Source organism: Nuphar pumila, chromosome 11 (assembly GCF_984573655.1).
Source record: "Nuphar pumila chromosome 11, dmNupPumi1.hap1.1, whole genome shotgun sequence".
Lineage (NCBI taxonomy): Eukaryota > Viridiplantae > Streptophyta > Magnoliopsida > Nymphaeales > Nymphaeaceae > Nuphar > Nuphar pumila.
The window spans coordinates 96,408,849-96,553,027 of NC_143259.1; the positions used below are offsets into that span (position 1 = coordinate 96,408,849).

Below are 144,179 nucleotides of genomic sequence, written 5' to 3' on the forward strand. Positions count from 1 at the left end.
TAATGAGGCCAGGTTGAGTCAGTTTTGCATGAGTACCTTGAGTTCAGGTCCTTCCGAGCACGAAACCACAACCCAATAAAAAGTTACTCATCCTGTGTCAGTCCAAATCTAGGGTAACCATAAACTGAGTGCAGTAAAGCATATAATGATTCGAGCAGCAATAGCGCATGTTCAAAATTACTTCAGCCAAAGCAATCCCGTGCCTTGATGAATTCCCACCAAAATGATTCTAGTGCAACTTTTCCACATAGGAATGATGCATAGGCGTGATGAATTCACTGCCAAACATAAGTGAGTAAAAATTTGAAACAAAAAAATGCACAACTATTAAATATGCTCTTTCTTTTCGCTCCTTGAACTGCTTTCACGTGTGCATCCATCCATAAGCAGATATGCACAAGCAAACACCTTGGAGAATCAATACCACATATGGTAAGCTTACATTACCCAACTATTGATCCCATATATATATATATATATATATATATATATATATATATATATATATATATATATATTTTAAGTCAAAATTGATACAGGATAACGCTAGTTCACATTATGCTGTTTATCCTTTTGTACAAAATTGGGAACAAGTTTAAAGCTCACACACAGAAAGTTGAAATGAAACTTTGGGGAGAAAAAAACTTTGAATAGCATCACCGGTGACAGCGAACAAATATCAGGACTTGCTTTTCAAACATAAAACCAAGATCAATGTACCATTCACCCATACTTTATCTAGAATAGCCAATCACCTCCAGTCTATCTACTTATATTCTTCAAGGTTTTGCTAATTTGAAGTTTGAACCCTTTTCAGGAGTTTTTCTTTCATTCTAGCTCAGCAGGGATGGGCAAGTGGGAGCTGGCTGGACTTTACATTGGGTACTAGACTAGAATTGAAGAAAAATTTTGGTGACAGGTCTTAAGAACGTGACTTTGTCCTCCCTTGTTAGGCAAGAGAAGTTTAGGCAAACAACCATCAGCTCTTTAATGAATAGGAGTATACAGATACGTGGCTCAATTAAGCCTGCTGTATCCACAGCACCATATTCCTAGATCTACTGCTGAGTATGGCTTAATTTTATTTTAATTGGTTTCTTTATTTCATCCATTCTATGGCCCTTCAAAAAATGAGGCAAATTACCAACATCGTTTGAACGGTTGAACCATAAACTCAGGAGCTGACAAATACGTTATGTAAATGATTTCACCAATTGTAACAAGAGTACATAAGCAGAAAGAGAAACATTTTCGTAAATATACACCTGTTTTACAAGGATCAACCCAAAACCAAATAAATTTAATTAAATAGAAGATAACAAATTTAACAAGCAAGAAAAAAACACTTCCTACTGTACAAGAGAAGCTTTCAATAATGAAATTTATGCAATTGGTATAATGTCATTACCAACTATTGAACAGCAAGCCTTTGGAGATGATCCAGGAAGACTTGGAAACTGACATCATCTGTGAAAATGATATCTCCGCCTGGTGGGGGCACTGTGTCAGAGTTATAGGTGGCAGAAGGATTCAATTTTGCCAGTAGAAAACGGGCCTAACCAAGCCAATAAGAGGGTGAAAATTAGTCGCTGAAGTAAAACCAATACAACAATTCTCTATAAGCAACACAAAATGAATTAACATCTCCAACCTTCTGCAACAGATGATTTATAAGATCATGCTAAATAGAAAATGGCTGACGCCATATTCGAATGCAACCACGTTGACTGGAATTTATTCCAATCTAATAGGAAATGGCCCCATGCTGAGGTTAGACTTGCAGAGATGTGCCAAAAAGATGCTCAGAAATGTAAGTGGGAGAGACACCCTAAGTGGAAACTTTCAAGAGATGTACATGCTAGAGAAAGTATAAAGGATTGATGAAAATGCCCCTTTAAACCCATTTGTTTATCTAAATCTCCAAAACTTCCACATGGAGCATATATCAAATATGCCACGACTGTCCAAAATATCACAAGATTATACTAAAATAATGATGTAAACACCAAAGCTGAAGATTTTTCATTACAACTATTGCAAAAATTTTCCTTGCAGTATGTTTGTCAGGTGTTATTTAAGCATCCCAACAGTATTGTATAAATGCATGCAACTTTGGGTTCAGCCACAATCTGTTCCCCATTTAACAAAGGGCTCAGGCCATCTGATTGACGTTGATAGGACATGGTATAACTGATCCAAGCAACCAGTGTTGAAGACAAGTAGAGTACTCGGCTTCAATCAAGTACCAAATCAGTCTCACCAATCCAGAGTGAGACCCACTGTAAATAAGACATGGACAACACCCCAAGTAAATGCACCAAATACTTGTATACTTGACACAACAAGCAGCTTAGGGCCCATCCATGTTTCAACTTTCAAGAGATCCATGATTTTAGGCTCAGCTGAAACCTCTGTTATCATAGATTAGTAATCTTTTCTCCAAAACAAGACAAGAAGAAAAAAAGGGAGAGTTACCTGGGAGCCATGCTGATCACATATAACCAAACGAGGAACCGGAAAACGCTCCCTTATTATGACATCTGCCTCATCACGGGGCGCTTGAAGCAATTGAGCAAACACCTGCAGGCATGGCAGTTAGTTTAATTTCTGCAAAATATAAAACATGGCTATCTCATTTTTCTTATTTACGCATATAAGATTGTGGTTTTGTATTTTGTGGTTCATCTTTTACTTTTTCAAATATAACTGGCTCTGGTAAGGCTATGGTTGGATTTACAGGACTGGCTGGGATTGGTCCTGCGATTTCACCCATTGATCAAATCCAGCATTAAAAAAGAAAGCAAGGAGAACCCCATAATTCCTACCAAAATTGGAAGAGAAAAAAATATACATCAGAATGGCCAACTGTTTCTTTTTACACCAAGATACAGTAGAAACTGTTCAGGACAATTACTTCCAAGACCTATCAAAGAGCTTTCCGAAGAATTCCACCACAAACTAAGGGCAAAGTTGCACAATTCATTCTATGATCACATGATCTGAGACGTTGGATTGCTGAAGGAAGAGTGTGCCCATGATTAAACACCCCATAGAAAAAGCTTGTAACTAAACCTGTTTACTTGATAAACAATATCCCTGATTCTGAAATGAAAATAATAAATGCACCACTTGAAATTTGAATCCACTTTAGGGATATAGCAGTAACTCAAAGTATGGCAGGAACATGAAGGATGCACAATATGGTACGAGAGCACAGAAAGATTTTATACGCTATATGCCAAAAAATTATGAACGAGGCTCAATTTTCATAACTTTTGATGTATTTGGTAGCTGAATTCTTCCACCTCTTTTTTCCCCTTGTTAACTTTGCAAAAGAATCAAATTTTGGTGAAAAGAAAAAAGAAAAACAATATTGAATGTGCTAGAATGTACAGAAGATATAAACTTGGTTGAACGTGATATGAAATAACTTTGTTGAATACTACAGAAAATCCAACCACAACATAAAGGAAAAAAGAAGGCAATCATAGCATGATGTTCCAGCAGGCCTAAAACTAAAGCAAAAAGATACCAACAAAAGCCAAATGTATTAAGTTGGCTGAAACAATTTTGTGCTTGTTATGGCAGAGGACAAACAAGGGATCTATTGCATGAATTACCAGCTACATTGGGAGAAGCGATAATATGCCCATTTTACATGTTTTGAGGATATTTTAATTGAAGAAAGTATCTGGTAGTATATAACATAGACAATGGTTTTAAAAGGAATAGGTCCCAAGGTGAAGCAGAGGCATTTTACCTCAAAGCATAGACAGCACTTCAACATTTCAATAATTAAAGCAACAGATCAACTCTTTTCCAAGTGTTCAGAAAAAAGCTGCAGACTTGGAGAATGAAGACCACCTGACTTGCCATGGGGCATTGCCGAAAGTTTTCAAACAAAAAATTCATTTTAGTTAAAGTCAGTCCAATCTGGAAAAGATTTTAAGGGTGCACTTTGGATAACTTGACACACTTCCATCAAACGTAAGGATTCTGTTTCTGAACTCGGAAGCATATGGCTGAGTTTAAAACAATGATATTTTTATCTTTTTGAATTTTCTGGAAAAGAAAATCAAAGATATTGCCAGTCCATAACACCATAATAGTAAGCTGAATGAGTTTTACTCAAGGTTGCCAGACTAGGAAGCAGAAACGGGAAACAATACAGGAAGTGAAAGTGAGAAGCAATGCATTTTAAAATGTATAGGAAGCGAGAAGCAAGGAATGAAAAAAGTCAATATAAGAATTGAATGGGAATCAAAATGGAACACAAATAAAAACTAAAATAAAAGTGACTACTCTTAAATTTCATGATTTTCTAGTGTAAGAATTAAATTTTTAACAAAAATCTAAAAATGTTGACTGTCAATTTAGAGAAAGCACATGGAAGTGAGTGAGAAGCCTGAGAGGATACACATAAAAAAATGTGAAAAGTAAAGTGAGAGAACATATAAGAATGGATGAAGCATGTGGAAAGCATGGGAGAATCAAAATTCTCAAGTTTCGGAAGCACGAGCAAGGAGTATCGCGCTTTCTAAGTGAGTTTCCGAGAAGCGGGCTCTCCACCTATCTAAGAAGCTTCTGGTAACACTTTGGCTGCATAGTCCAAAGTCTAACTAATCCAAACACACCTACAGACTCAGAAAAAGCTAGACTTTGAATCAGACAAGATAGTTATCTTGGCTGGATCAGCTTAATGAAGCCACCGCAGCTCATTATAGATTCAAAACTCGACCAGAGTCTGTCAAATCAGATAACTAATTCATTGCACCGTTCTTTAAAGAATATATATTACCTCATGTTCTGGTTGATTCTGGTATCCTGCATTTCTCCACTGTGCAATAGTTACTCCATGGAAAATAACAACTGTAAAATATGAATCAAGTAGAAGGATCCTATCTGCAGCAATGGCAGCAACATCCAGAAGAGCTGGTTCAGGGGCTGAATGAAAAGAATAAGATAGCAATGAAGGTTGAATCATCACAACTGAGTTGGCAATGTTCTCTCTGTTCAGGATCATCCGAAAGTATGCAGTTTCATCTGGACTATTGTTGAAAACCTGCAAAGCCACAGAGTTCCACTTGTGATGCCAAGACACTTGCACATGAGATCTGCAGATGCAGGATCATCTTTCTTCGCCCCAAGGGAGGTTGGCGTAGTGGGGTGGGGCCTTTGCTGCTAGACGGGCAGTTAAGGTTCGATTCTCATGTGTGTCGCCCCTCTGCGCAAGCCAATGTGTAGCATAGGCCCCGGGGCAGGGGTCCTAACCCCGGAGTTTTACGCTGCCGGCACGACGACTGTAGGTATGGCAGGCTGAGCCAGTGCGACCAGGTCTTCGTGCCGGGTATGGTTTCTTCGGGTTATAAATTTAAAAAAAAAAAGATCATCTTTCTTCATGAATAATGGAAATTCCATGAAATATGATAACATAACAAAACATTTATTCATAAAACATCAAGCTTGACAACTTTCACAATTCATTTATTGACCCTACATGCATCTAGATGTACATAGAGCTTTTTAGAAGAATGTCACAGATTGAATGTCCTGATTGCAGTGACATAATCCCATAAAGCAATTGATTTAAAATCTAAATTTCATGATTTGATGCATGTCAGGTCCAAATACATCATGGCATGCACATCCAATGGGTCTAGTTTGCTATTCAGCTACACAATTGATATCATTTGCTACAGTGTACTAACCATAGGTGCATGACGCAAAATCCAGATGTTTCTTAAAACAAAAAAACCAACAAGAAAGGACCATAGAAGAAAACAAGAAAATTAGTAAAACAATGCACAATAAGCCAAAGAGCCAAATTATTTTTAAGATGAACATCACATTAGAACTTCATACAACAACAAAAACTTAAAGCAAGCAGACAATGAAACAAAAAGTACCTGGACAAACTGAGAGCGACGTAAGTGAAAAATGAACTGAGGAAATATTGAAAAACGTGGAGATAAACTAAAAGAAGTAGGGGTATCTTTCTGGTAGTCTCCAAATTTGGAACATAAACGTATAAGTGATCTATCAAGCCATCTGACAGGATCAAACTCAGCCTGCACATCACAACCATGAAAGAGGATAAACAAAAATTCAAGGGAGGAAAACTATTGAAAGATTTTTTTTAAACAATGGTAATTGCAATAGTCAAGTGATGCTTGGAATGAAATTACACCATAGTATATTTTCAATGACCAATAACTAGGTTAGAGCATCAGAACTGCAACAGCAAGACCGAATGCCAGATTTTTTATAGATTAAAATTAAAATTTCAACGTATGAAGAAGTTGATAGCTGCAACATCTTATGCTTTGAGTTTTATCACCATATTGAGTTAGAGGTACAGTTAAGCACTCCAATAAAAACCTCAGTTAAGGTGAAGGAACTCCAATTTTCACATAATGAAATTATGAACATAAATTAATATGCACTTATGATGCAATATAGACATTTGGGTATAAGTATAGTCCAGATACACCAAACTAAGAGGTGCTTAAGAGATATGAAGAAAATAGAGAATACTATTGATACAACTAGGCAGATTAACAATGCAATGCATGGATAACAAAGATTACCATTTAAATATTACCTCAGTTTCCATCTTTACTGATACCATCCGTGCCAGGACTACAGCGGCAGTTTCTTGATCAAAACCAGCTATTAAATCCTGTGCATGCGCACAGATGCTAAAGGTCAGCTACCGAACAGTGATGTTCCAATAGAGACTAGCAGAAACGAATTAACAGTTCTCTCATTAGAAAAAGGAAAAAAGATTAAATATAGATACTGACAGGTTGCATCATGTCCACATTAAGCAAAAACAGTTTTTCAATTAAAATGTTTAGTGACAGCAGTCCAAGATAAAGTCTATCTAATGTTCTCTGACAGCCAACAAAAGGAATCTTTAATCAAGGTCCTTCTGTAGGACAAACATCACATGCTGCTAACTTGCAAATTCGTGTCAGTGAAAGGAAAACCTTCAAGTTTTCTTTTCCATAATGAAAATCTTCAAGTTGGGAGTAAACAGAAATAAACAAGAAAAGTTTTTGTAAAGCCGTTGCTTTAATTATAAAGCTCAAACATACTTAACAGTGTTAAAATATAACTTGCGTATGGATCTGGATCCAGATCCATACGCATGGTATGTTAAATGAACACATGCTGAATATTACTCATTAATGGCATCCTTGTAATATCTCTGATATTACAAGGATCATTGTATACCTGTTTGATTTATAAAAGGATTAGGGCTTGGAGGTCGAGTAACACAGAGCCGCCCCAGCCATTGATTCTCTCTCTCTCTCTCTCTCTCTCTCTCTCTCTCTCTCTCTCTCTCTCTCTCTCTCTCTCTCTCTCTCCCTGTTTACTGTGGAAACTGTACCAGATATCAAATCTGACATGGTATCAAAGCCTTAGCCATCCTGTGCGTGAAGAAATTCTGAAACAGCAGATCGTGAACAGCAACGTGTGAACAGCGTGTTCGATCCTTTCGATCCTCCTCCATGGTTTCAGCGTGAACAGCATGTTCATCGAGAACAGCGTGAACAGCAGATCGTGAACAGCAGAGAGCGTGAACAGCAGCACTGCATGAACAGCAGACCGTGAACAACACTCTTTGATGTCCCATCTTCTGAAACCCCTCATCAGCGTGAACAGCAGTCTTTGAAACCCTTGATCTTTTGAAAGTTGGTATCTTTCTTTCTCCTTTCAGCGTGAACAACGTGCTCATCCATCCTTTATTTCCTGTTACTCATATTTTTTTATTTATTCTCGCTCATTTTTGTTATTCTTGTTCATTCTATCGTCTGTGTTGGTTCCATTTTTTTCTTTTTTCTAAACATCACCGACTGCTGTTTCTCCTTTTTTTTTATTTCAAACCAGTTTTTGATTCCACAAGTTTCCCTTCCTTTCTTTACAGTTTTACTGATTAATTACAGTTTTACTGATTAATTAAGTGATCTCAAATCTGTTTATTTCTTTTCATTCATCTTGTTTGCTTATTCATTATTCCGCTGATATGAATTACTCTTCGTCTTCGTCATCCGGTCCCTCTGCCAATTTCTTGAGTCAGCTCGTTACAGAAAAACTTACTCATTCTAATTTTTTGACCTGAAAGAGGCAAATCCTTCCTTTTATACGGAGTCAGGATCTCGATGAACATTTGGATGGTTTAGTTCCTATACCACCACGGCTTATTTTGCAGGAAACCAAGGATGAGAAGGGTGACACAATTACCATTTCCATTAAGAATCCAGAGTATACAGCTTGGAGGAAGCGGGATCAGTCTTTGGTTGCTTATATTACGTCAACACTCTCTCAAGAAGTGTTGGTTACTCTTTCAGATGATTGCACTGTGGCGGATCTGTGGAGTAAGTTGTCTCAGACATACTCTCAGATATCAGAAGCCCGCATTATGTACTTAAAAAATGAATTTCAAAGTTTAAAGAAAGGCTCCATGACAGTCATGGAATACATAGGCCGCTTGAAGAGTATTACTGATCAATTGGCTGTTGTTGGAAGTTCTATTGCAGATAAATATAAAGTTCAACAACTTCTAAATGGATTGGGTCCTGATTTTGACATGTTCACCACAGCTTTATCATACCTTCCTCACTTGCCCACTTTTGACGACCTCCAAGCGAAACTTCTCCAGCATGAGATGATTATGAAGCAAAGGGCAGAAGGAAATGAATCAGCTCGTCCTCATTCAGTTTTGGCCATGGACACTTCTGTTGGTTTTGGACGAGGGAATGGCAGGCATCAAGGAGGCAGAGGCCACAAACGTTTTGGGCAGGGAGGACGTGGTATCTTGCCTACACCTAATATTTCAGGGGTTTTTAATACAGGAAATCAGAGGAGAGTGCACACTTGTTTCTTATGTAACAAAAGAGGACATGTGAAAGCTGATTGTTGGTTTAATCTACAGAACAGAGGAAAAATAAACAAAATTGAGAATAAATCAGCTACCACTGTGGACACAAAAGTGCCATCCACAGATATGCAACAACTTTTGTTATCAACATTGTCTCAGATGACGATCAAGCAAAATGAACAAGGCGAATGGTATGTTGATTCAGGTGCCGCCACACATGTTACGGGTAATGTGGGTAAGTTATCTCACTTATTGCCTTATTTTGAAAAAGGTAGTATAGTTACGGGAGATGGAACTTATCACTCCATTAGTCATACTGGCAGTGCACATATTCCTATGTCAAAGTCCTCACTTCACTTGTCCAATGTCCTTCTTGCTCCTAATATTAAAAAGAACATTGTTTTTGTAGCTAAACTTGTTGACGATATGAATTCTTCCGTCGAATTTACTCTCTCTTTTGTTTATGTTAAGGATCTACGAACGAAGGAGACGTTCGCTAAGGGGGAGCGACAAGGAAACATGTACGTCTTCAAGGAGATCCATTCAGTGTCTTCGTCTTCAGTTCCAGTTCTCCAGTTGAAGTCGTCCAAGCATCCTTCAGTGTCTTCACCTTCAGAGTCTTTGTTTTTCCCTTCATTGGAAGTTTTTAATTCATCTCATTGTAATAAGTCAGATATTTGGCATAGTCGTTTGGGACATTGTAGTCGGGGTTTCGTTGAAAATCTTGTATCTGATGGTCTCCTTCCAGAGTCTAGTTTATGTTCAATTTTTTATAATAATAATAAATGTTCTTCATGCAAACTCTGCAAAAGTCATGTTCTTCCTTTTCATATTATAAATAAAAGAGCTTCAAAGCCATTTGAGATTATTTGTTCTGATGTTTGGGGACCCGCACCTATTCCTTCTCTTTCTGGCAGTCGTTACTATGTCATCTTTATTGATTCTTATTCCCGTTATACTTGGATATATTTCTTAAAACACAAGCATGAAGTTTTTCAAATATTTCAGGAATTCCATTCGATGGTCAAAACCAAGTTTGCTTGTGATATTGTGCATTTACAATGTGATGGTGGAGGAGAGTATTCATTGAACGAGTTTATTGCCTTTCTTCGGGATAAAGGAATAAGTCGACAGGTTTCTTGCCCTCATACTCCTCAACAAAATGGGGTTACGGAGAGGAAACACAGGCATATTGTAGAGAGCGCGATGAGCATGTTACATGATAGCAATGTGCCCGTTAGTCTCTGGATAGAAGTTTTTCACACATCTGTTCATATCATAAATCGTCTTCCTATGGCACTTTTGGATCGGAAATCTCCCTATTATACTTTATTCGGGCAACATCCCTCTTATGATGAGCGGCGTGTTTTTGGTTGTGTATGTTATGTACATGTTGATTCATCTCTGCGAAATAAGTTTCAGGACAAGGCTGTCCAGTGCAGATTTGTTGGGTATGCAGATGAATACAAAGGTTATCGATGTTATGATCCTACAACAAAACGTATTAGGACCTCCATAAATGTTTTTGACGAACGAAACTTTCAGGTCAATGACTCTGCAGCGTTGCCATCTCGAGAATTAGAAGTATATGATCCATGGATGAGCGCAGATCTTTTTGCTAATACAGGAGAAACATGTCAAACAAATTGTCCTTCCTTCGGCTTGAGTAGGGAGTTGAATGACTCACAGATGCATGTTGAATTATCTTCAGTTGAGTCTCCAGTTGAGCCAACCCCAGTAGAACGCTTCTCTGGGAAGATATACACTAGACGGGACAAAAGTACAGAGCCGAGGAATGTGGAAAGCATCGCCAATGATCCGGCTCAAAGGCCGTCACGCATTAAGCATCCTATTCAACGATGGGTGAGTTATGAGACCTTCTCCCTTGATTTCCAGTTGTTTATGTCTTAGCTCACAAAACAGAATGAACCCACTTGTTTTAATCAAGCTCTTCAATCTCGCCATTGGACTGAAGCTATGAATGAAGAAATGGAAGCTCTTCATGAATGCCAGACTTGGGAAATAGTCCCTCGGCCAGAAAGAAAGAAGGTAGTTGGCTCAAAATGGGTTTATAAAACAAAGTATAAGCCTGAAGGAAGCATTGACAGATATAAGGCACGACTTGTTGCTCGAGAATTCACACAACAACATGGTGAAGACTACGATGAAACTTTTAGTCCGGTAGTCAAAATGGGTACTATTTGTGTCATCATATCCCTAGCAGTCGATCGAGGTTGGAGCCTTAGCCAGATGGATGTTAAAAATGCATTTTTGCATGGAACTTTAAAGAAAGAAGTGTATATGGAGCAACCTCCTGGTTATGCCGAGAAGGATCCTACTGCCTGGGTGTGCAAACTAAGAAAATCTCTGTATGGGTTGAAACAGGCGTCATGTTCCTGGTTTGAAAGTTTCTCTATGCAAATTCAGAGTTATGGTTTTAGAAGATGCTCTCTGGATCACTCACTCTTTATTTACCAAAAGGCAGACATTGTTATACTTCTTATATATGTTGATGACATTGTGATCACTGGGAGTTCAGATAATCATGTGCAAGACGTGAAACAGTTTTTAATGAAAACTTTCAAGATGAAAGATTTAGGGGAGTTGAGGTACTTTCTTGGTGTGGAAGTTGACAGACAACAAGACACATTGACACTCATGCAACAAAAATACACTCTTGACCTTATGGAAAGAGCCGGGATGACGAATTGCAAACCAGTCAGTACTCCTAGAGTATTACATCAAAGGCTGAGCTCTGAAGATGATCATCTTTGTGTCAACCCTACAACGTATAGAAGTCTCGTGGGGATGTTACAGTACTTGACCTTTACCAGACCTGATATAGTTTATGTTGTCAATCAGGTATCCCAGTTTATGCATGCTCCAACGGAGGGTCATATGGAAGATGTGAAGTGCATTCTACGCTATTTAAAAGGAACTATAGGAGACAGATTTGTTTATCGCAAGAACGATAATCTACATAGAGGACATGAACTCATCACTTATACAGACGCAGATTGGACAGGGGATCAAGATGAGAGACGATCTGTCTCTGGATATTGTGTATATATTGGACACAATTTAGTGTCCTGGAGCAGCAAAAAACAAAAGGCAGTGGCACGATCGAGTACAGAGGCTGAATACAGATCGATGACTGCAGGCACGGCGGAAGCCACATGGATTAGACACTTATTGAGTGATCTTGGGGAGACAATTATTCGATCTTTTCTTCTATGTGACAATCAAAGCGCAATAAACATTGCATGTAATCCTATCCAGCATAGCAGAACGAAGCACATTGAGATTGATCAACATTTCATACGACAGAAAGTCGAGATGAAGGAGATAGAACTACGTCATGTTCGAACAGAAGATCAAGTGGCAGACCTGTTTACCAAGGGGTTAACAGGACGTCAATTTTGGCTATTGAAGAGCAAGTTGTACATGCTCCAAAATCACGTACAACTTGAGGGAAGGTGTTAAAATATAACTTGCGTATGGATCTGGATCCAGATCCATACGCATGGTATGTTAAATGAACACATGCTGAATATTACTCATTAATGGCATCCTTGTAATATCTCTGATATTACAAGGATCATTGTATACCTGTTTGATTTATAAAAGGATTAGGGCTTGGAGGTCGAGTAACACAGAGCCGCCCCAGCCATTGATTATCTCTCTCTCTCTCTCTCTCTCTCTCTCTCTCTCTCTCTCTCTCCCTGTTTACTGTGGAAACTGTACCAGATATCAAATCTGACAAACAGTTCCACCACTATAGTTTCAGCATGAAATCTGTCAGTTGATGTACATCTTCAGTTCTTGACATTGATGTCACCTTCTAGGCATTTGTGCTCATCTACTTGAGTACGACGGCAGTAATAAAATTTATTATCCATGGTGGCAGCAATGTAACTTAATGGACAAGTGGAAGCAATGTAATTTACCCACAATTGTCCATGCCACCTTTAAACAGCAAGAGACTAACGTTTAATCTATAAAAGGTGGTGGCATTGTTGTACTATTGAATACATTTGGGATGCCATTTGTGAAAGGCAGGTGGTTATTTTTTATTGCTATGGGTGTATTGTTTTTAACACTAATGAAGGTTACAGTGTTACACTATAAATGGATAACTAATGAGGAACCCCCACACATATTGAGAAAGATTTTGGGCTGTGTCTCTCTAACATGTTCCTATTCCCATACATCTTTCTTCTTGTTTATCTTCTTTTTCTCACTATTCAACATCTACTTCTAAAGAAAGTTTAGACGACCAGAGCTGCGGTATTAAGGTATTGCTTGATTTTATTCTTCTTTTCCCCTTTCTTCTTCTATTCTTCATCTTCTCTCTTTTTTCTTTCTCCTATCTTCTTTCTCCTTTTCTCTCTTTCTTCTCCCCAGTTCTTCTTCCTCTGTTTCTTTCTTCTCCCTCCTCTTTTCAACTTTCTTTTCTTTTTTACTTTGTTTTTCCTGCTGAATCGATGGACCTACTCGAATCTAACTTATATTCAGTGTTTCCTAACTGTTGTATGGCTTATACCAACCTTTTTCGGCATCACTTTATGTGCTGAACTTTCAGAACAGCTCGGATCTGAATGTAGTTCAGCAATATCATTCATAAAATTATTTATTCCTTGCTCTAAGCTCTAGGGTTATGGTTAAGGTGGTGAGAACCAGAAGACTCACTACAATTAGGCAAAGAAACGCTACTGAGTGTGATGAGCAAGGGATGAAGGGATGCATCCTCAGGGTTGGTGACATCAGGGCAGAAGGGACTATGAGGGCTGATAGAGGGTGAGAAGGGAGAGTGAAATTAGGATTTCCATTAGCCGCATAGAAGGGAGGGATTTAGGGAGGCACTGGTATTGCCGAAAAAGCCGCTGGTGGTCCACCATTAGAGAGAGAGAGAGAGGCGCAAATTTACAAAGAGATAAAAGTAATTTTGAATCAGATTTGCCTGAATTTGGCAAGATTTGGATCTCATTTTAAATCAGACCAAATTTGTTAATAATAAAAAGAATAAATAAGTAAACAAATAAATAAGCATGTTTCAACCCTGAATCTTATTGCACGAAAGAGATTTCTATTAGATCTAACAATCTAATGTGATTTATACACACATCATTCTGCCCCAGCAGATTTCCTGTTCTTTTTCACAGGCTTTGATTTTAATGTCAAGATATTTTTTGACGTTAAAATCATTTCAATGTTAAAAACACATTTTAACAATTAAAACATCCTAACATTTATTTCATATTTAATTGCAGGAGCTGTATTTTTTGGGGCATTCATCTATCTTCTTTGTAGTATTAAAAAAATAAATGGAGTCACGGTCTCCAGAAAGTACATCTACTACTGCTCCCAATTCTATAGTTAATTCCAAGCTTATTTGAAAATACAACTTTATTTCCTTCCCTTCGTTCTCAGCTACTTATTTCCTTCTTTTCCTTCTCAGTTAAATTTTCTGAAGGTTGCTATTAAACTAAAGGATGGTAACTGCTTTAATGGGGCAAAATTATGTGTCTATAAGAACTTTTCCTTATTTTGACATAACTTATTTACCAGCTATTCAACATGAAGCAATAAAAGCAGATGGTTCAAAGGAGACAGTCAAGGTCCAAAATTTGCTTAATTGCTTTACGATGAATGGTCAGTTCAAGATCAAGGATGTATCAACCTGGATCAATTCTACTCCTTTTGAGGATATTCTTGATCACATGATTAACGGACTTCATTGCAATAATCATGTGCCCAATTTTCTCATGCAAATGTGATACATTTGAGACGCTCTATTGGACTCAGGAAAGGAAAATAAATTGGTAATTTGGTATCTAACTATTTGGGATATCTCAACACATTTATGACGAGCTTGTTATGATTGGTTAATCAGTGAATGAATATGATAAAATTTATTATGTCAATCATTGGCCAGGTGATGAATATAAGAACTTCGCAGTAAGTCTATTATTAAGGATTAAGTATCCAACTTTTGCAAAATTAACACACCCACACCATGAAGTGTTATTTCCAAACAGGAAATCAAATGCCAACTTACATGAGGTATGGAATGCCAACGATAACTTCAGCAATTTTAGAGAAGAGGTTGAGGAAGAGGAAATCTTCACAAAAGTGGCAGAAACAATTTTAAGCAAAAGTATTCTTTGTCTAATGTGAGGAATTCTAATGGTAGTTGTGCTTTAATAAGGTTGAACAACACAATTTTGGTATTGGAATAACAATGACTTAAATTGGAAATGAGAATTATGGAATGTAATGTGTTGACTATGTGGAACCTATGTCTCACATGGATACGGGTACAGGTACAGAGGATACAACATGAAAATTTCAAACAAAGCAGGTATGGAGACACACACACACACACACACACACACACACACACACACACACACACACACACACACATATGTATATATATATATAGGAAAAGTGGTAGCTGCCTACCACGAGTGAACGGTGTTTTCGGGTTGTTTTTCGCAGTGTTGTAAGTATCGTAACTTTGGGAGAAAATGATACGATACACACTTGTATCACGATGCGAGTGTGTATCATATCTGTATCGGGTGTATCATACGATACATGTTGTATCGTATGATACACCTTTGTCGCACTTTAAAAAGGCCGAAAGTGTTATTTTTTCATTTTGGGTTCTAAAGACCTTTTGAGGGCCGACTCTCTCATTTGTGTAGAGGCCACTAGAGGAAAACCCATGCACCCTAGAAGTCGTGAGAGCAATTTGGGGGCCGATCTGTGCGCAAGGGAGGGTGCTTTTGCGATTTTCTCAAGAGTGCATTTTCACCTTTTTTCAATCAAGGAAGACTGATTTTCACCCATTTGTACTGCTAGGACTTAAGTTTGTTATGTGTGTATAAACTTGTTGTCGAATATTTGTATGCCTATATTTTTATTTGGTAGTTAATTGGTTATATTTTATTTTAGATATTTTGATGTCGTCTTCACATTCATGTCATAGAAATGATCCTTCATGGCAATGCTGCAGAAGCATGGATGATGAAACACGACCAGGGTCATCATTGAGATGTGTAGTGGTGCTATTATTAGAGGTGGGCTGCATAGATTTAAGCAACATATTGAACGTCTTCGTCAAAATCTACGTCCAATTTGATTCTCCATTTATTCCTGCAATTTTTTGTGTTGATGTTAAGGTTGAACTATAAGCAATTGAAAGAAGAAGAATGCTGCAAAAATGCAAAGAAGAAATTTTAACCATTGTGAAGATGATAATGACCCACCATGACAAGCTCGATTAACCTCACTTGACAAAAAAGACCGTGAATATGAAGAAGCGGTGGGGCAGAAGTTGGATGCAACAATGAGAATTTTTTGTCCTAATTCTTAACCTATATGTCCTAAATAGTTTAGTTTTAAGATCTTTATAGTTAAGAGATGAAGATTGGCATATAAGACGTTGGTTAAATGTCATGTTTTTAGTTATCATGAACTCTCAGTAGTTTAGTTATGACTTATAACATTTTACTATGACTTGAATGTGAATTTAATATTGTTAAGGCTTTAATTGTGATTAAATTATGTAGTTGCCTTTTATCTACATTGCCAATTATTAGTTGCATGGTTTGTTTATTCAATTGTTCATTTCTTTTTCTTATTTGTCTATTGCTTATTTTATGTCTATTTTTGTTAATTTGTTTGCATACATGATTTTATTTTTTGTAAATTGTTCATTCACATTGTGAGTTGTATTTTATTTGTAACTATTATTTATTCAATTGTTCATTTATTCTTAATTTTTTTGGACAGATTATTTAATATAATTGCCTTATAGTGTTCGACGACATATTTTGTTTTTTTATTGCTTATTGTTGATTGAATTTGTGTTATATACATGTTTGCTATTAATTTTAGCAGTTTGATAGCTTTGTTTACATATTTTGTGTATTTTAAAAAAAACAATTGGGGTACCGACTAGTCCGCCTAGCGTCTTTGACAACTAAGGTATTTTGTGCAATTTATCATTGTTTCGTGTGTTAAAATTTTTGCTATTTTTTCTTATTTTTTTTAATTTTGAAAAAAAATATATAATTTTTTACAATACGATACACATCTAATTTTCGCCCAACCGATATGATACTTACAACCTTGGTTTTTCGCAAATCTGACCGTACAGATGTGTTCAGAATGGTCAATTTGTTAGGAAATGACACTTGGATCATGTTTTTTCGATAAAAATATGATTAAGCCTCAAATATTTATGTAAATCTTAGACCATTGATTTTCCAATATTATAAAAATCTATCTACGTATCATAATCGGACAATCCAAGAGTCGATTCCTATAAAATCAAGCATGTAAAACACATTTGTATGGTCATATTTAAGAAAAACATGAACGCAATAAGGGCTAAAATGTAATTTTAAAAAAAATCAGAAAAGAATGGGGGTGGGGGCAGCCTTTTCGTAACTCTCTCTCTTTCTCTCTCTCCATAACCCCAACCCAACAGTCCCCACCGTCTCTCACTCTCTGCAAGAGCAAGAAGAACGAGGAGGAGGTGGGCCTCTCTCTCTCTCTCTCTCCATTCTTTCTCTTTTCCTCCAGCTCTTCGTCTCTTCCATTTTATCCTCTTCTTTTCCTTCTTCCTCTTCTCCTCCTCCACTTCTTCCTCTTTTTCTTTTCCTTCTTCTTTTCCTTTTCCTTACTCTTCTGACTTCAGACTTCTTTGACCAAGTGTCAAACTACGTCAAAAGAAAAAAAAAACTTAGTATCGGGTTCGGCCTTAGATGGACTCGATCTGAACAGACCCAAAACGTACTTGTGCCGGACCCAGTACCCGCACCCGTGTCTGGGTGTGTCGACATGGGTACACTGGGTCATATGGCGTGTGTCCTTGTACCATAGTGTGGAACACAAGGTCAATTGATACAAATGTGATTCAGCACAACATTTTAGAGAAAATCAGCATGATGTCCAGAACATGGTTGCCAGTTGAGGAAGCGGGAGCGGGAAGCGGGAGCGGGAAGCGAGGCACTTTCAAAATTTTAGGAAGCGGGGAAGCATGGGACCACTTAGGAGCGATTCGGGAAGTGTCTCGGAAGCGACCTAGGAAGCTCTCGGAAGCGACTTAGGAAGCGTCTCGGAAGCGTCTCGGAAGCGAGGGGGAAGCGAAAAAAATAAAAATAAAAAAAAAATACAAAAAAATTGAAAAAAACAGGAGAAGCGAGGGAGAAGCGTGATGGGAAGCGTGCTTCCCATTAAAGGGAAGCGTGTCCCCCATTAAAGGGAAACGCGTCCCCCATTAAAGGGTAACGCGCTTCCCAAAAAAGGGGGACGCTTCCCCCCACTCTTCGGAAGCGCGACGTTCCGCGCTTCCGAAGCGCGCTTCCCCTTTTAGCTAGGCGCTTCCGGTAACCCTGGTCCAGAATAAGAATAATCCAACTGATAAAAACCGAGATAAAAAAGTTGCAACTCTTTCTTCTGAGAATCTGGCTACAACAACCCCTCATGATCCTGCTTGAGCTATTGATAGTGGAGCAACCAAGCACGTTTCAAGGAATCTGGGTAATCTTTTGTGTTTCATTCCTTTTCAAGGTAAGGGAGTTGTGATTATTAATGGATGGATTCACTCGTCCTGTAACTAATGTTGGTTCAGGGGTTCTTTAAATAGTTAATGGGTACATAGCTCTGAGTAATGTCTTTCTTGTCTCTAACTTATGTAGAAAGTAGAAACCTTATTTTTCCCTCCCAGTTATCTAAAGAAAATAACATTGACTTCATTTTCACTCACAACTGTATTTTCTTAAAGGTTTGACTCAAGGGGACCACATTCACTAGCCAGACACATTCTGGTGATCCCTATTTCTTATATGTTTTGCCAGCGAGAAGTCAAACAGTATAAGTTTTGTTCATACAACTTAATAAAACCGTCTATGTTTTAAATCATCTTTTAGGTCACTGCAATTTTACATCCCTAAAAATCTTTGTCCAGACAATCTAGGTAATCAGTATGATGTATCAAGTCAAGTGTCATAATTTATGTTATGGTTGTCAGATTGGAATGGGTCCTTGTTTACCTTTTACATCTTTATACATAAAGATTCCTTACCCATTTGAACTTATTTATTTAAATTTATGGAATTTGGCACCTATTAGTTCTTTGTTCAGATTAAAATATTAACTCATATTCGTGGATGACTATGTGGTTTAACTGGATTTCTTCCTAAACAATAACTTTGAAGTTTTCCAAACATTTAAAAATTCAAAATTTTTCAAGCAGAAGCACGATGAATGTTCCATTCAATTATTTCGTAGCCATAGAGGGGGAGAATATTTTTTCTTTTATAATTAAAGGGGAGAATATTCCCTCAATATTCACAAAAAAAATGGAATAGAAAGACAAGTTTCTTGCCACTACTCTCCAGAGCAAAATGAAGTGATATAAAGGAAGAATAGACGTGTATAATAATGGAATACCAAAAGCATCATAGACAGAAGATTTCCATAAAGTTGTATTCATCATTAACAGGCTTCCAACAAATGTGTTAAGAAGGCATTGTACCAAATTACGATTTCATGAAGAGCTTTGAGTGTTGGTGTTACATTGATATTGAAGCAAGCCAAAGAACAAAGATTGATCCTAAATCTACTCCTTGCATATTTTTTGGATACTAAGACATGCATAAAGGATACAGACTCATACAGTATTTGTCTCCAGACAGCCTCCAGATGTAAAGCATAATAATGATGCTTCTATAAGGGAAAATGTTATCTAAATCATGTGGAATATGTATTTAAGTTTACCCGAGAAAAAGAGAGAGAGAGTGCAATTTATCCTGAAAATATCTCCTTATCATGTGACCAAAATAAAATGAGTCTGCCCAGTCTGCAAGAGCCTCTTTAGATCATTACTGCTGTTATTCTATAATTTCGAGGTTCTTATTAATTTTGTCACCCAAGTAGGCACCTACTTTATCAGTAGCACATAGATTCCTAGATAAATAGTTTCCAACACAACTTACATAAGCAGACTCAAGAAACAACATTTATCCATATCTTAGAATTGTACTTTACAGGATGTTTTATGGAAATAGTTTGTTTTCATCTGACAAGCATAAAATGATTTATTATATATGCTGACTAGTTGTAAGGGCTTATTTAGATAATTACTGTTTCTCATCACAATAGCAATGACAATTTGCTGACAACAATAACAAAGATAGTAAGAGAAAAAAGTTAAACAGAAAGTGCAGTATAGCTTAATATTGTCAAACAGAGATACTCATAGAATGATATACCTGCAAAATGCCTGGTCCAGCTACCCATCTTCTAGAAATCGTCGTTGCACGCAGTCTCATTTGACCACTACTGTGCTGATAACTGCAAAAAGGAACATGAGGCTTCAAGAAAAGCTTCATATACTTCCTATTAAAGAGTATCACATAAAGATATGAATTGAACCAATCAGCAAGGAAAGGGCTAGATTCCATACTAAGTTAAAAATTGGAAGTAAAATTGATTACTGGTGGGTTGACTAATTGCATCAGGGCTGTCCTTTCTTGCAATCTCAAATATCAAGCACAAAGAGGTTCCCTTGTCAAGACCACACATCTTCCAAGCACTTGTATTCCCCTGGCCAATAACTGTTTCGGAACACACAGGCCCTTTCTGGAAGTAATCATCATTTGCCAACTTTTAGCATCTGGCGTGAATGCCCAACAGATAGTATGAAAATCCACATTGTGAAAGAACAAAATCTTATAGTACCTTCTCAAGAGATGCACAAGGTCCAATAATGCCTTGCACTTTAACATCCTTCGAGCAGTTAACCTCAAATATTCCACTGCAAATTACAGTTCCAAGGTTAATTGTACAGCAGCAGGAAAAAGCATTTCTGCCTACAGCAGGCACATAAGGTGTTATTTTCAGGTTTGATGGATGATAATCTAGATGTAGTAGCAATAAAACAGCAGAAACTTCATCAATAGTAAAGCATGAATACATGGTCTAACAATTAGCTTCAGAGATTCAGATATGCCACACTTTTGTAAGCCAAGTAAGATAATTTAAGTGTGGAAGAGAAAATAAAGATCAGCTTTCTCCGCTGAAGTGGAAAAAAATAATAAAGGGTGACACGATAAATGGACCAAATGCAAAGCAGACCCATGCCACTTTTTTTTTTCTTTCACAGGCCCATGCCATATTAACCACAACCTACCTTAGACAGACTGCTGGCAAGGGTATAATAAAAGAAAATTTCCTACACAAAGAACTATTGGATGGATTGCAGAAGGTGAAAAGTAAATTAAACAAATTAATTCAGATGTTTCATGCCAAAGGAACTCTATCCAATCAAAAACTCTACTAAAGAATGAAAAGGTGTTTTTGTTTAGGATGAAGTTCCCCGCCGAAGCGGGTAATCTCCGAGTGGGGTCACAGACACCCAAGCCCTTACGGAGCCCACCAATGAAAGGCACCTGCACGCCCAGTGGGAGACGAACCTAAGACAAAGGGGTCAGCATCTTCTCCCCAAGCCCGCTACCATTCCGGCGACCTAGGCGGGTGTGAAAGAAAGAAAAAGAACATTAACAATAGTACACTGGTCAGTGAAAAACCAAGCACATGAAGCAGACGCGAAATACAAAGAAAAATCTAACCAGAACCACAACACATTAATTTTCAGTTGCTATTTAAAGGCCTTACCTAAAGGACAAACCAAGGTCATAGTCACTGGACTGGAGGAAAACATGCTTGAGGGAATCCTTGAAAACAGAATGTCCAAAACTTTCAGCCAACACAACAAGCCCTCCAGTCTTTTCAACAGCTACCTTAAGCTCTGCTACCCCCACCTGAGAAGCACAAAAGACCAAGAACACTTAAAAGAAGTACACAAATTTGTTGTCCCCACTGGGTAGCTTGTCAGGCAAATGAAATAAAAGGGCAAAATAAGCACATCAGGGAAAAAAACCTCCTCCATTGGTGGTTGGTAATCGAGATGGCAAGTTGAGTCAAACAATCAGTTGTGAACCTATCCTTTTCGTGTGTATGTGTGTGTGTATATATATATATATATATATATATATATGTATATATATATATATATATATATATTGGTCGTACCTGTAAATAATATGAGTGACTTGCTCACTAGGTTTTTGGGTCATAATTAATAATGTTGGAGGGATGGCTGAGTGCTTCAAAGTGTACACAATTGAAATGCTATGTAGGCCTCTCTCTCTCTCTCATATAAAACATTGAGGCTGTGTGCATGTGCATGTGCATGAGAGAGGGAGAGAGCAATTTGCTAATGTCAACATAACATCATATTGAATTGAAGAATTCTTTTATATTTATTTTTTTCATGACAGTACAGAGATGCAACCGACATGGTTTGTTTAGTAATAGAAAACAGATTTTGGATCATTGGATTGTGATGTGTACGCAGGTTTTTCAATGGCTTCAAAAATCAAAGGTCCACAATGTATCAAATTCTCATAACTTGAAAATCCTTATTTTACATTGAAAAAACATGATCCAAGGTACAATCCTCTAATAAGGAGACATGTTGAACACATCTATGGTTTCAGATTGGGTTGATACTTGATACAGCTTGAACCACTGAGTTCCAGCTAGATAGGCCGATCATGTGGCATGACCAAATACTATCCCATATACATACATGCATTCATACATACATACATACACACACACATATACATATATAAATACACACACGTATATATAATTATATATATAGGATACAAAGTTGCTAGTCTTTTGTACTGGAAATCTAGTGGGAAACACCATTTTTTCCACTCTTTTGGTAGATATAGCCTTGTAGATGTGATTTAATTGTTTTTTAGTGGAAAGCAGTTTCTGGATCATGCTTTTGCAATATGTAAGTTTATTTTCTAAGGGCTTCAAAAATCAATGACCCACAATTTACCAAAACTTCATGACTCAAGAAATAACATTTTTACATCAGAAAAAGATGACCCATAGTGTGATTTGTAGCAAACAAACCATGATTAACACATCTATGAAGTCAGATTGAGTGGATACAACTTGTATCTATGATTTTCCAACTAGATTATACATGCAGTACACAGTAGGTGTGGACGAGGAATGAACAGCTTTAGTTTTTAATGTTTTATCGCATGTTTTGCAAGTCCAAGCATCTAACAGGAAGCCCAGGCCATTGTGCAGCCTATGAGTCACAATCAAGTACTTCCAACATCTACAAGTAACTTTCATGTGAGATAAAACCAAATACTAAAAAACAAAAAATAATCAAACCTGGTCAAGTGCACATGCAAATAAATCCAACACATGGCCCTGGTTCACCAGTTGCTTTGAAAGTCCTTCATAGAATTTTACAGCCTTGTGATAAAGGGGAGCAGAATCTTTATCAAGGTCCTTATGTGAACGAATTGGTTCTGATAAATTCTTTGAAACAATCTGGAAACATGAACAACAGGTGTTTAACAACAGAAGGCAATTGCAGAGAATATGCATTGAATGATCAATGAGGATGCTCACAGTACCTTAAAAATAAATAAAATGTATTGACTAAACAGATGTTTGATGTAGTTTTAAGACTGTTAAAATGACAAACACACCGATCAGCCACTCTACCAACTAATGCTTTAAATATGAAGCCAGTTTAGAACTTACCCATACCAAATTAAATGACCAAGTCAGTACCAAGAATGCCAAAATACTATTTAAGTCATAGTGGCTGCCTACATCTTAATTGGACTTGATCCAGAGAATTGCAGCACAAAAGTTGACAAACAATATATATCTAATAAAAATTTCTGGTTCTCTCTCTCTGCCTCCTTCATAGCTTAATTCCTTCATAAACACTATTTGAAGTTCGAATTGAAGAACCAAAAAACAGTGCCACCCTTCCAAAAGCCTCCAGTCTCCATCTCCTTTTGTTCCGTTGCATTTTGGATCTTGAAACATCAGATTACCAACTAGGATCTTGCCAAATAGTTAGCATATCAAGAAGTCAAAATGACTGCATGACTGCATATGGCCAACAAAGTGCCAGCTGCCAAAGCACTAAGCATCTCAGAGAACCATAGTGATTGCTTTCTCCTTAACCAGAATCAGATGAAAAGAATAGCAATCTAATGATTTCCAACCAAGACCTCTCAGCTACAATGCAGGAGCTCAGACAGCATTCTCCATAAGTTTAGGAAGAAAGTTTGGCCGATGCATGCTTTTTTAATTGGTTTGCATTAGTATCCGTATCTCATCTCATTCTACTAAGGGCCAGTTTGGATGTTTTAATGCCATAATATACCTAATATTGACTATAATTAAATAAAACTTATTGAAGTTTTCCCTTTTTGGTTATATTATCATATATAGGGTGCACTTGGAACACACTTAAAAATGTAAATGTATATATATATATATATATATATTGTCATATGTAATGTAACTAAGAATAGTCTCGTTAGGTTTCTTTATTTTTTTGTTGTATTTGAACTAGTCAACATAGGGAACATAAATAAAATCATTATTTTTTATCTCTTGTCTTTATTTCCCTTTAGTGGGTATTTGTGAGTGAACCCATTCGTGGTTCTTTGAGTGTTCGTTTTGGTATTTTAGTGGAACTCTCTTGAGTGTCCACTCTTGGTGATTGAGTGAACATCTTTGAAGAAACTCATTTCCTTACATGGTACGGAGCTTGGTGATTAAGCTAAAATTGTTTAGTACATTAGGAAGTGTGTCACTCCAAATTTGAAAGTGTTGAAGCTCTCTTACAATTCTTATTCAAGTTCTAGTAAGATCGTGATTGTTTTTAAAGTAATAGATTGGTGGTGCTTGCGTGAAAAAGGAGTGTTCGTGATTTTGATTAGTGGTGTTTGCTTGGTGGTAGTGTTCGTGATTTTCACAATTGCTCTTGTTCTCTCCTCTATACTTTTTCTCCTTCTCTCCAGTCTTTTTTTTTATCTTTACTCTTGTAAAATGGATGACAATAAAAATGTCACCATAAAACCCATCAAGCTCAATGATTAAAACTATGTAATATGGGATTCAATTATGAAGCATCTCATATAGGAAAAAGGGTTGTAGGGATTAGTAGATGAGATTAATCTGGAACCCAAACTAATCATTACCAAAGTAGAAAGTGAGAAAGAGGTACCTCCTACGGAGGTTGAGAAAAATAAAGAAATGACCACTTATGAGAAGAAGTAGAAGAAATGGAGAATAGGACATGCCAAGATTATGTCTTGGCTCATTAATAGCATCAACATTAAGAAGTATTCAAGTCTTGATAAATTCAAACATACAAACAATGCATAAGATTATCTTAAGAGAATGTATTATCTTAAAGATATTGCACATGTGTGCAACTTAGAAGATAAGATACGGAATATGGTTCAAAGAGACAAAAGCATTAAAGAATACTATAATGATTTATCCGAACTATGGGAGGCGTTGGCTCTTCTTGAACCAAAGTGGCATTGTCCGGAAGGCATAGAACTCCGCCAAAATCAAATAGACGCAGAGCATTTTTACCAATTTATTAATGGGCTGAGATCGAAGTTTGAATCCACCAAATCCGCTCTTCTTCATCGAGAAAAAGTTCCTTCGATAGAAGATACTATAACAGAATTAAGTATGGAGGAGAATAGGCTTAAAAATGAATCGCTAAGAGTGATGATGACTCAATTCTAGATGTATCTAAATTGGGAAACTATGTTCGTACCTACAAACCACCACAGTATGGAAGGCTAAATGATAAAAAGCAAGTCAATGAGTATGAAAAAAAGAAAGTTATTAGATACTATTGTCATGAACCGGGACATGTGAAAACATATTGTCTTAAATTGAAGAAACCTTATAGAAGAAGGTTGCTTTTGTTGGACCTCCACAAGAGTCACGTGATGTAAAAATCACACAAAATTCATCTATTGGAAACATATCATTGACACAATTAGTAGAAGCTTTTCAACCTCGATAAATCTCTTTTGGCTTCTTGACTCAGGTGCTTATTTTCATATGACACCAAATGGTGATATGTTATCTGAATGTCATAACTTAAGTGGGTCAAATGTTTTCACTGTTGATGGAACATCTCTTAAAATAAAAGGAATAGAAAATTTTGAAAACATTTCTCAAAATTAAAAAAGATTTTCTATTCCAAAAATTAGATATATTCCTAGATTGAACTTAAATCTTTTATCTGTTTCTTAATTATCTAACCATGGATGTAATGTTTCCTTCTCCTCTCGTGATTGTCGAGTGCAGGATCGCCAATCAGGGAAGCTGATTAAGGAAGGTCATAGAGAAGAAGGCTTATACTACATGGATTTTTTGGAAATGAATACATTTTGTTGCAATGTTCAAAAATTAGATTTGGATCTATGGCATAAGAGACTCGACCATCGTAGTATATCCAAAATTCAATTTTTTCCAATGATGATTTTTTTTTTGTAATTTTGAAAATTTTATATGTGAAAATTGTATTCTTGGCAAAATAAAGAGATTACCATTTCAAGAAAGAGCCTTTGTTTCTTTTTTACCACTTAAGTTAATATATTCGAATGTGTGGGGCCCAACACCTGTTATATCAAAGGGTGGTTTTATGTAATTTTTGTGGATGATTTTATGAGATACACTTGGATTTATTTCCTTAAACACAAGTATGAAGTTTTCTCACATTATCAAATATTTCATAATTTCGTCAAAAACCAATTCAAGAATGATATTTCTATTTTTCACGCTAATTCAAAGGGATAGTTTTTATCAAAAGAATTTAAAGATTACCTAGACCTGTATGGTATCACACATAAAAAATATTGTCTTTATACCCCTCAACAAAATGGTTTAGCTGAAAGAAAGCATAGGCATATTATAGAAACAACAAGAACTTTACTTATTACAAACAAAGTACTTAAAGTTTTTTTGGTTGAAACCACATTGACTTTAGTATATCTTATTAACAGAATGTCATATTCTTCTTTGAAAAACATATCTCCTATTGAAAAACTTTTCAAACAAGTCCCAAATTACTCTAGATTGAGACTTTTTGGATGCAAGTGTTTTGTTGTTCCCGACAAAAATGACAAACTCTCTTCTCGTGTCATTCATTGTATCTTTTTAGGATATGCAGATAACAAAAAAATGCTATAGATATTTTGACTTTAAAACTAAAAGGCTATATGTTTCAAGGAATATATTCTTTTTAGAAAAAGATTTTTTTTTTATATTGAGAAAACTAAAGAAATAAATGAGTATTCTGTTTTGCTAGATTTAATGCCAAAGATTGGTGATTGTGATATTGATGAAGATCAGGAAGTTAAAAGTGATGTGATGAGTGAAGAACAATCTCATAAGAATCAAGATTGTATCCAATATTCCATGTGTGGTAATTCTGAACATCCATGTGCTCTTGAAAAGTATACCAATGATGAAAACCAGGTAGAAATACAAACTAGAAGGTCATCTAGAGTATAAAAAAAAACCTGAAAAATTTGTGTCCGCCGAGTCCTTTTCACCTAAGTATCAAGCCTACATTGCATTAATACATTCCTATATAGAACCGTCGAACTATGCTAAAGCAAAGGAACATCATGAGTGGGTAGAAGCTATGAGAGTGAAATTAGATATCTTATAAAAGGTGAATACTTGGACTGTCGAAGACATTTTCACATAAAAGAAACCTATAGGTTATCGATGGGTATATAAGGTTAAAACCAAGAGTGATGAAACTCTTGAAAGGTACAAAGTCAAATTAGTTGTCAAGGGATATTCTCAAGAGTATGAAATAGATTATTAAAAAACCTTTGCTTCAATTGCTAGAATGACCACAGTTAGTACCTTAGTAGCCCTTGCCTCTGTGAAGAGATGGCCTATATATCAAATAGATGTTAAAAATGTTTTTGTTAATGGAAACTAGATTAAAAAAGTTTATATAAAAATATTGTCTGACATAGTTATCCCTAAATGAAAAGCTTTTCGTTTGGACAAGGCCCTGTATGGTCTTAAACAAAACCCAAAGGCTAGGTATGACAGGTTTAGTCAAGTTATGCTTGATGTTGGATTTCAATCTTATCTTATTGACACAGTTTTGTTTGTAAAGATTTCTTATGCAAGTATTATTATACTTCTCTACGTGAACGATATGATCATCACTGGAAGTGATAAACAGGGAGTTGAACACATTAAAAAGCTTTTGAAAACACATTTTGAAATGACTGCTTTTTTTTTCTTGGTATAGAAGTTGTTTATTCTTCTGAAGGTTATCTGCTGACTCAATCTAAGTTTGCTTTAGATATTGTTGTCGGGTCTGGTATCTCAGATGATAAGAAGGTTGACACTTCCGAAGTTGTCAATGTCAAAATGAAGATTGATGACAGGGAACCACTTGAAAATTCAACACCACACAGACAACTTATCGAGGCATTGTCATATCTCTCAATTACGAGACCTGACATTGCGCAGGCAGTTCACACAGCAAGCCAGTTTCAGCATGCTCCTACCACTCTTCATATGTGAACAGTTTTGCATATTATTAGATATATCAAAACTTCTATTTTTTGAGAATTTTTCTTGCTTGCTTCTTCATCCTTAGATTTAATTGTTTATATTAATACTGGTTGAGAAAGTGATCCAAATAATCGACACTCAACCATTGGTTTTTTTGTACTTTTAGGTGAATCGTTGATTTCTTGGATGTGCAAGAAACAACAAAAAAAAATTCTCTCTTAAACTGAAGCAGAATACCGAGTCATAGCTACAACCACTATAGAGGTGGTTTGGCTAAGGAGATTGTTGGCTGACATGGGTGTTCAGAGTAAAGAAGCATCACGACTATGCTGTGACAACAAAAGTTTCATGTACATTGCCAACAACAGGACCTTCCACAAACGAACCAAACACATTGAGATGGATTGTTACTATGTACGAGAGGAATTCCTACACAGCACTATTGATATTTCCTATGTTACTTGATTTGTTCACCAAACCTCCCACCTCCCGCTGCTCCTAAATTTCACTTACTCTTGAACAAACTTTTGGTTATCCAACCGTAAGTTTGATGGAGAGTGTTAAAAATGTAAATGTACATATATATATATATATATATATATATATATATATATAAGTTGTACATGTATATATATTATTTATAATGATGTAATAGGTAATACCCTCTAGGGATATTTTCGTCATTTAACATCATTATAATAGGTTGTGCCTATTAGGGGTACTTTAGTTCTTTTAGTTTAATTTGTTCTTTTTGTCCTTTTTTGTTTTTATAGGGACTATTTGGTCAAAGACCAAATACAGTTGTTGGGTTCTTTTTGGACTAGTCAACATAGAGTTAACTAGTCAATAGAGTTGTTGGAACAATCCATTAGCTCTATTTGAGATTACCTCTTATGTATAAATAGGGGTGAACCCCCCTCTTGCAATGCTCTTCTAAAGCATTCTAACTAATTTGTGAGTATATTATGAATAAAATGTTATTTATTTTATTTTTGCTTTTGTGCTTTAATGCATGGTATTGCTCTTAGTGGCTATTTGTATTGCTTATATTGGCACCTTGTATTATCCCATGGTGGACTTGTGCATGTGCACGTTGTGATTATGTTATTGTAAGCCCTTTATGGTTCTTACTTTTGTTTTTTCCGCATATTTTGTGACATGGTATCAGAGCGAGGGATTCTTGATCTTGGTATCTAGTTCGAGTTCGTGCTTCGAAAGAAAATGTTAGATTGATATATATATATATATATATATATATATATATATATATATATATATATATATATATATATATATATATATATATATATATATATATATATATATATATATATATATGTCTTGAACTTGAGGCTCTCATGTTTTGGTGTGTATCTCTTGTTTAATTAAAAAAAAGTATTTATAATTTTTTTCTTTTCTTTTCAAATTTTGTTTAAAATATTCTGGTTATTTCTTGGGTATGTAAAAGTGTTTTATGAATCAATTGGAATTAGAGTTTTGTGAAATGTCTTTTAATGAAATATTATTTTAATGGCTCTTGTGTTTGTTTGTTTTGACATTAACCCATTAGTCTACTCTTAAGCTCCTTATGGTAAGTTTTCCATGTTATTATTATTTTTAATAAAAAATATATAATTTTATGATCTCATGTACATATATATATATATATATATTTATTTATTTATCTTGGGTTTCTTAGACACCATTATGATTATAGGTGACTTTATGCATGTGTCAAAGCATGTTCTTTGAATTCTATTTGGTACTTTCATTAAGATGTGTTCATTAAGAATTTTTAAATTCTTGTATGTTTTATATCTTGAGAAATCATGATTTTGAACATGGTTGTCAGTCGAGGAAGCGGGAAGCGAGGCACTTTCAAAATTTTAGGAAGCGGGAAGCGTGGGATGACTTAAAAGCGAATCAGGAATCGTCTCAGAAGCGATATAGGAACCGAACTGGAAGTGACCTAGGAAGCGAGGAGGAAGCAAGGGAGAAGCGAAAAAAGAGAAAAAAAATAAAAATAAAAATAAAAATAAAAATAAAAAAAAGGGGAAGCGTAGGGGAAGCGAGGGGGAAGGGCGCTTCCCATAAATGGGAAGTGTGTTTCCTATAAATGGAAAGTATGCGCTTCCCCAAAAAAATTGGCGCTTCCCAGCGCATTTCGGAAGCGCGACGTTTCGTGCTTCCGAAATGCACTTCGGGAAAGCATGTTTCCCCACTAGGCTAGGCGCTGAAATGAAATGGGGATCTTCGAAACACGAGCTTTGATTAACAAGAGCAAGTGTCAAGAATGACACTAAAGCATAACCCTTAAAAAGGGTATAACTGGAAACAAAATAAAAATAAAAATGTATTCTTTATTGATATGAAAAACCAATTGCTTAAGAAGCATTGGAGTGAAATACAAGAGGGGCTGCACCCCTTTATATACACAGCTGAAAGAGGACTCAATAGAGCTGTTGGGCACAGTCCAACAGCTCTATTTAGAGCTGTTGGAATGTGTCAGTCCAACAGCTCTATTGCTAGTCAAGTCTGGACAGGACTTGACTAGCAACAGTCATTCTAGTTCAAACTGAACTAGATGACATAAAGACAAAAAATAAAAATAAAGGAAAAAAAATACAGAAAAGAAAGAAATTAAAAATGTATTTATATATATATATATAATAATATAATATTATTATATATACATATATGTACAGTTTTACATTTTAACACTCCCCCTCAAACTTACGGTACAATGAGCGAAAGTTTGTCTAAGAGAAAGTGAAATCGGGGAGCAGCGAGAGGCTTTGTAAAGAGGTCTGCTAACTGATATTCTGAAGTGACATATGGCAGATCAATTATCCCGTGTAGATATTCCTCTCTGACGTAGTGACAATCCATTTCGATGTGTTTGGTGCGTTCGTGGAATGTTCTGTTACTGGCAATGTAGATCGCACTTTTGTTGTCACAACACATTTGTGAAGCCTTTGTTGCTTCAACTCCCATGTCAGCAAGCAGTCGTCGGAGCCAAACTACTTCCATGGTCGTGGTTGCCATGGCTCTGTATTCAGCTTCGGTGGATGAGAGAGATACCTTCTGCTGCTTTTTACACCTCCACGAGATTAATGATTCCCCTAAAAAGACACAAAAGCCAGTGGTTGAGTGTCTGTTATTGGGATCACCTCCCCAATCAGCATCAGTATATGCAATTAAATCAAGAGAAGAGGAGGAAGATAAGAAAAGTCCTCGTGAAAGAGAGGACTTGATGTATCTGATAATACGCATGACTGCTCCCATATGAACAGAAGTAGGAGCATGTTGAAATTGACTTGCTGTATGAACAGCATGTGCTATATCTGGTCTGGTAATGGATAGATAGGAAAGTGCCCCGACAAGCTGTCTGTAAGGAGTAGGGTCTGCAAGAAGTTCTCCATCATCAATCTTCATTTTAACATTAACAACTTCTGGAGTGTCAACTTTCTTATCATCAGTAATACCAGACCTGAAAACAATATCAAAAGCAAATTTAGTCTGAGATAATAAATATCCTCTAGGAGAATAAGCAACTTCAATGCCTAAAAAATATCTCAACAAGCCCAAATCAGTCATTTCAAAATGAGATTTAAGAAGTGTTTTGATTGTTTCAACTCCCTGTTTATCGCTTCCGGTGATGATCATATCATCCACATAGAGAAGAAGCACAATGATCCCTGCATCAGAATTCTTAATAAACAAAGCAGTGTCAGTTAAACAGAATTGAAAACCAATATCAATCATAACACGACTAAACCTATCATACCAAGCTTTTGGTGCTTGTTTAAGTCCATAAAGAGCTTTTTCTAAGCGAAGGACTTTACCCTTAGGAATACTTAGACCAGGAGGGGGTTCCATATATACTTCTTCAACTAGCTTTCCATTTAAAAAAGCATTTTTGACATCCATTTGAAAAATATACCATTTTTTGATAGAAGCTAAGGCAATTAAGGTTCGGACAGTAGTCATACGAGCCACCGGAGCAAAGGTTTCTTCATAATCAATCCCATATTCTTGAGCATAACCTTTGGCTACTAAACGGGCTTTATATCTTTCAAGAGTACCATCACTCTTGGTTTTAATTTTATAAACCCATCGACATCCTATAGTTTTCTTCCCTGGAGGAAGATCTTGAATATTCCATGTACAAGCCTTTTCAAGTGCATCTAATTCAACTTTCATGGCTTCTATCCATTTGATATCATTTTTTGCTTGAAAATATGTGGATGGTTCTTCATATGAGTGAATTAATGCAATAACTGCCCTATATGTGGGTGAGAAAGACTCGTATGATACAAACTTTTCTGGAGGCCTCGAGATTCGGGATGATTGTCTAGTTGGAATGTTAGAATATTTCTCAAGTGCACATGGAGTATTAGACTCTTGTCGCCTGGAATATTGAATACTAGTATCTCTATGAACTTCTTCATTTTCAACATTAAGATCAATAATTCTTGGATCATCATCAAAGTTACAATCAAGGTCATATTCATCAGATGTTGATGTTAGATCTAGCAAAAAGGAGTACTCAGTGACGTCTTTTAATTTTCTAAAATCAAAGAAGCTCTCCTTTTCAAGAAAGGAAACATTTCTAGACACATATAGTTTATTATTTTTGAAGTCAAAACATCTATAACCTTTCTGGTTTTCAGCATATCCTAAAAAAGCACAGGGAATCGCACGAGGGGAAAGTTTATCATTTTTGTCAGTAAATATGAAACATTTGCACCCAAATATTCTTAATCTAGAGTAGTCTGGAGAAATGTTCATAAGTTTTTCAATGGGAGTGATATTTTGTAACGAAGAAGATGGCATCCTATTAATGAGATAGGTGGCAGTTAAGGCAGCTTCTGCCCAAAAGTCTTTAGGGACTTGATTTGCTATTAATAAAGTTCTAGTGGTTTCTATAATATGGCGATGTTTTCGTTCTGCCAGTCCATTTTGTTGAGGTGTATAAGGACAAGATCTTTGATGTGTGATGCCATGCAATTTAAGATAATTTTGAAAATCTGTGGATAAAAACTCTCCCCCTGAATCTGTGTGAAAAATAGTAATATCATTTTGAAATTTGTTTTTAACCATATTATGAAAAGTTTGAAAGTATGAAAATACTTCAGACTTATGTTTGAGAAAGTACATCCACGTATGTCGGGAGAAATCATCGACAAAAATAACATAGTAAACAAATTCTCCTTTAGAAATTACTGGTGCAGGACCCCAAACATCCGAGTGTATTAATTCAAGTGGTCTTGAAGAGAAAAAGGTTCTGTTCTGAAATGGCAATCTTTTCATTTTGCCGAGAATACAATCTTTACAATCAAATGATTCAGAGTTACAAAATTTCCCTAGATTTGGAAAATGTTGGATTTTGGCTATATGTGGGTGACCAAGTCTCTTATGCCACAGTTCCAACTCTATTTTTTGAATATTATAACAAAAAGCTTTCTTCGGCATTTCCAAAAAATCCATGTAATAGAGTCCTCCTTCTCTATGGCCTTCCCCAATCAGCTTGCCTGACTGACGATCCTGTACCCAACAACCATGAGAAGAAAAAGAAATATTACACCCATAATCAGAAATTTGAGATACAGATAAAAGATTTAAATTTAATTTGGGAACATGTCTAATTTCTGGAATAAAAAATTTTTTTGTTTTATAATTTTTTTTCAAAATCTCCTATTCCTTCTATTTCAAGAGAAGTCCCATCAGCAGTAAAGACCTTTGACACACTTGTTTTATTTTTAACACATTTGGATAGACTTTGATTATTTGGGGTCATATGAAAAGATGCACCAGAGTCAAGAAGCCAAGAAATTTTACCTAAATCAGAAAAAGATGAGGCTGCTGCGCCGGTTGAAGCTTCAGATGAGGAAGAGGCACCTTTGATGAGAGGCTGAAGGATCTCCATTAGTTGGGCCAGGGAAACTGGTGCATCCTGATCTTTAGGCTCCGATCCAGCAATTGCAGCTCTTTTTTCTCTCAGCTCCTTAAGTTTGGGACATTGTGGCCTGTAGTGTCCCGGTTCATGACAGTGATGACAAATAACTTTCTTCTTATCATAGTCACCATTTTGTCGGTTAAAGTGAGGAGGCCTATATGATCGAACATGATTCCCTGGTCTAGACACGGCTAAAACGGAATCATCTTCAATTTTTAAAGAACCTTTCCGGAGACGATTTTCTTCCATTGTTAACTCTTCAATAGTTTCAACAATAGAAGGAATTTTTCCCCGGTGAAGTAGGGCCGATTTAGTGGTTTCAAATTCCGGCCTTAATCCAGTGATAAACTGGTAAAAATGTTCAATATCGAGTTGTTTCTGACGAAGCTCGATGTCTTCGGCACAATGCCACTTTGGTTCTAAAAGGGAAAGTTCTTCCCAAAGTTCGGACAACCCATTGTAATATTCACGAATAGTTTTGTCTCCTTGTGTCATCATTCGAACTTTTTCTTGGAGGTTGCACACGTGTGCAATATCTTTAAGGGAATACATATTCTTAAGGTATTCCCATGCCTTATCGGCATGATCAAATTTGGCAAGACTTGAGCATTTTTTAATGTCAACGCTATTGATAAGCCATGACATTATCTTCGCATGAGATATTCTCCATTCTTTCCATTTCTTCTCGTATGAGGCAATAGCCTTGATTTTCTCTTCTTCCGATAGAGGGACGTCTTTATCTCCCTCCTTTTTAGTAAGAGATAGCTTAGGTTCCGAATCGGAACCATCCACAATCCCCCATAAGCCTTTTCCCCATATATGGTGCTTCATGATTGAAGCCCATGTTACATAGTTCGTATCGCTTAGTTTCATAGGCATGATGGTGACTTTATCATTGTCATCCATCGATTACAAGGAGAGAAAGAATAGGGATAGAAGAGAAACAAGAAGGAAAATGAGAAAGAAAGAAAAAAAAAACAATACAACAAGATGTGAAATCTTCTCCAATGAAGTGATAAAACACTTCTCTTCAAGTGGCGAACACTTTTGCAAACGGGCACGGAAACCGAGGCAGCTTTTCCTCAAGATTTAGTACTTCCGCGGCTCTGATACCATGAAATGAAATGGGGATCTTCGAAACACGAGCTTTGATTAACAAGAGCAAGTGTCAAGAATGACACTAAAGCATAACCCTTAAAAAGGGTATAACTGGAAACAAAATAAAAATAAAAATGTATTCTTTATTGATATGAAAAACCAATTGCTTAAGAAGCATTGGAGTGAAATACAAGAGGGGCTGCACCCCTTTATATACACAGTTGAAAGAGGACTCAATAGAGCTGTTGGGCACAGTCCAACAACTCTATTTAGAGCTGTTGGAATGTGTTAGTCCAACAGCTCTATTAAGAGCTGTTGGACTGTGTCAGTCCAACAGCTCTATTGCTAGTCAAGTCTGGACAGGACTTGACTAGCAACAGTCATTCTAGTTCAAACTGAACTAGATGACATAAAGACAAAAAATAAAAATAAAGGAAAAAAAATACAGAAAAGAAAGAAATTAAAAATGTATTTATATATATATATATATAATAATATAATATTATTATATATACATATATGTACAGTTTTACATTTTAACAGGCGCTTCCGGTAACTCTGATTTTAAATTCATTAGTCATGCTAATGGATGTTTTATATGCTCTCATAAGATTGCTCTATCGGCATGTCATCTTCATATTTATGTGTTATAGATATATGTCTATGAATGTTTTATGTGCCATTAATGATTATGTGCCATTTCAAAATTGTTTTTGGTATTTTTGAGTTGAAAAATTAGACATTTTGGGTACTTGTGTATACTCTTGGTTTTCTATATGGTTTTTAAAAATCTCTCTATATGTTTTTTATCATCTTTAATGTTGTACGTCATTATTGTTTCATAGTAGACTTGCTTATATTGACATGCATATAATTGCATATGATTGCATCATTTGATATCTTGTTGTGAATATGATTGCCCTATACTCATTCTAAAGTTTTCATCTACCTTTATTAGATTTGATTTTAAACTTTGTTTTTTCAAATTGGTTCTTGTATATGAACTCACTTATTTGAAAATTGATTTCCGTGAATATGTATTGCCTCCTTATGGCATTTGTTTTGTCACATATTTTTATATTATGCCTCATTTATTTTTTGCCTTATTGTTGTTAAACCAGAGTTATTTGTTGGGGTGAGTTGTATGCACCTCAATTTTTTGTCAGTTTAGATTGGCAGCTTATAGTTTGGCTCTAACTGACAGTTGTTTGATCTTTGGTTACGTGGGTGTGTTATATCACTCATTTGTTTATTTGGTCATTGTTATTACGGAGGCTTATAATTATGTTTATTTGTGATGGCTATCTATTTTGAAAGATTGTTAAAATTGATAATCATATTCTTCTTGACGACATTAGCATGTTTTCGTTACAAGCTCAATTACCTCGTGTGTTGCTCCTATTGTACTTCTTATCTAAGTGTCATTACATGTAGACAAGAGATGTTTGTTTACACCTTTGTGTGTGTTTTTATCTCATTGTTGGCATTGTGATGATACTCTTGATCTTGTCGCTAATACACTTGATTTTTTAGTGTTATTTTACATAGACAAGAGATGTTTATTCACACCTTCGTGTGTGATTTTAGCCCATCGTTGGCATTGCGATTATGCTCTTGTTCTAGTCGTTGATACACTTGTTTTGAGTGTCATTATATGTAGACAAGAGATGTTTATACACATCTTCGTGTGAATCTTTGGCCCTTTAGTGGCATTATGTCTATGCAATTCTTCTAGTCGCCAATACACTTGATTTTTTAGGTTTAGAGGTCTAGTGAGGTGATTGCTTGTGGTGGTTGAACTATTGTTGAGATTTACACAATATCATTTCTTGATATTTGTGAGATTTTTAAATCTCTTCATATCTTTCGCAAATTTGTGCTGATTTGCATATATCATTCCCTTTGTTATATGGGATTTTTTAAAATCTTTCCATAAAAATTTTAAGCTTTTACTACTTGTTTTGTCCTTGTATAGAAAATTGCTTATCGATAAAATTTCATGCATTTTATTGATAACATATATATATATATATATATGTTTTAAAATTGTTATTTGGTCCTCTATACTTAAACTCATTATAGGATGTGTGAGTGAATTTTAATGGATTGTGATTTATGGGATTGCTATCATTTATTATTATGTGCATTAAATATATTACATATATATATATATATGTTTCTAATTGATTATCTTGTCCACATTATTGCATGCATAAATTTAATTAACTCCTCTTTTCTTGAGTTTTTTTTTAAGTGATATACTTTATATGCATGTTGTTTTTAGTATAAATTGATGATTTGTTCTATTTGAAGTGTTTTGCTAAAAAATTCGGATATTATTAATGCATGCTTGTTTATCTTTTCTTGATAATTTAAATATTCTTGTTTATCTCTTCCTGATAATTTAAATGTTCTTTAAGTGATTAAATTCTCGTGTGATCAATATTCATGTTTTCTTGAAAAATATGTCAATTATGGGCTTATGCTTGTCTAAAATTGTTTTTATAAATTTTATATCTAAGATATGCTCCTCTTATTTTGATTGAATTGTTACTAATGCTTCTAAAAATCTTAAAATTATTTGTTCTACCTGAGTGTTATTCTTGTTCAAAATATACATACTAGTTTTTCTTTTAAACTATATAACTACTTGGTTAGGATATCTTCTTTTTTTGCAGTAGGAATCTGTGTTTGTGTTTTGTTCTCTTTGCAAGTTCTTAAAAATGTGATGAATTGAGAAAGGAATATCTTTGATACATCATATCATGAAGACGTATGGGGATGATTACCAATGAAGATATTTAAAGACTTATATTTACAAAATTCTCTGATGTATCATAAAGATGGATACTCTCAATGAAGACACTTGAAGACTTAGATCCTCCTCATTGATTCTTTTTTGTATTTCCAAACTTTCGGTATATCACACCGTAAGTTTGAGGGAGAGTGTTAAGTTGTACATGTATATATATTTTATTTATAATAATGTAATAGGTAATACCCTTTAGGGGTATTTTCGTTATTTCACAGCATTATAATAGGTCATGCCTATTAGGGGTGCTTTAGAATATATATATACATATATATATATATATATATATATATATATATTGACGTATGTAATGTAACTAGGAATAGTCTCTTTAGGTTTATTTTTTTTGTTGTATTTGAACTAGTTGTAGAAGATGGACCGAACCCTAGAGAGAGAGAGAGAGAGAGACGGCTGAACATGAAAACAGAAAACTTAATCACATCATTAGGGCTTCTCTCTATATTAAATAGAGAGAGGCAAAACAGAGAAATTACATCTAAGTCCTTATGACAATAATATTTCAGAAAACCTCTAATAAAGAACAACTTAACCTAAAAACCACCTATTCTCAACACTCCCCCTCAAGCTGGAGCATAGATATCTATCATGCTCAGCTTGTCACAGCATCTGGAGAAATTTGGCCTAGCAAGAGGCTTTGCAAACATATCTACAACTTGGTCTTCAGACTTTAGGTATTTTGTAGTGATATGACCAGCTTGAATCATATCTCTTACATAGTGGCAATCAACCTCAATGTGCTTTGTTCTCTCATGAAAAACAGGATTGTTTGTTATATATATAGCCGCTTTGTTATCACACATCATGGTCATTGGAGAGGAAACCTTCACCTGGAGATCATTAAGAACAGTGCGAACCCATATCAATTCAGCAGCTGTTTGGGCCATAGCCCGATATTCTGATTCTGCACTCGACCTGGAAACCACATTTTGTTTCTTACTTCTCCATGAAATCAAGTTGTCTCCCAGAAACACACAGAATCCTGTGGTAGACTTTCTATCTACTACAGATCCAGCATAGTCAGCATCAGAATAGGCTACTATCTCCAGAGTTCCACCTTTCTTGAACAGTAACCCCTTTCCAGGAGAGGATTTTAGATATCTGAGAATCATTATGGCTGCATTCCAGTGTACCTCAGTTGGTTTGTCCATGAACTGACTAACTTTGCTTACTGCTAAAGCAATATCTGGTCTGGTCACAGTTACATATAGTAACTTCCCTACTAGGGAGCGATAGCGTTTGCTATCAACAGGTTTTGACCCTTCTTCAACCAACTGAACTTTATGGTCCATGGGAATATTTGCTGGTTTAGCTTCCAACATGCCTGTTTCCTTTAATAAGTCAAGAACATACTTCCGTTGAGACAAAACCATCCCTTCACGGCTTCTAGCAACTTCTATACCCAGAAAATACCTGAGTGAACCAAGGTCTTTTGTAACAAAGTGTTTGTGAAGATGAGCCTTTGTGGCTTCAATAGCTTTCACATCATCTCCTGTAAGAATGATGTCATCCACATATACTACCATAACAACTATGCCAGAGCTAGTTTTCTTTATAAAAAGTGTATGATCTGCTGCTGATCTGTTAAAACCAAAGCTTGACATCACTTCAAACAACTTTTGAAACCATGCACGAGGACTTTGTTTCAAGCCATAAATCGCCTTTCTCAATTTGCACACCTTATGACACTCCCCCTCAACCTCAAAACCTGGAGGTTGTTGCATGTAAACGGTCTCAGAGAGATCCCCATAAAGAAATGCATTTTTCACATCTAATTGACACAAGTTTCAGCCATGCTGAACAGCTGCTGAGAGAACAAGACGGATGGTACCCATCCGTGCAACAGGAGAAAAAGTTTCAAAGAAGTCAATTCCATATGTCTGGGTATACCCTTTCGCGACTAATCTGGCATTGTACCTTTCAATAGAACCATCAGATTTGTACTTTATTGTATATACCCATTTACAACCAACAATGTCAGCATCTGCTGGGGAATCAACTAGATCCTAGGTATGCTGAGATACCAAAGTTGTCATTTCTTCTTGCATAGCCATCTTCCAGCGATTATCAAGTGCTGCCTGCTGATAGTTCAGAGGAATGGTTTCAGCAGACAAGGCTGAAATAAAAGACTTCATCTGATGTCCAATTCTGGCATGGGAGACAAAATGAGATATGGGATATAAGGTGCATTGTCTTGTCCCTTTTCGTAGAGCAATAGGCCTGTTATCATCATCCTGAAGATCACTATTGTCAGTAAAACTTACCTCAGGAGAAGAAGAAGATGAAGGCTCTTGCGGAAGTGGAGCTCTACGCACATATACCAATGGAGGATTATTAAATCTGGAAGAGGATGAAGTTTGGTTCGGTAAGGAGGGCACAGATTCCAAAGGAAAAGGAGGTATAGGTAATGGAAAAGACTCAGCTGGATCAACCTGCAGCGGAGAACCGGAACTAGAGTAATATGGAGAGGATTCCAGGAAAGATACGTCCGCACTGACATACTCTCGACGAGAAATAGGATCATAACATCGATAGCCCTTTTGATTTTTTGGATAACCAATAAATATCATTTTGTAGCTTGAGCGGCTAATTTATCAGGGTCAGGGCCAAGTTTGTGGACAAAACAAACACATCCAAATATTTTTGGTGAGAAAGAAAAAAGTGGGGCATTAGATTTTAGGATATGTAATGGAATTTGATCACCCACAGAAGACGAAGGCATGCGGTTGATCAGATAGCAAGCAGTGGTAATCGCATCACCCCAGTATAACGCAGGAACATTGGATTGAATCATAATGGTCCTGGCAACATCAAGGAGGTGCCGATGTTTTCGCTCAGCCACCCCATTTTGTTGAGATGAATAGGCACAGGAAGTTTGGGGTTGGATGCCATGATCTTGGTAAAATTGTAACAGACCTTTTGATTTAAACTCGAGAGCATTATCAGTGCGAACAATCTTGACAATAGATTCAAACTGAGTTTTTATTTCAAGAATTAGGGATTTGATAAGACTTGGAACTTCAGATCGTTCTTTTATTAAAAATACCCATGATAACTTAGAGAAATCATCAACAATAACAAGATAATACCGACACTGAGTCCTAATAGGAATCTTACTAGGACCCCATACATCTGCATGAAGAAGTTCAAAAACTTTATTACTAGACTGACTCTGACTCAAAGGGAACGAACTTCGATGATGCTTGCCCAACTGACATGCTTCACACTGAAATGATGTGGTGGAAGGAATCTGAGGAAAGACCGACCAAAGCTTTGACAATGAAGGATGACCAAGACGACGATGCCACTGAACATGACTGAATGAATGTTCCACTGCAGCATGAACAGAACCCATTGGATGATGTAGGTAGTAAATTCCATTTTCTTCATAGCCTCCACCAATCTTCTTCCCCGTCAGCAAATCCTGAAAATGACAACCCATTGGATCAAATATTACTCTACAATTTTGTTCTTTTATAAGGCAACTAACAGAAAGTAAACTTTGAGAAAAGTTTGGAGCATGAAGAGCATTTTTCAACTGTAATGAGGAGGATATAGAAATATTTCCCTGACCAACAACCGGAGAGGAGCTCCCATCGGCTAATGAGACTCCAAGTTGAGCCTTAATGACCTTTAGATCTGAAAAAACACGTGAATTTCCACACAAATGTCTGGATGCACCAGAGTCAATAACCCACTTACTATCATTCGGATGGAGATGATTCCCGGTTGAATAGGCAATACCAGCTACAGGAGAAGTGGAACTCAAAGGTCGAAGAGCAATCAACTCATCATATTCCGCACGACTGAGGGTGATACTACTTTCATTTGCAGTGATATTCTCTTGTGCATTTGTTGCCTCAATAGTAGTAACATGAGCTTTAGGGTTATATGACTTTGATGCAGAAGAAATTGGCCGACCATGCTTATCCCAACAACGATCTTCTAAATGTCCAGATTTTCCACAAAATGTACATTGAAGCTTTCCTCTGCCTCCCATACCACGTCCACGTCCTCGTCCTCTGATATTCTGAATATTTCCACGGCCATAACTAGATGGGACAACAAGAGCAGATGTCTGAGTCACAGACTGAGATTGTGGCAGAGATATCGCAAGTCTACTCAGACGATTGTAAGCGTCAGCAAGAGTGGGAACATCTGAACCACTCAACATTTAAACTTTTGCAACAGAAAAATCTGAAGAGAGACCTGTAAGAAAACGAGCAACCATGGTTTGTTCTTGATGATCCTTTTGCTTCGAGCAACACAGAGGCCGGTGAGCATTAAGTCTTTCAAACGCAGCTTTGACAGAGGCATAGTACTGGGCCAAGGTCTGATCTCCCTGTTGCAAGTTATATATTTCTTGTTCGACTTGTAGGATACGACTCACATTCGTTTCTTGTGAGTATGTATCACGAAGATTGTCCCACATTAGTTTGGCTGTATTATAGTAGATCAATCCATCTGCAATATGGGGTTCGACACTGTTCATGATCCATGACATAACTATGTCATTATCTTCATCCCAAGTAACATATTTTCCCAATTTCTCAATGGGTTCGCCTTCCAACAAAATATGTTTTCGACGATGTCCAGATACCGACATCATAAAAGTTCTGGACCACCTGGCATAGTTGGTTTCATTCAACCTAACAGAAGAGCCATACAAGAAGGGGTTGGCAAACGCCTTATACTCCCCAATATGTTCCATTTTGGAATCACCTTTCGACGTTTCAGCCATACCAAAAAAAAACTCACTTGAACAGCAAGTGTTCAAGAAGAAAATTTTTTTTTTCTTCAACTCAGCAGGAAACCACACCTGCTGTTCCACAAAATAAAGTTCAATCCAGCAGGAAATCACACCTGCTATTTTCCATGACAGAAGAGTAACTTCGGCTTCCGTGCTTCCTTAAAAACAACACTCGACACAACAGGGAGTCACTGAAAAACACATTCTGAAATAAACCAACCCACACAAAAAAAAACTAAATTTCAGTTGTTGTAGATACCATAGAAATCCCGAACATTGCTGCACCCAAACACATCACCACACATGATAGAATGCAATCGCAAAACACAATGTTCACTAAACCTGCTGTTCTCCAACATATAAGGCATGACATCCAGTAAATATCACACACAATCAGCTTCTGCAAGAACTCAACACTTACGGCTACACAGAAAAAAAAATTTGTTGCTCCCAAACAGCAGGAACACACCTCGACAAGAATTCAGCACTCACGACAACAGAAAAAAAAAATTCTGTTACTTCCAACCATCAGGAATACCCTTCGACAACTCATGAACCAAAAACAAAACTCGTCATAGCAGCAACAAAACTCGGCACCACCAGGTCGCAACTGGAAATCCAGATGAGGAGACCTGATTTAGATTTTCTCCTAAGATCTGAACCGCAATCAAACTCCCAACAGCGTAGGTAGTCACGAGGAGAGAAAACAAAAATAAGGACGAGGAGATACGACACCCACAGCAGGCATCCACGACCAGCAGATGATACGACACCCACAGCAGGCATCCACGACCAGCAGCATGCCCAGAAAAAAAAAATTTAATTGCTGACCTGATTAGAAACATTACTCAGCGTGATCGAAGTTTGATCACGATCATGAAAGCCTCCACGATCGACTGTGTTCTGGTAAAACACGATCACGCTCCCACGTCACAGTCGATATCTCAATCACGCTCCCACGTCACAGTCGATCACGTTCCCACGATCGGCTGAGCTCTGATACCATGTAGAAGATGAACCGAACCCTAGAGAGAGAGAGAGAGAGAGAGAGACGGCTGAACATGAAAACAGAAAACTTAATCACATCATTAGGGCTTCTCTCTATATTAAATAGAGAGAGGCAAAACAGAGAAATTACATCTAAGTCCTTATGACAATAATATTTCAGAAAACCTCTAATAAAGAACAACTTAACCTAAAAACCACCTATTCTCAACACTAGTCAACATAGGGAACTGTAGGGATCCCGACGACTCTATGGCCTCCTTCACTTATGTATAATATAGGGCAAAGCCCCACTACAATGTAATGCCTCTTGCATATGTTGAGATAAATAAAATCATTATTTTTTATGTCTTGTTTTTATTTCCCTTTAGTGGGTGGAACCCATTTGTGGTTCTTTGAGTGTTCAGTTTGGTATTTTGGTGGAACTGGTGATTGAGTGAACATCTTTGAGGGAACTCATTTCCTTACACACACACACAGGTGCTTTCCTGTTTTCAATCGATTTCAGAAAATTGAATGGTTGTCAATGTTCTTAGGAGATTTTCTAAAGAAAGAGAAGGTAGTGGGTAGTCCAGTTTTCAGGGAAACGCTGAGAGTTTTTTTTTAGATTTTAGGTCACCAAACCTAACATTCCACAAACTCGTTATTTTGGCCTATTATATCAAGACTGGCAACAAAGGTGGCAACAATGTTATTAGAAAATAAACGATATGGAGCAATATTGTATCAATGAACAAACTCATGAAAAAAACATTCAGGCATAACAATATCACCAGTATTGTTCTTGGCAATTTCTTGGCAAGGGTTTTATCAGGAATTTTTTTCAAAAAGTTGTTTCTCTCAGAAAACAACAACAACGCCTTCATCCCAAAACAATTGGGGTCGGCGAAAAATCTCAGGAAAATATTAAAAGTTTTAAAATTTTAAAAAACATAAAGAATAATAAAAAAGATAAGAAATAATAGGTTTTATAACATTTTTCTTGCAAAAATAAAAGAAACAAAAAAGATACTTAAAATATATAAAAAAAGATGTTTTTTGAAAATCTTGAGAAAACGTTGTGATATTTTATGTTTTAGCACTATTTTGAAAATATCGGCTGACCGAAATACCAATAATATCACTATATTTTCAAATATTGGCGATATTAGTCACTATGGTGGTAACCAAATCAACCCCAAGCATGTTGATTTATCATTATACATCTATTTTAGTTACTGCAAAATGAACTTTTGAGTATGTTTAAATTGCATCATTAAATGTTATGTATGAATGCATATTCTTGCCTTTCTCATGTTAAATTTGAGTATTAGGAAGAAATCCTTAGTGATCATGGAGAATGAAGGGTTGTTGCCCTCCACCAATTCCTATAGGTTGCACTAGCCATGTTCAGCACTGGTTGAGCGAACTCATTAACTCCAATGGATAAATCAGTTATTGGCTGTTCTCAAGATGGAGAAATTGCAGATGCCATTCCCTAAAGCAGAGAGTGCATTGACATTCTGATATATATGGTCCATATCAATCCCAATTATCAAAGAGAGGCTTATTCTGTATTATTCATTAACTACCTTTTTGTCAATCTGGATACAGTTTGCTAGCTTAAAAGAAGTCAAAGGTTCTGGATATATGTCCGTATTACCACTAACTTGTTGACAGGCAACTGAAAAGAAAGACTAGTAGTGATCGGTAAAGCTCCAATAAAAATGTGTTGGCAATGTACATCTCTTGGGTCCAAATACAAATGGATGTAAAAGAAGAATAAGACTCTTGTGTCTAAAACACAAGCAAAAATTCATGTGAATTACCAAAAAAAACTACTTTTACAGGCTGAAATGAATTCATCAAACTAAACAGAATGTTGATCAGAGAGTATAGATGAATTAAGCTAGGTTGGTCACCAAAGGCTAGAAACAACATGAAGGCACTGAAAATGGTCGTTGTTCTTCTTGTTGTTGAAATTTCTCTTCTTGCCATTCTTGACGTTTGCTCATTTATGATGAACAGATTTTGTTGCAAGGACCATAATCAATGGCAGATGAATTCTTGAGCAGACCAGACTTCAATCATTTTATTTTCAAGCACAGAAATATCCATGTAGACCTGGTATTTTATATCTCTTGGAAGTCTTCCTCCTTTCACCTTGATTGCAGATAGCTTGGGACAACTATCGATATATCATATGCCAAAGTGCCTTTCTAAGTTGAGATCAAGGACAAACACTTCCCAGACTGTGGTATTAGAAGGGAATGAATCCATCTTCATCAATATTACCATCCACTGAAAGATGTCTTGTTAGAGCATTAAATCCAATAATATGCTTCCGCATTAAGCCACCATCATTCACCTTGTACAAACAAAATAATATTTTCTTCCACATAGTTATTGCTCCCTCCAATTTATAGTCTATAGCAAAAAGCACATTCCCAGTAATTTCATAGATGTGTGGGTACAAGCTGACCAACCATTCCTTATAATAGCGCTTACCATCTTTTTAATGGCTTCTTGTTTATCAAATCCATATATTGCATCCCAAACATAAAAATGGTTCATGATCTAGAACATACTCTATATGCTTTCCATGAAGAAAAAATATGTGCTTTCAAACAACCTCTTGCTTATCGCATCCATATATTGCACCCAAATATGACAATGGTTCACAATCTAAAACATGTTCAATATGCTTATGGAAAAAAAATATCAAACATAGTATTCATATAACTAGCTTTACTAATTTACCAGATGCTACGAACAATGAACACAATACTCTATTTGTTACCGTGGCCAGCTAGACAAGCTAGGTAACATCAATCCAACATTATAAGTATCTTGTAGTTTAAATTTGTGTCTCAAGACTCAATCAAATTATCAAAGTTACAAGAAGCTTCTTAGATAGGTAGGAAGCATTTCCTAGAAACTCGCTTTGGAAGCCCGATACTCTTCGCTTTCAAAACTTGATGGGAATCTCGATTCTCCCACGCTTCTTTCATGTTTTCCTATATGCTTCTTTCGCACTTATTTTCATGTTTTCCATGTGCTTTTTCTCACACTTCTCACTCCTCATGTGTTTTCTCTAAATTGGTAACCATTGTTTATAGATTTTGACAAAAATTTAATTCTTACACCAAACGGCAAACAATTATGAAATTTAGGAATAACCATTTTAATTTTATTTTGGAAATTTTTCAAAATAGCAACTAAAAATTCGATGATAATAAAAAACACATCTAATGTTTTCATTTTGTCAAAAAATGCACCTAAAGTTTCAGCCATTAACTAAAAATACAGTTTCTGTTCAATTAACTGGGGGTTTGTGTTAACCCAACTTGTGTTATAACCAGAATTTTACAATTTTACCCTTGATCTATTGATAAACTCTCTCTCTCTCATCATGACAGCAGGAACTAAATTGGCAATGCCCAAACTTCTAGCCGATGAAGAAAATGATGAGATGGGATCGAGATTGAGGGAATCTAAAGAGGAATTAAAGGGGTTTGCAGGAGACTCATCGAGAAGAAATGAAAGGAAGGTTGTGCGCTCCTTTCCTTTCCTCTCTCTATAAGATCACTCACTCTGTAGCATTACTTCCTGAACATATTTGGCTGTTATTTTGAACCAAAAAAAGGTTTGGCAAGGAGTGTTTTATAAAGCCTAAAACAACTTTCTGCAGAATGCGCGGGTCAGCCATCCTTGTGTTCTTATTACTTTCGGGCCACTCATGGCTAAAAATCAACCAGAAAATAGAAGACAAAATGGGGTTTTGTATGCCTTCTTTGTATGACTTTCCAGTCTTAGGTCACTAGAAAAAGATACAACAAGCACCTTAAACTTCCAAACAAGTTTTACCTTTACCCATAATCAGATTGTTGCTAGAATGGAAGAGGACAGAGATTTTTTAGCTTGGGCAAAGGACATGCTGATGATGGTGGTGAATACAACTATGATGGTAAAATAGCAATTATGGCACACATTTAACAGCAAAACAAACGAAAGTTAACTTTGGACTATTTTAATTGACCATGAAAATGTTTAGATGCCTTATTAACAATTTCTAAAACTTAGGTGTGTTTCTAATTATTGACAAAAGTTTAGGTGTGTTTTTGAAAATTTCCCTTTTATTTTTTATTAGCTTCTTGTTTGATTCCTATTTTGCTTTCCATTCCCTTCCTTTCAGATTCCTCTTTAGCTTTCAAATCAATTCCTTGCTTCTTGCTTGTTATAAATTTTAAAATGCCTCGCTTCTCGCTTCCCGTATTATTTCTTGCTTCTGCTTCCTAGTCTAGCAACCTTGGTCTCAACTAGAAAGATTTTTTTTGCTTTTGGTTCATACAAATACCTGAAAGGAACTTGCATATTCATCATATTTTTCTTTGTTTTTAATTCTTTTGGAAATTTTCCCTTTATGCTTCCCAAAAACACCTAGGCAATAGAGCACTCCTAGCCATCTCCTAGCACTTTCAAGTTTTAACTGCATAGAAAGAAACTAGATGTCAAAACCATCTCTCTAAGGATGTGTTTGGAACTCTCTGTGAAAGTTATCATTGAGCCCGATACATTTTTGGTACACTTTCCTTGATATTCCCATTCCCAAAAACTCCACTTGTCAAATATAGGAAATCGAATGCCTTGTAGGAATTTGTATTATAACAGAGGGATAATAATTTGGATTCCTAGTTCCAACCTATTGTAGTTAATTCATCCAAACCAATGAAGAGCTTTTTTTCTTTTCTTTTTTAAGAAAAAATCATGATAATCAAGATTTGAAATTTGGGTCATTTTGTACTATATTGTCATCATTGAGTCAATGAAAAATGTCACAAATAAGTGGCTCTGGAGTTACCAGCTGGTAAAATGGCTTTGCAGCAAGAGGTATGAGGACATCAATCCCATATTTTACGTAAAATATGGGCGAGAAATGGAATCTTAAAGACTATGCATGAATGTGAAGACACTGGATCTCAGCAGAAAAACTAGAAGTAATGACTGGTGATGACCATAAGTCTCCTTGATGTTATTTCTCTGTGTGGCATCTATTTGGAAATGGCTAGATGAAACTCATGAGATGCAACTTGTGAACAATGAAGGCATCAGAGCGACCAACTCCAAACAAGCCTAAAAGCAATTCTCCAAAATAAACATTTAAGGGTATTCATATAAATAAATAGCAAATAAAGACATCGGAACCATTGCTAACAAACAAACCTAAAAGAAATTCTCCAGAAGGAGAATGTCAAAAGTACCCATGTTATAGTGACACAAGAACCATCTTGTGTCCATGACTCCATACTTACAGCATGAAAAGAATCTTTCAAAGAATTAGATCATCTCCACAGCATCCAGCCAACAAAGATCAAGTGACATAACAAGAAGATGCACCCATTCGTTTTAGCATCGAAGAAAATCAAAATCATATGTCCAAACAATTAACTGCAGTAATTAAAATTTAAAGGTTCTAGTGATCATTCTATAAATACACCAATCAGGGTGAAGGAAACACCAATTTGTGCATATCTAAAGAAAGAAACTTTGAGCATGGATGATAAAAAGTCAACTGAAAGATTCATAATCTAGAGAACCTTACCAAGCCTGGTCCTTCTGTCGACGGGCCACCAACGAAAGCCATGATTCTTGCTCCAGAGCCCGGCACGCAGGCTCCTAACAGGCATGCTGCCACACTCAATGCCGTGCCGGTGCACCTCGACGCCCTCTGGTCAGTGGGTACTGGCCATGGATCCTTCTGCAGCTCCTCCAAAACCTAAATTCGCAAAAATCATTTCGTTCAAGCACTCCAGCAGCAATCAATAGTTACAAGTTTTGCACTATAGTCAGCTCATGCTCATTTTAACATTGATGCAATTCATTCTTCCAAATCCACGTAGTCACAATTGCTTTGAGATCGAAAAGAAACAAAGAAGGAAAGAGATATAGGCTAGGGTTCGATTGTTCCAACCGAATTGAACGCGAACTCGCACTCCGCCGTCGGCACCAGGAACCTCCGGATGCTATCAGCCGCGAGCCCGTCCCTCGGGCCGGCGACCACCCCCAGCGGCGCCCTCTTCCCCCCTCCAAAGAAGTTCATCTGCTCGAGGATCTGCTCCTTGGAGACCTCCTTCCCGCCGCGGAACACGTACGACTTCGGCATCGTCCCGAACCCCAATTCGTGCACCTGGACGAAGGTCCCAAACGTGATGAGCCCGATGAGGCTGCGATCCGGCAGCAGATCGACGGCCTGGATCAGTGCAAGCTTCAGGAACCCTAATTCCTCCTCGATGAGGCACGTATCGATGACGAAAAGGAAGACGGTGGGGATCGCGGAGGCGGCAGCGGCGTCGGGGGGCTCGTACTCGATGGTGGAGAAGTTGGGGAAGAGCTCGGCGGGGAGGTTCTGGTCGGAGATGGAGGAGTAGTGGTGGGGGAAGTGGTTGCGCTGGTAGCAGAAGGGGCAGGCCCAGATCTTGGCGAGGAAATCGACGGTGGAGAAGGGGTTGAGGACGGAGCGGCAGGTCCGGCACCGGAGCGGTGCGTAGGGGAGGATGGGAACGCTGGCGAGGGGCTTCAGAGGGGTATATACGGCGGCCACCGGCACCACGCAAGCCGCCGCCTCCGCCTTCGTCCCCGGCACCACGTTCCACGTCATCCGAACGCCATCCTGGGCCTCGAGCTCGACGAACTCCGCCATGGGTAGGGGTGGTTTTCCGGCGGGAGAGAAACGGATCCCTGGTTTTCCGGCGGGTGGTTTTCTTCCTCCCTTCTTCCAGGTTCTGCTCTTTCCTTTTTCCCTTATAATTCCTTTTTTTTGTTTTTTTACTTCGTTTGTTTTATCAGCCGTCGTGGGCGTGAAGAGGGACTTGGTTTCTCTCTCTCTCCCTTTGTGGGAGGCTGTCACATGGACATTGCAAAAAGGACACGAGACACTTCTTTATTGCACAGATTTTCATTGAGAATAGCATATAAAGGAATACGACACGGGATTAACTTGAAGAATCCTTGTGACAAATGTGGGAAGGAGTGGAGGCAGGTAAAAAGGGGTTTAGTTAGGGTCTAATTGCGATTTTACCACTATGTGTAATTGGTTCGCCCAAGTTTGGGGCGTGTTTAGAAGTGAGAAAATAGTTGGAAAAGTGAAAGTTGGAAAAGTGAAAGTTCGAAAGGAAAATTTTAAACTTTTTCAATCATTCCAAACGAGATAATTTTTATTTTTTTTTTTAAGTATCATTTTTTATAGAAAATTTTTCTCTACCTAGAGGGGAGGAATTTTTTTCATGGTTTAAAACTTGGGTCATGTTAACATTATATTTTATATAAAATATATAAAGATGTGTATATTATGTATATTTTATAATATTTTGTCAATATATTATATATATTATATATTATATGATATATTTGTCATATATTTAATGTATAATTTTATTATTATATGTAATCTCATGCAACACAAACAGTAAAAAAAATTCAGTTGAAAAAGTGATCACATCAAAACTTCTCATAGAAAAGAATTTATTTTCTTATGAGATTTTTTCTTGCTTTCAAATGCGGCCTTGTTTTATTTTTCCCGGAAAAAATCAACATATTGGTGAATATACAAGTTAAATTGTATACGTATGTTGATTATGCAAATATAAAGTTTTTTTTGTTATGATGAGGAACTTTCTTACCGACACGGCTCACTTCATGGGTAGAGCTGGGAAACAAGCCAAGCCACTCATGGTTAGGCTCATGCATCGCTTGTAAAGAGCTTGCTCGAACTCATAAAATAGGTTCGGCAAGCTGAATGTGAACAACAGGTACTCAACTGCTAGACTCATAAAAGCTCGTTAGATAGTAGAAATTATATTTTAGATATATTTACAATGTTTTTTTTTTTTACAAACAAACCAACTCAAGCTCAGCTTGTTTAACTTGAGCTCCTTATGAGCTCGAACTCAGCTTAGCTCCCCACAAGAATGAGCAAGGGTGGCGTTCCTTGCCGCAAGGGCACTGGGTGTACTCCCTGATGGGCGGGGGCGTCCAGGGTTCTACTAACCATAGGCCAGCCAATGTGCGGTGAGTGATTGGGGTAGGTGCGTTTTCCCTTGGATCTCTCTCTCTCTCTCTCTCTCTCTCTCTCTCTCTCTCTCTATATATATATATATATATATATATATATATATAGTTAAAAGCAGCTAGAGCACGTTCATTCCATGCCTCCATGTTTTTTCTCATGACTGCATTTTTCATATGAAAAATGACTTCAAGTGAAATTTCTTTTCGTTTCAGATTTTTGTTGTTTGTTTCAGCAGTAAAAGAAAAATAATGGTAGTGAAAAGATGATGATGATGATCTCATCAAAAACATATATAAAGTAGAAGTCGAAAGAAAGTTAAACGAACCTCCCTAACATATTAAAAAAGCTGAATAAAGAAACAAAACGTGTGGGCCCCACCCCTGAGAAAAGGTTTGCACATGGAGCCTGTGAAAACTTTTTGCCGCATGGAAATTGGAAACGGTGATCAATGAGTAAATGCTTCTTAACTGACCTTATCATTTTTCCTAGGTTTGTTCCAGCCGTGGGAAAACTGGCCCTTCCTAGTTCCAATATATCCGAATAGTGATAAACTGAGATGGAACGGAAAGGAAAAGCTTCAAACATGATATATGCCAAAAATTGAATAGTGTCCGCGATATTTCTTGATTTAAGAGAAAAATTAAGAGCTTGTTTGTTTGTTTCATTCTCATGAGATGAGAATGGAAAAGGTCACTTTTCCCATGCTTGCGGCCCACACAACTGCCAGTATGAATGGTGGGAGTGATTGAAAATGACATGAAAAGTGAAATTTAGATCAAGTGAAGTGTGATTACACGCTTAAGTGTGCTACTCTACCTGATCATCCATCATCTACCCTAGGGCCCCACTGACAGGTTGTATTCCAGAGATGATCAGGTGCAACAGCACACTAGGAGTGTGCAATCACATTGCACCTGATCCTCCCTCTGAACAGTAATGGAGGAAAGGGAAAGTTGCTAGTTCGGCCTACCAGCTCGTCCTATTTCTATCCTTTCATGTTGCTGTTCAGTTCATTCTAAGGTGAGAAGTGACTAAGGGCAAGTTGGGTTGAATCATTCTGATTTACTTTCTCATTTGAATGAGAAAATGAATCTGATTTGTATAAGCAGTCGAACATAAAAGGTTAAGCTGTGAGCCTGTGAGAAAGTTAATCTCATTTGCCTTTGCAAATGAGAGTCACTTTCTAATTTGCTTGAGATTCAAAATCACATGGTGATTCTGAATCTCAAGCAAATTAAAAAGTGATTTTGAATCATGTTTTTTTAAAAGACCCTAAGTTTTCCTACCAGCTCAGCCTTTTCATACTTCACAAGAATAAAACAAACATGCCCTAAAAAAGAGTTCATGGCAAAAAATTTACAAGTGTTGGCAATTGGTCGTCACAAATTCTAGTGCTAAAACTTACCCTTGTTGAAGACATTATTTTCTTGCCCCTAAGAGCAATCATAGGGTAGCATGATTCTTTTTAAAAAAACTATTGAACGGCACCCGACTATGGATTGAGAGTTGCCACGTTAATCATGGTTCTGTTCCAGATTGCCTGTCCCAAGTTTGGGCGGAACAACCAACATAACTGTAACATTGTACTATATTCAGTGTTTGAGATAATTAGACAAAAAATTATGTTCCTTGTATCCACTGTTTGATTTTTAAGTTATGCGGACAACTTGGACACATGTGGATATGGATGGAATAACTTCATTTTTTGGATCATACAACTTAATATACTTCACCATATGAATATTTTAACATATTTATTATGGATCTTAGCCTTGGGTATGGATCTCAAATTGAATATAAATACCAAAAATATTTAAATTTTGGGTAAATTAAGATAAATAAGAATTGATATTTTTGATATATATATTAATGCTTTTAATCAGTGTCATATTATATATAATTATGAAAGCTTATCAAAAAATTATGGATTTTAGTCTCTAATATGGATCTTAAACTGGATTCAAGTACCAAAAAATGTCTAAAATGTGGGTAATTTGAGAAAAAATAAGAAATTATATTATATATATATGCAAAAACTATAAATAAATTGTATATAAATAAATCTTAAACCCTAAAATGCAAGAAAATAAATCATAAATAAACTAAAGAACTCTAAACTAGAAGAAAAATAAATCATAAAATTAAATTTAAAAAGCCCTAATTCCAATCGCAATAAAAGAAATTACAAAAAACCATAACTAAATAAAAAAACTAATCAAATTAACTATAAAAGCCATAATTTAGGATATTTGATTCAAAACACTAATTAAAGAAAATCAAAGAAAAAATCCTAATCAAATCAAAGAAAATCCCTAATCAAATTAACTATAATAAACTAAAATTAAAAAATTTTGATTCAAACACCTAATAAAAAAATCAAAGAAAAAACCTTAATCAAATAAAAGGAAACTCATATTTAAAATAAATATAAAAAGCTTTAATTTAAAAAATTTGATTCAAAGCCCTAATAAAAAGACTCTAATCAAATCCAAGAAAAAACTTAATTAAATTAATTATAAAAGTCTTAATTAAAAAAAATTGATTCAAAATTTGAATAAAAAATTAAAGAAAGAACCCTAATCAAATCAAAGAAAATCTCTATCCAAATTAACTATAAAAAGCCTTAATTTAAGAAATTTGATTTAAAGCCCTAATCAAAGGAAATCAAATAAAAAACTATAAAAAAAACAAAGAAAAAGTATAATCATATTAACTATAAAAAGCTTAATTAAATTTTTTGATTCAAAGCCCTAATAAAAAATTAAAGACAAAACCTCAATCAAAATAACTAGAAATTCAAAGAAAAAACCAAATCAAATAAAAAATCTTAATCAAAGAAATTTCTTATTAGAGCCCCAATCAATGAAATTTATTATTTAGAGACCTAATCAAAGGCCTAATCAAGGACCTAAGAAGAAGAAGAAGAAGAAGAAGAAGAACAAAGAAAAGGGAGAGAGATAGAGAGACCAGGGTGTCTGTCGTCGCCGACCTTTGGGTGGCCTAAAGAGAGAGGGTGGTGGGTAGACTCCCTCCCCCATTTTTTTAGAGTAACCCCCATCTTATTCTCAGTGTAATAGAGGGTGGAGTGGTGTTTCACCATTCCATGGACGTGGATGCGCCTTTTGCGTGTTTGCCATTTTCAACATTTGATCGCTACAATGTCCCATGTGGCCACGAATGCGTGGGATGCACAATCAAATACATCCTAAAACTCCACAAGTATTCCCACCCTATCCATCAAATAGTTTCTAGCTCACTTCAACCTGGTCGCACCTCATATATCAAACTCACATCCTACAACTTGAATGCCTTAAGCCAATGTGTGCAGAGCCCTTGTAGCTAGGGATGCACAACGAGCCAAGCTAAACCCATTTAAGTTCGGCTCGAGTTCATTCAAAAAATAAATGAGCTGAGCTTGAACAAAAGTTTAGTCTTGGTACACATAAAACACCACAACAAAGTAGGTATTAGCGACGACCACATTCCGTCGCTAATCCGTCGGTACGCCTGTTAGCGACGGATTAGCGACGACGAGGCGATGGTATGCCTACGTTGCGAATTTTTCGACGCTAACTGGCGACGGATGTATTCTGTCGCCAGGTACGTCGCTAATTGCGACGGACTAACGAGCGCTGTATTCCGTCGCCAATCCGCCGGTACTAAACGACGACCACGACTTGGCGACGGATGTACGTCCGTCGCTATGCCGTCGCTAGATTTATATGACTAGCGACGGATGGTTTCGTCGCTAATCCGTCACAAAAACGAAAAAAAATTAAAAAAAATTTATTTGAAAAATAAATACCGAGAACGGTACAATTTATATTTCCTATAAATAAAAAACAAACCACACAAAAAATTCAATATAACAAGATTCTACAACAATTAATTGTTCCACCTTAAAATTAGCAAGTTTAATTATTTACAATTACAATTAGGAAACATAAAAAACTAGAACTTCTTCAACACAGTTTTCTAATCATTGCCAAGATTTTGTGCGTCTTCTTGTTCATTGTCTTTATTTGTCCCTTCAGCTCTGCTACGCTGATTATCGCTAGCAGCCTACACAAGAAAAGAACAGTCAGTATTGATAAACAAAATATAATGAAATAAATTACACACTATATGTGATTCTATCATGTGCTCATGTGTGATCTAAGACAATAAAAAAACTCTATATGTGATTCTATCATGCTCATATGTGCTCTAAGGCAGGCAAAAAGTTATATATGTGATTCTATCATGCTCATATGTGTGCTAAGGCAGTCAAAAAATTTAATATGTGATTATAGCATGTTCATATGTGTTTTAAGGCAGACATAAAAACTCTATATGTGATTCTACTATGCTCAGACGTGCTTTAAGGCAGGCAAAAAACTATATATGTGATTCGATCATGCTCGTATGTGTGCTAAGGCAGTCAAAAAATTGAATATGTGATTATAACATGCTCATATGTGCTCTAAGGCAGGCAAAGCAAAAAAATTTATATGTGATTCTATCATAAATTATATATGTTCTAAGGCAGTAAAAAAACTCTATTTGTGATTTGTGCATGCGCATATGTGTTTTAAGGTAGTCAAAAAACTGAATATGTGATTATAACATGCTCATATGTGTTCTTAGGCAGTCAAAAAACTGAATATGTGATTATAGCATGCTCATATGTGCTCTAAGGCAGGCAAAAAAACTTTATATGTGATTATAGCATGCTCATATGTGCTCTAAGGCAATAAAAAAATCTATATGTGATTCTATCATGCTCGTATGTGTGCTAAGACAGTCAAAAAACTGAATATGTGATTATAACATGCTCATATGTATTCTTAGGCAGTCAAAAAACTGAATATGTGATTATAACATGCTCATATGTGTTCTTAGGCAGGCAAAAAGTTATATATGTGATTCGATTATGCTCATATGTGTTCTAAGGCAGTCAAAAAAACTTTATATGTGATTCTATCATGCTCATATGTGTTCTTAGGCAGTCAAAAAACTGAATATGTGATTATAGCATGCTCATATGTGTTCTAAGGCAGGCAAAAATTTTTATATGTGATTATAGCATGCTCATATGTGCTCTAAGGCAATAAAAAAACTCTATATGTTATTATAGCATGCTCATATGTGCTCTAAGGCAGGCAAAAAACTCTATATGTTATTATAGCATGCTAATATGTGCTCTAAGGCAGTCAAAAAACTGAATATGTGATTATAACATGCTCATATGTGTTCTTAGGCAGGCAAAAAGTTATATATGTGATTCGATTATGCTCATATGTGTTCTAAGGCAGACAAAAAACTGAATATATGATTATACCTGAGAGGGACCTGGAATCGAAGATCCCCTTTCCAGAACAGCGGCCTTGATCTCATTTCGGAGGAAGGGGGCGACGGTGTATTGGAAGTAGTTATTCAGTGATTAATTAACGATCTTGCGTACATCATCACCGGAAAGAATAGTCGACTGCTTGGAGGTTATGTCGGCGCAAGAAGTCGGTGAGCCGTAACTGGAAGAACCAATAACTGGTGAAGTGTTCATATTACTCCCAAACCCGAACACGCGACCTTTTTTGGGTTCACCTGCTGCAGACACCATGCTGTAGAATCAAATGATGGATGCTGAGTAGCGTCATCGCCATATCGCTCTACCATCTGTTGCTCATATGCCTCCTAGAAAATAATGTTTAAAGTATTCATTAATAATTAATGATAACATTATGATAACTTGCATATATATTGCAATGATTATTAATAGAATTAATACATACCGTTGTCGTTCTCGCCTTCTCTGATACGAAGACTCCCGTGGTCTTACGTTTATGTGTTTCTACAAACACATCCTTATATGGTACACTGCCTCCTTTTTCTGCTTCCTGCAAAGTTAATTAACAAAAGATTTAGTACACAAGTTTGCAACAATACTTATAAAATTAATATTATATATTAATGAGTTACCATTTTCTTCAGGTGACTCCCAAATGTCCTAGATCCACCTGTGTGTAGATGAGCTTCGGGCATCTTCGATCGATTTTCTGCAGCCTTCGCAGAGCGATTTCTAAATGTATCTTCCGCCCACTTATCGCACATTTCATCCCAGTAATCTCTCCTGATAGTAATAGGACCATGGCCCTTCCACAGTAATGGATCATCTACTACGCCAGATGCTTTTTTTGCTGCAGTCTTCATAGTGTGCAGCATGTCTGCAAATCGATTGGCAGCCACCTTCTGCCACACCTTCCTTGCATCATTTTCTTCCACCGTAGTTGCGAAGCGATTCAAAGTCTATAAATATTTTCAGAAAGTTAGTAGACATTGCTTAAATAAATTAAATATGAAACACATTAACTATGAAGAACAACTGTATACCATGAATGAGGACCACAATCTGTCTAACACCTCCTTTGGGTACTCTTTCCATTGAGCAACTGGTCCTGGTAGATGTTGAAGAAGTGAATTCCTAATCTCCTGTACTACTTCTTGTGGCTCAAACCTCGTGCTGCACATGAATTGTTACACAGTAAATATCAATATAAAATATTTAAAAGATATGCAATAATTGAAAACAAAATACTTACGGTCGATTATCGATATACACTATTCGAATGAGTCTTCTTGTGCTAGCCTGAGAAGACCCTGTTTCCTATGTTGGTTGTTGACTTGTGTGATCAACTGGTGTAGGTGGGTCGTGTACAGGCGCAACATCATATGTAAAAAAATACATTAGAAATTCTTAGAATGCGCATTTGAACTAATCAAGCATTCAATTAGTTATATGTTATACCTATCACAGGAGCCCGTGAAAATGAAGGCTGAGCCTGGCTACTACTGGATGAACGACCACTATAACCTCCACGAACCATATTCTAACAAATAACATATGTCATATAATACATTCAAATAATTCACATCAAGTATTACAATGCATTCAAGTCATTCACATCAAGCATTGCAATGCATTCAAATCATTCGCATCAAGTATTACAATGCATTCAAATAATTCAAATCATTCACATCAAGTATTGCACTAATTCAAATCATTCGTTGCATAAATTATAATACATTCAAATAATTAAAATCATTCACATCAAGTATTACAATGCATTCGAATCATTCGTATCAAGTATTACAATACATTCAAATAAAATTTTTAATCATTCACACCAAGTATTGCAATACAACTCACATCAAGTACTGCAATGCATTTAAATAGAGGTTTGTAGTATAAGATTTTGCTCACTAGCTTGAGAATTCTTCCTCGTCACTAGTTTGACTTTCTTTTTCTTCTTCTTCTTCTTTTTCTTCATTATTTGCCCATCCACTTGGTACATCATTTGGATCATATTCCTCTATGAATGTTTCATCGTCCAATGGAGATATGACATGCATATCATGCGCAACATCGTGACCATAAGCGAAGTCATAGACATCATCTGATTGATAGTAATCGCTGTCTTCAGCTAACTCATCTTTCTGTAATTGATCATACTCGGGGTATAGTTTGGATTTCACCTTGCAAACTGCCCACCATTCATTTCTATCTGACTTTTTTATACTCGGATATGAAGTATAATAAACTTGTTGAGCTTGCGAGGCTAATATGAATGGTTCATATGTTCCAAACCTGGATTTATGATTCACCTCCACAATGCCTGAAGCTTTGTCGAGTCTTGTTGCAGTTGGATCAAACCAATGACACTTGAATATCGTAACCCTGTTATTCATGCCTAAGTAAGTCAACTGCATTATTTCCTCTATAACACCGTAGTAATCATGTTCATTTTCACCGTAGCTGCTACCCTTGACACACACGCCACTATTTATCGTTGATTTGTTTATACCATAGTCTTTTGTATGGAATCGATAACCATTTACGATATACCCGTTGTAGCATTGCACAACTTTAGTCGGACCATTTTCTAAATCACATATTCCTTGATCTTTAACATCACCATGGCGAACCTACGCACAGACATAAACAATGATTGTGATCACGATCAATTAAGTAACTTAGTGTTGTTTATAAGTACAAAATTTATGTTAGCTTCTTTACCAACTGTTTCAACCACTCCACAAACATAGTTTCACGTTCTTTTTGTACTTCTGCATCAGTGAGATGTGAAACTTCGCTTTGCAACTCCAGATCAAATCGTCTGCAAACCACAAATACTTATATTACCGAGCCATGTATCCACATATAGAACATAAAAGGATTTATAATTGAGTTGCATATACATATACTTACTCGATGTATGGGTCGATCGCTGAGCAATTAAAAAGAATATAGATGTGTGCTGCATCTTGCTCTCGATCTGTCAATAGCCTTGATCGGCAACTACCAAATGCATGCCCAAGTGGTTGAAATATCGACAGCTTGTCAGCTACAGTTACTTGTTCTCCATCATCGTTACGGGGCAAGCATGTGTAACGTGTTGGAATATGAGGTTCGAAGTACATAGATGAGAAATTTAAAATCTCTTCTAAAGTGTACGCCTCACAAATAGAGCCTTCTACTCTGGCTTTATTACGAACCTTTTTTTTAGGTCGAACATGCATCTGACAATAATATACATTTCAAATTTTAAATATCTGTCATTAAAGAGACAAATATAAAAAAACATATACCTTTCAAATGGGTACATCCATCGATATTGCACAGGGCCACCAACCCTTAGTTCATATGGCAGATGTATGATCAAATGTTCCATAACATCGAAAAATGCTGGCGGAAATATCTTTTCTAGCAGACAAACAGTGGTGATGACAGAGTCCTCGAGATTCTTTACATCTGATACAACGACCTCCGATGCGCACAATGTTCTGAAAAATCCGCTCAACTCAGACAATACCCCCCATATAGGTTTGTCTAACATATCATGGAATGCTAGGGGTATCAATCGTTGCATAAAGATATGACAATCATGGCTCTTTAACCCATATAACTGTCCATCGTCAATCTTCACAGCCGGAGCAATGTTAGAGACATATCCATCTGGAAATCTCAGTTGTCTCAACCATTGACATACATGTTTTATTTGATCAGGTCCGAGCATGTACTTTGCCTTTGGTTTCAGTACTTTGCCATTATACTCTTTGAGTTCCAATTATCGTCTTTTACATATTAATTTTAAATCCATACGGGCCTTCGGATTATCCTTCATTTTTTCTTTAATATTCATTACTGTATTGAACACATTATCAAACACATTTTTCTCTACATGCATCACATCCAAATTATGTCGTATCAATAGGGTCGGCCAATACGGTAGTTCTCAAAAAATAGATTTTTTCGTCCAATTGTGATCCTTCCCAAATCCACGGAAGGGTGTAGGACTGCGGGCATCTGTTAATACATCTGAAAAGTATCGCAATCTTCTTAGAATCTCTATGCCGGACAATCTTGAGGATGGACCTTCCGTTTCACTTGTGCCTGCTTTAAATGCATTCTTTTGACGTCGGAACGGATGATCGCTGGGTAGAAATCGACGATGACACTCAAACCAGCAAGGCTTCCTTCCATGCCTCAATCTAAAAGCTTTGGAATCCTCCATGCAGTACGGACAAGCCAACCTCACATGTGCTCCAACCAGATAACATACCATATGCAGGGAAGTCACTGATTGTCCATAGAACATCGACCTTCATGTTGGAATTTTGTTTTTTGTGGGCATCATACATGGTAACACCGTCATCCCACAGTACTTTTAGTTCATCAATCAATGGCCTTAGATATACATCAAGATTTTGGCCAGGTGAGGTCGGACCAGGGATCAACAGAGACAAGAAAAGATTTGGACGTTTCATACACAAGCTTGGTGGAAGGTTGTATGAAGTTACAAATACTGGCCAGCATGAGTATGGAGTTGATCTACCCCCAAATGGATTAAATCCATCTGTACATAGACCGAGTCTAACATTTCGCACTTCCATTGCGAAGTTCTGATGAGTACGATCAAAGTGCTTCCAAGCTTCAGCGTCAACAAGATGCGTGATCTTATTTTCATCGTGTCGAACTTTATTTGCATGCCATCTCATGTGTTTAGCTGTCCTTGAAGACATATACAATCGCTGCAATCTAGGAGTGATAGAAAGTAGCGGAGCGACTTGTATGAAACTTCCTTTGATCTCGTGCTACCATTGCCTCTTGTCTTTGGCTTGAACCGAGGATGCTCACATGCCGGGCATGATATGTTGTTTTCCTGATCCTTGAAATACAACATGTAGTGATTTGGACAAGCATCAATCTTTTTGTAACCCATACCTAGAGCGTTGACCATAACTTTCGCACGATAGAAATTTTGTGGCAATTTCTCATCTTTGGGCAACATACTCTTCAGAATCATGCACAAACGGTCAAAACATGATTGACTCAAATTATACTCGGACTTCAAATTCATTAGTTGAAGAACTGCAGACAAGATAGTGTGACTCTCACAACCGTTCCAAAGTGGCTCATCAGCATCTCTAAGTAAATCATAAAATCTACTAGCTGCATCGTTTGGTGATTCTTCATCTACGACAGTTCTTACATCACTAGAACTCATAGCAGAACCCAGTTCTGTTCCTGCGGTATCAAATATCAAATCCGTATATGGATTATCGTGCACCACATTCATCCGTGCATCAAAATCGTTTCTAAATTCTTCTCCATGAAACATCCAGTTCTGATAATCACTCACAAAACCCTTCCTGTATAGGTGATGTCTAACGCTATGAGGTTCTACAAATCGATTATTCTTACAAATCTTGCAAGGACACCTAATCTGACCTGTAGGATCCACTGTACTGACACTTGCCGTTGCAAATTCAATAAAACTGTCAACACCATCCATATATTCATGCGATAACTCATTGTCCACTATCTTACGGTACATTCATTCACGGTTTGCAGTCATTCTGTCATATGATGTTACGAATAGTATCCTAACGAATTAAAAGAAAACAATCAGAATGCTAGGATGAAGAAAATATCAAATTTATCATGCAATATACTATGTCAAACAATAACAAGAATTTTGATGCATGTATTGATAACTTAATATTTTCATGTGCAAACTATTAATGACACGATACAATCATTTGAAGCATGCTTTTATTATAAAATTTCACATGGAAGTCAAAATCAAATTGAAAGTAACTACATGCAAGCATGGATACAATTACATCAAACATTGCAATACATCGTAATCATTCATATCAAACAAATGACAAACATGTACCTGCAGCAAACACACTTCAATATCTCACTAACTACTACCATGCTTAGCATGGACTCCATACTCCAAAAATAAGAACACTTCCATATTCATACATTAAAATCATGCTCAGCATGATCTCCGAACTCCAACAAAGCAACCCTAAATATCAACAACTAAGTGAGTGTGTGAACAATAAAGTGTTACATCTAATAAATTAAATAACATGTGATACGCTTGCATCACTTACTCACCACGGGTATTTACCCGATTTGCATTGTTTTTGTCACTTACTTACCACAGGTGGCTGAGCACGAGCTGGCTCAGTTGAAAAATCTGCACAAAAAAATGCAGTTTTAAAAAAAAGTCGCCACAAAAAAGGAAGCTGTTCCGGCAAGGGGTCGACTCCCCTGCTGTTCCGGTAGAGGGTCGACCCCCTTACGGAACATAGGGGGTTAACTGACCCCCAGCCTTTCCGCTAGTGAGTCGACCCCCTGCCAGGGTCGACCTGCCGGAAAGGCAGGGGGTCGACCCCCTGCCGAAAACGCAAGGGGTTAACCCCCTGCCTGTTCCGACATGGGGTTAACCCCCTGCCGGAAAGACAGGGAGGGCCGACCCCCTGTCGGAAAGGCAGGGGGGGTCGACCCCCTGTCGGAAAGGCAGGGGGGGTCGACCCCCTGCCTGTTCCGGCATGGGGTTAACCCCCTGCCAGAAAGGCAGGGGGTCGACCCCCCATGCCGGAAACGCAGGGGTTAAACCCCTGCGTTTCCGACACGACAGAGGGTTAAACCCCCTGCCTTTACGGCAGGGGGTTTAACCCTTGCTGGAAACGCAAAGGTTAAACCACCTGCGTTTCCGGCATGGGGGGTTGACCCCCTGTCGGATACGCAGGGGGTTAAACCCCCTGCCGTGCCGTAAAGGCAGGGGGTCAGGGGGGGTCGACCCCCTGCCTTTACGGCAGGGGGTTTAACCCCCTGCCTTTCCGGCATGGCAGGGGGTTTAACCCCTGCCTTTCCAGCAGGGGTCAACACCGCATGCCAGAAACGCAGGGGTTAAACTCCTGCGTTTCTGGCACGGCAGGGGGTCAACCCCCCATGCCGGAAACGCAGGGGTTAAACCCTTGCGTTTCTGGCACGGCAGGGGGTCGACCCCCCATGCCGGAAAGGCAGGGGGTTTAACCCCTACTTGAAATGCGTAGGGAGGGCGGGCGAACCTGTCTTCGGCGGGGCGACGGCTCGGGCGGAACGCAGGACGACAGGCGGCGGAGGAAGGCGTCAGGTTGCGTAGGGAGGGCGGGAGAGAGGAAACAGGAAAAGAGGGAAAAGGGTTCTGATCAGATTTACGCGAAAATTAGCGACAGAATTATTTCGTCGCTAAGCCGGCGTAAATATATACAACTCCTTAGCGACGGAATGTGTCCGTCGCTAACGGTGTCGCTAAGTAGCGACGAAAAAATGCCGTCACCCAATCCGTCGCTAACCGCAGCGTGTTGTTGCGACAAAAAATGGTCCGTCGATAAGCCGTCGCTACGTTGTGACGGCTTAGCGACGGACCATTTTCCATCGCTACATCTGTGAATATCACGAAACGTAGCGACAAATTAGTGACGCTCGCTAAGCCGTCGCTAATTGGCGACGGAAAAAGGCCGTCGCTACTATCCGTCGCTAATTGACATTTTTCTTGTAGTGAAAGAGGCCAGGTTGAATCGGTAGTCCAGCTTGGTTAGGACCGATAAACCTGATTAAGCTCAGTTCACATAGTTATATAATTAAATTAGATTTATATATGTATATTACTTTTTTTATATGAATAAAAAAGAGTTGTTACCTTAGTAGGTAAGTCTTTGGACACTTTTGAAAGTTGCCTAGATTCAAATCCCAACACTTATGTTTCTTTCAAAAAGTCCATTTGACACAAATTTTAAAAAAAACTTTCATTTTTTTATAAATGTGTTCAGCTCAAGCTTGGCTCGAACTCGACTCGTGTGCATCCCTACTTGTGGCCCAAAGGTATATGCTATGTCATAGGGATATGCCATTTTGGTGGTGAGCGTGTTACTGGTGACACTAGCAGACATGCTCGAACACCGACATGTATGATATTAATTTAATATTTTTTAAACAATATTGTATTATATCAATTTTATTTAAATAAAAAACTAAAAAACTCAATGTCCTCATATCCTATTTTTGAAAAATTCTCAAACTTTCAAGTCAAATCTGAATCCTGCGTCGGGTTCACGAATCATTGTGACATAGGTCATATGATACTTACATTGGGTAGTCCACATTTAGCTTGTGGAAAGTACATATATTTTTGAAAGACAATTGTGGAAAATATTATGTTGGCATATTGATAGGGTGAATAAAATGGCGAGTGTCACTAAGGATTACACAACCAATTTTGCTATTCCAACTGCAGATGCATAGCCTAACCGTGTTAAAAAGTTTGGTGATCTAACAACAAATATAGATAAGCAAAAACCTAGATATTCAAACGTTGTGACTCAAACCTATTGTCAACAAGTGGATCAGATTCAACTATACAAGATCCAAAAGAGTTGCAAGACTTCTCCAAGACTGGATCATATTCAAGAAGGCAAAACTAAGCTACTTAGGGGAATCGAGTATGCTGTCTCAAATCTGTAAGCTGATATTATAGGATCTAACTAAGATAAGGTTTGAATTGAATATTTTTATGATAGGCAAACCGGGGTTAGGCAGACCCCCACCAGTTATACAATGCACCATTGGGTTTTGAACTTGCAACGTCCCAACACAAGGTGACGTACACTAACAGCTCCTACCAAACAAGCGGAGCACCCGGTGGTTTGAATTGAATACTTATAACGAACTAAGGATGGGAAATGAATCGAGTAGCTCGTGGCTTGGCTCGCTATGAACTCGTTCGTCAGCCATGATCAGCTTGCTTACTTTAAACGAGTTGAGCACAAAGGGTTGATGTAGATAAGCTCGTGTAGATAAAAGACCGATTTTAAGTGTATTGTTTGTTACAAAAACTAATATGGTATAGCCTATTAAAATATATGGTTTTTAACTTTGAAGTTCAGGGTTCAGATCTCATTGGTTAGAATAAGTGCAATGTTTTATCACAAAATACATGGGATTTATTTTTATACGAGCCAGCTCAACATTGAGCCAACTTTGAGCTTGGTTTGCCTAGACACGAGCCCCAACACCTTCCCATCGTAATTGAGCCGAGCCCAAACACCTTGCATTATGAGCTCTATAGCAAACCTGTCAGTTGGTTCATACTCGGGAGATGTATTTAAAGATCTGGGTGGCTGATTTTAGTCCCCATCAAAACAATCTCAAACATTTGGTCAGGTCGACATGACGTCCAAATGAGTTTCTTTTCTTTGTGTGTGTACAGTGTTGTTTTTTATGAAACCAACCTTACAAATGTGATGTAAATGATTTGGTTAGTGGGAATCAGTTCTGTATATAAGCACAATTTTACAAACCTTGATTCAATGGCTTATAAATGGGTGATATTTTACTGGTTCATAAAACCCAGGAGCTGCTTCCTAGCATTTGAACCATGCTAAATCCATCTATGAGATCCGATTGGGTTGATATAACCGGCGCCTATAGTTTTTAGCTCATTTCAACTATTAAGTCGAAATGACATTTTAAAACGCATTAGCCGTTATAGTTTAAGCAAAAGTATAATTTAAGATATATAATAGTATATGATGACATATGATTTATGAAAGTACAATGACATGGGTCGACTGATCCACAATTCTACATCCCCCATCTACATCCATACCTAGCAGGTCAGGTACATCTTAGTGAGCCCACACTTGATCCACTCTATCTGTGTCGTATAGCTTTATAAGATATTGGTATGTTGAATGGTTGAGCCAATGCTGCAAAAATTGGGTTTTGAATCGAATCAGATTTCAGGAAAAAAAAACCTGAATTGGTTTGAATCAAATTGGTTTGAATCAAATTGTTTTGAATTAGTCTATTTATAAAAAAATGTTTTCGTTAAATTCAGGAAACTAGAATGTATCTAAAATGAGAACTTTCTATAGAGGCTTTCTTTTTTATTGTAGAAAAAAATGAGCCTCATGCACTTCTTCCTTTTGGAAAATTATTTTCAAGCAATCATGAAAGGAGAGAGAGAGAGAGAGAGAGAGAGAAGTAATTTGGGGAAAGCTAACAAAATTCCCCTTAATTAGCCATGCCAACAATCTCAGAGCTGCAACACCATATGTTCAGAATACATTTTTGTGGCCTAACTTTAGATTTCTTAAAAACCTCGCCTGGCAACATCTTAATTTCCAAATAATGATAACAGAAAACGACCATGAACTGGGAGGAAATTTTTTTGTATATTTTTAAAACAAAAAGAAAAATGATGAGCAGTGACAAATGATATGTGAGGATAATAGGCCTTAAGTTGTCCAACCACCGGCTATGATCCACTGACCAAAAACTTTAGCTCATCTCGGAATGCTGAGATTTTGTTAGATTCTACCACCATAACAAGTCCCATGCACGTATAACTTCTTAACTGCAATCAACAGAAAAAGAAAGTGATGAGATCTACGGATGTTGCAGAAAAGCAAACCATTGATACCAATAAACATTCCAAATAGACTTATGGTGTATTTGGGTAACGCCAAAACCTGGTTTGAAATCAATTTTTTTGCCAAAGCCCATCTAAGTAAAAAAAAGCCGGTCCCCTCAAGTTGAAAACTTATTTTATCGGGTTAGGGTTTTCCCACCCCTCAAAAGTCCCCCTCCCTCCTCACTGTCGTCCAGCCATTTCCGGCCGGCCAATGGTCAGGAAATGGCTGGAAAAATGTCTTTTTTTTTCAATTTCAAGGCATTGCTGGCCATTTCCCGGCCAGGCCACCAACTGGCTGGGAAACGGCGGGGATGGTGTCGCCCACACCATGGCCAACCGTGCAATCTTTTTTTGTTTTTGTTTCTTTTAGATAAAAGGGCTGGCAAGCCATTGGCCGGGCCAGTGTTGTCCAGCGAGGGCGGCACGGACCCAACCATTTCGCAGCCATTGGCTGGCTGACCGGCCATCCTTTTTTTTTGGTTTTAAGTTTTTTTTTTGTTTGGCTGACCATTTTCCGGCCAGCCACCAACTGGTAAACCGCTGGGCCGGTGTTGCCCAATGAAGGCAACACCAGCCTGGCCATTTTCCGGTGGATGGCTGGCCAGAAAATGACCTGCCTATTTTTTATTTAATTTACTTATTTTTGTTTAGTTTTGAGACCAAAAATTCGGTTTTTCCCTATGTCATCCAAACAGGGCGTTAGTTTCCAGAAAACTGAGTTTTCAAGCTTGTCATCCAAACAGGGCCTAATATGTTTGGTCATCCAAACACTTGGTAAACAAAGTTTGCCAAAAACCTGGTTTTGCCCTATGTCATCCAAACAAGGCCTTAGATTACTAGCAAAACAAATGGGAAAAGGCATTTTTGAGGATACAAATTTTCAGATATCCACAAAAAATGTATCATTTTTTCCCCCCACATTAATTTTGCCTTACACAAGGTGATCATAATAGATGCCTTGTTTAATTAACTGACAGCAGAAGGTGTTTGCAAACCAGAGCTCACTTTAATGGATGGTTCAATTTAAGATGTTCACCCTCATTAAATATATCAGTAAAGAACACAAAACAGAAAGGCTCTAAATATCAAAGTTATATTAATCAATTTTATCTGTGAAACTAAAAACACAATAATTGCAATAAAAGAAAAAAAAACGAGCCACTCTACCTCTTGAGGGACAATCTGCTGAGTTGGAAAAGTAAAGAACCATGAACATAGCTGAATATTTTAATAATCAAAATCAACACATCAATAAATATATTGGGAATATATAGAAAAAGTTGTAAGATCAACATCATTAGCCACCTCAAGTTAAAATACCTTGTGGAAAATTTCATCTTCTAGCTTCACATATATAACTGATTCCTCATTGTGACCGTTCATCATCCTATTGCTCTGACTACCAGTTTTCTTCTGAAAACGAGTGTACAGAAGATGCAATTTAAACAATGATATATCAGTTTCAACAGCTAGAAATTGATCAGATCATCTGGACAACCATCTAATTACAATCATAAATTTTGATGGAAAAACTGTCTGCCAACATGCTTAAGTCGTTTGGTGTGTGCAAATAAACATCTTGATGATAATTGTAAAAACTTTTTATGATCAAAGGGTGGGAAAAAGGCAAGAGAAAATAAAAGGTTGACAAACCTCGTAGATTCTTGTGATAATGAGATAGTATTTAAAACAAAATGAATCACGTAACACCTGTGTTGGCTACAAAGGAAAACAGAAAAGAGTAAGCATGTCTTTAGACATGGTATCAAACTAATGAATGAGACAAAAGGGAAACTATCTCGGGAGGCAGACATGATAAACAAAGTATACAACCATAACATAAACGAGCCTACCTCATCTTCTATAGCCCATGATATTTCATCAAATAAAGCATCATATAGTGGAGGCAAAAGCTGTATTGGGAGGTTTATCATACGCTGAGAGACCAAAAGGCCCACATCTGGAGCATGTTCTTCTAAAATTGTCTTTAAATAAGTTCTTACATCACTCTCATGACAAATTTGTAGTAGAAATTCCTTAAGCTCCATAATGCATTTGCGATCCTGATAGAAAAGACATAACATGATTAGTGGAACTATTTACATCGAATTTTGAAAAGCTAGCCTGAGACTCTACTCAAAAACTCAGGTAGGCAGGCTTTGAGTCTGTTCTAGTCCTGATCTGCAGAGACTGCAGTTAGATTCACAACAGTTCATTTTCAAATCAGCAACTAGGCATGAGTTATGACAAGAATCAGCCAGGTAATCTAGACAAAGCTCGAGACCCATTATGCAAGATTTTAAAATTCGGTTTGAAGTTAAATGCTTCAGAATGAGAAGGTCAAGTGTCATTAAAAGTACCACTGCTGCAACAGGCCAAAAAAACACCAATAAATTGCTAAAATTCTTGTGGAAGAATAATATAGCATAGCTTCTAACCTAGAATGGGTTTCCAATATAAAATGCCAAAAGATCCATTTCAAGCATTGGCAAACAAATAAACCAAATGGACTATTCGCTCAAACTCAACTCAGCGTTTCTTGAGCACACGCAGACTATGAGCCCAACAGGCTATAAGATCTGACATTTACTATTGGTATTCTGTTATCATAACACCATCTTTTATAACAATACCCATGAACTTATGGTATTTCCAAATATTAGACTTATAGTTTTGTCCCGCCCTCCCTGTGACTGCTTACAAGCATCACAACATAAAAAACTAGGAAGGTTAAGATGACAAAAACTATGGTATATATTTGTTTCAGAATTTATCATTTGGTACAAACAAACTTGATATGCATTTTCACAGAGCAAGTCGTCTGCCAGAAAAAAGAAAAGTACACCTGTTTCTAGAGTCTTGAAAACTGCAGCTCTGTGTCACATAGGTGCGGGTGAGGGTGTAGTGATGCGGCACTTTAAAAAAATTTGGGTGCGGGAGGGTATATATATATATATAATTTTTAACAGTTACGAGTAACAATAATAAAATAAAAAACAATTATCATAATATCATCAAATCAATTCATCATGCATGCAATAAATCAAATTAACAATCTACAATTCTATTCTTTATCATAAAAACTAACACTACAATTAAATCAACCTAAATATGTTATAGAAACAATCAAATAAGAAAAGCAGAAAAGAAGTAAATTATACTGTATACTAATAAAAAAATAATGCATAATTACAAATCAAAAGTATATCCTACACAATGTATATGAGGATGGGATAATGGATCTTAATTTTCTGCTTCATCATCAAATACATCATAAGAAAGAAGACTAGACTTAGGTAAGTTCATGTTTGTAATGTTGAAATCATGCTCTCCCTCTAAGTCAGACTCTTTTGGGTTTACATCCCAAAAATTTAGATGATCCTTTTCTGCATTACAAACTCAATTTGAAAATGTTAAATGCAAGTATATTTAAATGAAAAAACTAAGAAATAATCAAATAACTAAGAGAGCAATTAACACCTGTATTCATCATTGGTTCGCGAAAATAGTCGAAGATTAGAATGAACATGTACTAAATCCTCTGCACGCTTGCTGGTGAGTTTGTTTCTCTTCATATTGTGGATTTGGGAATATGTACTCTAATTTCTTTCACAATAGGATGAACTAGCAGGCTGGGATAACAATTTCAATGCAAGACGTTGGAGAAGAGGTGTTTTTGATCCAAATGTTGGCCACCATGTGATAGGATCTATATTCTCCTCATCTATCGCTATTAATGTCTGTCTATATAATCTCGAAGATGAAAATTTTTTAAACTCTTGTGTAACTTGATTTAGAATATGTGATTTTCGATAAAGTCTTACCATACACATATTTCTATGCCTTGATAGCTTTGGATCTAAATTTGAAGGGACACGACCAACACCACCTTCCTGACACTTCTTTGCATAATATTTGGGATTTAGAGAATGGGACATACAATGCAAATGATTGTTGCTCTTATCCCATCTTCTAACTAAAATTGAATAAATATAATTAAAAAATTCAGAATCATCCAATACAGGATTTTTTTCCTCATGTTTGAAAACTACAACTTGTGTTTTTTCAATCATATTATCTCACATTTCATAAACATTGTGAAGCATGGGCTCATCTTTATCAACTTCTCTCAACATTTCGCAAATAGGTCACGTAAACTAAAAGAAGTATACGTCTCTATCCCAAAACTCATCATCAACAATGAATTTCTTAATTTGTTAAGCCTTGACAACATCATCAACACGATAGAATGTCCAAATCTCATCAGTCACTATGTTAACCAAAGCATTCTTCACTTCCTTAATCCTTTTCACAATCATAATGATAGACACAAAACATGTTTTAGCAACTTCCAACAATTTCAGATCAAAATGCTTATTAAATATAGCATTAGCATGATGGTGGTTGACAACAGAATTCCTAAAAATTTTGACATTTTTTTCTAATTCGTCAATCCATGAACATAGAGCATATGCTGGTGAATTTTTTCTTCTTTGGGGTCGTAGATGCTCTTAAGAGCCAGATTCAAGCTGTGTGCTACACAGAAAATCCAAAAAATATGATGATACTCACTCTCCAAACTCAAAGTTGCACTTTTACAAACTGAAGTGTTGTCTGTGATGATTTGCACTACTTTCTAATCACTCACTTATTTTATTACTTCTATAAACAACCCTTTCAAATATTCAACATTTTTATATTGCCCAAATACATCAACTGCTTTCAAGAATATTGGGCCACTAAGCAAAGAAGCAATGAAATTAATCAATGGATGCCTTTGAATATCTTTTCACTCATCAGAAACAATGAAAACTTTGTTTTATTTCTATAAAAATTTCTTAATCTCTAGCAATCTCTCAATATTTGTCATTTCTTTTGCAAAAATTATCGTTCATAGTTTTTCTAAGCTTGGAGGTACATAGACACTCAAGTTATAATTTGCCAGTGAAGTAACTAAATCCTTCCAATAAGGATAGCTAGCTGCATTAAATGAAAGTGTAACGCCCCAAAATTTCGAACCTTATAATTTCTTTGAAATAGTTGAAAAATTTCTTTTCTTTACAGAGTTTGTTTTTAAAATTAGCGGAAACGATTTCTTTAAAAGAAAAAGGACAGGTTTGACAACCTTGGGCACGTTAGCGAGAAAACAAAGATTTACCATGGACGATCTGCAATAATACTTAGGAAACCATTTCTTCTATTTAAAGAGAGTATCAAGTTTGTACAAAATTTGAATTTCCTCAAGGGAAAACCGTATAAAAAACCAAAAATGTCCAGGAGAAGAACTACGAGCAAAAACAGTGGATCCTTAAATCATCTCGCAGTCGCGCCATCGCCTGATGTACCTATTCGTCACCTGTACCCATGAAATGGGTTAGTTTTGCGAAAAACTAGTAGGAGAGCACAAAGACAGAAAGAACTAAATTAGGCATGAATAATTGATGCAGGAGGTAGTAACGAGCAAACTAAGCAGATAGACTGAAGAAACAAGCTAAGTAACAACAAACTGAAAAGTGAGCATGCTCAATTTAGTTATTACTTGTTAACCGGCCATGCGGGTACATACATGACACGTGAGTCGAAACAGTCGAGTCCAAGCCGTTATGTTAAGTATTTTAAAATACCTCGGTTGTCTGATTGAATCCTATTCCTATGGAGACGACCGATGGTTGAGAGAGTAAGTCCCCAAGGCCTGATAGGGATGCATCAAACTTCTGCAGAAGTGTTAGGCTAACTATTGTAGCCCCAATCCCCCCTAACCTCCGATGACTGGGGAAGACGGGTCTTTCGCCCGTAAAAAGCCATAAATGGTCTGTCCATCGGAGTTGGTACCCTTCGTCCTCTCTCTTGACAAAGCCAGGTTGAATCGAGCGCGACGGGGTTTCTTAGTCGTTGCCTCATTCTTCATGCTCTGGTCCATTAGACCAAAACGAGCATCTTGCCTATGAAGGCGATCCCATTATTTTTTTATATGTGTTTTCAACAACGTGCACAAGGCACTAATCGAGGTCATAAGACCCTCTCATCCAATCGTCGTAGTACTAACATGCCTTGCATGTTCAAGAGTACACTTACGAGGAAAGGGATATAGGTCCTTAATCGGAGCCTCGGGGGTGTGTTTCGCAGAGATATAATGTTTTTTTTAAAAAGCTATTTTAACATTTCAAATCTTTCGAAACGACACACAACTTGCCAACATATGGCATGTGATTTTCTCGAATCTAACATCCGATGACGCAGTGTGTAACGCCCCAAAATCGTAGACTTGAAACCTTTTATGAAAAAGGTTGAAAGCTTTGAAATCAATCATTTATCAGAGTTTAAAACAGAAGTTCAGCGGAAGATCAGGTTCAAAACAACAAGTCCCTAGACCTTGGGCACATTACAACCAAAAAGCAGTTTCCCTCTTACAAACCGATTTGCAGTTCAAATAGATATTTTATTGAAATTAAAGAAGAATCACATTTTGGTAATACAGTTTTAGAAATGCAGAGTTATAATCAAAAGAGATGCTTTCAAAAAAACCTTATACCGCATCTATCAAAAGTATCCCCAGGAGCGCAACGTCAGGAAAGGGCATTGCCTTGAGTGCATCGCGTCATCATGCCATCGCAAGCTGTCTCAACCTGTTCACCACCTGCCCATGAAAATGGGTCAGTCACACAACAGACTAGTAGGGGTGCAAAGGACAAGAAAGAGCAGAAGCTGCAATAAGTAAGATAAACGCTAGCCCAAGCAAAACTAGCAGATCTAACCAAATGTGCTGTGGAGTAAGCAGAGCTCTAGTAAAGCAGACAGCTACGTAAAAGAGCAGGAAGGATCAGAGTGCTTAAACAGACCACTATAGCAACCTCACAAATATAATAGGTGAAGAGTAACTAACTCTATCCACCAGCCAAGCAAAGACAATTGCAAAAGACAGGTATTCATAACAACATTCGAAATAAATACAAGTACCATTATATGGTTCAGCCTATCGGCCAACAACTACATTAATCGTGATGCACAAGCTATTGCATCACAAGCAATTTGTAAGCTACACAAGATAAGCAATCAACTAGTATGAGAAGCTAGTTATCACCAAGCACAGAACTGCGTAAGCAGTTTAACCAATAAGGGTAACGCCTCGACCGGCGTACCTAGCTCAACGAGTAGCATACCTAACTACCGAGCTAACAAGCAAGCAAGCAATGCACGTCACAATATGCATATCTCAAGATCATGTGTATAAGTTATATCTTGTCTCATTACTGAGCAGGCCATTGTGGGTACGCACAAGGCAAAACGTAGAAACAGCCGAGATCGATTCGGGGGTCCATTATGCTATGTATTTTATTATACCCCGAATGACTGACTGAGTCCGCTTCCTAAGGGGACGGTCTGTGACCAAGAGAGTAAATCCCCAAAGGCAAACAAAGGCCCAATGGATGCGCATCCGTACTTCTGCAGAAGTGGCCCGAAGGATTTCCCCTAACCTCCGATGACTGGGGAAGGTCGGATCTTTGCCCGAGATTGCCATATATGACTGTCCATCGAAGTTTTGTACCATCCATCATCTCTCTTGATGAACCGTTCCGAATGAGCGCGACAGAGGGTTTCTTAACCACCGTCCCATTCTCATGCTCTGGTCTTTCAACCCAATCGAGCATCTTGCCTGTGAAGGCGCATGATTATTATTTAGGTGAGTTATACGCGCCATTGCGCGTTCGAGACAAGCACACAATTCACATCTTACTCACAGCAGTACGCATCGTAACTATTCACATATACAATCACAATGAAAAGGGGGTCAATCCTCAGTGAGGGTAGAAACATCACTCTTGTGATCTCAAACACATGCCATTGCATGTTCGAGGCAGACATAGGCCTCTCATCCTACTCATCGTAGTACGTAACGTACCTGTTCAAAAGTACAACCACGATAAGAGGGGTATGGATCTCTCGCAGGAAATCCCAATGCTTCTACTTTATAGAAGCCTGCAGTGAACTCATTCCAGTTCCAACTGATCGTGCTCGGGTCCTTTAGACAATCGCGAGCAATCTGCCTATTAGGCGAAAGCAACATAGCAGGATTAGCTTAATGTGTCAATACACGCTTAGAGGTTACTATAAACCTCTCGTCCTTCTCTTCGTGGTCCAAACATATCGTACGTAACTAAAGGTATAACTACAAGAGGAAGAACATGGATCTCTTATAAGATATCCAGCAATACCTTCACGAAGGAAGGTGCTACAATCATGGTTGAACCAGAAAGCCTAAAACTAGGTCTCGCATCAGAGGTGAGGTAACGCCGGTCTAGTGATGACGCAAGTACCTTGCTAGGATCCCCACCCCTAATCGTGCACCGGATCCTAAATAAGGTTATCTAAGTCGTATCGAATAGGCAAACTAAGGTTGTAACACATCTATCCCAAATACATCAATTTGGGAGGTCCGACCGCTACCTCTGATTTACAAGCTATACATCTAGAAAATAGGTTTGCACCTAAGACAATGTCTTTTGAGAACTGAAGTGCATAAGTGTGTGTCGTGGCTTGTAAGCCAAGTGAGACGATATACACTACGCACTCGAAGTTGCACTCAGAGAGTGCAATCTGACAAGAGGCAAACTCATGCACATACTAATACAAAGGTACGACGAGGGACAAGCCTCGGGGGCGAAGCCGCACCGCGAGGGCAGAACGCTAAAGCTCCACACGAGGTATGAGATCATACCTCGATCATCGTAACGCACAAGTAGGCAACTACGCAAGCGACTCGTGAGGTAGGAGATCCTACACTGACTACGCAAGTGTAAAGGACGACTCACGAGGCATAGGGTTGCACCTCGATAGATCGATAAGCGTAAACAAGAAAGACAGCATACGACAGAGATAAGAATACATGCATGAAGGGCAACGGCAAGGTAAGAACAAACACAAGCAAAAGGCAAGTGCAAGAGCAAGCACGACAGTACAAGAAAGTAAAGCACGAAGGGTAAAGCGAGGAGCAAAGCACATGGCGCATAAAGCGCGGGGCAACAAGTAAATGCAAGAAGGTAAAGTGCATGAGCATAAAGGAGGACCAGGCATCCTGGAGAATAAGGCAAACATAAGTAAATGCCAAGGCGCGAAGCGCGGGGCAACAGGAAAGTAAAGTGCGGGAAAGTAAAAAGGACAAGGATCGCGAAACCGCGTCCTTGAGTTAAAAGGCAGGAAATGTAAAGACAGAAATGAAAAGCCTAGGCACATATAGCGCGGCGGCGACAGAAAAGAAAGTGCAAGAAAGTAAAGAGGACAAGGATCACGAAACCGCGTCCTTGAAGGTAAAGACATACGTATATATATTATACGTATACATATATCATAATCTTTTAGTTATCTTTCTTATTTTAGCATTTATCAGTTCATTGTCCTTTCACGCAAGAATCCCCTACCTTAAGGGGTTGCGGGTCCTCGTACGCATGCAACGTAGGCAAAGAAGAGCTCGAGCCACAGAGGGCGAGCTGGATCCACCGTTCAACCTGGAGATCTTTGAACGTTAGTATATGCCACATAAGAAAAGAGAAGCAAACATAGCAAGGTCTCTTGCCTGCAGAAGGCAGCAGGAGCTCTGCATCCTGCAGACAAGGGTGCCAAAGGCAGGGGCCTCAGTCCTGCTTGGCAACAGTAGGAGAGGCAGGGAGCAGGAGCTCCCTGTCTGCTAGCACAAGGAAAGGCAGGGGAGGGAGCAGGGGCTCCCTGCCACACCAAGGCAGGGGGGAAACACCCCCTGTCAGAACAAGAGACAGGGGCGCAACCCCCTGCTGGCAGCAAGAACAAGGCAAGGGGGCAAAGCCCCTTGCCGAAAAACAGCAAAGATGCAGGGGGCAAGCCCCTGCTCTAAAACAAGAAATCAGGGGGGCTTCGCCCCCTGCTGGCACAATGCAGGAGGCAGGGGGGGCCGCCCCCTGCCGGCTCAATGCAAGAGGCAGGGGGACAGAACCCCCTGCCGAGGAACAACAGAAGAGCAGGGGGGCTCCGCCCCCTGCCGAGGAGCAACAGGCAAGCAGGGGCGAAGCCCCCTGCCGAAAAACAAAAGCAAAGACAGGGGGACAGAGCCCCCTGCCGAGAAAGCACAAGGACAGGGGGACAGAGCCCCCCTATCGACAGATCCTCAAAAAGGAAGGCAGGGGGCTCAGTCCCCCTACCGACCCACAGCAAAAAGGCAAAGGGGGGGTAACCCCCTGCCAGCAAGAAGCAACAGGGGGCTCAGCCCCCCTGTCGACCAACAACAAAGAGGCAGGGGAGGTAACCCCCCCTGCCAAAACAAAAGGCGACAGGGGGCTCAGCCCCCCTGTCGACCCACAGCAAACAGGGAGAGTGACAGGGGCTCAGCCCCCCCTCCCCCCATCGACCAAGAGCAAAAAGGCAGGGGGGGTAACCCCCCTGCCAAAACAAGAGGCGACAGGGGGCTCAGCCCCCCTGTCGTCCAACAGCAAAAAGAGTGACAGGGGGCGAAACCCCCTGCCAAGAAGAGCCAACGACAGGGGGCCCAGCCCCCTGTCGACCAAGAATAAAAGGAGGCAGGGGGGGTTTAGCCCCCTGCCAACCGACGATGATGACAGGGGGTTCATCCCCCTTGTCGATCCATCCTGCACACAGAAGAGAGAGAGAGGAGGGTTATACCTCCAAGATCAGGGGAGTCGCCAGGCCGGAAGATCGAAGGCTACCGGACGGAGGGTGGTGGTGTTGCCGAAGCTGGAAGGCTGTCACCGGTTGCTCGAGGTCGCTGGCGCTGATCGGCAGGTCGTCGGAGATCACCGCCCTCACAGCCCAAAGAGGGGGAAGAACGTGGTCGCTGGTGGTTGAGGAAGCTGGCAGCAAGCTGCCGGCGACTGAGGGGAGGGACGCAGGTGCCAGCGCCGTCGGGAAACCTGCCGGACCGAGGAAAGGTGGCCGCCTGCGTCGATCGCCGGCAACCGAAGACTGACGAAGGCCGAAAGGTGGTCGAGGACTTCGATCTCCAGCAGCAGCGAGGGTGGAGGGTCGACAGCGAAGATCGTCAGTCGTCGGGGAGGCTACCGGACGAAAACGCTCGCCGGCGTCTCTGATCGCCGGCGGCAACGTGAGGGGAGAGAGATCGGAGCAGAGGAGAGAGAAGGGGCAGCGATCGGGGACTCACTGGAGCTCAAAGGGGGAGAATCGTCGGTCGTCAGGGAGGCCGGCCGGACGGAATCGCTCGCCGGCGTCTCCGATCGCCGGCGGCAGCGGCGTGAGGAGGGGCGGAGCTGATGAGAGAGAAGGGGCGAGGGTTTTGCCCCTCGCCCGAGACACTGTGTCCTTTAAAGGACACCGACTTCTCGAGAAATCGAGAAGCCGGGGCACGGATCGGCTCGAGCTCGGATCCAGCCCGAATCCGGGTCCGACACAGGGGGCAGACCCTGACTCGTGTCCGACACGTGCCGGGCACGTGTCTGACACGAGTCGGACGCGATTTTTTTTTCCAGTCTTTACACAGTGTCTGGGTGCTATGTAAGTCACGACACTGGTTTTGATAAATGGGTTTCACAAATGAACCCATCACCCAACAACTTGATCTTGCCCCAGATCAAGGGTTTTCCCAAAACATATTGGGTAAAAATAGAGGAATAGGTATTCCTTTCGAATACGCTGTGGCGATGGCAAGGCAAGAACGAAAGACAATAAAGCGAAAAGTAAGAGCCTGGGCGCGAAGCGCGACGACAAACAAAAACAAGAAATGCGGAAGCAAAGAACAAGGATCGTGAAACCACGTCCTTGAATTAAAAGACAGTAAGTAGTAAATACGAAAGCAAAAGCCTGGGCGCAAAGCGCGACAACGAACTGAAATAGGAAATGCGAAAGCAAAGGACAAGGATCGCGAAACCGCGTCCTTGAATTAGAAGACAGTAAGTAGTAATTGCTAAAACAAAAGCCTAGGCGCAAAGCGCGACGGCAAACAGAAATAGGAAATGCGAAAACAAAGGACAAGGATCGCGAAACCACGTCTTTGATTTAAAAGTGTACTTATATACGTATATGTATATAAATATATCATTAAGTCCTTTCGATCTTTAATTATTTAAGCTTGATTTAATTATTTAAGTCCCTGTGCAACTTCTCCTACCTTGGGGTATTGCGAGAATGAAGCCGTCTACGAACGTAGGTGATCGTCGGTTTAGTTCGCGGGGCGCGAACGGGCTCCGTTGCGTAACACTGCAAAAGTACGTTGTTTAGCATGCATAAAACGAATAAAGATAGGGAGAAAACTCGGTTTCTCCGCAACTCAATGCAGGGGTCATCGGCCCCTACAGTTACGAAAAAGAACGGGGTAGGGTCCAATGACCCATGCCGTTAAAAGAGATAGGTGCAGGGGCCATCGGCCCCTGCCGAATATCTAAAGGAGGGCAGCCCCTGCCGTGATAACAGTAAGAGGGGCAGGGGCCAGGCCCCTGCTGAGTCTTCAAAAGGAGGGGCAAGGGCCTTAGGAGGCCCTTGCTGGGTTTTAAGGAAAAGAGGGGGAGTGCGAGGGCCAAAGCCCCCCCCCCCTGCGGCTTATCAGAAGAGGTGGCAGGGGCCAATGGCCCCTGTCGAGCCTCTGCTAGACAGGAAAGAGAGACAGGGGCCAGAGGCCCCTGTCGGTCAAGGGAGGGGCAGGGGCCATCGGCCCCTCCTGGGTTTCCAAGAGGTGAGGCAGTGTGAACATACTTTATGTTTCAATATTACTAGCCTTCGAGTACGTGCAGACAAAACGTAGAAACAACTGAGACTAGTTCGGGCATCTGTTATTCTATGTATTTTCAATAACCGAATAGCTAGTTGAGTCCGCTCTTAAAGGGACGGCTTTAGCCGAGATAGGATTCCCTAAAGGCTGATAAGAAGGGTCACAGATGCATCCAACTTCTGCAGAAGTGTTGAGCTAACTATTATAGCCCCTTTCCCCTAACTCCAATGACTGAGGAGGCCAGATCATTGCCCGTGGGGTGGTTGTTAACAACTTGTCCATTGAAGTTTTGTACCGCTCTGTCCTCTCCCTTGACAGACAACAAGAAGTGAATGGGTGCGTTAGGGATTGTTTAACTAACGACCCATTCTATGCTGTGGTCTTTAAACCACTCGAGCATCTTACCTGTGAAGGCAAATGTGAGGCCATTTTATGTGATTACAGCATTGTGCATTTAGCACTGTTAGAGGTCGCACGACCGTCTCATTCGATCATCGCAGTACTAGACGTGTAGTGCACGACTACAAGTACTCTAGGATGAAGGGGGTATAGCTCCTCAATAGAAGCCTCAACAGGAGTGTTTCACAAAGATGTAATGTTTATCAACTTTACTTTTGACATTCTTTATCTTTTGAAACAGTCAGTACCTTGTGCCAACATTATGCATGCGATTTTCTAGAATCTCATCCGCTATCGGGGTATCTACATGTCTCGCATGACTCGATACCGGCCTCGATAGACGGGATACAAGTTTCTCAACAGAACCCCTGCTAAAGAGTTCGCTCGAACCCCAACTCGTCTTCAGGACTGCGTACTCGAAGAGTCAGGATCCTTGCGAGGTATCCCTCTCCTTAAACGAGGATGTAACACTAGCTCCCAACTCAACTCTCGTCGCAAGAGAGAGAGTTGTGAATGCCCCTTGCATCCTCCACGAGGATGCCTTTAAGGCATACGCAAAGAGCGAGAACCTGCACGTCATCTGCAATAGCAAGGCAATACCAACACATGAGCAAAAGCAAGAGCCTAGGCGCAAAGCGCGATGGCAAGGTAAAGGCGGTAAGCAGAAGTGCAACGCAAAACCTCGGTACAACGCGCAACGGCAAGTAAAAACTGTAAGCAGGAGTACAACGCAAAACCTCGACGCGATGCACGACGACAAGTAAAGACTGATAGAAGGTAAAGGGCAAGGATCGCAAAACCGCGTCTTTGAGTTAAGTGCATACTCGTATAAATATATATATATATATATATATATATATATATATATATATATATTTAATGGTCGTTTTTAGTTAGTTGAACTTAATTCAATTATCCAAGTCTTTTGTGCAATCTTTCCCTACCTCGGAGAGTTGCAAGATTGTTGTCGTCTGCGGGTGTACACGATTGACGGCTCGGGTCGCGGAGCGCGATCCGTCGTAGCTGCAAATATGCGATATTAACATGCAACCAAGACAAAAGCAAAAATAAGGAGAAGACTCTGTTAAAATGTACCTATTATATATATGCATATATATATATATATAAATTCTGTATATTACATCAATACCCGATAGGGGTATTTTTGTAATTTCACATAGTTGTTTTAGAAAACAACTATTTTTCTTTTTTGAATAAATGTAATTTTTATTTTTATTTTTTTCAATTCTTTTTTATTCTTTTTGAGGACCTAAAGGGGCTCCAACATAGAAGTCGTTGGAGCCCCCAACGGTCACAAATGTGATCGTTGGGGGCTCCCAACGACTCTATGGGAGCCCCCTTTTGGCTCTCCTTTTGAGGCCCTTTGGCCCTCCTTTTTCCTCCTCTTCCTCTTGTATAAATAGGGGTGACCCCCTTGTGTATTCTTATCTTGGAGAGCTTCTCTCTCTTTTCAATAAGAGGCTTTGTATATTGTTGCCTTCTTAAAGGCTTGTGTTTGTATTGTCCCTTCGTGGACTTGTGATATTTTCTCTTTTATTCATTGTTGTATGTGCTTGTATGCACTCTTTATATTTCCGCAATATCTCATTACATGGTATCAGAGCCACTCGATTCTTGAAGGAAATGTGTGGTTCGTGTATCTCATATTTTGGTGAACATCTTCTCACTTCTTGGCAACATCATGGAGACAAAGATTGATCTTTCTTTCAAGCTCAATGGAAAGAACTATATGATGTGGGCATCGACAATGGAGAATAATCTCAAAGGAAAGAAGCTTTGGGGTTATGTCATGGGGACTGTTCCGGAACCTAAGCTTATGCTCACGAAGATGGAAGAAGATCAAGAAAAGGCTCTTGAGGGAGATGCTCGTCTCAAGGCCATTGAAAATCATCAAAAGGAAGTGGAAGATTGGGAAAGCAATCACGCAAAAATCCTTGCGTGGTTTATGAACAATGTGGAGCTTAAGGTATGTGCTAATATAGCTAAATTTCGTAGAGCCAATGAAGCTTGGTCCTTTATGAGGGGTATGTATACCCAAAAGGATCTTGCAAGAGCATACTTCTTGCAAGAAAAGGTTAGAACCACCAAGCAAGGTGATTCTAGCATTCAAGACTACTATAGTGCCCTAAACCCACTATGGGATGAATTGGCTCTCTTAGAGCCAAAGTGGGTTTCTATGGAAGATGTTGATTTAAGACAAAAACAAATGGAACAAGAGCGATTGTTTTAATTTCTTTTTGGGCTACGTCCCGAATTTGAGCAAGTGAGATCCTCACTTCTCCATAGATCTATTTTTCCTCCTATTGAGGATGCTATTGCCGAAATCACTCAAGAGGAGACAAGGCTTGGCATGAGTAAGCATGTTGATGAAGTCCTTGCCGTATCCAAACCGGGTAACAATGTTAGAACCTATAAGCCTCCTCATTTTGGGAAACAAGGGAACTACAATGGAGGAAGAAAAATGATTGTGTCATTATTGCAATGAGCCGGGTCACATTAGACTCGCTTGTCCAAAGCTTATGGGAACCTTCAAGCCTAAAGTAGCCTCTCTTGAAGAAACCACCACCAAAGAAGATGAAGGCAAAAACAATGACATTAAAGAAACTCTTGGACAAATATCTATGGCTCTCCAACAAATGCTAAAAGTTTCTTCCTCCACATCGGGTGCGGCCATTGCTTCAACATCATCACCCGGTACGTATTCTTGGATCCTTGATTCCGGAGCTTCTTTTCATATGACCCCTCATGAAAATGCACTTAGTGATGTTTGCATCAATTCAAAGGACTCTTGTGTCTCAACGGCCGATGGAACTTTTTTGAAAATTTCAAGTATTGGCTCTTTTAAAAATTCACAAAATTTTTGTGTTCCAAAAGTAAGAGTTGTTCCCAAATTAAATTTAAACTTTTTTTCGGTTTCTCAAATTGCCGACCATGGATGTGAAATATCTTTCTCATCTAATGGTTGCTTTGTGCAGGATCTCCGGTCCGGGAAGCGGATTGGGCAAGGCCATAGAAAGGGAGACCTCTATTATATGGACCATCTTGATCTCCCTACAAACTTTTTTTGTTCTTATGTCCAAGAAAAAAATATGGAAACTTGGCATAAAAGACTTGGTCATCCAAGTTATTCCAAAATGTATCTCTTTCCTTTTGGAAACAAATTTTGTAAGGAAAAAGAAATTAATTGCAAAGATTGCATTTTTGGAAAAATGAAGTCTATTCCTTTTCCAACTAGATCTTTTTTCTCATCAAGGCCTTTTGAATTGGTGCATTCGAATGTTTGGGGTCCTTCTCCGGTTATGTCTAAAGGGGGCTATTCATATTATGTTACGTTTATTGATGACTTTACTCGGTATGTTTGGATTTATTTCCTTAGTCATAAGTCGGAAGTATTTACTTTCTTTAAAGATTTTCATAAAAAGGTTCAAAATCAATTTCAAAGTAACATATCTATTTTAAGATCCGATTCCGGTGGTGAATAGTTATCTCACGAATTCCAAAACTATTTAAACCAAAATGGCATTTGTCATCAAAAGTCATGTCCTAGGACTCCTCAACAAAATGGCCTAGCGGAAAGGAAACATAGGCACATTATAGAAACCGCTAGAACATTACTTGTGTCTAGAAATATTCCAAAAACTTTTTGGGCGGAAGCCGTTCTTACCTCAACCTATCTAATCAATAGAATGCCCTCTTCTAAGTTAAAAAATGCTTCTCCCTATGAGAAACTCTTTAAGTTTTCACCCGATTTTAATCGACTTCGTATTTTTGGTTGCAAATGTTTTGTCCTACTACATAAAAGGGATAAGTTATCTCCAAAAGCAATTGAATGTGTATTTTTTGGATATGGTGAAAATCAAAAAGGGTATAGATGTTATGATTTTAAGAATGATAAACTATATGTTTCAAAAGATGTAACATTTCTCGAAGAAGAAAACGGTTTTGATAAAATAGAAGAGACAAATGAAATCGATTATATATTCTTATATGATCTTATTGATGACATACAAGAAGATTCTCTTGAAAACATAGATGACACTCACGAAGTATCCCCTCTTGACATAACACTCTCAAATGATAGTAATTCAAATACAAATGTTCATGATAGTGATGCCAATATAAATGTTTACTCAAGAAGAAATCAAGAAAAACCTATTAGTGCCCTCGAAAAATACTCTCAAATTTCCGAATCCATTGAGGAACCACAAGTTAGACATTCTTCTAGAATATCAATACCCCCAAATAGGTTTGTATCCTATGATTCTTTAACTCCCAACTATCGGGCATGTTTGATAACTCTACATTCTTATTTTGAACCGGCTCACTATAATCAAGCTAAATCTATACCTCATTGGGTTGAAGCAATGCAAGTTGAACTAAATGCTTTAAAAAAGGCCAATACCTGGGAAGTAGTTGATCTACCCTCACACAAAAAACCTATTGGTTGTCGTTGGGTCTTCAAAGTTAAAACTAAAAGCGATGGCTCTTTAGAACGATATAAAGCCAGACTGGTTGCTAAGGGATACTCCCAAGAATATGCTATTGATTACGAAGAAACATTCGCCCCCGTAGCTCGTATGACTAGTGTCCGAACCTTAATAGCTGTCGCATCAACCAAAAAATGGCCTATTTATCAACTTGACGTAAAAAATGCTTTTTTAAATGGAAGTTTAAGTGAAGAAGTTTATATGGATCCAACACCCGAAATAAATATTAAGCAAGGTCAAACTCTTCGGCTTTTAAAGGCATTATATGGTCTTAAACAAGCCCCTAAGGCTTGGTATGATCGTTTTAGTGATATCATGATAAAATTAGGATTTCATTCTTGTTATACTGACACTGCTCGTTTTGTTAAAAATGCAGGTTCTAGTATCATAATTTTGTTGCTTTATGTTGATGATATGATTATCACTGGAAATGATCAAAATAGTATTATTAATGTTAAAAATATGTTGAAAGATAATTTTGATATGTCTGATTTAGGTTTTCTCAGATATTTTCTTGGAATTGAGGTTGCATATTCTCCTAGAGGATATATTTTGTCACAGATGAAGCTTGCTGCAGATATATGTTCTAAGTCTGGGATTTCTGATGATAAGAAGGTAGAGACTCCCGAGGTTATTAATGCCAAATTGCGGTTAGAGGATGGGGTTCTTCTGGAAGATCCTACACCGTACAGACAACTCATTGGGTCTCTTACATATTTGACCATCACCAGACCAGATATCACTCATGCGGTTCACTCAGTCAGTCAATTTCAGCATGCTCCTACAACCGTGCATATGAGTGCGGTTCTCCGAATCATCCGCTACATTCGGAATATCATCAATAAAGGGCTATTTCTATCCTCCTCTTCCCCTTTGGATCTTCTTGCTTATACTGATGCAGATTGAGGAGGTAATCCCAATGATCGAGTCTCAACTACTGGTTTTTGTGTCTTTTTAGGGGACTCATTGATTGCCTGGCGATGCAAGAAGCAGCAGAAAGTTTCACTATCATCCACTGAAGCAGAGTACCGGGCGATGGCCACCACAACAATGGAACTTGTATGGCTTCGCAGTTTGCTTAAAGATATGAGAGTTGATATTACTGAAGCCTCAAAGCTGTGTTGCGACAATAAGAGTGCCATCTATATTGCGAGCAATCATACTTTTCATGAACGTACGAAACATATCGAAATGGATTGCCACTATGTTCGTGACGAATTTTTACGAGGAACTATTGCTCTGCCATATGTCACTTCAGAATATCAGTTGGCGGACTTCTTCACTAAAGCTCTTCCGGCTCCTCGCTTCATGTTTCTTCTTGGCAAACTTTCCGTCATTCGCCCGTAAAGTTTGAGGGGGGGTGTTAAAATGTACCTATTATATATATGTATATATATATGTATATATATATATATAAATTCTGTATATTACATCAATACCCGATAGGGGTATTTTTGTAATTTCACAAAGTTGTTTTAGAAAACAACTATTTTTCTTTTTTGAATAAATGTAATTTTTATTTTTATTTTTTTCAATTCTTTTTTATTCTTTTTGAGGACCTAAAGGGGCTCTAACATAGAAGTCGTTGGAGCCCCCAACGGTCACAAATGTGACCGTTGGGGGCTCCCAACGACTCAATGAGAGCCCCCTTTTGGCTCTCCTTTTGAGGCCCTTTGGCCCTCCTTTTTCCTCCTCTTCCTCTTGTATAAATAGGGGTGACCCCCTTGTGTATTCTTATCTTGGAGAGCTTCTCTCTCTTTTCAATAAGAGGCTTTGTATATTGTTGCCTTCTTAAAGGCTTGTGTTTGTATTGTCCCTTCGTGGACTTGTGATATTTTCTCTTTTATTCATTGTTGTATGTGCTTGTATGCACTCTTTATATTTCCGCAATATCTCATTACAGACTCAACTTCTCCAATACATAGGGCTGGGGCTGGGCTGAACGACTCTTGCCGCCAAAAGAACAGGTGCAGGGGCTAGGCCCCCACTGGTTATTTTAAAAAGGCAGGAGCCTTTGGCCCTGCTGAAAATGTACAAAGGGCAGGGGGCCATCGGCCCCTGCTGGAAAAGATAAAGAGGCAGGGACATAGACAACACGAGCTGATGACTCACGCTTACTAGAAATCCCTCGTTGAAGACCAACAATTGCAATGATCTATCCCCATCACGATGTAGTTTCCGAAATTTACCCGGGCCTGTCGGCCAAGGGTATAGACCCGTGCACAAAGGGCAGGGGGCCATCGGCCCGTGCTGGCAAGCAAAAAGGGCAAGGGCCTTCGGCCCCTATTGGAACAGAAAAAGGGGCAGAGAAAGAGAGAGATGCAGGGGGCCAACAACCCCCCTGCGACTTTAGGGAGCGGAGGCAGGGGCCAAAGCCCCCCCCCCGTCGGCTTGCTAAACAAGGAAACGAGACCAAAGGCCCCTATCGATCTCTTAGAAGAACAAGAAGCAGGGAGGAGGCTCAGCCCCTCCCCTGCCGTAACAGGAAGTAGGGAGGGGGCTTAGTCCCTCCCCTACCGTAAAAGGGAGCAAGGAGTGGGACTCAGCCCCTCCCCTGCCGCACGGAGATGCAGCGAGAGGGCTCGGCCCCACCCCTGCAACCAAAGGGCACCAGGAGGGGAATCGGCCCCTTCCCTACCCTGCACGACACAGGGAGGGGCTCCGCCCCTCCCTCGCTAAAAGAAGGTCGCAGGGAGGGGGCTTTGCCCCTCCCCTGCGATCTAGGGCAGCAGGGAGGTGGCTCGCCCCCCCCCTCCCTGCGTAACGGAGAAACGAGCCCTGCGTAACGGAGAAACGAGGGGAGAAAGAGAGAGAGACAGACGAAAGAGGAGAAGAAGGGGAGGAGAGGGGCGATAGTGCGTACCTGGGGAGGTGTTAAAATATGTGTATTATCGTCATTTGTAATCTGGTATATATTTATATTCATATATATATATATATAGATACATATACATATGTATATATATGTATATGTATCTATATATATATATATATGAATATAAATATATATTCTTTATTCACCCAAAAGGGTATTTATGTAAATTCCTGTTTTGCGCATATTCCACTTTGGAATATTGCTTGTAATTTTCCATTTTTATTTTTTATTTTTCTTCTTTTTTCCCTTTTTAATTTTCGGCTTTTGTGCCACATAGGGAGGCTCCCCAAAGAGTCGTTGGGGAGCCTCCAACGGTCACATATGTGACCGTTGGGGGCCCGTTGGGGGCTCCCAACGACTCTCTTGGGAGCCCCCTTTGTGGCTCCTTTTCTTGCTTATAAATAGGGGCTCTCCCCTTTGTATTTTCTCACTTCTTGAGGGAGCTTATGCTCCATTGTAATGGGGTTTTTACCCCTTGTCCATTGTTTCTTCAATAATATGCAACTTATGACTTTATGTCATATTTTTTCCTTTTTATGGGTTTTATGGGTTAGCACATTATGTGCTTGTGTTGTTTCCCTTTAATGGGTATATTTGCACTTCACGTGCATAAGTATGGGTTCATTATTGAACCCAATGTATTCCAACTCACTTTCTAACATGGTATCAGAGCAGGGGTTGAGATTGAGTTGCTCTTTGGTGCATCGGGAAGCGTGGTATTCAAGAATTTGTTAAAGAAAAATGGTGAAGTATTCGTTTCTCTCTATTGTCTTATTGTTATTCGGTATGCATTCTACTTCTTTGAGTATTGTATGAAGAATGTAATGTGTTCTTTTCTTTATGTGTGTTTTTTGTCATTATGTCTTTTTTGAGTTACTTGCTACTCTATTGAATCATTTTCGTATGTTTTTCTTTGAAAAACTTTAAATGATAACTTGTTTGGCGAAAAATTAGATATATGATTGCTCAAAACTTGCTTTAATGGGTCGGTAAAAATTTATGACCGTTGGAACTTTGAATTTACATTTTTAAACCTAACCTTATTTATGAAAATACCTTTATATGAATGTTTAGTCTTTAAAGAAAGGTATGTTAAGATTAAAATGCTTGTGAAATGTAGTTTTTTTTGAAAAATGTTTGGCATATATGAAAAATTCCATATTATGTGTCCGTTCTATATGAGCAACATTTAATTAAGAAAGTTTTTTTTTTATAATACCGGTTGAATTAAGTTTTAAAATGGTCTTATGGAATATGGTGATTTTCTTTCCATCTTTACACTCTTAAGGATGTTTTCAACATTTAGAGAGTTCTCTCTCTTTTCAATAAGAGACATTTATATTTTTATGTTGTGATTGTCTCTTGTGGGTTTTGGTGTTTGCCCTTTTTCATTAGTGAATGTTGTAAGTGCTTAATGCACTCTTTTGCTTTTCCGCATATTTCATTACAAAAGTTATGGTCTTCACTAATGTTTATTGTGTACTTATTTCATTAGGAGTAGGTAATAATCTATTAAGACATGTTTTTTGATAAAACTTAAGAGTGTTAAATTTTTCCTCAATAAATGTTTACTTTTTATTTAAGCCATAGTACAATCTTATTTATCATAAGGTTTTGTTAATGAATCTATTTTGTTGGGATTTCTTCCACTTTAATGGAGTTTTCTCCTTCTTTGGGAGTTGTATATGTTTTTTGTTCAAACTCTCCTTAAGGAGCCTTTTGGTCCTTATAATCTTCTTGTGAGTATATACTCTTTTATGAAGATTTCATGATTGTTTATCATTTTTAAGTTGAAATAGTAAGATTTCATAAGTTTTTCGAACTTCACCATCTTTATGAATGCCTATATTGGCTTAAGTTTGTTATTTTTTGAACTTCACCAACTTCACCGTTTAATTGCACCTTATGTCTTTCATAGTTAAGACTTGTTTGTTCCAAATCAGTTCATACACATGATGTTGCTTAATATTTCATGTTATGTAAGCCTTTTTTGGTGTACAAGACTTCTTTTGAAGATTAAGCATAATTCGTGTTTATGCAAAATTGTTTTGATGGATTATATTGGACCTTTGATTCAATTTGTTAATCGGTCCTCTTTGTAAAAACTTTTATTTGGAAAACGATTCCTTATGTGTTTATTGCCCTTTTGTGGCATTTATGTTTGTCCATCACATGTTATTTAATGCATCATTTATTTGGCCTTAGTATTGTTATATTAGAGATGTTTGTCGAGGTGAGTTATGGGCACCTCGTGTTGTATCATTTTTAGATTGTCCACCTTCCATATTATAGATGGTTGTTGAGGTGAGTTATGGGCACCTTGGGACTCTAAAATGATTTGTTATTTGATCTCTAATTATGAGTGTGTCACTCATCTTTTCTCTTGTGCCATTGATATTATGGATGCTTCTATGTAAATGTGATGGACATATGGTATTTGAAACCTTAAATGCTTTAAGGTACATTTAAAATCAAGATGTTTTGGGATTATAGCCCAACCTTTTATTTGTTTATGAATCTTATGAGTGCCTTTGCACATTTGTGATTCCGTATGTTGTGCTCGTTGTGCACATGTGTTCTTGTGTTTTTTCACAAGTGTTCTTGGTGTGTATGTTCACACATTTGTTCTAAAGAATATTATTTTATCGGTTGTAGTATCTTGTTGAAGATACGTTTTACTTGCATTTATTCTAAAATGTTATTATGAGTATTCTTTTTTAAAAAAAGAATATTGTTTCATTCGAGGTTTATTTTCATTACAAGTTTATTGCCTCAAAAGTCTTTTCCTTTTATGCCCATTATCTAAGTGTCATCATATGTAGACAAGAATTTTATTACACATTCGTGTGTTTTTAGCCCTTTGTTGGCTTTTGCTCTCTTGGTCTAGTAGCTGAACACACTTGTCTTGAGTGATCTTATATGTAGACAAGACACGTTGATTCACACCATCGTGTGTGATCTTAGTCCATGTTGGCGTTTGTGTTCTTGTTCTAGTCGCTTAGATGTATGTCCATGGTTGACTTATTTCACTCATTTCAAGTGCCATCTTATGTAGACAAGATATGCATTGTGTTTTAGCCCATGGTTGGCTTATTACTCTTGTTCTAGTAGCTGAACATACTTGGTTTTAAGTGTATTTTTTACGTAGACAAGAGATACTTTTTAGTCCATGTTGGCATGTATTCTCTTGTTCTTGTCGTAGATGCACTTATTTCAAGTATTATTATATGTAGACAAGAGGTTCTTTTACACACCTTTGTATGTGTCTTTGCCCTTTAATGGCTTTTATATTCTTGATCTAGTAGCTTATACACTTGATTTATGAGTCTTGGAGGACTAATGAGGTAGTTGTTTGTAATGGATGAACTATTGTTGAATTTTGCAAAATTTCATTCATGACTTGTGTTTTTCAAATGAATCATATTTTTGATATGCATATCAAGTTGATTTCTTAACATTTAATCGATATATTAAGTGCTTATGGTTTTTGCCACCCTTATATGTAGAATGTGTTTTTTGTCAATTAAGTGTGACTTTCATAATCAATTTTAAAACCTTGTGAACTCTTGGGTTTATTTTGCCTAAAGTATGCTTGGAAACTTCGTTTCTCTTGTTTGGGACTTCATTACATGTTTGAAGCATGATCATTAATGAGTTCTTTAAGTATTAATTCATTTAATGATAAGTATATGCATATGCTCTTTATGGCCTTTTTTGGGCTCTCATTCAATAAAGCATAGGTATTTTATGCCTCTTCGTAGGCTTCTTGTGGTATCCCTTTGTGGATCATTTTGTTATTCCCCATTATGGGGTTATATTTGTCCAATGTTGGACCTTATGAATGCATTATGCATTCTTGCAATTTATTTTTGCATAATTTGCTTCCGCTCAGTTTGTTTTAACATGATGTATGATTTTGAAACTTTAAGTGTCATTTCTGCATAATTTGCATAATTTCTAACATAGGTCATCCATAATTATGCTAGTTAGAAATGGTCCATTTGAGTAAAAGTGCAAAGATATGTTTTACTTGTTTCTTTGTTGATTCTTTACAGGATCGCTAAAGATGTGGAACATTAGATGCATCATGGATTCGATCGATGGGGAACTGGACTTGAAGACCTAGCTCAAACTGTCATGAAGATGGAGTTTTTTCTTAAAGACTTTTGAAGAATTGGACTGCGTCTCAAGACTTCCCTTTGATTTTCCAAACTTTCGGGTTTTTTCCCCGCAAAGTTTGAGGGGGGATGTTAAAATATGTGTATTATCGTCATTTGTAATCTGGTATATATTTATATTCATATATATATATATATATAGATACATATACATATGTATATATATGTATATGTATATGTATATCTATATGAATATAAATATATATTCTTTATTCACCCAAAAGGGTATTTACGTAAATTCCTGTTTTGCGCATATTCCACTTTGGAATATTGCTTGTAATTTTCCATTTTTATTTTTTATTTTTCTTCTTTTTTCCCTTTTTAATTTTCGGCTTTTGTGCCACATAGGGAGGCTCCCCAAAGAGTCGTTGGGGAGCCTCCAACGGTCACATATGTGACCGTTGGGGGCCCGTTGGGGGCTCCCAACGACTCTCTTGGGAGCCCCCTTTGTGGCTCCTTTTCTTGCTTATAAATAGGGGCTCTCCCCTTTGTATTTTCTCACTTCTTGAGGGAGCTTATGCTCCATTGTAATGGGGTTTTTACCCCTTGTCCATTGTTTCTTCAATAATATGCAACTTATGACTTTATGTCATATTTTTTCCTTTTTATGGGTTTTATGGGTTAGCACATTATGTGCTTGTGTTGTTTCCCTTTAATGGGTATATTTGCACTTCACGTGCATAAGTATGGGTTCATTATTGAACCCAATGTATTCCAACTCACTTTCTAACAGGAGGCTGCCGGAGACGGGAGGTCGCCGACGTCGGTGGCGGTGCTCGGCAGCGCAAAGGAGAGAGATGGGAGTCGGGAGAGACGAGAGAGTCGGGGTGGAAGGGGGTTTCGAGAACCGCCCCCCCCCCCCCCCCCCCCTTCGGCCTCGTTATCCTTTAAGAGGTAACAGAGGCGGTGCCTCAGTTGGTTTCGGGTCGGGTCTGGGTCCGGATCCGATCCGAATCCAAGGTAAATTTTTTTCCAGGTAATTACATTGTAGTTACTCTTTTGTTGAAAAGCTTGTAAGAGATAATCTTATCTCCTTATCTAGTTTGAGTCCTACTTTTGATAATGAAAAATGTACAAGTTGTCAATTGTGCATGAGTCATGTTCTTCCTTTCAATTCAATTAATAAAAGAGCTTCAAGACCTTTTGAGATTATTTACTCTGATGTATGGGGTCCTACACCTACTTGTTCTCTTTCCGAGAATCGATACTATATTGTTTTCATTGATAGTTATTCTCGTTATACCTGGATATACTTCATGAAACATAAATATGAAGTTCCTCAATTTTTCAGAACGTTTCATGCCTTTGTCAAAACTCAATTTTCGTCAAATATTATGAATTTTCAGTGTGATGGGGGAGGTGAGTACACTTAAAATGACTTTATTGCTTTTCTTCGAAACAATGGTATAAGTCGTAGAGTTTTCTGCTCGCACACACCGCAACAGAATGGTGTGGCTGAACGGAAACACCGCCACATTGTTGAGAGTGTGATAAGCATGTTGCATGACAGTCATATTCCTATTGAGTTATGGACAGAAGCTTTTCACTTTGTGGTTTATTATAAATCGTTTGTCGATGGTCATTTTAGCAAATAAATCACCTTATTATGCTCTTTTTGGACAACACCTAGATTATGATAATTTATGTGTTTTTGGCTGTGTTTGTTATGTGCATATTGACAAATCATTAAGAAATAAGTTTCAGGATAAAGCTTCTAAGTGCATATTTGTGGGATATGCGAAAGATTATAAGGGATATCGTTGCTACGAGCCTCTATCCAAGTGTATTAAGATCTCCAAAAATGTGGTTTTTGATGAGCAGAATTTTGAAGATGGGCATCCTTTACAAAATACGCATCATAGTGTTGAAGTTTATTCTCCATGGTTGAATGTATAGTTGTTTGCTAACATCAACGAAGAGTGTTTATTTGATTGCAGTGTTGCTCCCATGCTTATTCTTGTACCAGATGAAACCTCTTGCACAACTCAAATCGAGATTGACAATTTGCCGCCCAAGGAGATTGAGAAGTTTTCAAGACCAATCTATACGAGAAGAGAGCAAAAAATATTCCCACTATTACTGATGTGATTGTTGATGAACCTGAAAATCATTCCTTTATAAAGATATCAGAAAGAATTCAACACCCAATTCAGGGATGGGTTAGTTATGATAATTTCACTCTGGATTTTCAGTTATTTCTGTCCCAGGTTGAAAAACAAGATGAACCTACTACCTTCTATCAGGCAGTCAAGTCACACAAGTGGATAGAGGCAATGAATGAAGAAATGGAAGTGTTACATGAATGTCAAACATGAAAAGTTGTTCCCAGACCCAATGATAGAAATATCGTAGGGTCTAAGTGGGTTTATAAGATAAGTATAAACCTGATGGGAGCATTGAACGACACAAAGCAAGACTTGTTGCATGTGGTTTCACTCAAGAATATGGCCAGGATTATGATGAGATGTAAAAGTATCTTCAACAAGATACTATATTCAAGATTCTTGATGAAAGACAAGTGCACACATGCACAATAAGAACACAAAGAACACTTGTGCACAAAAACACAAATCAATCAATCTCACAAATGCACTAAAAAATGAGTAAAAGCTTTATTGAATACTTGGGCTTTGACCCAAAGCCATACCAAACACAAGGGGGAACTCCCCTATTTATACATAATGAGAGGCCTTGGAGGGGCCCACTCAATGTGATCATTGAGCCCTCCAACGATTATAATTATAACCGTTGGAGAGGTCCCAACGATCACATTGAGTGGGCCCCTCCAAGTGCTAAAACCAAAAAGAATAAGAAAAAAATAAAAAGAAAAGAAAACAAAACAAAAAGCAAAAATTACATACATATTCTCAAAAAAGAATGTGTAAAAAAACGAATATACCCTTACAACTGAAATGAAATAAATATATATTTTATATATATAATAGGTAGATACATATACATATATTATATATTATATATATGTATATGTATTACCTTATATATATAAAATATATATTGGATTACAAGATTTGATTACATAATTTAACCCCCCCCCTCAAACTTAGGGCAGGATGACTGAAAGTTTGTCAAGGAGAAAATTGAACTGCGAAGCACACAAAGCTTTGGTGAAGAAATCTGTCAATTGATATTCTGAAGTTACATATGAAAGATCTATAACTCCTTTCAGATACGCTTCTCGAACATAGTGACAATCCATCTCAATGTGCTTAGTCCGCTCATGAAAAATGTGATTTTTGGCAATGTATATTGCACTTTTGTTATCACAACATAGCTTGGTGGGCCCTTCTATTGTGATCCCCATGTCTTCTAATAGCTGATGAATCCATACAATTTCCATAGTAGTAGTTGCCATGACACGATATTCAACTTCGATTGAGGATAAAGATACCTTTTGCTGCTTCTTGCATCTCCAAGAGATTAACGAATCTCCTAAAAAACATAAAAAACAGTGGTGGAGTGACGGTTATTTGGGTCACCTCCCCAGTCAGAGTCAGTATAAACAATTAATTTTAATTCAGAAGAAGAGGATAAAAATATTCCCTTATTTATTGTACCCTTTATGTATCTTACGACCCGCAGAATTGCACTCATGTGAACCGATGTTGGTGCATGTTAAAACTGACTTGCAGTATGAACTGCATGAGAAATATCTGGTCTAGTAATACTCAGATATATCAATGATCCTACAAGTTGTCTGTAGGGGGTAGGATCAGAGAGAGGAATACCATTATCAATCTTCATTTTGGCTCTTACTATAGCAGAAGTTTCACAAACCTTATCATCCGTAATACCTGACCTGTCAATAATCTCAGATACAAGCTTAGTTTGAGATAAAAAATATCCTCTATGTGAGTATGCTACTTCAATACCCAAAAAATAAGTTAGGAATCTCAAATCAGACATTTCAAATTTATCCTTCAAAATGGATTTTATGCTTTTAACCCTTTTAGAATCACTTCCGGTTATAAGCATATCATCCACATATAAAAGCAAAATGACAATCCCTGCATTGGTTTTTCTAATAAATAAGGCAGTGTCAGTGAAATAGGATGAAAAACCATTTTCTAACATTACAGAGTTAAACCTATCATATCAAGCCTTCGGGGCTTGTTTTAAACGCGAAGGCGAAGAACTTTCCCTTTGAGAGTCTCCATTCCTAGTGGAGCATCCATATAAACTTCTTCATTCAGATCACCATTTAGGAAAACGTTTTTAACATCCATTTGATAGATGTTCCATTTGTTGATTGAGGCAATAGTGATGAGACATCGGACAGTGACCATTCAGGCTACAGGGGCAAAAGTTTCTTCATAGTCAATCCCATATTCTTGACTATATCCCTTAGCAACTAATCTCGCCTTATATCTCTCAAGAGATCCATCGCTTTTAATTTTTACTTTAAAAATCTATCTAGATCCTATTGTTTTCTTACCCTTAAGAAGATCTTAAAATTCCCAAGTCTTTGCCCTTCTTAGAGCACCAAGTTTATTCTAAATAGCTTCTACCCACTCAAAACATTTTCGTGCTTCCTCAAAATTTTTAGGTTCAATGTAAGAATAAATGGCACTAAGACATGCCCTACATTTAGGTGAAAAAGATTCATATGAGATAAACCTAGAGGGAGCATTCCTATTTCTTTCGGTTCTTCGCAGGTTCTCCTCTCTAGGAGAAACAGTCCTACTAGTGTCATCATATCTTTCAAGAGCACTTCTGTAGGTGTTTTTATCTCTATGGACATAGGTGATGGGCTCTCTAGATGATCCCTCATCGATATGTTGATGAGGAGGAGGCAGAAGAGAGGATATAGTTTCCTCAGTTTCATTAACGCTTGAGTCATTCTGAGTTGACTCATCATCACTTGTATCATCATCTAACATTTCAAATAAAAAAGAATAATCCACATTTTCATCATGAGATTCAAGGCTTTCGAAACCACTAAGATTTTCCAAAAAACTCACATTTCTGGAGACATATAATTTGTCATTTTTGACATCATAACACCGAAAACCCTTTTGGATTTCGGAATAACCAAGAAAGGCGCAAGGAATGGCCTTTGGGGAAAGCTTATCATTTTTATCCGTAAGGACAAAACATTTACATCCAAACACCCTTAACCTGCTGTAGTCAGGTTCTTTCTCGTATAAATTTTCAAAAGGGAAAATTTTATTCAAATTTTTGGATGGAAGTCTATTTATGAGATAAACCGAAGGGCTGCCTCAACCCAGGGGTTTTTTGGAATGTTTTGTGAAATGAGTAAAGTTCGAGTTGTTTCAATAATATAATTATGCTTTCGTTCGGCTAATCCGTTTTGTTAAGGAGTTTTTGGGCAAGATTTTTTATGGATAATACCACAACTTTCAAGATTACTCTTGAATTCATTTGAGAGGTATTCTCCTTTAGAGTCAGATCTAAGAATTTTCAAGTTTCCATTGAATTGATTTAAAATCATCATATGAAAAGTTTTAAAAGTCGAAAAAACTTCATGTTTATACTTGAGAAAATATATCCAACAATACCTAGTGCAATCATAAACAAAAATCACATAATATGAGAATCCTCCTTTAGATATCACAGGAGCCGGACCCCATACATCGGAATGAACGATTTTAAAAGGTTTTGTTGTAAACATGGACCTTTGATAAAAGGGTAAACTTTTCATTTTCCCAAGAATACATTCATTACCTACAAAATCTTCTTTGCAAAGGTGTTTAACAAAAGGTAAATATGAAAGTTTAACAATGTTGGGATGTCCAAGTCTCTTATGCCATACATGAATATCCTTATTTTGGACAACATTACAAAATTGATTCTTGGGAACTTGGAGAGAGTCAACATAGTAGAGATCTCCTCTCCTAGAACCTTCCCCAATCAACCTCATGGATCGACGATCCTGTATCCAACATTTATCAAAAGAGAATTTTATATCGCAACCATGGTCCGAGAGTTTAGAAATTGAAAGCAAATTCAAATTTAGTTTTGGTATGAATCTAATTTTTGGAATAAAAAATTCTTGTTTTTCGAAATTGCCTATTCCTTTAATTTCAAGGGATGTTCCATCTGCCGTTGAGACAAAAGATGAAAAAAAACTTTTAGAATATTCGAAAAGAGAACAAGCACTTGGGGTCATATGAAATGATGCACCGGAATCTAAAAGCCAAGATATCTTATCAGGGGGTGAAGAGGTTGTCATAGCGGCTCCAGAAGTTCCTCCTTTGAGAAGAGGTTGAAGAGCTTTCATAATTTATTGTAGAGAAAAAGACCCATTGGAAGAGGATGGTCGTTCTTCCGGTTGAGATGTGGAAGCCATTGCAAGCAATTTCTTCCATTTTGGGCGAATAGGTTTGATATGCCTCGGTTCTTTACAAAAATGACAAGTTAGTTTGCTATAGTCTGTTTTTCCACTTTGCCAATTTCATCCTTGATTTTGATTCTTAAAATGAGGAGGTTTGTAAGTCTTCACATGGTTACCCGGTCTTGAAACGACATTCACTCCTTCGCCTTCTTGAATAGAGGAGATGGCAAGGATGCTAGGATTGCTTTTACTAATGCCCATACGGGTTTCTTCCCCACTCAATTTGGTAATAACATCTTCAATAGCGGGAGATGTGAAAGAAGAAAGAAGCGACGACTGAATTTGTTCAAATTCGGGTCTAAGACCATTTAGGAAGTTAAAAAAGCGATCCTCAAGTTGTTTGTGTCTAAGCTCGATAGCTTTACCACTCCATTTAGATTCAAGTATAGCAAGTTCGTCCCAAATGGAAGATAATTTGGCAAAGTATTCCCAAATAGTCATCTCATTTTGTTGTAAGGTCAAGGCCCTCTTTTGAAGGTAATACTTGTGGGATAAATCTCTTGAAGTATACATTTTCTGAAGGTATAGCCAAGCTTCGGAAGCCTTATTGGATTTGATAATGTTGGCATTGATCTTAGTTTCAACGGATGAGAAAAACCAAGATAAAATCTTGAAGTTTTTCATTTCCCATTCGTCATGTTTCTTTGAGTAATCTTCAAGAGCCTTTTGCCTCTCTTCTCCTTCAAGAATCTTTATATCTCCTTTTTCCATAATGGTAATTTTTGGTTCGGATTCCGGTATCGAACCTTGAACATACCCTCAAAACACCTTTCCTTTAATATGGGCTTTCATATTACCGGCCCAAACATGATAGTTTGAACCATTGAGTTTAAACCCGAGGGAAAAATGGGAGTCTTTTTTTGCCCATTAGAGAGGATAAAAATAAAAAAGTAATACGTACCTCAAAGGATTTTTAAGTCTTTCTTGTCAAGAAAGACTTCTAAAATATTGGCCGAAGGAAATGATCCACTTCAATCTCCAATAGCTTGAAGGCACACTTTTCGAGGTACCCAAGAAGGTGGAGAAACACACGATCTTCCTTTCTCAAAACCCTTTCTCTGATACCATGTAAAAGTATCTTCAACAAGATACTATATTCAAGAACCAATGTTCTTGATGAAAGACAAGTGAACACATGCACAATAAGAACACAAAGAACACTTGTGCACAAAAGCACAAATCAATCAATCTCACAAATGCACTAAAAAATGAATAAAAGCTTTATTGAATACTTAGGCTTTGACCCAAAGCCATACCAAACACAAGGGGGAACCCCCCTATTTATACATAATGAGAGGCCTTGGAGGGGCTCCCAATGTGATCGTTGGGACCCCTCCAGCGGTTATAATTATAACCGTTGGAGGGACCAACGATCACATTGAGTGGGCCCCTCCAAGTGCTAAAACAAAAAAGAATAAGAAAAAAATAAAAAGAAAAGAAAAGAAAACAAAATGCAAAAATTACATACATATTCTAAAAAAAGAACGTGTAAAAAAATGAATATACCCTTACAGCTGAAATGAAATAAATATATATTTTATATATATAATAGGTAGATACATATACATATATTATATATATGTATATGTATTACCTTATATATATAAAATATATATTGGATTACAAGATTTGATTACATAATTTAACAACTTTTAGTCCTATGGTCAAGATAGAGACAATTCATATCATATTATCTCTAGCCGTCCATCACAAATGGACATTGAGCCAGATGGATGTGAAGAATGCTTTCCTTCATGGGGCCTTTAAAGAAAAAGTTTATATGGAACAACCACCCGGATATGCTGAAGGAGATCCTAAGGCGTATGTCTGCAAATTGAAGAGAGCTCTTTATGGTTTAAAATAAGCATCACGCTCCTGGTTTGATAGTTTTTCTCTCAAAGTTCAAAATCTTGGTTTTCGCAGATGCACTCTTGATCACTCACTCTTTATCTTCAGGGACGAGCATACAATCACATTCTTATTGATTTATGTAGATGACATAATTATCACGGGCAACTCTTGCAGTCATATCCAGGAAGTCAAGGAATTCTTAAGTCAGAATTTTAAAATGAAGGATCTTGGAGAATTGAGGTACTTCCTTGAAATAGAAGTTGACAGGAAAGACAATGTGTTGACCCTAACACAACATAAATAAACCCTTGACTTGTTAAGTAGAGCAGGAATGAAAGATTGCAAGCCTTTAGCTACTCCGAGTGTTTTACAGCAGAAGGTGAGTTCTCATGATGGAGACTTATATGATGATCCTACCAGATACCGAAGTATAGTCAAAATGCTCCAGTATCCTACCTTCACTAGACCTGACATTGTCTATTCTGTAAATCAAGTGTCTCAATTTATGCATGAACCTCGAACTGGGCACATGGATGCAGTTAAACGGATATTGAGATACTTAAAGGGTACAGTAGGAGATGGACTTGTTCACAAGAGGAATCTTATAGATAATGGGGCTCATAAAATCTTTATCTATATAGATGCGGACTGGGCAGAAGATCCAAATGAGAGAAGGTCAGTTTCAAGCTATTGTATATTTCTTGGCAACAATATTGTGTCTTGGAGTAGTAGAAAACAGAAGATTGTTGCCAGATCTAGTACTGAGGCTGAATATCGTTTCATGGCAGTGGCCACACCAGAAGCTACGTGGGTTAGACACTTGCTAACAGAATTGGGAGAATCTATCTCAAGATCATTATTACTGTGTGATAATCAAAGTGCGATAAATATTTCTTTTAATCCCATTCATCATAATCGCACTAAACATAGCGAGATAGATCAATATTTTGTCAGGCAAAAGGTTGAAGAGAAAGAAATTGAGCCATATTATGTTCGCATTGAAGATCAAGTGGCTGATATCTTTACAAAGGGGTTGACCAAATATAATTTTTGGTTCTTAAAAAGCAAGTTGTCCATGATTCAAGATCATGCACAACTTGAGGGAGGCTGTTAAAGAAGACGTGATATGGTTTTGGATTTACGGTCCAGATCCATACATTATGTTTTGTATTTCTAATTTGCATATGTGCACATATTTGTATTTTGTATTTATAATCAGGGACATTATCATCCATAGTATTTTGTAAAACAATATATATAAACACAACTTTTCTAGGTCACGATTATGACCTTTTCTGTGCAGCAACCTCTTGTCTTTCTCTATCTTTTTTTTTGCTGAAGGTTGACGTGGCTGGAAATACAAGTTCTGACACATTTGGCAGGTAGGTAAAGGGAACCAAAATTGAATTCTGGTTTGGCCATTGGGTAGGTCAATAGAGTTTAGTGAGTTGGTTAGGATGGGTGTGGAACAAAAAAGAGTATATTGATATGAAAAAGGTCAAAGTAGGAGACGTCTTAGTAGAGTCATCTAGCCATGTTTGTCTTTTGACTAACGATTTTTTGCAGGATAATGTCAATATCAGGCAAGCTATTACACCCCTTGCAATATGAATCAGGAGGACAAGCTGATCTGGACTAAAGCAAGCTCCTTCCCTGCGAAATCGGCTTGGGAGATGGTGAGAAGCCAATGAGAGAAATATAAGCATTACAAAATAATACAGTGCAAGAACCACTCCCCTCATGCAGCAATCACCTTGAAATTAGCAGTGGATAAAGCCCTTCTCACTCAAGATAGTCTTCAAAGACAGGGAATCCAAATGGCCAATATGTGCACCATCTACTTAAGAGAGGAAGAATCCATAGACAATCTCTTCTCCAGATGTCAAATGGCCAGGAGTTTGATGAAGATGGTAGGTCATCTATTTGGCATTCAGCATATTCCTTTGTTAGGAATTGAAAACCTTGCAGAATGGTGGCTCAAGAAGAAGGATGGAAATAAGGAAAAACAAAATGCTTGGAGGGTAGCATTGCAAATGATAGTCAGAGCATATGGGAACTTAGAAATATCAGAATGTTCAGAGAAGAAAGTAGTAATAAAGAATCATCAAAGATATTCATCCTCAATGTTATTAGAGAGAGGGTTATTGGGATCATGGGAGGAAGAAGCAGTAAAATCCTTGAGAGTTGGGTTTCAGCAAATAGATGGGAACCTACTCCAGATAATTGGGTCGAATTTTCAATTTTCAGTAAGTGTGAAGACAGGTGGTATGTTGGCTACACCGTCCATAATCATGAAGGAGAGTATAAGGGCAGGATGTTTCATGAGACCAATAGAGGGGAAAGTAAAGGAGTGCAATTGGTGGTTGGAGATAATGGCTGATATTCCTAACCATTGGCAGATAATAGTGGAGTCCTCAAGGAAGGAAGCAGTGCAGGATTTTAACGCAGCTATAGAAGGAGAACTACAAGGGAGGAGATTTGATGTTGAGCAGAGGGATAGATGATGGGAATTTGCTAGAATCAAATGCATATGGAGTCACTAGTCCAAGAATTATGCAGCTCAAAGTTTAGCTAGACTTAGTAGAGTTGGGAGGGCCTTGGGAGGGACATGCTCCGGAAAGATAAGCCACTAGACTGGACTCCTAGCCAAGTAGATTTTCATATGTAATTATCTCTTATTTGTGTTCCCTGTTATCTTGTACTGGTAGGGGTCTGCCTAACCCCAGCTTGATTATCCAAAAAAAAAAAAAACTTGATATGCATTTTCACCAGCCACTTTACCACGTAAATCAGAACAAAGCCACTACAAGAAATTCACCATTCCATAATGAAGTTTCATTTTTTAAACAGCAGATCAAATTACTTTGCAGTTTGCAGAAGATAATTGCAAAAACTACAATTCTGAAAAGAAGCACCCTTTTTCTTTTCTTATTCCATCGTACTTTGATAGACTTTGAATGCAATACACCCTAGTTAATACGCGGTAACCAATAGATGAATGATTGTCGAGTCAAACCGTCACTCACTCATGTGAATAAATACAACTAATAGGCAATTAAAATGCAAATAATTGGTGGATGATTAACTTAAAAAGAAAACAAAAAACAAAGAAAAAATAAGAAAGATAGGAAAGTATAGCAGAAGAAAGAAAATAAACAGTGGAGAAACTTCGTAAGCATAGCAGCAGAAAGAAAATAAATGATCAACAAAATTGATAGAGAATAAATCCTCGGAGTTTAGATGACAAACTGTTTAAAACATTCTTAAATATAAATGCATTTGAAATTTTGAATGCATATAATCATCTCTAAGTCAGAGATAATCAGATCAAATGAGTTTAACAGATCTGAATTGGACACCACAAATCTAATATGGGTCAATCATGTGGATCCAAAAAGTAGGTGAGTTCATGTGTTCTCTGATCTGGGTTCAAATGGGCACTTCAGGAGTTGAATGTCCTAAGCAGTGCCTACTGCCTAGAGACCCAAAAAAATAATTACTTAAAATAAAGATACAAGAAATTCATGAAAAATAAGGAAAATCGGGAAAGATTAAATATTTCAAAATACAGTATTAAAACATGATTATAATGCTTTAAAAATTTATAAAAAACAAAAATACAGAAATACTCGTTTAGGTGCCCTCACCTAGACGATTGCCTAGGCAACTAGTCGCTGCTAGGCAATAGATCTGTGTCTAGACTGCTTAGGTGCCTAGGCGAGCAACAAGCTGGGACTTTAACTACTGATATGGTATTTCAAGCCGTTTAGGATTTTATTTAAAATAATGCAAGATCTAAGTGTTTTAAAGTTGGGTTAAAAGCTAACTGGATCCATATGTGGTCCATATTAGACCATGAGTTGGATCTAGTCAAACAAATCAATCTTAATAGTTTAGATGAACCTAAATGTTCATGTGTGTAGCCATCTTAGTTTAGGTTTTTTGGATCTTTTAATGAATTAGATTAAGTTGAATTTATGATGACAACACAATTTAAATGAAGATATAAACAAACAAAAAAAAATGAACAGCTGTCCCTCTATTTATTAACTATGGTGTCTTCATTTATTTCTTTTTATATTTCTCAAGCAGAAAAAATGAAAAGGGCAAAGGAAGAGGAATTTAGGGGACGTTTAGTAACATCTCACAAGATTCAGACTCTCCTCTCTCATTTGCACAGCTAACCAAACATCAGAAAATGAGCCATGAGAAACAGACTCTCATTGCAAATGAGAGTTGTTTTTTCATTTACGTGAGAATCACACACACAAGGTGCCTCTTGTGATTATGATTCATATGACCCTAAATCACATTTGATTTGGAGTCACATGTGGGACCAGCAAACCAAAAGTACCCTTAATATTCTCTGGTAATCGAGGAATAATTGTCCTATTTGAATAAACATAAAACAGAAGCTGATAGAAGTAAACATAAACTAAATAGATTGAAATACTGCAAGAAATATGGCATTGGTATAATCAATCAAGCAGAAAAATAATCCCCATGGGGAAGCAAGGTTGAATATTATAGTTGGTGGCAGTGTGTATGAACAATTGCGAAAGAAAAAATAGGGAGCAGAAGAAAGCTTACCATGTATCTTTTTATGTTAAGGGCTGAAACAACAGCAAACAGATTGTCATCATCGTCACCATTGATCTTAACTACTGTCCCTACAGTTGTCTGGCCCAAAATCAAATCTACAAAGCCAATCAAGTCCCACTGCTTCACATCTAGGTAGGTTTGTAACAAGATCTTCACTCCATGAAAATCGCTAGGTTTCGGATCAAAGAACTCAAAATCTGCAAGAATGATATCCTGCATAATTATGTCCATTAGGGAGATTTGCAAGATAGAAATAACCACAAAAAAAATTGCAAACTTGAAAATAAGTTGAGAATATTGCAGAAAAATTCTAGTTCAAAACATGCACAAAAAATGCACCATCTCAAAAAGGTAGCATATAAGTGAATGCACATGTAAACAAATTATCCCTTTCAAAAACAAATACAAGAACATGAGCCACAGGTCACACAAAACAAGACCTATATTAGAATCCTTGTCAAATTTTGTTACCTTCACATCAATATAACAGGGACACTTCTACCAAGCTCATGTACCTATATTGACATGGTACGAACCAGCGCATTACTCTCTCTCTCTCTCTATGTGTGTGTGTGTAAAGAGACAGATGGAAATGATCTAATTTTTTTAATATAAATTTATGCATAGCAAGTTGGAAACCAATTTATTTACAAATTATGGTATGATAAAATATACATATGTTGTCTCTACAAGCCTTACCGAGTCTACACAAGCTGAGTTGAGCTGAACAGGCTTGCTCAAGTTCAGTTCATTAAACATAACAAGCTCATATCAAGCTGAATTCGAGCTTCACACACATGAGCACACGCACAAGCATGAAAGAAGGTTGGGAATCATTTTCCAGCAAACATTTAATAAGCAACATAACCAACTTTTTCAAGAATTCTACTAATTAGGGTCCACAACGAACGAAAGTCACATCAAATTCATGAATTACAGAGAAAAAAAGGATACGATAGCGTACTTCTTCATCAGATATACCGTTTTCCAACGATTCTCGTGCGGCTTTCTTCTTCGAATCCACGTATTCCTCACCTAGAAAAAGCACATATAGAAAATTAGAAAGGGAATCCCCCAAAAAAGAGCAAAAAGTTTGAACTTTGTTCTTTGCAGAAGCAAGAAAAAATCCGCAATCTGACAATGCAAGAAACGAAGAACCCTATAAACCACCGTAAATGAATCAACTAAGACAATCACATGATGCACGAAACAGAAATCAGAGAAAAGAAAAAGAAAGGAAAAAAACCGCTAGAAATCCACAAGAGAACGATGGAAGCATCACCCGAGCTCTGCCGACGGTGTCCGGGGAGGGAGCTCCGTCTCCTGCGGGGCTTCACCCGAGCTTTGGTGAATCTGGCGAAGGAGGAGAACGCTAAAGTTGGGGGTTTCGACGAACGACGAGTCCGACGCCTCGGTAGCATCTCTCTCTCTCTCTCTCTCTCTCTCTCTGCAGAATCGCCGATGGAGACAAAGCAGGGGTAGAAGGCCTACCGCCTATATGAAGCAGAGGCGGAGGGAAAGGATACAATTGTCACTTTAGTATTATTGGAGGGCATAACTAGGATTTTGGTTGCTAGCTCAACGTGGCATTGATACAATCCTCAACTTGATTTTAAGATTAGACCCATGATCACCGAGGTTCTTCTTCTCTTCCCTATTTAAGCAGATATCGCACTCATTAGGGTTCCGCTCAGCAGCCTCTCTCTCTCTCTCTCTCCTGGACCACGCGATTATTCAGTGGTGCGCTCGCTTATTGCTTGTCTTTTCCTTCTGGACAAGGTAACACTTTCATGCTCCATTCACTATGATGATGGGGGTATCGTTACATCTCTTGCAATACTCTTGTTCTTGTATGCTTTTCGAAGAAATTCAATGCCCATAAGTTGGTTTTCTCGATTCGCTTTCTTAATGTTGCTGCTGAGAAGGCATGGTTTTGCTAAGGGCTGTTATCAGAAGATGTGTGTGCACAGTAACTGGGTCATTCTTTTCTTTCCATAGATCCCATCCTCAGGTGTTTGTAAGATCGTACACTATCAATGGACGACAAATCTGCGATATCCACGTTGAAAAAACAATGTTTGAGCCTGAAAACTCGCGAATTCAGCGAAAGGAAACCGAAGATTGCAAAGTAGTTAGCATGATATGTGATTTGTTGAGAAAAGGGGATGATTGGGATAGTTTGAGCGGTAAACTTGATCATGTTCAGTTATTGGATTCGATCGTTGAAGGTATATTGCTTCAGTTGAAGGATCCTTCGGAGGCGAAGAAGGGGTTGAATTTCTTCCATTGGTCATCCATACGGAAGAATTTCGAGCATGGTGTTCGGTCGTATTGTATTATGGTTCAGATCCTTTTTCGGTCCGGATTAGATGCTCATGCTCGAGCGATTCTAGAGTCCGCAGTGAGAAAGAATTCCGGAAGCGGATCACAATTGAGATTAGAGGAGTCTTTGTTGAGTACGTATACTAGTACTTGCTCTAGTCCCCAGTTGTTTGATGTTTTAATACAAACATATGCAAAATTGAGAATGTTTGATGAAGCCATCTCGAGCTATGTTTACTTGCAGAAGCATGGTTTCTTGCCTAGCCTCATTACTTGGAACACCTTGCTTGATGTTGTGCAAAGATCCGATCAGAATCTCCTAGTATGGAGAATATATGAGGATATGATCACAAACAGAACCTTCCCAAATGCTGTTACTAGTAGGATTATGATTGACGCAATGTGCAAACAGGGATCTCTGCAGAAAATTGTCAATTTTCTGGATAGAATTCAGAGTCAAAGATGCCTTCCTGGAGTAATTGTAAATAGTGCATTTGTTGTCTGGATGTTTGAAGATGATCGTGTGGTCGAAGGAATTTTATTGCTAAAGAAAATGTTTCGGAAAAATATGATAATCGATAATGTTGCTTATTCTCTGATCATTTATGGTTTATGTAAGTTGGGGGATATGGAGCACGCTCTTCTGGTGTATGATGAAATGCTTAAGAAAGGATATCCTGTGAATTCATTGATTTGTACCTCATTCATTGGTGTCCACTGTAAGCATGGAAGGTTTCAAGAATTTGATAAGTTGATGCAAGAAATGGTAGTGGAGGGTTTAAAGCCATATGAAGAGACCTATAACTTTTTAATACAAGGATTCTGTAGAGCAGGGAAGTTGGAGGATGGTATTAGATTCTACCAGGAAATGCTTCAGAGAAGTCTTTTGCCAAGTTCACATGCTTGCAATGAACTCCTTGGAAAGATCTGTGAAGCAGGGGATGTCAATATGGCCAACAACATGCTGACAACTGCTCTAGACAATGGATTTGTACCCGATGAGGTGACCTATGGACACCTTGTTCATGCATATTCTGAGATGAACAATGTCCAAGAAGTTCTCAAGCTGTACTATGAAATGGAACATCGAGGCCCTGCTCCAGGATTATTGACTTATAGTTTGCTTGTGAGGACCTTATGCAGATGCAAGAAGTATGATAAAGCTGAGAAAATTTTAAGAGCTATGAAAGATAAAGATTTGATCCCATCTACTTATATTTACAACACTATGATACAAGGGTGGTGCATGTCAAATGAAATAGGAAAAGCTCTCTGCCTCTATGATGACATGAGAATGGATGGAGCAAAACCCAATTCTCATACTTATGCTATGCTAGTTGAAGGAATGAGCAGATACTACACTTTTCAAAGTTCAGAGGAGGTGTTAGATAGCCTTAGGGGCTATTATTGATTAGCATATTCAGCTGCACAGGCCACTGTCTATATGATATATATCTAGATATGGGAAATTCCCCTTTTAGAAATGTCATTTATCTTTAACATCAAATTTTGACCCAAGAAAACAAAACTCAAACTAGATTATTCCCTGAAATCTCAGATGTTAATAAAAAGGTGATTATTACATATGAATGTGCATGAGTAGGACTCCTTTACCACGCTTGATAATTGCACTGTATCGTTTCATGAACTAATTTGATGGAAGACATCATTGTGTTTTTGGATGCAGTCAATACACACAGGCAACACATGAACATGCGTGCAGTGAATACGAACAAACACACACAGGAGGATCAGTTCAAATAGTATACAACTGGCTTCATCACATGTTTTATCTATCATGTCATTGCTTACCTTCTAGGTTGCATTTATAATCATTTTTGTCAAATTGATAGTATTTGGAAATTGTTGCATTTGAAAATGTTGATTAAACACCTTTCCTGATTGTCCTTAATTGAATACAAGGGTTGGCATATCTGCTATATTTTGAGCACATATTATGACTCCAGACTGTGTAGTTATACACTGCCGGTCCCAAGCCCGGATAAAGGAGGAGGGTTGCGGTAGGCCTGTGACAGCCAGCATAAAAACTGTCATATCCTATGAAAATGAACCAATATGAGAATTTCGTTGGGGCGTTCCCTACTGAGCGACGCGCTGTACTCTCTAGGCCCGGAGGCAGTGATAAATGTGCAAGGGTTGCTAGGTCGTCGCCCAGAAGCGACGCGTCACACCGGCACCCGGGTGTGGTGTCAAATAGGCAAGGGTTCTCTCACTTTGTTGGACGGGTGGGGGTAAAGAAGTTAGTCCAAGACCATAAAATTAGGTTAGCCACTTGGAACATAGGGTCTTTAACTGGTAAGTTGGTAGAGTTAGTAGATGTTATGTGTAGGAGAAAGATTGATATTTTATGTCTTCAAGAGACCAAATGGGTAGGTGAGAAAGCTAAAGTGATAGAACCTTGGGGATATAAGATTTGGTATACAGGAATAAATAGGAATAGGAATGGAGTAGGGATTGTTATGAGTCGTCAGTTTATAGATAATGTAGTTGAGGTCCGTAGGAAGGGTGATAGAATTTTACTTATTAAATTAGTATTAGGTACGGATATTATTAATATTATTAGTGTTTATGCACCTCAAGTAGGTTTAGATGATTCCATTAAGCATCAATTTTGGGAAGATTTAGATGGAGTAGTACAAGAGACATCTTATGGAGAAAAGCTTTTCATCGGCGGTGACCTTAATGGACATGTAGGCATTAGTAGGGATGGATTTGAGAATATCCATGGAGGCTATGGTATAGGAGAAAGAAATGAAAGTGGAGAAAGGATTTTAGATTTTTGTTTGTCCTATGATATGATCTTAGCAAACACTTGGTTTAGGAAGAGGGAGTCTCACCTAGTAACATTTAAAAGTGGGGTTAATACGAGTCAGATAGATTTTTTCCTACTTAGAAAGAGAGATAGGGGTTGTTGCATCGATTGTAAGGTTATACCAGGAGAAAGTGTAGCTACACAACATAGAGTCTTAATTTTAGATATTAGAATTAGACAATGCCGCAAAAGGGATAGACATAGGATAGATCCTAGAATTAAGTGGTGGGCACTGAAAGGAGCTAAACAAGGAATGTTTGTAGAGCAGGTAGTTAAGGAAGTTGATTGGTGTCTCGAGGAGGATTCAGAATCAATGTGGAATAAGATAGCGGGTGGTATGAGAAAAGTAGCTAAGGAGGTATTGGGTGAGTCTAAAGGCGGTGCACCACTAGGTAAGGATACATCATGGTGGAACGAGGATGTCAAATTAGCTATTAAGGTTAAAAGAGAGTGTTATAGAAATCTAAGTAAGAGTCGTGATAATGAGAATTTGGAGAAGTATATGATAGCAAAGAAGGAAGCTAAAAAAGTTGTTCGAAACGCGAGGGCTAAGGTATATAAGGAGGTTTATGACAAGTTGGATACCAAAGAAGGCGAGAAGGATATTTATAGGCTTGCAAAGATGAGAGATAGGAAATCGAAGGATTTGGGTATGGTTAGATGTATCAAAGATGAAACGCAAAGGGTTTTAGTCAAAGATGAGGAGATTAAGGAGAGATGGAAAGATTATTTTGATAAGCTATTTAATGATAGTCATGCTCAAGATCTTGGAGACTTCTCCATTCCTTTTCATGAGATAAATCGTGACTTCATGCGCAAGATTCAAAAGAAAGAAATTGCAGAGGCTTTGAAGAAAATGAAATCAAGAAGGGCAGTTGGCCCAGATGGTATACCTATCGAGGCTTGGAAATGCTTGGGAGAGAAAGGTTTAGAATGGTTGACAAATCTTTTTAACTTGATTTGGCGAACAAATAAGATGCCTAATGAGTGGAGGAAGAGTACTTTGGTGCCTTTATATAAGAATAAGGGTGATATACAAGATTGCACAAACTATCGTGGTATAAAACTCATGAGTCATACTATGAAACTTTGGGAGAGGGTGATTGAGTCTAGGTTGAGGAAGGTTGTCATGATATCGGAGAATCAATTTGGTTTTATGCCTGGAAGATCAACTATGGAAGCTATACATCTTCTTAGACAACTTATTGAAATATATAGAGAGAGGAACAAAGATTTGCATATGGTTTTTATTGATTTAGAGAAGGCATACGATAGAGTACCTAGGGACGTTCTCTGGTGGACAATGATGAAGAAAGGTGTTTCTCTCAAGTACATTAGTATAATTAAAGATATGTATGAAGGAGTAGTAACCAATGTCCGCACTTGTGGAGGGGTGACAACCAATTTTCCGATAACGGTTGGGTTACATCAAGGATCTGCTTTAAGCCCTTTCCTATTTGCGATAGTGATGGATGAGCTTACGAGATCAATTCAAGAAAATGTACCGTGGTGTATGTTGTTTGCTGATGATATTGTTTTGATTGATGAGTCTAGAGCTGGGGTTAATGCTAAGTTAGAATTATGGAGACAGACATTGGAAGCTAGAGGTTTTAAGTTGAGTAAGAGTAAGACTGAATATATGGAATGTCGGTTTAGTAAGCAACGAAGTAGTGATGGGAGTGTAGTGAAGCTTGGTGAGCAAGATATACCGGTGAATGATTATTTCAAATATTTGGGATCCATCATTCAAAAGTATGGAGAAATTGATGGAGATGTAAATCATAGGATAAAGGTTGGGTGGATGAAATGGAAAAGTGCTACTGGAGTGCTGTGCGATCGTAGAATGCCATTGCGGTTGAAGGGAAAGTTTTATAGGACGACTATTAGACCCGCTTTACTATATGGTACGGAATGTTGGGCTGCCAAGAGACATCATATTCAAAAAATGAGTGTAGCTGAGATGCGGATGCTTAGATGGATGTGTGGAAATACAATAAAAGATAAGATTCGGAACGAAGAGATACGTAAGAAGGTAGGTGTTGCACCCATTGAAAATAAGATGCGAGAGAATCGTTTACGGTGGTTTGGACATATTCGGCGAAGGCCTAATGATGCTCCAGTTAGAAGGTTGGAGAAATGAGAAAATATATTAGTTAAAAGAGGTCGGGGTAGGCCTAGGAAGACTTGGATGGAGATGATAGGAAAGGATATGAATGCTTTGAACCTCACCGAGGACATGGCGTTGGATAGAAATGATTGGAGGAAAAGGATTCATGTGGAAGACCCAAAATGAATTTCTTTTTTGGTTCATATCGCTGACCCCAATTGTTTTGGGATGAAGGCGTAGTTGTTGTTGTTTGTTGTTGTATTATGACTCCAGACTGCAAGGCCAAGACCATGAGTCCTATGTTGCTTTGCCCTAGTATTTGGAAAATGTTGCACTTGAAAATGTTGATTAAATGGCTTTTCTGATTGTCCTTAGTTGAATATAAGGTTTGGCATATCTGCTGTTTCAGCACACATTACGACTCCAAACTGCAAAGCCAAGACCATGAGTCCCATGTTGCTTTGCACTAGTGTTTGGAAAATGTTGATTAAACAGCTTTCCTGACTGTCCTTAGTTGAATATAAGGTTTGGCATATCTGCTATAATTTGAGCACTGCAAGGCCAAGACCATGAGTCCCATGTTGCTTTGCACTATGACAATGAAAGAATGTGAGTGAGATGGGTTTCTTCATGCATCACCTGCACAGGAGACAGAAAGAAAAACAGAGAGAAGCCAAAGGCTGGGGCGGCAGCAGAATACTCGACCTCCAAGCCCTAATTCATTAATATAAACATGAGGAATATGATATTACAATATTGCCATTAATGAAACATTATGAGGCATGCGTGTTTTGATATAACGTGCGTATGGATCTGGATCCAGATCCATACGCATACTATATTTTAACACCCTCCCTCAAGTTGTACGTGGTTTTGAAGCATGTACAACTTGCTCTTCAATAGCCAAAATTGTCGTCCTGTTAACCCTTTGGTAAACAAGTCTGCCACTTGATCTTCTGTTCGAACATGACGTAGTTCTATCTCCTTCATCTCGACTTTCTGCCGTATAAAATGTTGATCAATCTCAATATGCTTCGTTCTGCTATGTTGAATAGGATTACACGCAATGTTTATTGCGCTTTGATTATCACATAGAAGAAATGATCGAATAAGTGTCTCCCCAAGGTCACTCAATAAGTGTCTAATCCATGTAGCTTCTGCCGTGCCTGCAACCATCGACCTGTATTCAGCCTCTGTACTTGATCGTGCCACTGCCTTTTGTTTTCTGCTGCTCCAGGACACTAAATTGTGTCCAATATATACACAATATCCAGATACAGACCGTCTCTCATCTGGATCTCCTGCCCAATCTGCGTCTGTATAAGTGATGAGTTCATGCCCTTTATATAGGTTATTGTTCTTGCGATAAACAAGTCCGTCTCCTATAGTTCCTTTTAAATAGCGTAGAATACGCTTCACAGCTTCCATATGACCTTCCGTTAGAGCATGCATAAACTGGGATACCCGATTAACAGCATAAACTATATCGGGTCTGGTAAAGGTTAAATACTGCAGCATCCCCACGAGACTTCTATACGTTGTAGGGTTGACACAAAGATGGCCATTTTCAGAGCTCAGCCTTTGATGTAATATACTGGGAGTACTGACTGGTTTGCAATTCGTCATCCCGGCTCTTTCTAGAAGATCAAGAGTGTATTTTTGTTGCATGAGTGTCAATGTGTCCTGTTGTCTGTCAACTTCCACACCAAGGAAGTACCTCAACTCCCCTAAATCTTTCATCTTGAAAGTTTTCATTAAAAATCGCTTCACGTCTTGCACATGGTTATCTGAACTCCCAGTGATCACAATGTCATCAACATATATAAGAAGAAGTATAACGATGTCTGTCTTTTGATAAATAAAGAGCGAGTGATCCAGAGAGCATCTTCTAAAACCATAGCCTTGGATTTGCATAGAGAAACTTTCAAACCAAGAACGAGACGCCTGTTTCAACCCATACAGAGATTTCCTTAGTTTGCACACCCAGGCAGTAGGGTCTTTCTCAGCATATCCAGGTGGTTGCTCCATATATACTTCCTCCTTTAAAGTTCCATGCAAGAATGCATTTTTAACATCCATCTGGCTAAGCCTCCATCCTCGATCAACTGCTAGGGATATGATGACACGAATTGTACCCATTTTGACTACCGGACTAAAAGTCTCATCGTAATCTTCACCATATTGTTGTGTGAACCCTCGAGCAACAAGTCGCGCCTTATATCAATCAATACTACCTTCGGGTTTATACTTTGTTTTATAAACCCATTTTGAGCCAACAACATTCTTTCCTTCCGGTCGAGGTACTATTTCCCAAGTCTGGCACTCATGAAGTGCTTCCATTTCTTCATTCATAGCTTCAGTCCAATGACGAGATTGAAGGGCTTGATTAAAACAGGTGGGTTCCTCTTGTTTTGTGAGTTGAGACATAAACAACTGGAAGTCAAGGGAAAAAGTCTCATAACTCACCCATCGTTGAATAGGATGCCTAATGCGTGATAACCTTTGAGCCGGATCATTTTCGATGCTTTCCACATTCCTTGGTCCTGTATTTTTGTCCCTCCTCGTGTATATCTGTCCAGAAAAACGTTCTACTGGAGGTGGCTCAACTGAAGATGGTTCAACATGCATCTGTGAGTCATCCAACTCTCTACTCAAGCCGAAGGAAGGACAATTCGCCTGACATGATTCTCCTGTATTAGCAACAAGATCTGCGCTCATCCATGGATCATGTACCTCTAATTCTCGAGATGGCAACTCATCGGGGTCATTGATCTGAAAATTTTGTTCATCAAAAACAACATTCCTGGAGGTCCTAATACGTTTTGTAGTAGGATCATAACATCGATAGCCTTTGTATTCATCCGCATACCCAACAAATCTGCACTTAACGGCCTTGTCCTGAAACTTATTTCGCAGTGATGAATCAATATGTACGTAACATACACAACCAAAAACACGCAGCTCATCATAAGAGGGATGTTGCCCAAATAAAGTATAATAGGGAGATTTCCGATCCAGAAGTGCCATAGGAAGACAATTTATGACATAAACAGATGTGTGAAAAACTTCTGTCCAGAGACTAACGGGTGCATTGCTATCATGTAACATGCTCATCGCACTCTCGACAATATGCCTGTGTTTCCTCTCCGCAACCCCATTTTGTTGAGGGGTATGAGGGCAAGAAACCTGTCGACTTATTCCTTTATCCCGAAGAAAGGCAATAAACTCGTTCGATGAATATTCTCCTCCACCATCACATTGTAAATGCACAATATCACAAGAAAACTTGGTTTTGACCATCGAATGAAATTCCCGAAATATTTGGAAAACTTCATTCTTATGTTTCAAGAAGTATATCCAAGTATAACGGGAATAAGAATCAACAAAAATAACATAGTAACGACTGCCAGAAAGAGAAGGAATAGGTGCAGGTCCCCAAACATCGGAACAAATAATCTCAAAAGGCCTTGAAGCTCTTTTATTAATGATATGAAACGGAAGAACATGACTTTTGCAGAGTTCACATGAGGAACATTTATTACTTTCTAAAAATGAAGATAAACTAGACTCTGGAAGAAGACCATCAGATACAAGATTTTCAACAAAACCCCGACTACAATGTCCCAAGCGACTGTGCCAAATGTCTGGCTTATTACAATGATATGATGAATTAAAAACTTTCAATGAAGGGAAAAACAAAGGCTCTGAAAGCGAAGACACTGAAGAATGCTTGGACGACTTCAACTGGAGAACTGGGACTGAAGACGAAGACACTGAGGGAATCTCCTTGAAGACGTACATGTTCCCTTGACGCTCCCCCTTAGCGAACGTCTCCTTCATTCGTAGATCCTTAACATAAACAGAAGAGGGAGTAAATTCGACGGAAGAATTCATATCATCAACAAGTTTAGCCACAGAGACAATGTTCTTTTTAATATTAGGGGCAAGGAGGACATCAGACAAATGAAGTGAGGACTTTGACATAGGAATATGTGCACTGCCAGTATGAGTAATGGAGTGAGAGGTTTCATCTCCCGTAACTATACTACCTTTTTCAAAATAAGGCAATAAGTGAGATAACTTACCTGCATTACCCGTGACATGAGTGGCAGCACCAGAATCAACGTACCACTCGCCTTGCTCATTTTGCTTGATCGTCATCTGTGACAATGCTGATAACAAAAGTTGTTGCACATCTGTAGATGGCGCTTTCATGTCCACAGTAGAAGTTTTATTTTCAATTTTGTTTATTGTTCCTCTGTTCTGCGGGTTAAACCAACAATCAGCTTTCACATGTCCTCTTTTGTTACATAAGAAACAAGTGGGCACTCTCCTCTGATTCCCTATATTAGAGACACCCGAAATATTAGGGGTGGGTAAGATACCACGTCCTCCCTGTCCAAAGCGACCTCGGCCTCTGCCCCCTTGATGCCCTGCATTCCCTCGTCCAAAACCTACAGAAGTCCTCATAGCCAAAACTGAATGAGAACGAGCTGATTCATTTCCTTCTGCCCTTTGTTTCATAATCATCTCATGTTGGAGAAGTTTTGCTTGAAGATCGTCAAAATTGGGCAAGTGAGGAAGACATGTCAAAGCTGTGGTAAACATGTCAAAATCAGGGCCCAACCCATTAAGGAGTTGTTGTACTTTGTCTTTATCTGAAATAACACTCCCAATAACAGCCAATTGGTCAGTAATACTCTTCAAGCGGCCTATGTATTCCATAACTGTCATGGAGCCTTTCTTTAAACTTTGAAACTCATTCTTTAAATACATAACTCGGGCTTCTGATATCTGAGAGTATGTCTGAGAGAGCTTACTCCATAAATCTGACGCAGTGCAATCATCTGAAAGAGTAGCCAACACTTCTTGAGAGAGTGTTGACGTAATATACGCAACCAAAGATTGATCCCGTTTTCTCCAAGTGGTATATTCCGGATTCTTAATAGATTTGGTAACTGCATCACCCCTTTCATCCTTGGTTTCCTGCAAAATAAGCCGTGGTGGTACAGGAATGGAGCCATCCAGATGTTCATCGAAATCCTGACTTCGGATAAACGGAAGTATTTGTCTCTTCCATGTTAAGAAATTGGAATGAGTAAGTTTTTCTGTGACAAGCTGATTTAAAAAACTTGCAGAGGGACCCGATGACGAGTATGAATCCATATTCATGGCAACAATGAATAGGCGAAAAAAAAAATTGAAGAAAGCAAACTAAGTTGAGATCACTTAATCAATCAGCAGTGCTGCAGTAAGAATATGTAATCTGTTACAGTCTACAGAAGTCACCTTTTTTTTTTTTTTAACGAGAATGTAATCTGTTACAGTCTGCCTATAGGCGTTGTACAGAAAACTCTGATTTCACTGCTGATTAAAAATTTTTGGAAAACATCAAGACTTGGGAAAATATTAACGCACGTTAAGTGCAGTTGGGGATAAAAGAATGATGACGTTGGGAAAAATATTAACGCACGTTAAGTGCAGTTGGGAAAAAATTAACGCACGTTAAGTGCAATTGAAGATTTTAGAAGAAATCGATGCCAACATCAGTTGGGGATAAAGGAAGGGAGGAGATACAATCAGATGGTGATATTGAAGAGGAAGAAGAAGGAGATGACCTCACGGCTGAAGGATGTTGAAGAAGACGATGTTGAAGAAGGAAGAACAGGAGTCTTCACGAGTCTTAAGAAAGAGGGAAGAGACGCAGCCGAAAAGTTGAAGAAGAAAGAACAGGATGTCTTCACGGCTGAAGGAGTCTTCACGCAGCCTAAGAACAGGATCTCGTTGAATGGGTGGCTGGTAGAGTTCCACAGCTACAGCTCTGATACCATGAAAGAATGTGAGTGAGATGGGTTTCTTCATGCATCACCTGCACAGGAGACAGAAAGAAAAACAGAGAGAAGCCAAAGGCTGGGGCGGCAGCAGAATACTCGACCTCCAAGCCCTAATTCATTAATATAAACATGAGGAATATGATATTACAATATTGCCATTAATGAAACATTATGAGGCATGCGTGTTTTGATATAACGTGCGTATGGATCTGGATCCAGATCCATACGCATACTATATTTTAACAAAGGGCTGGACACAATGTGTTGTCATAGTGGAAGCAGTCTTGGCCATGTGGTCTGGAGTCATAAGATAAGATGAAAATGTGGCAGTAGCACACAAGCTAAAGATGCTTTGTTTTTATAATGAGATGAGTTTAGGTCTCATTTTGTGTCCTTCCAGTGGGGCCCAACTTTACATCCCCTATGTGCTTTACCTTGCCAAACAATGATCCATATCAACTGAGACAGGTGAGACATACTATCATATTTTTTTCAGGAATGTTGAAGTCCATTTTCCCCGTTATTTTCTCTCACCTGTTGTACTGATTTCATTACTTTTCTCCAATAGAATCTTTTAAAAAATTGGGAATTAAAAGTAAGCCTTGACCTTATTGTCAAAACTTGATGTATTATTATGTGATTTTCCATGAACTTCTTGGAGAGAGAAGGAATCGGAATAAACTTAATAGTGGCCATATTCTGTGCCACAAATTTAACTAAATTGCTAAACTTCTTACCTCTACATGTACTTTCAGGGGTGGTATTAAATTGAAAGTAGTTTCGTTTTTTTTGTTTTGTTTTCTCTGTTTTCATTTCACTCTTTTGTTGGGAAGCCTGCTTTGTTCTCACTGGCAAGGATGACACAAAGGCCGGACTTACAGCTGCTCTGGCTCCAAAGCCTGTTGGTAGTAGAATGATGAAACCTATTATAAGGTGATAGCTGAGTCAGTTGGGACATAAGTGAGCTGTCAATTTATGATAGTTTTTCTAGTTCTTGGTGCACGTCTGTTTTGTTGTCTATATAAAAAAAATCACTTGATTGATAAATCGTTTTTTGAAACTTTTTAGAACTTCCGTTTGCTCGGAAATGCTCACATATCAAATTTGTTCGAATTCCTCTTTTTTCATTAGAGTGCAAATATTTGGTCTCAGCTTTCTTAATCAATACCTTCAATTCCTCATATGACTTCTAATTTGGTATGAAATTATAACAGTTCTCTTTTACTGATTAATTTGATTGTAATCTAATAAAAACAATTTGATAGTAATAAAAACAATTTAATTTGAGTGTAACTGAGATGCGTATGCTTCGATGGATGTGTGGAAATACACTAAAAGATAAGATTCGGAACGAGAAAATACGTAAGAAGGTAGGCGTTGCATCCATTGAAAATAAGATGAGTGAGAATCATTTACGATGGTTTGGGCATATTCGGCAAATGCCTAATGATGCTCTGGTTAGAAGGATGGAGAAATGGGAAAATATATTAACTAAAAGAGGTTGGGGTAGGCCTAAGAAGACTTGGATGGAGATGATAAGAAAGGATATGAATGCTTTGAACCTCACCGAGGACATGACATTGGATAGAAATGATTGGAGGAGAAGGATTCATGTGGAGGACCCAGAATGTTTTTCTTTTTGGTTCATATCGCCGACCCCAATTGTTTGGGATGAAGGCGTTGTTGTTGTGGTTGTTGTTGTTGTTGTTGTAGTAGTAGTAGTGATGAATTCTGCTAATACAATTTATTCATCTAGTTGGACAGGTACTTGGTTTAGTAATTCAAGCAACTTGATGGAGGTTGCTGGATTCAAGGTGGGCAACATCTTTTTGTTTATTGGATATCTGGGGCTGGACACCATTCTTTGTACAGAACAGGTTTGATATGCAAAAGACAGCTCGCAAGGGAGGCAGTGGAAGGTGATGGAGTTGGTAAATATGTGCAGGAAAATGCCGACTGAGATACCAACGAGGGCTCTTCTTGTCTTGTAGGAGCAGTTAGTGCAAGTCACCTTGTATTGAGACGTTGCAAGTTCAAAACCCAAGGTACGGTTGTTATAACTGGTGGGGGTCTGTCTAACCCCAGCTTGCCTATAAAAACAAAATGCAGACTGAGATGTTTAAGATTATGAAAAGTAGGTTGCGATGGCAAAATTGGCAATGCAAGACTACCTAGACTCTTCACGACATATGTAAATTTCTTCTGTTTGTTTCTTGATAATTTGTATAAGTAGTCATTTGATCAACGCTTCTGTATTGGCTACATGTTACGTTTTCATCCATTTCTAGAAATACAAAATGTGCAAATTGTCTTCAGAAAGACTAAATGCTCCTTTATCATATATATATATATATATATATATATATATATATAGATAGATAGAGAGAGAGAGAGAGAGAGAGAGAGAGAGAGAGAGAGAGAGAGAGAGAGAGAGAGATGAATTTTCAAGCTGACTCAACAAAATTGTTATGTTTTAACCAAAATAAACCCTATCCAGGGTAGTCATAACTAGCTAAACCCAACACGAAAATTAAAAACTGAATAAAGTCAAATCAATATTTAGGTTTTCATGTTCAGTTTTGTTACTCAAGATCGAGCTTGAGATTGCATCAAATCTAACCAGCCAAGTTTGAGCTCAGTTTGGTTTTAGTTATGCGATTTATTGAGTTCAGACTTATTTCTAAGGTAACTCAATTTAAAGGGTAAATATTGGCTACTAATGAAGGTAAGGAACTAATGATGAGTAGAAAACATCATTTTCTTAAAAAAAATCAAATTTATATAGATCAAATGTTACGGATGTGATCTATGGTCTGTTCAGTACAAAACTTGTTTTGAATTAATTAGGTTTTTAAAGGGGTTAAAAAATCAATGCCTCACAATGTGCCAAAATTTTATAACTCAAAAAACCATGTTTTTACATTAGAAAAACATGATCCATAATAAACACATCCATGTGGTTAGATTGAGTCTATACAACTTGCACTTATGGTTTCTAGCTCATTATTTGCAAATATTTTCTCTAATTTAAATAAGGTAAATTTTAGATTTATTCTATGAACAATGATCGTATTGTATGACTAATTTGACATATTTTTTTAAAAAGCCTATAACTTTTGTTATTCTTTTGATGTCCAAAATCACAAATACTTAATTTTGTTAGGACCTTTTTATTTTTTGCAATTGTGAATTGATGAAATACTGAGATAAAATTGTATCACTCGTCGGCTAGCTTAAATCTAGAATCGCATGTTTTCTTATGCGGACTTCACGAACTCACATAAATTTATTTGGGAATATTTGGTGAAATTGAAACTACTAAAATCGCAACATTTGTGTATTCATGTATACTTCATGAATTCACATAAATATATTTGTGCACATCTGGTTAAACTGAAATCATTAAAATCACAAATATCCTACTTATTCACATATAATTCACGGAATCACATAAATATTGTTGCAAAAATTAAACTCAAAGCATCACAAATATCCTACTTATTTGTGTATACTTCATGAATTCACATAAACATGTGTGAAGCTCCACTTAAATTTAAAATGAATGTCACATCACAAATATCCTACTTAAATATTTGCGAATTTATGAGATATATGTAATATTTCTTATTTTTTACAGAGTTCGTGAATCATATATAAACTCGTTTGCACCCCAGGTCTATTTTCGCTTAAACTAGGGTTTTTTGTGGTCCCCAACATGCTTTCTTTTGATGACTATTTTTGGCAACTATTTATTAGTTGCACTTTATCATGATTGAACCATCGACGACTTTTTTTTCTTCTTTTAAGCACATCTTTAACAGTGTTTCCTAGCCTGTTTATACATTGAGTAGCTTGTATTATAAGAATGTTGTTAACACTATTTTAATAGGAGATTTACTCATCATCACAATTAGTTTGTTTGTTTTTTGCAATGCTTTTTAATATTCTCTGTCTTGTTATTGTTGACAATTTTGAATTTGTTTAATATAATATGACCACTGACAAGACTATGTCGAAGGGGTCCACACCCATATCATCTTCTAGTGTTGGAGCACAAAAAAAAAAATTAACGAAGAATTAAGAATTGGGTCATACTGATCATTTGCAAGCACAACCTACTCTTCACAAGTGGATAAAGCGGGAGCCACATATAAAGCCAAAAATGTGGGTGTCCGACGTTTTTCACAAAAAATGCACCCTCGCTATGTAAAATCCAAGAATTTTATGATTATTCATAAATAAAAGTGCATTTTTTACCCAAATATGGTTGACAATTTAATTGATATTTAAAGTGTATTTAAGTTATTTTTATGGCATTTAATTGTTGGATATATTTAAATTGGCATTATTGGTTAATTATTAATATAATTCCATTTACTAATTGATTTTATTTAAACTAGCATTTACTTGTTAATTATATTGGCATTTTATTGTTAATTATATTTAATTGTCATTTAATTGTTAATTAGATTTAATTAGCATTAATTATTAATTATATTTAGTAATAATCTAATTATGAATCATATTTAATTAACATGGGTGGTACATTTATTTAAATTGGCATTTAAGGGTGTAATTGATATTTTAAAATTTAAAGAAAAATAATAATTTTAAATTGAGGATTTATTTGCCCAATTAGGGCTTTTGGACCTACTTGGACTTGGACCACTTGAAATGGGTCCAAGTAGGGGGGCTATTTTTTGAGAGCTCTCTAGAAGGCTTTAGAGAGAATCAAGGGATGGTGGGGGACATGGTAGTGACTAAGTTGGCCAAGTAGTGCGAGAATATATCAAAAATACTCTTTCCACTAGCTCCACTACCCCACTCTCCTTGGTTAACCTCTCCTCTCTCCCTCCATTGTGTGGAACCTTTTAGAAAATTCTAGAAGATTCTCTCTTTCACTCACATGAGCTATAAATAGCTCCTCACCCTCTCGCTCTTATCACTCTCTTCCTCTCCACGAGTTTTGGAAGGAGGCCCTCTCTCCTTCTCTTTCTCTCTCTCCCTCACCTTATTCGAAAGTTGAAGTATGAGTTACATTACATAACTCGGTACTTGCAAGGAGGCACTCACGACACTCTTCCCTTCATTCTCATATTTTTGGGAGAAGAATATTTCCTTGCACTCACTCTCACTCCCTCATTTTTCGGATTTGAGGAAGGAGCTACCCTACATGGTTTTGTTTTTGAAGTATTCTTAGAGCTCATAGTTGGAGCTCCCTTCTTCCTCACACTCCACGACTTTGGAGTAACACCCTACATGGCTTAGGCTTCTTAAGGGGGATATCTTTCTCTCTACTAATTTAGATTCATATTTTTCTATTTCTACACGGTAGAGAACACTATAACCTTAGAATAGTTGTAGAAGCTAGAGCATGCTTGTTGATTTTTAGTATGCATTCTTGTTATTTTATAAAATCTGGACTTGATTATATGCATGCCTATGATTTTACAAATATAGAATGATGATATGCATGCCTATGATTTTACAAATATAGAATGATGATATGCATGATTATGGTTTTACAAATCTGAAATTGATTATATGCATACTTATGATTTTATAAAATCTGAAATGATGATACGCATGTTTATGATTTTACAAATTTAAAATTGATTATATGCATGCTTATAATTTTATAAATTATTGAATGATGATATGCATGCTTATGATTTTACAAATCTGAAATTGATTATATGTATACTTATGATTTTATAAAATCTGAAATGATGATATGCATGTTTATGATTTTACAAATCTAAAATTGATTATATGCATGCTTATAATTTTATAAAATATTAAATGAAGATATGCATGCTTATGATTTTACAAATCTAAAATGATAAAATGCATACTTATGATTTTATAAAATTTAGAACGATGATATGCATGCTTATGATTTTACAAATCTGAAATTTATTATATGCATACTTATAATTTTAGAAAAATCTAGAATGATTATATGCATGCTTATGATTTTACAAATCTGAAATGATGATATACATACTTATGATTTTATAAAATCTGGAACGATGACATGCATGCTTATGATTTTACATATATGAATTTGGTTATATGCATGCTTATGATTTTATAAAATTTGAAATGATGATATGCATGCTTATGATTTTATAAATATGAAATTGATTATATGCATGCTTATGATTTTATAAAATCTTAAATGATGATATGCATGCTTCTGATGTTATAAAATCTGAAATGTTGATATGCATGCTTATGATTTTATAAAATCTAGAATAATGATATTCATGCTTATGATTTTTGAAATCTTGAATAGATGAATGCATATCAACATTTGAAATCTGGAATATATGTATGCATACTCATGATTTTTAAAATCTAGAATAGATATATGCGTACTTATGATTTTTAAAATCTAGAATAGATGTATGTATGCTTATGATTTTAGAAAATCCGAAAAGAAATGTGTATGCATTGATTTTTAGAAAATCTAGAAATGAATGTATATTCATAGATTTTTAAAAAATCAGGAACTAAATGTGTATGCATTGGATCTTTGAAAATCTGAAAATGCATGTGTATACATTTTGGTTATTAAAAAATAAAAAAATGCATGTGTATGCATTGTGAATTTAGAAATCTGAAAATGCATGTGTATGCATGGTGAATTTAGAAATGGAAAAATGCATGTGTATGCATTTTTATTTTTCAAAAATATGGAAATGAATGTATATGCATGTGGAGTTAGAAATATGAAAATGCATGGGTATGCACTATTATTTTTGAAATCAGGAAATGTACATATAGGCATGTCGGTTTTGAGACGAGCCTATAGGGATTTTAAAGATATGCCTATATATTGATTTTTAGACATGCCTATATTAATTTTTAAAAAAATCTTGAAAATCTAAATATTTTATGAAATCTGATTTTTGGTAAGTAATGTGCTATGTTTGAGCACTTAAAAATCAATTTTGATTAAGGATTGTTGTGCCATATTCATGTGCACTAAAATTTATATGTAAAAGTAGTATTATACCATGTGTATGATTAAATATCTGATTTTAGTATTATGCTTGGAAAGAATGTATATTAAGCAATGTTGACTATATGTGGATTTGCAATTGAATCATGTCTATGATATTGAACATGATGTTAAATGTTATCATGATATGTTGAAATACCACATAATGATATTACTTATTGATTCATACTGCTAGATGACATGAACTGTATGCATGCACTATATGACGCTCATATTAGAGCTTGTGTGATGCCTTAATGCTTAAGTGTATGTGTGATATATAAATTAAGTAGTACTGTAAGGTATGTGAAGTATGTCTCTATATGTCACTCTTGAGTGAGCTATGGTTGATAAAAACTCAAGAGGTGCAAATAATGTACCATTATGAATGATACATGCACACATAAATTAATTGATTCACCTTCACGGGTGAGATGCTCAAATAGTTAAAGGCACCATAGCACATTGAATGAGTTAAGAACATATCAAAATAAATAATATTGTATCTACCTGAAATAGATAGTGTGTGTGGCCTATTAGTATTGAAAACACTTGGTGGAATATTAACCCTATAATAAAGAGGTCATAATAACTCATTCAGAACATGGTCTACCTTGGAGATGGTAGGTTATGCAAACCCCGAAAGACAACTTTGTTATTATGTTAAGTGAAAGTATTGTTGAATCACGACTCACTTGATGTTTAGTCCTTGGGTGGTAGGAGGCCTGGGACTACTAAATATTATCCTAGGTGATAGATCCCCATAACTGTTGTAGTTAGTATATGATGTATCATAGTTTGTATGATACCTGTGCAAGGATTTTCTTCATTCATAGACTGCCCACATTCGATTTTTGATTAAGTTAGAGACTTGAGAAATATAAGATACATAGCATAATAAACACCTGATGATTTGTCTCTTCTATCTCGAGTAGTTTCATGAGTGCTCGATGGAATGAGTAATAAAGAGAAACAAAGACCTTATACGTGAACTGTTTAATTTCTGCTAAATTAAAAACAAGTCCTAATAGTGCAAACACTTCAGATTTGTTATTTATCTGATGAGTATTGCATGTTATTCTGAGATGATTGATGAATCATAATTTGATAGTGGTTGGAGATTTCATAACGTTATTGTTGAACTGGAATTGTATATCTTTTCTACGAGTGCGTCTCATAAATGAGTGCTACATTTGCATAAACATGTACAGTTATTTGCAAGTATTGTGGGGTTATTGTTAACATACCAGACTCGATGAGTCTGACCCCTTTTATTTTACCAGATTTTAGGTGATGATTAGCAGTTGCATGCGGTGGCCGAATGGACGATGAGTCATTGAATCACACTTATAGCTTTCATTTATTGGGCTCATTTGTTAAAATTTGTTGATTTGTGAGAATGTTTAACACTTGAAGTTTGATTAAATATAACTCAATTATGGTCTGAATATGTTTGAAAATGAATGAAATTCGAATATCAAATTCGTGTTTTGAATAGTTGTGTGTAAGCTTGGACTCAAGCCCAAAAGACTTTGGATCCAGTCCGTATCAATGTGTGAGCGTGCCTATAACTTGACCAAGAGCTATTAACCCAAAATTTTTAAAGAATGTTTTTCGTTGTTTACTCTCCTAAAAAAATACATGTATTTTTGTGTTAAGGATTTTGGGTCATTACACGATAAACAAGAAAGTTGCTTTCGAATAATAAGGAGCAAAAACAATAGCTACAAATTTTAAAGTTGACCATATCTAAGGCAGCGTGTGCAGAAAAGGTTGGTCAATTTGTGGGTAATATTCTTGCCTCCCATCTCAAAGACATATAAGGAGGGAGAGGGTGACTCATTGGCTTGCACTAAGGTTGTTGCTAACCTCAATGTTCGTCCACCCACAGTGGCAATGGCAAGATGAAAATAGAGAGGGTAGAGTCGGTAGCTCACCAAGAGGTTGAGGTTAATGTAGACCCTCCTCAGAAAGTGGATGTGAGTGAGGGTCGTATGGCTGGATCGGATGAGAACCCTAAGACTGAGGTTATTGTGGATCCTCTTAAGGATTTTGAGGTTGATGTAGTGGAGGAAAAAATGCAAGGTCCGAGGAAGAGGTCACAATCGAAAATAATGTTTGGTACTCGTGGATAGGTATTTTGTTCATTTGTTATTTTGTAATCATTATCAATTTTATATTCAATAATTGATTAAATTGTTATATATATATACATTTAATCATTGATTAGTTTGTCATGTATGTGCGAAACATATAAAAATACATATTTGTATGTGTGTGCAATTCAATGATTTTGACTAATTCTAAAAAAATTAATTTTGATTGCAGGATCCGCAACCAATTGATTCAGAAGAGCCAATATCTCGCATGCACTGATTCTAATGGAACCAAGTACAACAACGGTTCGTAATACTAACTAAGGAAGTAAAGGAGTTGCTGGATCATATATATTTTCACAAATTCTTGGAGATCACACCATGAAACGTCAATCACCCCCTCTTAGAAGCCGTTGTGAAATTGTAGAATCTGACAAATAATACATTCGAGTTCAAAGATCTTGAGATGACTATCACGTTGGATGATGTGGCATGAATCACCAGACTGAAGTACCATTGAGAGCTAGTGAGTGGACAACGATGAAGAGATATCTTTTGGCTCATGATTATTCGTCGACACTGATGGAAAGTTGGTCAATGCATCATACATCAAACCATTGTAAGACCTGGATTATGTCGATCAATATGCATTTGGAGCAGCCTCTCTTGCATACTTGTATGCAAGTTTGAGTAGCACCAATAGTGAAAGAAAAAACATTGTCGAGATGTTGGTGTTGTTAGAAGCATTTATTCTTTCATTGTACTTAAACTTTTGATTTATACTCATACTTTATTTAACATTGTAGTATATTTGCATACTGTATATTATCCTAAAGTTTTGATTTATAGATATATACTATGTATTAATCTTTGTTAATCATTGTATTAATCCTTGCAGTTTTGGATATGGGAGCACATACCCATTGAAAGGCCCCAAATGCGTGACTTTGTCCATGAATTTCACGTGCCACAATGTGGAGTCGATCATGTAATAAAGAGGACCGTGAGCAAAGATTGGTGTGTCATCACATGAGACGTGCCGATTGTGCTGCATCGCTGCGCAGGCTAACCAAGATAGACAAAAGTATTATTGTTGATATTTCCTATAATCTTTTTATAAATGTTTGTACATAGTCCTAACCATAAAGGAAACGTAAGTAAATTGGTACCTCTATGAAGGCACAGAGGGGGCGGAGAATACCGATGTAACTGTGGAAGCGAAGGACATCGTAAGGAAGAACATTTGGTTGCACAACATCAATGAAATTGAGTGCAAAATAGCCAGTTGAGTCATCTGACAGTTTGAGTTTGTTCAACAACCACCTAGTTGCCTTCGCGCAGTTAGCAAATTTCTGTCACTTTCCATAAATGATTAGACAAAAGATTTTTTCATGGTATTCCTCTCTGAACTTGAAGACTGGTGTGAGGGTGGTGAAGACATCGACTTGTCCTCCATAGTATGTACCACCAATGATGATTTTGTAGTTGCTCAGTACGTTGCATGTTCTTCCTTCGCAAAGAGAGCCTTTCAGGAGGAGGAGAAAGTTGGGGCAAAACACATAAGGACCTTAAGTAGACTAAAAGCAGAGTTGGATCTTGCACTCAAATAAATTTGCATGCTAAATGATATGATATGAAGTCAAGCCGATCTTCTTGAGAATGCAAATAAGGTCATCGAGGAGCTAGGATCACGCCATTAACAACATCCACAACATTGACTTCATGTGACAAAATTTGATCTCTGTAAGTTTGTATTGTAAATTTAAACATTAAGGTCCAGGCATAATGGATGTATTGTAAACTTCAAATATTAAGGATGTAAATACACACATAGATGAGTTGTGGACACAGTTGTTGTTCTTTTGTTATTGTTTATATTATTTAGATTAAGTTTTTATAGTTTGTACATGCAGACACACACCTGTATGAATGAATATACGTGCGAGCAAGTTCAGTTTTTGTGGTTTTTATGCAAATATTTATTGGAATGAGGAAGTTCACATAATTTATCAAAATTTGTAATTAATTTATGCATAATATCAAGTTTCACAAATATTTTATGCGGAATATCAAGTTTTGCAACTATTTTACACAAATATGAGACATGCAACACAAAATAATTGTATACATTGACAAATATTTGCGATGATAATGACAAACATTTGCCGACTTTTGAAGAAAAATTATGTGGAATGAAGAAGTCTGCATAAAACAATTGCAACACTTGACATTCTACATAAAATATTTGGGAAAGTTGATAAATATTGTGTGATTATCGCAAATATTTATCAATTTTTGCAATTGTTTTATGCGGAATATCAAGTCTCGCAACTATTTTACACAAATATATGACATGCTGCATAAAATAATTACGTAAATTGATAAATATTTGTTAATTTTTGCAAATATTTTATAAAGAATGAAGAAGTCCACATAAAATAATTGTGACACTTCACATTCCATATAAAATGTTTGCGAAAGTCAATAAATATTCGTGTCATTATCACAAATATTTGTCAATTTTTGAATTTTTTTTATGTGGCCTTTTTCATTATCACAATTATTTTATGAGGAATGAAGAAAACCACATAATATATTTGCAAAAATTGATAAATTATATGGACTTCCTCATTCCAATAATTATTTGCATAAATTTATTAGCATTCATTTATTGAAAAGGAACCTGCTCGCAAATGCTAATACATCCATTCATTCATTCATGTTTGCATATATATTCATTCATACATGTGTGTGTACATGTACAGACCATAAAAACTGAATCTAAATAATAAAAACAATAACAAAAGAACAATTGTCCACAACTCGATGTGTGTGTGCATTTACATCCTTAATGTTTAAAGTTTACAATATAAATTTATAATGAACCCACAATTATCAACAACTCAGCTATCGAGACATCAACATCCAACACCTCATTGACCGATGTCTCCTCACCCTCCACTTTTTCATTAGCCTTCGTACCCTTTGAAGTCCGCTTCTTCATGTGTTTATAGAAGTTGATCATACGATTCGTTATATCTATGATATCTTGCTAGAAAAAAAGGTTATTAACAAACAACTAACTATAGCGAACATCTCAAAGAACTGAACAACTGACATATAAATACATACCTACGTGAAGTTCAATCCTTAGTTTCAAAATATACACTATGACAAATATATCAGAATCATACCTGTAACAATCATATACCAAGTCAAGAACATGTGCATTTACAAATTGAGTTAACAAACAAATGCAAAGTAATTGCTCATTCCCTCTATGGTCTGTGTCATCCGATCTTTATAATAGTCAAACTCAAATTGCACTAAACAAACAAACTTGCAATACATATGCAAGAAAATGAGATAACAAACATACACAAAAAAGTTTGGAGTGAAAAACAAACAATATGCATACATATTGTTTGTATAAAACTCACCTTTCAAACCTGTAGATGAGAAAGTCAAGGATGATACCACAACCTCCTCGGAATGCAACACCAAATTATACAAAAATCACTGCAAGGTGAGAGGAATAATGCAAAGGGTTCTACGAGAAAGTTCTTTGCAGACACAAACGAAAAGAAAAAACCCTAGGTACAAAAACGAGTTTATATATGATTCATGAAATCCACATAATAAAAAAAACTTGCATATATGTAATAAATTTGCAAATAATTATTACAGATATTTGCAATGATGCTATGTTCCATTTAAGTGGAGGTTCACGCATATATTTATTCGAATTCGTGGAGTATATGCGAATAAGTAGGATATTTGTGATTTTAGCGGTTTCAATTTAACTGGATGTGCACAAATATATTTATGTGAATTCGTAAAGTATATGCGAATAAATAAGATATTTGTGATTTTAGTGGTTTTAGTCTATCAAATGTGTGCAAATATATTTATGTGAATCCGTGAAGTATATGAAAAAATATAAGATATTTGTGAAATTATTGGTTTCAATTTCACCAAATATTTACAAATAAATTTATGCGAGTTTGTGAGGTCCGCATAAAAAATGTGCATTTTTGGATTTAAGTGAGAGTGCACTAGCCGACAAGCGGTACAATTTTATTGCAATAGCCCATCAATTCGCAATTACAAAGGGTAAAAAGGTCTTAATGAGGTTGGGTATTTATGATTTTGGACATTGAGAGACTAACAGAAATGGTAGAGTTTTGAGGAAAACATATCAAATTAGTTGCTGAGTACAATCATTTTCCGTTTATTCTATAACAACTCTTCTAAGAGAGGTTATTATCTTTTAAACATTCGAATAAGACTTCCAATGCATAAAAGTATTATAATAAAAAATAAAACAAAAAATTATACTAGTTCATAATTGAATGGAGTTCAGCAGATTTTGTTACAACTTAAATGAGACTAGCTTACATTTTGATCAAGTTTGTTTGGAGTCCAGCTTAAGAAAAACCAAGTTGTGTTGGTCAACCCACAGTGTGCAGGTCAATCATAGTTTTGATCTGGGATTTTGCATCTTTCTTGAAAACAGTCGTTCCAATTTGAATAGGTTGAGACTAGGCCAGGTAAATGAGCCAAATAAACTAACCAGTAGGTGTTCAAGTTCAGTCCATTTCTTGTGTCGAGCCGAGCTGAGCTTGAGCTCATAAAGATTCTGAGCTAAACAAGCCGAAAATGTGCTAGCTCATTTACAAAAAAAGTATATTTTTCAGAGTTGAAAATAATAGAATTCAGACCTTCAACCTCCTAAGCCAAGCTCAAACTTATAAGCAATAGGATTTGAATTCTAAACTTATTGGTTGCAAGCCAAACATTTCAACCATCTTCACCCTATGATATAAATATATGTAAAATATACTTATTATTAATTAACGCCGAACCTAGCTGAACAGTGGTTATTCACCCTCAAGCTTGCTGAGACTATTTCACGAATTTGAATGAGCTATTTACAAGCAGATACGTTTTAATACTTATTTCAACTTAAGGTAGATGACACACCCTTCCTGGCATGATAAATCTATTTTTTTTACCAGTACCCGTACGTCACACAAGTTGCTGACTGATTTAGCAGAAAACCAAGCGCCTGAAAAAGACAGGGTCCAAACAGGTGACCGGCTTTGTTTCTAAGCACTATAGTTTCCAACTTGAGCTGTCAATTTGATGACCAAATGAGTAACTAGGGTTGGCCTTAGGATGATGCCCAACTTAATATATTCAGTGCATTCAGGTTAGATACTTGGTGAGAATTCTGTAGTAGTTCTTGATATCCAGAAAAAGTGGAACATGCTTGGGTGTATCATCGTGTTCCATGATGCAAAAGGGTGTTTTCATGAGACCAGAATTTTACAGAAAACTAAACCCCCCCAATCTCCATAACCTGTGCAGCTAAGTTATATAAAGAACTTGAAAACATTTTAATGTACATCTCAGATTATGTTTGCTACGAGCTAAGTCACACAAACTTGGCTAGGGAGGTGACGCACCCGCGTCGACATGCCCGGACACGGGTGTGGCTTCGGACACGGTCAACGACGAGTCAGACTCGGTCAACGAATCAAGGCCGAGTCTGTCCTCATTTTGGACTCAGTCAACGTTGATCGAGTCTATATTCATCTATTGTTAGGGTGAAAAAACTAAAAAAATTATTTTTTTTTATATTTAAAAAATAATTAAATATATATATATATATATATATAAAGAGACTGTGTTGTGCACAGTCACAGTGACAGAGTGACTGTGCTGTCACTGTGACTGTACGCACAGTCACAGACTGTGCACTTTTTTTTTTTAAATATAGCCGAGTCCTCGTGTCCAAAATTTTTGAAGTTGCGCCGCACCCACACCCATGTGACATAGGCTACGAGGAATGCACAAAATTAGTTTGAGAGATAGCTGGAATGAAAAACCAAGAGTTTCGATCATGTAGTCCATAACATTGTGAAAGATTCCTCTTAAGAAAATTTGGAAAGTCAACTCCCAAGCGTTTTGACTTGCAATAACATCAGCTGAGGCATAAAAATGAGATTGAAAGTGCATATAATTGCAGCATGATCTCAGCTCTGCTGTAAAGGAATATGCAACCTCCTTGCATCTTTCAATTTTATCCGACATTGCCTGTTGTTTGGAGAGGACAGTGACTCACAGTGGATTCCTGTTGAAAACTCAGATTACTGTCTAGAAGGATGTACCTCAATCACTGAAGATAGTTGAGAAGTGCATGCGTATGCACTGAAGTTAGGATATATGAAATATAACTAGTTGACAAAGTGAAGGAATTGACAACACAGGCCAAAAAGTTTAAGAGAAAGCACCACATTGTATCTGCACAAATAAGCTAGTTGAATGCATAGTTTCCCAGGCTTCAACATCTTGTATATGGTGCATAGAGTAGAAAATGGATTTGTTAAATTCGATGGCAAAACATGGTAATATAGACAACTAAATATGAAGATAACTCGAAGACCCACCATAACCAGAAATATATTTTCATGATACACACCAAGACAAGAATGCAACATGATAAACCAATGAAACAACTCATTGATCACTACTTTATTAAGTGGGGTGTTATGGCAAAACATGGGCATGCATCAAACATCTAGTAGCACATGTCAACTTTGATGGCAATATAATATTTTTAATACACGGGACAACATATTGCAACTCCAATAGCAATATGATATTTTTGATGTGGTTTTCGTACATTTTCCATGCTGGTTTATACTAATGAAAACACATTGATCATTACTTTATTATGTGGGGTGTTATGGACAGGCATCAAATCATCTAGCAGCATATGTCAACTCCAATAGCAATATGACATTTTTGATACACGGGAGAGCATATGCTAGTGTCCCTAATAACATGGCTTGCTGTGTTGTCCACTATCCAAGCTCGATGGCCATCAATAACTTGGGGTGAGATTCTGATTTCCCTTGTAGTGTTTGTAAGTACTAGCACATGACATAGGAGCCTTGCTTGGTGGAAAACATATTCTATGAATTTGTATAAACCAGCAAGGAAAATGTATAAAACACACATCTATGCTGTGTCAAAAATATGATATTGCTATTAGAATTGGTGTCTTTTAATCATTTCATTATTTGGTCATAACAATGACGATTCCTCCTCCAACCTCCATTTACATATGATGAGTTTATGTCTTCCAAATATTCCATTTATTTCATATATCAGACCAGATCTTGTTCTTGTTTCATACCTAAATTTCCAGTGCCTTCCCATGTCTCTATCCTTTAGAGGATCTCCAATCAGTTGTCCTTTGGATACAAGATCCCCTTTCTTTAGTAGTCAACCTTTTTGCTAGATGATCTTGCTTTGGATAAATCATACACCAGCACACTGAAGATTTATACGGTGGTCTTCTCTCACTTGTATTTTCAGTTCATATATATGAAGCTTACGATAAATGGCATCCTCTTAGGCTCTTATATTTCATTGTCCATGAATTGTAGTCAAATGATGGTTTATTCATTTAATAATCCCTTCAAATGTTTGAGGCACATCCCCATATTGTTCTTATATTTACAGATTTGGATTTTTTCTCAAAGAAAATCAAAATCAAATTTCTGATGTCTAATGAACTTGAAATATTAATTGATGCAGTTTAAATGATAGTATTTTTTTAGAATAATAGAATATACAAAAAGTTTTAATGCTAGAATACACCTAAAAGTTAGAACATTACTAAAAAGATACATGTGACAACGTACATAGCACCATCAAGGATAACCAGAAACAGTTTACTACTGCCTATAGAAACTTTCACAGTGCCACATACAACATTAATAGGATATGAAACGATGTGCAATCCCTATGATAGGAAGTTGTATATATTATGATAATCTGGCTATGATTATGGCCATGTAGATACCTACCAGAAAAACCAGATAACCATAGACATTGTTTCCCTTTTAGGGATACAGCTATAAAGGGTACTAATGCCCTTTTTCCCCCTCCTTGAGCAAGAGGCAATTTTCTTACAATGAAAGAATAAAACCCAAACCCCACCCTCCCCTCTCAAATTGAGCCTCTGTAGATATATATCACAGTGAGAAGACATGCAATTTGCATAGAGATAATGGCAGCCAAGAGAATGAGAGGACATCCCATAGGATTAGGGTTCTCCCCTTCTTGTATTAAGTTATTTTGATGTACAAAAATGCCCTTGCTCAAATACAACATATACAGGTATACTCTATTATAACTTGAAAGACTAAAATACCCCTACTTGTGAACACGTCTATTCTTAACACTCCCCCTCAAACTGTGCATGGTTATGAACCATGGACAGTTTGGTTTTCAGAAACCAATGCCTATTGACTGAAAGAGGTTTGATAAATAAATCTGCAATTTGTTGCTCGTTGGTTACAAATATAGGTTGAATCTCTTTATCCTCAACCTTCTCCCAAACAAAGTGCTGATCCAATTCTACATGATTCATTTTTTCATGTTGTACAGGATTAGTGGAAATAAAAATTGCACTCTTGTTGTCACATTAGGGGGATTGATTTCATGATTCCATGATGCAATGCTGTCAAGATATGTCTAATCTACACAACTTCTGCTATAACTGCAGTCATAGCTCTATATTCCGCTTCTGTACTAGATTCAACGATATTTCTTTGCCTTTTGCTGAACCAAGAGACAAGATGTGTGCCAAGGTAGACCCCGTAGCCGATCACTGGCCTTCTGGTGGTTGGATCACTTGCCCAAATCAGCATCTGAGTATGCGAGAATAGTGATCTGTGAACGAACAACAACTTCATGCCCTCTATTATAAACCAAATCAGACAAAGTACCTTTAATGTACTGTAAAATTCTCTTAACTTCTGTGTAGCTTTGTCTAGGCAGATGCATGTATTGAGAAACTTGATTGACAACATAAATAAGGTTAGGTCTAGTGAAAGTCATATACTATAGGGCTCTTGTTATACTTTTGAATTTTTTGTTGTTGCTCAAACAACAAATCACCATCTTCGGTTTCCTGTAATTTTACATTTTGCGCCACATGAGTTTGGCTGGTTTGCATTGCAGCATCCCACTTCGTTGAAGAAGATCACGAACATACTTGCATTGAGTAAGAACAAGAGCATCAACTCTTTGGTCTACTTGAACTCCCAAAAAATATGTGAGCAACCCTAGATATTTCATGTGAAATTGATAATGTAATACTCTTTTAAGCTCTTTGATCCTGGAGATGTCTCTTTTAGTTATAACTATATCATCCACATAAATGACCAAAATAGTCATATCTTTGTTGTCATGATAGACAAACAATGAATAATCACAGTGACTTCTTGTGAAACCAAGGTGTCTAATCACATCAGTAAATGTCTCAAACCAGGCTCTAGATGCTTGCTTCAACCCATAGATAACTTTGTTCAATCTGAGAACCGTACCTTTGGTGTCGCCCTCTCGGTACCCAGGGGGTATTCCATATAAATTCCTCATGTAGATTCTCATAAAGAAAAGCATTATTCACGTCTAGTTGAAATAGAGGCCATTTGTGAGCAGCGGTAAGGGATAGAACTACCCTTATTATACCCATTCAAATAATGGGGCTTAAACTCTCATCAAAATTCAGCTCCTGTTCTTGGGTGTATCCTTGAGCAATGAGGCATGCTTTAAATCTCTCTACACTCCCATCAAACTTATATTTAATTTTGAACACCTATCTGCAACCTACAATATTCTTTCCTGGTGGTCGATCAACTACCGTTCATGTGTTGCATTCATGTAATGCCTTGATTTCCTTATTCATGGCCTCCACCCAAAGGAGATTTTGATTAGCTGCTCCATAGGAGATAGGTTTTTTTTCATTCTCAAGTGTTGTAGCAAATACAATGAAGTCTAAGGCAAATGATTCATATAAGATGAAACGATCTGGAGGATGTCTCACCCTTGAAGATTTCCTTATCTGTATAGGAGGGTCAACATCATTGTTGATTTGATTTTTATTTATACTGGATTGTATACAATTCGGTTATGAATAGAATTCAATATGTACGTCACCACTTTTAGGTGCTGATTGATTGTGTCTGTTGTATATATTCTAAAACCGAGGAAACTCATGATGTAACGGCATCTACGATGTGCTGCCTTGGCTATCGATAGACACGAGTATACGCTGGCTTTGGTCAGACTGATGTGTTGAAATATTGTTTCTGCTGACATAGGAATCATGGGAAGAAGGCCAAAAGGCAGAAAATCTATGCGACTAAATACAATTAAGAATCGATGCTGCAATTTCCCATCTTGTTCTCATAAAAAACATCTTGTGAAATGATAAGATTATAAGAAGCATGATCAAAGCATCTATAGCCTTTATACTCATCATCGTAACCAATGAACTGGTAGGTTCTTGCTCTTGGAGCAAACTTGTCTCAAAGATTCTTATAGACAACCAAAAAACCTTAATGTGCGAATAATCTAGCTCTTTCTCAAACATCAAGGAATATGGTGTATGACCATTCAGATTTGTCAAAGGCATTTAGTTGATAAGAAAAGTGACCGTATGGAATGCCTGGAATGCCTCTGTCTATAAATTAGTCCTAACTCTTAAGGCTGGACTCGACCATCATAGTAAGGGCAGTTTCAACTATATGTTGTTGTTTACGCTCAACAATACCATTTTGTTCTGGTGTTCTAAGACAACACATTTCATGCAAGATGACATTATCATGGAGAAATTGTTTGAATGCACAGGATGTGTACTCACCGCCACCATCCTTAGGGTAAGGATTTTGCGGAAAAAATGGTTTTCAATATAATTCTTAAAACGTTGTAAGGTAGAAATTACTTGATCCTTAGATTTAAGAAAGAAGATCCAAGTATATCTGGTGAAATCATCTATAAAGGTAACATAATATCGGGATGTAGAAAAAGAGAGAACAAGAGCAAGTCCCCAGAGATCAATATGAATCAACTCAAAGGAAAAAGATCTTTTATTAGATTTTTCAAAGGAGAGGTCATGGCTCTTACAAATTTGATAGAATGAACAAATGGATGAAGTTGTGGGAATCTTGTTTTTCAAGGGAACAAGATTTTTATTACATAAAACATTGAAAAAATTGAAATTGCAATGACTAAGTCTTTGATGCCACAACTCAACCTCTTTATTCTGACTCTAAAAAACAGACATAAAAATTGGACTAAAGGACGACGACGATGACGAAGGTTGAGATTCACTGATGACATGGAGATTCACGCATCTCCTTCCCTCAGCTAACATCTGATTCATGTAAAGGTCCTTCACAAAAATAAAAGACGGGGTAAAGGAAATGTAAGATTTAGACTGATCACAGAGTTGAGCAACTCAAATGAGATTACGGTTAATACCGAGAATAAGAAAATTGTTTAGGAGATGCATAATGCCATAACTTGTGGAAATAACTGTTGTCCCACATGAATGATGTGGTGGTGTCCTCCATCACCAGTGACTATTCGACCCATGCCATGATAAGGAACTGCATTAAGAAGCTTACCTGAATCACCAATTACATGATGCGTGGCCCTGAAATCAAGGTACCAAGTGTCAGAATGCTGCCCATGTGATGCCTCAGATGTGCTGCTCGTTGATTTCCATGGAGAAAATGAATTGACTGGTGCTGCCCAAGTATTTGCAAGAGAATTTTGGTTCACACTTAAGTTGTGAAAACCAACACTCAGAGTGTCAAGATCGTGGGCTTCGACTTGCAGAGGATAGGATGCTTTTTGGGATCAAGGAGTGACATATCTGAGAGCCATATATGATGGTGCAGGTGGTCTTGGAGAAGGAGGAAGACTAGCAGTTGCTAAGACTCTAAAATGTGCAGGGATGGGAACTGTAGGCAGATGATAGGAAGGCACGTACCTCCAATAGCAATTAAAACTAGTATGACCATCTTTCCTGCACAACTCACACGTGAGGCCATTTGGTCTGGGACCTGAGGGAGTAGGTAGGACACCTGAGCCACATCTATATTGTTTGCCTCTACCATTGCATGATCCTAGTGGTCTTGGTGTGGCATGCCCGGTGAAAAGAACTTCATGCTGAGAAGATGTTGGTTCCTTGTTGATATGTGAAACATCACTTCATGTTCCAGAAGTTTGCTGCAGAGCTAAACAAAGTTTGGTCATGGACTTATGCCAGTATACATGGTAACAAACATGTCATATTCAAGCTCTAATCTCCTAATGGTCTTCATGCAAATATCCTCATCAGATATGGGAGATCCAACAACAGCTAATTGATTTGTGACAAATTTGATTCAATTGAGATATTCAATGACATGAGAATCCCCATATTCTAGTTCAGCAAATTCCCTTTTCAAATGATAGATCTTTGAGGTAGAAATCTGCTCGAACCAATGATGAAGTGTGAGCCACAACTCGCATGTTGAAACTCATGTTGAAACCTGTAGGAAGACTTCCTTTGATAAAGTTATTGTAATAAAGGCGACATCAGATTGATCATTCTTTTTCCAAGGAGAATATGTTGGATTCTTTGTAGCTTACTGCCCTTCTTTTGCATATGAGGTTGCAACATATTCATTAGGCAAATACAGAGTCCCATCAAGATGCCCCAACAAATCAAGACTGCTAATGAATGGTATAATCTGCTTTTTTCAGGTTATCAAGTTCGAGGAGTCTAGCTTATTTATTAAGGAATGAGAAATTGATGTTGGAATTTTGGAAAGGCATTGTAACACAAGGAGATTGAACGAAAAATAATGAAAGAAGAAATCTGATCAAACATAAATCATCAAATGAATCAAATCAGAAAATGACGAAAGAGAAAGTAGGAATGAAGTCAGCAATGGAGGCTGCCTTTTTTTATATAGAGTTGTTGCTTTTTCCTTTTTTTTTAGAACGATAGTGTTACCTTTCAACAATATGGACTCAGATGTGATTAGAGTGAGATCAGATCTGATTAGAGTCTGATCAAATCTAGTTATGATTCAGATCTAATCAGGGTGAATAGGGTAAAGTAGGGAAACATAGACAAAATAGAAATCATACCTGATATGAATCAGATCTGATTAGAAATAGAAATCATACCTGATATGAATCAGATCTAATTAGAAATGATCAGATTCGACTTATGATTTCGATTTGATCAAGAAAAACATGTTTAAGACTTTAAAGGAAATGACATGATCAGATCTAGAATGGATTGCTTCAGATCTTATTGGATGAATAAAGAAGAAGAGAAGAAGAAAAGGATTTAACTTATCTGAAAGAAGTAGGTGTTGTTTATCAGTAGTTTCTGATTTGATGAGGGCTTATACTCGAACCTGCTCTGATACCATGAGAAGTCGTGCAACCTGGAGAGAGGTTAGCAATAGAATGGCAGCCAAGAGAATGAGAGGACATCCCACAAAATTAGGGTTCACATCCTCTTATATTAAGTTATTTTGATGTACAAAAAATACCCTTGCTCAAATACAACATATACAAGTATACTCTCTTATAACTTGAAAGACTAAAATACTCCTACTTGTGAACATGTCTATTCTTAATACACAGGGATCTCAATTGCCAACTCCCAATCCATTTCACTTATGAAACACCTATTTATTCAGTGTATAAGTTGATTGCACTCTGTAAAATATGGTGAAGTAATTCCAGCTCTTAAGAGAGATTAGGCTATTAATACTTTCAAAGACCGAATTTTGTATTACAATGTTGCCAGCAAAATTTGATTAATTGCTCAACACATAGAATTAATAGCATTATCGACATGATATGCCTACTTTGAACCAATACATATTTGCTTTGAAAAAAAAAGAGGAATGTGGATCTTTGAGTACAAATAACAATCCATTAGACATTAAGGTTTTTAAACAATTAGTGGCAATTCTACACAGTAATGGATAAGTGGAGAGAGAAAAGAAACCAAAGAGTGATAATGGTTCAATCATCAACATGTGACAGACTCAATGCATAGAGTATGTCAACTTCGTATACCCTTGTATGGTCTCAAACAAGCTCCTATAGATTGGTTTGAAAATTTTAGCTTAGCTGTGAGACCATAACTTTGGGTTTTATACAAAGCCTTCATGACCCAATCCTATTTGCATCACCCACAACTAAAGGATGTTGCCTACATTTGCTTTATACAAATGAATTCATTACAAGTGATGTAATTATTATAGATGATGTAAAAAATCAAAGACTTGGACAACTATTTGAGAAGAATGACTTAGGAGTGATCAATATTTCTTAAGCCATGAGATCCTATATATATATTAAAGTATAATCTTATCAGCACATTAACAAATCAGATCAGTTTACAAAACCAAATGACTATAAAACAGGAACAACCAATACAGAAACAACATCAAAAGAGAGAGCAAAGGGGTGATGAGATACCACACCCACTGCCTGAACCAGGAAAAACTGAAACTAGCTAAAATAGAGGCCTAAAACAGAACAGATAGAATAACTTTTTACACCATAACCTCTTGGAAAATCATCATTCCCAATGTAAGTCCAAGGTCTGCCCACACACAGTCCATAATTTTTTGCATAAACGGGCAGTCCCAGAAAAGATGTTCTAATGATTCTTCATCGTCTAAGCATAGTCAACACCTGCTAGCAAGTTGGAAGCCCCTGCTTGCATCCGTGTCCAAATCTCTCTGCACTATGAGCTACCCCATCAAGGATCCTTTGAGCGGCAGCCCACCTCCCCACAACACCTGCCTAGGAAGCTATGTCACATGGGTGTGGGTGCAGGTGCGGGTGCGACATGAGTGTGGCACAATTTTAAAAATTTTGGACACGGGGACTCGGCTATATATATATTTAAAAAAGTGCATAGTCTGTGACTGTGCACACAACACAGTTTGGTTATATATATATATATCATTTTTTTTTAGTTTTTTACCCTAAAAAATGGATGAATATAGACTCGATCAACGTTGACCGAGTCCAAAATATGGGCAGACTTGGCCCTGGTGCGTTGACCAAGTCTGACTCTTCGTTGACCGTGTCCGCCCCATGTCTGAAGACGCACCTACGTCAGGGCGTGTCGACGCGGGTGCGTCGACCCTCTAGCCGAATCCGTGTGACATAGCTAGGAAGTCAATCCGTGGAGGGGTTACACAGGGCCCCATAAAGAGAGGTTGTAGTGTAGACCTAGTCACCTGTAAATGTCCACCTACATACATCTTCTTGTTGTGATAAGCTTATTGTTGACAACATTTTCATGAGCTCCAACCATTGTAAATACACCAGTTCGGAAGGCTGCCTCTTCAGCCTTATGTCCCATGATTAGACTGCATAGACCATGCCTCCCGAATCGTGCAACATTTCCTTTGAACCCCTTCATATAAAGCAAGAAATACGTCCTTTAATTTCTGGTCATCCCACCATACATCTTGCCAAAACAAGGTTGCCGCCTATGTCACATGGGTGCGGGTCCGACATGGGTACAACACAATTTCAAAAATTTTGGACACGGGGACTCAACTACAGTCTGTGACTGTGCACACAGCACAACATAGATTGTTCACACAACACAGTCTGGATATATATATATATATGTGTGTGTGTGTATTTAAATATATATATATATATATATATATATATATATATATATATATATATATATATATATATATATATATATATATATATATATATATCAGTTTTTTTTTTTAGTTTTTTACCCTAAAAATGGATGAATATAGACTCAGTCAATGTTGACCGAGTCCAAAATGTGGATGGACTCGACCCTGGTACATTGACCGAGTCTGACTCTTCGTTGACCGTGTCCGCCCTATGTCTGAAGCCGCACCCGTGTCCGCACCTGCGTCGGGGCGTGTCGACACAGGTGTGTTGACCCTCTAGCCGAGTCCATGTGACATAGCTAGGAAGTCAATCCATGGAGGGGTTACGCAGGCCCCATAAAGAGAGGTTGTAGTGTAGACCCAATCACCTGTAAATGTCCACGTGCATACATCTTGCTGCTGTGATAAGCTTATTGTTGATAGCATTTTCATGAGCTCCAACCATTGTAAATACACTAGTTCAGAAGGCTGCCTCTTCAGCCCTATGTCCCATGATTAGACTACATAGACCATGCCTCTCGAATCGTGCAACATTTCCTTCGAACCCCTTCATATAAAGCAGGAAATACGTCCTTTAATTTCTGGCCATCCCACCAAACATCTTGCCAAAACAAGGTTGTCGCCTATGTCACATGGGTGCGGGTGCAGGTGCGACACGAGTGCGGTGCAATTTCAAAAATTTTGGACACGGGGACTTGGCTATATATATATATATATAGTTTTTTACCCTAAAAATGGATGAATATAGACTCGGTCAACATTGACCAAGTCCAAAATATGGATGAACTCAGCCCCGATGCATTGACCAAGTCTGACTCTTCGTTGACCGTGTCTGCCCCGTGTCCAAAGTCGCACATGTGTCTGCACCCATGTCGGGGTGTGTCGATGCGGGTGCGTTGACCCCCTAGCCGAGTCCGTGTGACATAGGTTGCCACACTATCCCCCACCCGTATCCTTGGTCCTTCACAAAAAAAGTGAAGCACTGTGGCCTAACCTTTCTAAATGCTGGAGCCCTTTTTCTATTTTGCATTTTTTAACTATTGCCACAGCCATCCATGAAGTTCATAT

General features: G+C 37.5%; 2 protein-coding genes and 1 non-coding gene across 4 annotated transcripts; 1 reads left to right on the forward strand and 2 right to left on the reverse strand.

Moving 5' to 3' along the window:
- Window positions 1-1,182: 1,182 nt before the first annotated feature.
- On the reverse strand, window positions 1,183-50,815 carry LOC149822557 (Sec23/Sec24 protein transport family protein). Its single transcript, XM_089981633.1, has 12 exons — window positions 49,977-50,815; window positions 49,608-49,781; window positions 23,171-23,332; window positions 21,578-21,723; window positions 20,642-20,717; window positions 20,367-20,542; window positions 20,173-20,254; window positions 6,602-6,679; window positions 5,907-6,068; window positions 4,799-5,062; window positions 2,476-2,580; window positions 1,183-1,555 (listed from the first exon to the last, which is right to left on the reverse strand). Exons 1-12 carry the CDS (start codon window positions 50,703-50,705, stop codon window positions 1,412-1,414), a joined length of 2,298 nt encoding a protein of 765 aa, XP_089837759.1. The 5' UTR covers window positions 50,706-50,815; the 3' UTR covers window positions 1,183-1,411.
- A 16,616-nt stretch (window positions 50,816-67,431) lies between these two features.
- LOC149822558 (CDK inhibitor P21 binding protein) lies at window positions 67,432-106,820 on the reverse strand. Of its 2 annotated transcripts, none has more exons than XM_089981122.1 (8): window positions 106,639-106,820; window positions 106,321-106,391; window positions 105,345-105,569; window positions 69,721-69,930; window positions 69,521-69,586; window positions 69,188-69,280; window positions 69,035-69,085; window positions 67,432-67,810 (listed from the first exon to the last, which is right to left on the reverse strand). In XM_089981122.1, exons 1-8 carry the CDS (start codon window positions 106,775-106,777, stop codon window positions 67,712-67,714), a joined length of 954 nt encoding a protein of 317 aa, XP_089837248.1. In that variant the 5' UTR covers window positions 106,778-106,820; the 3' UTR covers window positions 67,432-67,711. The 2 variants fall into 2 exon arrangements, with proteins under 2 accessions (XP_089837248.1, XP_089837247.1); XM_089981121.1 differs by having other exon boundaries at window positions 106,603-106,819.
- A 12,481-nt stretch (window positions 106,821-119,301) lies between these two features.
- Window positions 119,302-119,401, forward strand: LOC149822559 (small nucleolar RNA snoR113). The gene has a single exon (XR_016426265.1). It is a non-coding gene; the product is annotated as a small nucleolar RNA snoR113 (small nucleolar RNA).
- The last annotated feature ends 24,778 nt before the right edge of the window (window positions 119,402-144,179 follow it).

Excerpts from the sequence above, each read along its gene's own strand:
- LOC149822558 (XM_089981121.1), bottom strand. The coding sequence starts at position 106,777 with ATGCTACCGAGGCGTCGGACTCGTCGTTCGTCGAAACCCCCAACTTTA. Across the intron at positions 106,392-106,602 it reads TCTCTTGTGGATTTCTAGCG|GTGAGGAATACGTGGATTCG; the intron begins GTTTTTTTCCTT and ends TGCTTTTTCTAG. Across the intron at positions 69,086-69,187 it reads AAGATGAAATTTTCCACAAG|CTATGTTCATGGTTCTTTAC; the intron begins GTATTTTAACTT and ends TAAAATATTCAG.
- LOC149822557 (XM_089981633.1), bottom strand. The coding sequence starts at position 50,705 with ATGGCGGAGTTCGTCGAGCTCGAGGCCCAGGATGGCGTTCGGATGACG. Across the intron at positions 20,255-20,366 it reads TACTTCCAATTTTTAACTTA|TTATCAGCACAGTAGTGGTC; the intron begins GTATGGAATCTA and ends TCCTTTTTGCAG. Across the intron at positions 6,680-20,172 it reads CTGGACCAGGCATTTTGCAG|GATTTAATAGCTGGTTTTGA; the intron begins GTATATCATTCT and ends GCGCATGCACAG.